Consider the following 134,581-nt stretch of genomic DNA (forward strand, 5'->3'; position numbering starts at 1 on the left):
AATAGCATGGATTTCTCTCTCTCTTTTTTTTCATTTTAGAAAGCTCTATATAACGTGGTATATCCAGGGAAAATGGAGAAAAGGCACTTGAAAAATGAAGACTTGTCTGTCTGAAAACTCACCACTGGATAACGGGGAAGTTTTCCATTTAAAAATTGTTAGTCTGTGGAGAAGGGTCGCGGCCAAGAAGAGCTGGGACCCCTTCCTGGGCTTATCGGCAGTGTTTGCCAACCCGATCCAATTTTTCTCTTGTTGAAACGGTTTCATTCATTTAATGTGCAAGAAATAAATATTTGATGTGCAATTAGTTGGAGAGTATCATGACCAGAGTGGAGGCTTTCCAAATAAACAGCTGCTCCGGCGGTCCCCACGCAGGGAAAGCAAGGCACAGGATGGAAAAATGAAGGACGCGGCCACTCGAGTGAGGACACGTTACAACACCCCATTAGTGGTGGGCACTGGAAACGGTGCTGCTAGAACGGAGGGAACGTCGGTTCTCCTGAGTTGGTGTTGCAGGATTCTGACGGTATGATCCCAGCAGTGGGATCGCTGGGACAAAATGCAGTTCAGTGAATGAGTGGATCAAACAACTGGTACCTGTACACAATGGAATACTACGCAGCAGAAAGAAAGAAGGAGCTCCTACCCTTTGCGACAGCATGGATGGAACTGGAAAGCATTATGCTGAGTGAAATAAGCCAGGCGTTGAAGGACAAATACCATATGATCTCACCTTTAACAGGAAGCTAAACAACAAAACAAACAAGCGGGCAAAATAGAACCAGAGACACTGAAATAAGGAACAAACTGACAGGGACCAGAGGGGAGTGGGGAGGGAGATAATGGGAGAATGAAGAGGAAGGTACGAGCCAAAGAACGTGTAGGAGTGCCCCATGACATGGACTGCAGGGTGGGCATTGACTGTTGGAGCAAGGGGTGGGCTGGGTGGAGGAGGGCAAAGCGGAAGAAATTGGGACAACTCTGATAGAACAACGATAAAATGTTTAAAAAATAAAAACAGTATTCCCTGAGTGAGTGAGGCGGCTGGTCAGTTAGACATCTGCTGCTGGTTTGTCACAGCACCACAGGACAAGAGTCACCACGCTTGTAGCCAAACATCCCCTGACCAGAGGGACATGTCCCTCTGAAGGTGGCCCCAGAGGAAACTGTGATGGACACAGATACTGACCGATTCCACCAGCTCTGTTCCCATGTGTGGAGTGGACGTCCACCTGTTCAACTGTGATGATCGAATATGAGCATTTATAGGCATGCGGTCTGTGTCCACTATGAGCTGTAATGATTCCATGTCAAGAGGGGGTGGCGTCTGTCTGTCTGGCTGCTGTAATTCAGAAAAAAACTTTGAGGTTTCATGGATTCAGCTCCAACCCTGTGAAGAAACTCAGGGGGCCTTCAAAAGGACCTCGGGGTGAACTCAGTCCTTCACCCCTGTGAGTTTTACCAAAGGGCCCCTTCCTTTGGAGACAGACCGTGAGATCTGCAGTTCACGTCTCTTCCCCACTGCAGAGTGAGCACCTGAGGGCAGAGGCTGCGGCCCGGGTCTCGGGTTCTCCAGACGCTGAAATAGTTGCTGACTCCCAAAAGCGCCCTGTGTGCACTGGAAGCATGCCTGTGGCTACTCGGGCACACCGAAGGAGACAAACATCCCAGGGTCAGCACCCGGGAGTCAGCAACTCGAGAGACCTATGACTTTAGCAATTAATCACTTCCCCCCTCCCTCCTGCCCTCTTTTCCTTTCACAAAATTATTTCAGCATTCCCTGAGTCCTTCTGATGTTTAAAAGACTGCTCTAGAATCTAGGCATACTCTGTGAGTTGCATTTTTTTTTTCCAGAGAGAAACACAGAATTATCCAGCAAAAATGCATTTCACCAGATCATTGCCCGAATGGGATTAAATGCTATAAAGAAAAGAAACAGTTGCATATCACAAGTCGGAAGGGGTAAGGAAGACGGCGGGAAATTCCACATAAACTGGTTGGAGACGCAAACCCAAAATAGCGCTCTTTATGGCTAGAAAAAGAAATCAAAGAGAAGTATTGGTCTGGGCTAGATGACAGGCGTCTGTGTAATGTATGCCTCTAAATTTGTATTCCATAATAAATGCTTCTAAACATATAAGAACAGATCATTTGCCCAGAACCAATAGTTAGCTCTTATTTTAGCAAAGAGTTTGTTTACCAGCGAGAGGGCACAAGTTGAAGCCCAGGACTGGCAGACACCAGTAATGAATGGGTTGGGGGCAGTTTGGGGTTAGTGGGTGCTCAGCCTCGCCCACCACCTGACTGTCGTCTTCAAAATGGTGGCATCAGAATTGTAACGGGGGTGCATCCCAGGGAGGGCCCAAATAAGGATTTTTAATAGGGTCCAGAGCTCAGTGTCCAGGAAATATTAGAACAAAAAATATATATGTATATATAGGATGTCCTCACCCCCACAAGTCTGAGCTGGGGGATGGGACGCACGGAGCAGGGCCATGGAGAGTTGTTTTGCTTAGCAACAGTTTAGCCGATAACCTCTAGGAAGGTAGTTGTTCAGCATTTATCTATAATCTTTAACTGGTTTCGTGGATATGTTAAACAGCTGTGGCCATGCTTTGAGCCAGGGGGATGGGAGTGACTTCCACCCATGACGTAACTGGGAGGCAGTTCCCTGCTGGTTACAGTGCCTGCGTAAGAGCGTGGAGATGATTGTCTCCACACCACAGGCCACACCTGCCCGGACTTACTAAGGCAGCCCAGGAAAGCTGGAAGAAGAGGGGAATCCCGGCAGCCGTGGCCAATGGTGGGAGGAGTCGGAAAAGGGGCCACAGAGGAAGATGGGTGCCGGGATTTAAGCCCAGGCGTGCAGCCATGCAGGGTCTTTTGGGGACACGTGGCTTGGGCAGAGAAGAACCATGGGCTTCTATTTCTTTTTCTGAGATACGGTACTCTGGACTGGGCAGAGGAGGAAGGAAGGACTGCGGGTCTGTGGGTCTTCTAAAGGACTTTGAGTTTTCAAGGAAGACATTACTCTGAAGTGTGAGTAACTCTTTAAATAAATCATCCGTTTCCTTTGCACCAATCTGTGGCATCGAGAGACGCCTTTCCCTGGCTGTGGGCAAGGCGAACTCGGTACAGGGTGGGGAACCCCCAGAGCACAAGGGTGGGCCCATTCAGTAATAGTACATCATTGCCCCCCCTGACCCCCTGGGTGTGTGCTATAACAGAATCACCTGAGGAGTCACTGGGGACCTTATTTTAAGGGCAGGCTCCTGAGCCTCATTTCCTGGACATCTTACGCGTAACAAGCACTCAGGTGGGTCATCTGGCACCTTAGAGTTTGAGCATGACTGACAGGATGCCGATTCTGAATTCTGGTCTAAGGTGGAAGGGGAGGGGCTTGCTCCTGAGGACCAGAGGCGTATGCTGTAGAGTTCCCGGCCCCCCAAGTTCTTGTCTTTCGGAACTCCAGGTACGAAGGTGAGACTGTGGGCCGCAAGTTCTCGCCAAGTTTAAGCTCTGCCGACGCACGAAAGCTTTCTTAACGTCCCCAAGTCTCAGTCTGCCCACCAGAGGAGCGGATCAAAGGGACCGCGAATGCAAAACCTCATTGCGTCTTCCTATCCCACTGATGTCAGAGAAGGAGACTCTTCCTACTATGTGCCGGACCTCTTAAAATATCATCTCGATTAAAACAAATGAAATCCACCCCATAACCGTTTCGGGATAGCATTGCGTTCCACATTCTGCCGGGGAAAATCACTTGCCGAGCCGGAGAACAGAAGCACAAATCGCATATCTTGCTTTTGTCTTGATTATTGATTAATTCTGAAGGCATTATTGGATTATGTTAGTCCACACCCGTTTTTGAAAAAAATGAAGAACACTCCACGTTCTCCGCATCGGTGCCAGCCAAGCACATCGATGTTCACCTGGCTTCCCTTAAACGGCCCGCCCCCTCGTGTGTCCCGGTCAGTAACATGGTGTGATGTTTTGGTGTGGCCAGGCTCCACAATGCGCTTCAGAACTTACACGGCGGCTCGTCAGTGCCAGCAGGCTTAAAGCAGACAAGAGTTAGAGACAGTCATCTGAAAGTCCGTACGTGCTGTATTATTGATGACTAAAACGGGTAGACAAGTTCTTCCCTAAGCCCATTTCAGACGGGAAATTGCTTTGGATTGGGGCAATCTGGGGAAGAGGGCGTCGCCTACTCTTTCCTAGGTGGTTTTGCTCCTCCTGATTCAGGCCAAAGACCCCAAGCCAACCCCGAATGGGGGGTGGGGGGGCTCCGTGGGTTGGGTGTCATCCTGCAAACTGAAAGTTCACTTGTTGGATTCGAGTCAGGGCACGTGCCTGGGTAAAGGGCTGGGTCCCTGGTTGGGGGCGTGTGAGAGGCAACTGATGGATGTTTCTCTCCCTCTCTTTCTCCCTCCCTTCCCTCTCTCTAAAAATAAATAAATAAAAAATTTCGAAAATCCACAGCCAAAGGTAATGCGCGCTACTTAATCCTGACCATACAATCTCCACCAGCCTTCAGCCTGGTACTTTTGGCCCAGAGTCCGGGGCGGTGGTGAGAAACCCACGTCGCCTGCTAAACTCAGGCTTGTACCACGGACCGGCGGCATCTTCACCGATCTCTAGCCCCTGCAGGCCCCCCACCTACGGGCATGGTAGCCCAGACCCCTGTAGGTCAAAGCACGTCCCAATTCCCGCCATTGACCGACGTCTTGTGGGCTCTCATGGAAACATTTGTGCCCTACAGGGAGGAATCTGGCCATGTTTTTATTAATCCATTTTAATGCATAGTTGGTGACTGAACACAGTTGATGTGCCCGTATTGAAGATGTATTGATTTCTAATTAAACTGTCCTTGAATATATGAAACATAGCCGTCTGCCTACAGGATATGATTTAATGATTCAAACCCCTCTACGTGTAGGTGGGTATGCAACTATGTATACATACATGCACACGCATACCTCTGTATACAGGCCTCATCGGTGCATAAACACACCTGTATGCATATGTAGCTATGTAACCCCTTTAAAAATCCCGTATCCCTGGCAAAGTGTCAGCTTTGCCCATGCAGGAAATCATATGTGCATGTGATTTTGCAAAAGCTATGCTTCACCAGGGGGGCTGTAACCAGCATTGGTACGGAAGCTAAAGGATTAAATTCACTTACACCATATATATGATAATTCAGTTGCACCCCCGCCACTCAAATCAACAAACAGTAGGCACACGGCAGCCACACGATGTGAAAGTTTTCCATAATTGCAAACTTGAATCCGCCCCCCACCCACCTACACACACACACACTGCAAGCTTCCATGGGAAACAGCCTCACGCTCCTGTGGCTGACTGTACCATTTTTTAGATCCAATAAAACATCATAGAATCTTCTCTTACAAACAAGAGAATTAATTTCTCTTAACTGTTTGTCTATTTGTATAGGGCGCGGGGTACCGTCAATGAAATTAGAGGGTGCTACCCCGGAGCAGGGAGGGACTCACAACGCAGCCGTCCTAACAGGATTTGCATTCCCTGCCTCTCCCTCCGAGGGAAACCGCAGACGAGTTAATGAAATCGGCTTTTACTGCCGGCTTGCCGCATTTACAGCGCAGAGGTGCCTCTGGGTGCACAGGAGTGTAAATTGAAAGCAGACTAGGAATTTCACAATCTGCTGTGGGAGAGGGGGCAGGGAAAGGCAAAGTGGACAGTGGCTCCTGATGGTGGGGGAAGGGGCGAGGGGGTGGGTCCCTGGGCAAGGGTGCCAGAGCTGGTTGGTCACTACAGCAGAAGGGGCTTCCGCCTGGTATTGTTGGCCCGGAGTCCGGGATGGCGGTGGGAAACCCCACTCGACGGCTAAATACAGCCCTGAACAATGCCAGCAGCTGCAGGCTCACTGGCGCCCACGTACGGGATGGCGGTCTGAACGCCTGCGGAATCAGGGCAGCAAGGGCAGGACTGCAGAGTGTCTGTCCACTGGCCTTCTGGGAAGGTGGGATCCATGGCAGTCCCTTCAACAGGGGGCGTCTGCGGTCTCCCAGGCAAGGCCGCTGCTTTGCGGCGGATAATGGGTGGGTTGCTTTTGTTTTCTTCCCTTGCTTTTTTTTTCTGGGACATTTCTGAGGGACCGAGAGCAATAGTGGACAAAAGGCTCTGTGTGCAGAGGAGAGGCAAGCAGCAGGCTGCCAGTCGTAAAGGATCGGTCGGGATCTGCGCGCGTCCTCCGGGTTTGCTGTACCTTTGGAATGTAACGTCTTTCCCGAACACCAGTCAGCGCAGGGAGGGCAAAGAATGAGTCTGCGTCTGAAACCCAGCACAGACTCTGGCGTAAAAGGCACTAGACTTACATTTGTGGGATAAACGGGTCGGAGTGAGTGAATAAAGGGGTGGATGGGTGGGTGGGCAGAAAGGCCCATGGGTGGGTAGATGGATAGGTAGGTAGAGAGATGATGGATAGATAGATAGATAGATAGATAGACAGACGGATGGGTGGATGGATGGGTAGATAGATGGGTGGCTGAGTGGATAAGTGTATGCTTCAGGGTGGGTAAGCAAAGGAGAACAGAAGAAAAAGGTTGCTGTGAAGTTGTTCCTTGGACGTTATTTAAAACATGTGTCGATAAGACAGGGTAGTCCCTTTCAAGAAACACCACACTGGGTGAGAGTTGTGGTACGAGGTCTCGTGCTGATGATTCCTCGAAGACAGCGCTGGGCAGGAGGTGTCTGCCCTGTCCACGGAACGTCAAGACAAGCTCTGCCTGGCTCAGCACCTACCACTGACTGGGGTGTGCCTTGTGCCCCAACAGAGCTCCCCACTCCACAACCACTCCCTCGATTTCTCATTCTGTGCTTGTTGGACGTTGTTCCTCTTCCATAAATTTAGGTGAGACGGGCTTGATGGAAATGCAAGGGGCATAAATCCTCCTTTTAAGTTAAGTTTCCCTTTGTTTTAGTGGCTGATCTAGCAAAACACTGCATTCGACCAAAACTCACCGGGAAGTTCTAGGCGTGTAGAGGAGGAAACCTGTGAGTACGTGGGAGAGACCGGCGATCGGGCAACGCCGAGAGGTGAGACAGCTGATGAGGACGCTGTCAAGGCTCACCTGCACCACCCCGACAATGGTAAACACCCTAACCTTAATCCGATCTTCAGACAGAGGCCGTACGCACTGCTGGGTCCATGAGCTCTGCAGGTGACATCTCCAGGGAGGCCCCAGGTACTGAGGGGAGGGAGAGGACAGGAGAGCCACCACGGGAAGCCCGAGGCATGTTGAAGATGAAAGAGGATTCTGTGAAGGATGGGTCTCGTCGTCGGAAAGGAAAAATGCCAAGAAGGTGCAGCGGGGGGTCAGATCAATGGACAAAGGAAGCCAAGGAGTGGAGGGTGCTGCGCCTGGAGGGAGACCCTGGAAATGACTCTCAGAGGACTTTGGCCCCCGCGACTAAGGTGGGTGTCTTCCGAGCGTTAGATACCGCAGGCAGGGCAAGTTCAGAGCACGCAGTATCACGCTCTAAAGAGACTGCAGTGGAAATCAAGATCCCGTTGCGGGTGGTGGCATGAATGGACCTGGAAAGGTGAGGGCCGGGGAATTCCGGAACAGCGTGTCTTAAAATGCAGAGTCGTTTGCATCATCTAACAACTACACATGCGGGGGCGGGGGTCTTCTCCAGGAAACTCGCTGTAATCACCTTCAACGTCTGAGACACCCTTCAACAGTCACGTCCAGCCGTAGACTTGGACCAGAGAACTGTACACAGTCCCTTCCGGGGCCCAGACCATTGTCGAGTGATGGAGGACTCTGCTGTGTACCTCGTGTTAATGTAGTGCTTATGGTCTAAAACGTCCTCACCTACGCTTACTCATTCAGGTCCCCCAAATCTGACTCCCTCCCACTTTGTTTGGATGTATCATCCCACGAGGGCAGGGAGGAACGGCTGGGCTGCTGATGGAACGAGACCCCTTCTTGTTCAGACAGCAATGTGCAAACGGGAACTTGTGTTGTGCATTCAGAGAGAAGGGAAGGTTTGGGGCAGATTCTCAGTAATTTTCCAGCAGGGACGGAGAAGGCCAAGTTGAGTAGGAAGGGCAGGCTCGGGGAGGCGAGAACACCCTCCTGCAATCACAGACACTTGTCAGCTCCGAGTCACCCCCTGACGCTTCTGCGGAGCCCACAGCAGGGGACAGAACGTCACAAAGGGACCCTCTAAAGCGGCTCTGACATACTCCCCGGCTCCCCGGCACACCGCCTCCCCAAACACCAGACAGAGAAGGCTCTGCAAGATCAGGATGTGCTGTTGGCAAAGGAAACAGAGTTCCTGATTGGACAGAAAGGTCTGGAGATCCCCAAAAAAGAAAAGAAAAGGGGGGGGGGACAAATAAAGCAAAGTGCTTCCGTGGAGAGAAACCTTGGTGAACTCTTTCCACAGGCAACAGAGTTGGATGGAGAATTAGAGGTAAGCACTTCCTGGACTTCCTCGTTCACGATTGGATACCATGGCCCCATCTTTTCCGGAAAGTACGTCACCTGCCTATTGGAGTTTCAGTTCTGCAATTTGGCAAGCGAACCACGGTTCTTGTGATCTGCTGTCGCTCATGAGGGCCCACACACTCCTTGCATTGCAGTGTGGGGGTGGGGTGACAGCGGGTGGGACAGATTGGCCCCTACAAATAAACGCGTCTCCTCTCACTTATCCAGGGAGGAAAACATTAGGACCACGAACGTCTCTTTGGCCTTTCTCTCAACCCCAGTCAACCTGAATTCCAAACTTCATGTGACTGTCTAACCGAGATGCTGCCCACCTGAAACGGATACAAAACGACCTGGTGTGTCACCTGCAACCGGAAAAGCAATCACATGGTAGAAAGCCTACAGCCACGCTGGGTCTGTGCAGGCTGTGAGAAGCACGCCTCCCACGCGTGAAGACATGCTGGGGAGAGGCAGGCGCTAAGGGGGGCGGGCAGAAGGCAGTGTGTTCCGCCAATGCAACACGGGAGATGGGATCGGAAGAGGGGTGCTGCCTGTGCTTTTGGGATCAGAGGGCAGGGGGCTGTGTGCATCGAAGAATCGAGAGTGGAAAGTCAGAGACTTCTTTCCCATGAGTCTGTGGGCCCAGCCTCCTGGAAAGGTCCCGTTAGGAAGTGTTGAGGCAAGAAGCTTTTGCTCACCACATCAGTGGTCCCCGGGGCTAACGCCGGCCTGCCCCAGAGCCACCCAGGTGCTTTGCTGACTTCAGAAGCCTTGGAACACAACTCCCAAGGGGATTATCCAGCAGCCAGGTGACCGGGGGACCTGCTAGGTCCTCCCCAGAGATTCCTCTTGGCCCCCCAGGTCAGGATAAGAGCAGCACACACGCTAGCCATGGGCAGGGAAAATAGAGACCGTCAAACCTGCGCTTTGAATGTGCACCCAAACACCTCTGCATCGGCACAGCTAACGGCAATACATACACGACTTCTGGAAACAGAGTTGCCTTCAGCAAAGGCGGCCTCTGCTCTGGCCTCTGATGTGTGACAGCCGGCGGGGTTGCCACTGGGCATCTGTTCGTGCTGCTCTCCTGGGAAGCTGGCGTGAACAAAACGGCAGTGAGCCAGGGGATCGGCCCCCGTCTTTCATCGGGTGGCCGCTTGGGGTTTGCACCAAAGAGAGGTGAACTTGAAAGGGGTCGAGATGGCGGGAGGGGCATTTGAACCAGGCCTTGCCCTTGATCTAGCTCTGTCGGCTCAAGAACGGGCAGACCCACATTTCTGAACTCAGATCGCTCTTTGGACCATCAGGAAAATGAGATTCCGCCGGCTGCGTGGTGAGGATTTTCCGCACAAGTTTTTCAAAGAGCGGAAGTTCCTTTCTCTGACACACACACAAAAGACTACAAACTAGAGACATGCCCCCGACGTTACTGTTATCATCTTGATTGCTGTTCAGTCACAGCTGAGGGACTTTTTAATAAGCACTTTAATATCTTTTCCTATTATGCTTCATTTTTAATGCTCCTTTCCATTAAGTGACATCTGCCACAGACACGTTCTCTTGTCTGCGATGGTGCACACACGATTTTTCCTGCCTTCTTTGCCATGTCCTCGTCCGCCAACTTCTACACGGTGGGCTCCCCCGGGACCCCTCCCCAGTCTACGGTTCCTGTGTTTCCATGGCAACATTATCTACCCCCAAGGTCGGACGCAGCCTCTCTCTCACAATGGCTCTGACATTGTTCTCTCCGCTTCGGACCTCTCTCCTAACACCCGAAATCCCACTACCTAACAGACGCCCACACTTGGATACCTACAGGCAGCTCTGAGCTGGCTCTGCAGAATAAGGCCGCTGATTGTGTAACCCACCACACACGCTCACTCTCTCTCTTCCCTAGTGCCCCCCTCTCGGTCACCAGCATGTGAACCTTGGACCTTGCATTGCTCTCTTCCCACATCCCCCAGTACTCTGTGTGAACAAGCCTGTCACACGTACATGGAAGGACTATCTCAACTCTGTCCACTCTCCTTCACTCCTACCCCTGATGCCTCACTGCAGGTGCCTCCCTCTTTGCTGGGGTGGTCCCCTGCCCCCAACGCTCCCCGGTGCACATGCCCCACCTGCACTCGGCTCTCTGAGCTCACCCCACTCACCCATCCCTCAACCTCGATGGGTCAGGCAAGCGGAGGCTTGTCCCTTCAATGCACAAAGCCCACGCCTGCCAACAGCCCCCTCCCCCACTGCTTCTTCTGCCGTGAATAATCCTTTCTGGTGCGTTCTCGTGTCCGAGTTCAAAACTTAGGTTTCAGTTGAAATACCCACTCTCCAAAAGGCAGCCCTGACCCTAAGCAACTCGGCCACCTCCAGTCAGTCTGCACAACATCCCCCTGACTTTTTCTTCCCGGCACTCATCCCTTACTATTTATTTGACTTTGACCAAGTGATCTCTGGACACCTCATTCCCTTGGTCTTTCCACAGGACGCAGTAATATTTCATAAAGTTACTTTCAAGTGTGTGTCAAGTACTTAGAGCCATGTTCACTCAGGCGATCGATACATTTATTTCTGCACAGGGCATTCAATAAATATGAGCCATCGATAGTATCCAGGAGATGGAATAACTTATTGTAAATCACACATGATAATCAGGCAACGATTCTATCAGGCGGCGCCCAGGAACAATGTCCGCATCACCGTCACGGCCTCCAAACTCCGGCCAGTCAGCTGGCCCAGGCCGTTTCTCCTCAGAAGGCTGCCACTTACGAATATTATAGAGTGGCTCAGTCATCAGCCTGGCTGGCACCTGTCTGTCCGTGTGCACCCAGAAATGAACAGGCTGGGAAATTCCCACTTTTCCAAAGTTCTCTCTCCACGCTCCACCCTCCCACTGTCTTTTAGATGGAGTAAGGGGTTTTCAAGTTAGCTGTGTTGAAAACGCACTCTTCCAGAATATGATCCATATGAAAAAATGGATTCCTCTTAGCTCTCGAGATTATGGTAATTAGGAAGAAATGGATCTGCATGAAAATGAGATGGCCATTACAAATTACCTCGCACTCTGCCTTTGTGCTGCACGGATCATGACTTGGAATACCTCGTTATTTTAATGGCAACCAGTTAGTCCAGGTGGCAGGGTCTCGGCAAGCAGCGTTACATATGCGAGGAATAAATTAAACGCATCGTGCATAGCTCACCCTCCCATGCGGCCATGGCATTCGGTGAAGGACCGACATTCCCATTCATGCCCGTTGGAGTTCTGAATCCACCTAAATATATGATTAAGAGGAAGGTGAAGCTCTCGAAGTCCAATGTAGCAGCAGGTTGGAATGTTGAAATGAGAGCTAATTCACAGTCCCCCATTTAATTCATCACAGGCAGTCACGGTGTTGTTACCACGTGCCTACAGATTGTACCACCTGTGAGGCTGAACGACAACTACCCTGGGAGATGACCCCCTGTCACAGTTGTACCGGGGGTTTATTGTATCGGGCCCCACATCACCCTCCTTTGGCTTCGTGACGGATTCTGCAAGCGACTGCACAACTTTCCAACCTCTTAAAGCAGACACACACCTCTATTCAGTAAGAGAAATGCGTATTTTGAAAACAGTTTTGAATACCCACACCCTGTGTCGGAGACAGAGATGCGCAGGGTGCTGTACGAAAACGGAACCTAATAATGTCTGTTTCTGCTTGACTCTGCTCAGAGTCGAGCTTCTGTGGTTTGGAGCTGGTGTTGTCATGCAGGGTAGGACTCATTTTTACGTCTGACACTTCTTCTCAATCTGCCAGCACAATGCGTCCCATCAGAGTCGAATGGGGGATGTGGTGTGGTGAACTCGTTGCCACAGTGAACGTGCAGGTTTACTCTCTCAACCACCAAAACTTGCCAGCTTTTAGCTCGATTCACTCCCTTCTTGTGTCTTCCAACGGCGTTTTCGCCACCTTCCTTTTTTGTTGGTACCATCTCGTGTACCCTTTATTGGGGCTTTTTAAACTTTACACAGGTCCACAAATACACCCTGAAAGAATAAAAGTGCATTTTGTACAGGCATGACTTGGGTAACATGGAAGGAGCTAACCAATCAGCTTCATTTGCTGGAATCTGGGCCTTTCTTTTCCAATGTGGGCTTGGATGTCGATAGATAATAAATCCATTTGGAGCTGGTCCGAAGCCCACTGTCCGTCGAGACTTCTTCATGGGTGGTTTGTGTCCTAAGCCACCAAAAACCCATGATCGTAGTCCATTCTGGCTGCCAAGACAGAATACGATGACTGGGTGTCTTCGGAACCACGGACATTTATTTCTCCCAGGTCTGGAGGCTCGAAGTCAAGATCCTGATGTCAGCAGATGCAACACCTGGTGACTCCCGGCTTCCTGGTCCATTGTGTTCTCACCGTACCTTCTCTGCGTCTCCACATGGGGCACCGATCCCTTTCACAGGGGGCCTCATCCCCTGGACCTCATCACCTCCCAAAGTCATCACCTCCTGGTATCATCACAAGCAGGAATAAGACATTGACCTGTGGATTTTATGGGACACAAAATAGGTATTTTGATAACGTGAAGGATTATTATCAAGAAATAAGAATGCCCTGTCATTAATTCATTTCCCTGAATACTCTACTCTCCTTTCATAGAGGAATACACACCACGATATTTGATAAAATTTGACATAAGGTCGTTATTTCCCATAAAATTGCTGAGGGTTCTGCTGTCCAGACCTTGTGTTATAAAAAGGTCCATTTGCGTGAGCCATGCTTAAGCACCGTGACTCCAAGCGGATCTGTTGACCCCTCTAAGCTACCCCTCCATTCACTGTAGAACAGGATAGTAACACCTCCACACCAAATTTTGTAAAGCCCTCAGCAGAGTGCAAGGCGAATTACCATCCCAATGGACGACATGAGAACCGCCCTGCCTTCAGCCCATCCCGGCTCACGACCAGCCAGCGCTGAGCTCCTCCTGTGGGGAGAAAATGGCCGCTTGTGGGAGGGTGAGTAGGCAATGAGAGGCCCTGTGGAGAGCCCCGGGGTTGTATTCTGTGCACGGCAGTCTTTATCCTAAAGGGCAAGACGTGTGTCCAGATGTCGGCAGTCTGCCCCTCCCATACTCCTCCCCGTTCTCCCTGCACTGCCACAGATCGAATCCCAGTCCCTACTTCAAATCTCAATTGAACAGCATCTTCCCCAAGGGGCGACCTCTTTGTATTTCCTCCGGCATCCTTCCCCAGATGTGCCCTTTCCCCAGAAAGCTTGGCTCGTACTTCTAATGGCCTTCAGAGCGAACTTACCTATAGGACACGCAGATGGTCGTCAGACGACACTGTGAGAGCTTCTTAAACATGTGCCTGTTTGTCCCATAAGCTTGGTGACTCAAAGGAAACTGGAAAGGCCAAGCCCCCTGCTCACCAGCCTTTTCTCGGGATGGCGCCACTGTCCCTGGTCAGTCTGCGTACTCCTTCTTCCAAGCCTTGAACGTCCCCTGGATGAACTCACTCCCTATTGGAGGACTCGGGTGTCACGCATGACAGCAACAGCCCCAGCAAATACTGATTAAATGGCACGAGAACCTGAGGAATATCAGGGTCTCAGGGCTGCCCCTGCCCCGCCTCCTCCCAGCTGTGCTCGCAACTCGGCTTATTGTGGTTTCTGCCACTACGGCTTCGAACTCATTTCCTTCTTATTTCGTTTCCTTTTTACTGAGTTTTCTAGCTTTCCCTCAAGACTTGTGCAGTCATAGATAGGGTGGCACTTCATTCATTTCTATTGAATGTGGTCTCGGAATATCTGCCACTGAAGTGCAGGGTCTGCTCTTTTCCCTCAGTGACTTCCTTGGCAACTATGGAGTTATTTCCTGCAGAGTGAGCAATATACAGTCCCATTAATCTCTACTCTGCCCGCCGGCCCCTCCTNTCCTCCGGCATCCTTCCCCAGATGTGCTTTTCCCCAGAAAGCTTGGCCCGTACTTCTAATGGCCTTCGGAGCGAACTTACCTATAGGACACGCAGATGGTCGTCAGACGACACTGTGAGAGCTTCTTAAACATGTGCCTGTTTGTCCCATAAGCTTGGTGACTCAAAGGAGACTGGAAAGACCAAGCCCCCTGCTCACCAGCCTTTTCTCGGGATGGCGCCACTGTCCCTGGTCAGTCTGCGTACTCCTTCTTCCAAGCCTTGAACGTCCCCTGGATGAACTCACTCCCTGTTGGAGGACTCGGGTGTCACGCATGACAGCAACAGCCCCAGCAAATACTGATTAAAAGGCACGAGAACCTGAGGAATATCAGGGACTCAGGGCTGCCCCTACCCTGCCTCCTCCCAGCTGTGCTCGCAACTCGGCTTATTGTGGTTTCTGCCACTACGGCTTCGAACTCATTTCCTTCTTATTTCGTTTCCTTTTTACTGAGTTTTCTAGCTTTCCCTCAAGACTTGTGCAGTCATAGATAGGGTGGCACTTCATTCATTTCTATTGAATGTGGTCTCGGAATATCTGCCACTGAAGTGCAGGGTCTGCTCTTTTCCCTCAGTGACTTCCTTGGCAACTATGGAGTTATTTCCTGCAGAGTGAGCAATATACAGTCCCATTAATCTCTACTCTGCCCGCCGGCCCCTCCTCCCAGGCCTCGGTGGGACACTCGGAGTAGCCAGCTCCATGTATTATTTAGCGCGTACCGTTGATTCAGAGCAGTCTTCCAGATCAGAAGTTGGGCGATTCGCGGGTGCCGTATTCAGTTTGACGGCAGGAAGACCCACCATTGATCAGAACACTCCTTCCCAAAGCATGAACGTGTTGTAGCGGGCTTCCTCTTGCTCAGCCAAACAAGAACCCTCTGTGTGGGTATAACAATCGGAAGCATAAGTAGATGGAAAAATGAATTCTCTAAGGAGAGGGCGACCGCTGAGAGGAGCCTGCTCCGACCAGCCAAGGGAATGGGCTGAGCCTGAGTCAGAAGCGATCCCGTCACCGATGCCCGCATGAAATTTGAAGGCAACAGGAATCACGTTTCCAAACATTTCACCATGGTGAAGAAAGAAGTCAGATGTGCCCAGACATCCCTCCCGGGTGTTAAGATCATTCCTGGGCGAGTCAAGGGCTTATCCCAGGCTAAGAAGTCCACAGAAACATCACAGGCGGCTTTCTGGGGCCGGTCTTAAACTACAGACGTTAACTCATCTAACTTCCTGATGTTCTCCGAAGCCTTGAATCGCAGCCCATTCACTCAATGTTTTGATATTTAAACATTTTTAAAGTAAATCATATGAAAATAGTTTAGGAAAAAATATGAACGCCCAACTTGTAAAACCCACGGACAAGGAAGGGTTGGCCGCGGTCTGAGTACCCCTTCTGGCCCTTTACCAGGGATGCCCAGAAAGAGAAAGAATGGCACCAGGCGATTGTGACTGTCAGCCTGTCCACACCAGCTCTTCACAAACGCTGTGATGCTGCTGCCTAGTTGCAGAGTTACCCTATCAGTCCCTGCACTCAACCCCCCACCCCCACCCACAGCTGCCCAGGTTATGAAATGACCACAGTCAGGGTAATCACTTGGGGCACCACGTGATGTTTTTGCTCTGACTCTCTCTGCCACATTGGTGCCCAGCTCGAGGCTTTGTCTGCCTTGCCCAAGGAACACATGCATTGTCCTGGGCAAGTGCCAGAGTTTCCCTTGCATTGTCTTCTCCGTTTGTGCCTTCTCATGTTGGTGCCATTGGGCAAGCCTGTGTCCCTTCTGGGTCCTTTCGTGCTCTCTAGGGTTCTGCTCTGGGGGACAGAGCCTGTGGAAATCTGGCCTCGCCCCTCCTCAGGTGTCATCTGCTCCACCCTCTCTCCGCCTTGGGCGTCCGGAGACCATCACCAAGCTTCTTCCCACTCGGCGCCTTCTCACGTTAAACGCCTTCACTGTTCCAAGGGCGTGAAACACTGAGAATGCACTCTTTTTTTCTTGAAGTCATTGGGATGACATTGGTTAAATCATCTGTACACTGTATTGTGCTCACTGCCCCAAGGCTAGTCCCCTTCCATCCCCGTGTATCCCTCTTCTAACTTTCCGGAAAACAGGCTACCTTGCTACCCTCACCACCTTGCCCTCTGGTCACCACCATATTATTGTCTGTGTCTACAGGGCATTTTTTTTTAATTTTATTTTATTTTATTTTTTTGCTTAATCCCTTTACGTTTCTCACCCAGCCCTCTAATCTCTTCCCTCTGACAGCTGTCAGTCTGTTCTCTGTGTCTATGAGTCTGTTTCTATTTTCTTTGCTAGTTTATTTTCTTCATAAGACTTCACATATGAGTGACATTATATGGCACTTGTCTTGCTCTGATGGGCTTATTTCCCTGGGCAGGATGCTCTCCCGGCCCATCTACGATGTCGCAAATGGTAAGATTTCCTTCTTTTTTACAGCTCAGAAGTATTCTATTTCGTGGATGGACCATCGCTTTCTTACACACTCACCTCCTGAGGGGCGCTGAGGCTGCTTCCAAATCTTGGCTATTGTACGTAACACGGCGATGCCCCCAGGGGTGCACATAGTCCTTCCAATCAGTGTTTTGGGTTTCTTCTCCTTATCACCCACTGATTGCACTTCTGGGAATTTATTAGAATATATGCTTTGCGTTTTTCATTCTTTGCGACCTGTCATCCACAATCAAGACCCGTTGCGCATGAGGTCAATCCATACTCTGTCCTCTGCCCACAATACTCTATTTCCAGTCTCTGTTCCTTCCCCTGAGGAATCCATACTTATCTACCTCACCGTTTTCTTTCCACGCCGAGCCCCTCAGTGGTAGAGACTGTGCCTACTCATCCTCACATTCCCATGGTCTCCTGTGCACAGTCTCAGACACTTCTCAGAAGTGCCCTCAGTGACTGCTGAGCGGCACGTTGATCAGCCTACACGGAGCGTCCAGAGAGAAGGGCCGTATCTCCTCTTTGCACAGGACATCTGCCTATGCACTGCTGTCTGCCATGTCCCAACACAAAACATGGGAAACAGACCTTCAGTGGCACAAACGAACCATGGTTCAAAGACGCTTCCTCTAAATGCACAGGTGAATTTCCTCTGTATCAGTTCTCCAAACATCTGACTTTATGCCAAAACATGTGAGGGCGACTTTCCTCCCAAGGCCCCCTGACCGCCACGGATGAGAGGAAATATGACTGAGACATGATGTGATCTGTTTGGCGAGGAGAAGCGGCCATTTTCCCAGAGGAAAAAGGCCGTGAACAGTGGCCGGTTTCTCAGGGAAAAAGGCCAGCAGCGGCCAGTTTCTCCAAGGAGAAAAAGGCCTCGAGCCCCCTCCTCCAGGGCCTTTTATTTGGTTCTAATACACAGGAATACAGGGCAGCAAGGATCAAACAGTAGATAATATTTCAAAGAAATCTGAGGGCTTAGTCTGAGTCAGAGTCTGTCAGGCAGAGAGTTTTGGAGTTTCCTGCTTGAACCCTTAACATATGAATGAAAGCACTCTTAGCAGACTTCCCAGGTTTATCAGGAAGTCTTTGTGATGCCAGATTCTTCCCCAGGACACGCTCTAGCAAGGCAAGGAGCTGCACCCCTCCCCATCGGGTATTCAGGCTTAAGGGGATTAGAGCCAGGAAGAGCTTCTCCCAGAGAACATGGGGACTCGGGCTTTGTCAAAGCGGGGGGGGGGGGCAGCGAGAGTCCATTGCTCTTTGTTGCAGCCCCCTGAGTCCTTCCATGAAGGCCTCCCATGGGATCGAGTCTGGCTTAGGTTACCCCCCACTGTGAGGGGTCTTAGCCGTCATTGACTTCCCACCAAGCTTTGGGAGCAGGGAGAGGAAACTAAGGCAGCGTCTGCTACCAGAGACTCACTTTATCTCCTGGGGCTCACATTCCAGAGGTCATCCCTCGCCCTTAGCCACAAGGGGTCCAGATACAATTCCTAGAACCAGGCAGAGCGGTCTGCAACCCAAACATGATGCCATTTTAATGAGATGGCTGTTGTCGGTGAAGCGACTTGGTCTACAAGCAGAATAAAATGATGTTTATGGTGGAAACCAACCTGAAGGCCACAAGTGTGCCCAGGTTCACTCAGACCAAACTTGCCGAAATCCCTCTTGCTGAGGTACCACTTCGGTTTGAGCCTTTGTGGGGGGTTTTCAGGTATTTGCACACTGTGCAGATGCAATGTCCCTGGTGGAACTCAGTTCTGAGCCTCCCAGAGAAATGGTGCGCCTGCCAGGTTCTTTGAGTCTAGAGTGAACTGCCATTACCAACTCTCCTAACAGTGTGTGTGTGTGTGTGTGTGTGTGTGTGTGCGTGCACGGGGGGTGTCAGGTATTTAATATTTGCTCCACAAAGTCGACACGTTCCCATGGACTGTCACGCTTGTCCGATCTCAGCAGTCCAAAACTGAACGGCGACCTTGGGTCTGCCTGTCATTCACATGCACGAAACCCCCCTGATCACAGGGGGCTGAGTCTCCACTTGCTTTTACATGCTTAGCATCCAATCCACTGCTGGTAGGCTGCCCGGCGTACACTTACTAACTCTCAAAATGAATCCATGTACGGAAGAGAAAGGCAATCTGCACAAAGGAAGAAAACACCAATAGACCCACACGTTACTTGCAATACCTTAGCATCAGGGGGAACAGAAGACGATTTATCTTACTTCTTTTTGTATTTCGGTGTTTGTGTCCGTTTCTAGAAGCTCAACAATCCTCTGAGGACCCTGTATTCAAATTGTGGCCCACAGACCAGCTGTATCCCGGAGAGGTCACCTGGGAGCCCCTTAGAAATGCAAATCCTCCGTCTGCTCTCCAGAGCTGCTGAACTTGAATTTGCATTTTCACAAATCCCCAGCTGTTGCATATGCAGGGTTCCGTTTCAGAGGCACTGTTCCAAGAGATTTTGTCTTAATAGCAAAACTTAGGTCTCCCCATTTACATACTTCCGTGTGGCCCGTGACACCTTCAGTTTTCTTCTACTAGGAGTTAATCACACTGAGGGTCGCTGGGGAAAGGCATCCCTGCCTACGTTACTGGGCTTGGCGAAGGCTGTCCTTCAGACACCCTTGGGGGGTGACGAGGAAGTGAGCCATGTGGCGTTCTGAGGAGGAGCACTCTGAGAAAAGGGGGACCTTGTCCAGGCCTTAGAAGGTGATCAGAGTGTTCAAGGGTCATCGAGGGGGCTCTTTGCCTGGGAGGCTCGTTGGAATAAGAGGGAAAGTAATGAGAAGTCATGGAAGGGTCATGAAGGGCCTTGAGAAACTTTGTCAGGACACTGATGTGGAGGACATCAGGTGGCAGGGAAGCGTGGACCATTTCAGAAGGAGGGGGGGACAGAGGCTGGCGTCACAGCTGCCGTGTGTCTCCGTGCCTACTGCGGTCGCAGTAGCCCACCGCAGGGACAGCTGGGATCAAGGGTCCAGTTGGAGGGTGAGCACTGAAGCACAGGGCAGCAACCCTGGCGGACTGGAAGGAGGGTTGCATTCCACTGGCCCTTGGAGGAAGGACACTATGGAATTTCGTGAAGCGAAGGATGGACAGCTAGGAAGGAAGGACAATTCCTCACACTAGGCCCTGCGCAGAGTTGACATTCAGTTGGAAATGACCACCAGGGAAGAAGGGGTCCTTTTCTTCTTTTCTTTTTTCCTTTCTTATCTTTTCCTTTTCTTCCTTTCTTTTTTTCCTCTTTGCCTCCCTCCTCTCTCTCTCTCTCTCTCTCTCTCTCTCTCTCTCTCTCCCCCTTACCTCCTCTTTTCCTTCCTTCTTTTCTTCTCTTTCTCTCTCTTTTCTTTTTTTCAGCATGGCATCGGAAGAGGCATAATGAGGACTTCGGATTTTGACATGCTAAGAGGCTTAAAATGAGCCAGTGCCCCCCAGAGAGATATGTAGAAAGCCTCGTTTGAAAGATAAAACGGTCAACAGCAAGTGGAAGATATGAAAACATAACCGTATTTGTCCAAGGTGTTTCGATGTTGGGGGAGAGTTTGGGGCAGTTCTGGAAAGGGACAATGAGGAGAAGAAGGGACTTATTTTATCTTTGGCTGGGATGGGGCACCATGGCCGGCTGCTGCCTGGAGCAATCCGGTTGAGGGTGGCCATGTGACAGTGACACGGAGAGAAAGAATGCAAAGTCCACCCTGACATTCACTGGCCTGGATGGGCTGTGGTCACAGGGGAAGGGTGGCATTTACGCTCCAAGGTGGTGTAACAGGGCCCACATGGGGGTTCGTAATGGGGTCCAGAACTCAAGGTGTCCAGGAAATATTAGAAATATATATATATATAGGATGTCCTCAGCCCCCACAAGTCTGAGCTGGGGGATGGGACGCATGGAGCAGGGCCATGGAGACTTGTTTCGCTTAGCAACAGTTCTGCAGATAACCTCTAGAGAAGTCATTTAACATATCTATAATTTTTAACTGGTTTCATAGATATGTTAAACAGCTGTGACCCTGCTTTGAGCCAGGGGGATGGGAGTAACTTCCACCCAGGATGTAACTGGAAGGCAATTCCCCTGCCACACCTGCCCGGACTTACTATGGCAGCCCGGGAAAGCTGGAAGAATACGGGAATGCTGGGAGCTGTGGCCAATTGTGGGAGGAGTCAGAAATGCTGAGGCAGAGAAAGATGGGTGCCGGGATTTAAACCCTTTAAACCCAGGCATGGCAGCCATGCGGCATCTTTTGGGGACCACGGGGCTTGGGCAGGAAAGAACCATGGACTTTGATTTCTTTTTCTGAGATACGGTACTCCAGACTGGGGAGAGGGGGAAGAAAGGACTGTGGGTTTGTGGGGATTCTATAGGACTTTGAGTTTTCAAGGAAGACATTGCTCTTAAGTCTGTATCACTCTTTAAATAAATCACCCGTTTCCTTTTCGCCAGTCTCTGGCATTGAGAGACGTCTTTCCCCGGAGGTGGGCAAGGAGAACCTAGTACGGGGTAGGGGACCCCTGGAACACAAGGGTGGGTCCGTTCAGTAGTAGTATGTCCTTCTCACTGCCCCCCTGGGTCTGTTATTAACAGTGATGGGGCTGCAAGCAGAGCGGATGCCCTCTGTCCATGGATGGCTTGCCTGCTTTGGTGGGACAGGAGGAACGCCGTGAACTGAGGGTGAAGATGGAGACGGGCCATCAGATGACACCAGCCTGCAGGAGGACAGAGGGGTGGGACGTCGATGTCCCTACCCTTGAGAGCGTGCTCGGCCGCCAGGAGCATTGGCATGGCCAGAGTTCCTCACTTCTCACCAACGTCCCTGCACGGAACTCGGCACCGTCTATACTGTACCACAATGTCCAGGTGAGTTCTGGCACAGCTGTGCTCAGACTGACACCCTGTAGTTAACTGAAGGACCCTGGCACCTGTAGTACTGAGAATGGCCCAGATGAAACCCACTGGGAGACCGAGCGTTCTGCGTATGGAGGCGAGCAAATGAACTCGGGAAAGGCCCCTGGGGTTAACGTTAACAACGCTATGTTTACAGAGTTGGTTCTGCAGGGTGTGAGCTCTCCTCGTGCAGGAAACCACTGCCAAGTGCAGCTGTGCCCTAGACAAGGAGGCCGTTTAACGAGGGCTGGGGCTTGCCAAGCCTTGGAGCATGAGGTCCGGGTCCGTGAGAAGCACTGCCGCTTACCCAGCTCCTCTCTCCCTCCTCCGTCTGCCCTTGCCCTTGCCCTTGCCCACCAGGCCAGGTGGATGGGAAGCTGCGCTTCATTTTCGCTTCCTGCAAAAGGCTGGTTTGCAATCACGGGAAGCACTGGTGTGTATTATGCCTTCCCCACCCCCGAACTCATTTCATTAGACTTTCCCCAAGCATCTGGCAATACAGTGGTTCTCCACGGTAAGTGTGTGAGTGTGTGTGCCTGCATGGGATTACCTTGGTTTTACGCATGGAGCCCAAATAATCGCATCAGTGAATCCGAGTGAATGGGACCCGAGAGTTTCCACTATCATTTCCTTTTTTTTTTTTTACTTGCTGTCTGTCCCTCTTTTGCCTTTACTGATTCATACAGATTTCCAACTTCCTCTGCAATTCTTGATTGAATTTTGGCAATTGTTATTTTTCCAGGATATTCTCCATTTCCCTCAGAGCTTCCGCTTCATCTGCAGAGATGCAGGGATCATCGGCACACCGTGCCGCTTATAAATCTCTTATAAATCCCCTCTCTGTCTGCTGGAGTCTGTTCGGCACGCCCAAAGGTGCTGACTCCCTTTTCTCCCCGTTCCCTCTTGACTTTTTATGATACTTTACAGAGTCTCATCTGTTTTATGGATGGATTCAAAGGCTGATTTTCTGGGCTTGGTGAACATCGTCGTTTTTCCCTTTTTTTACAAACTTCAGAAATAGATGTGGGAAACGCAATGGGTTTATAGTAGACACATTAGACAGCACCTGTAGGAAAAGGGAAGGAGACTGAGTCATCCCAGACATGCCAGGCAACATTTGACCGCTCTCTCCGGGACGCTTTCTCTGCATCAGTGGGAGGATGCTGTCTGCCCCCACGTGCTTACCTCGCTCTCCTACATTGTCTTAACCCCCTGCCCTGTGTGCTTCCTCTCGGGCTGATAGGAGAGAAAGTGATGAGGTAGGGGATGGAGTTCCGCAGCCAGGAATTCAGATGCTCAGCCCCGACCCTTGGCCTTGGGAGGAGAAGCACGTGTCTGTCGTGCTCTAAAAGGCTCCACCTGCATGTTTCCTGTGGGGGGGAGCGGGGCGAGTGGGGGGAGCAGCGGGGCACAGGCGGGCACACCAGCCCCACAGGGGGAATGATGAGGCAGCCATGATGAGTGGCACTTTCCACCTCAATAAATACAGTATCAGGGTAATAGTGGTTCCATAAGCATTTGTCATTCATGAATGCGCCTCTGTCTTTACTATTGCAAACAAATTATTCCTAAGTTGCTCACTATGAATTTGGGGTGTTTGTCTGACCCTCTGTGCCTTTTCCGGAAGTCTGATTGGCAGATAAAAGGGTGGGTAAGCTTTTTAAAGACAAAAGTTCTAAAAATTCAAGAGCTGATCTGATAAACTAGACTTGACATCATAGCACTGTATTTTCACCGATGAAAAAGGCTGTTCTTTTAAGGAGCTCAATTAAATATTCTGGGATGAAACACCCACTGTCAGTAACAGTGAAGTAAGTACACCTGTGAAAAGTCCATCCGCACCGCCTGTCTACCCAAACTCTTGGACAAAATTAGGCCCTGCGTTAACGACTTTTCTTCTGAGTATCAACCCTATGGCTCATTCTGACAGAACGAGCACTAGCGTCATGTTTGAGATTCTACGGGTCAGCTAAACAACCCCGGTCAAGAAAGAACAGGAACATCAATTCAGATCCATTTACTCTACTGAAGATAAATGTTCCTTAAAAATGATTTTGGTCAGTTTGGTCAAGTGAGTACATCCAAAAGCACAAACTTCCCTTAGAAAAGGTGGCTTTCGATACTTTGGCACTCGATACATAAAATCGTGATAAAGTTATTTAACAGACCTGGAGCCACACGCTTTCACTTTCCTACCTCCCTCCACCCCTTCCCTCAGCAGTCACCACACCATGGTCCATGTCCATGAGTTTTTTTCTCTTTTGTTTCTTTTTTGCTCTCTCCCTCCACCTCCCCCCGCCCAACATCTACCACCTTCCCCCACAGCCGTCAACCTGCTCTCTGTCCACGAGTCTCTTTTGTTTGTCAGTGTATTTTGTTCATTAGATTCCTCTTAGAGGTGACATCAGATGATGTCTGTCTTTCTCTGACCGGCTTATCTCCTGCAGCATAATTGGGTACAGGTTTTCCCCTGCCGTAGCAAAGGGTAAAATGTCCTTCTTTTTCAGAGCCGAGTAGTATTCCACTGTGGAAATGTACCACCTCTTTTTTAACCACTCATTATTCATCTCCATTCTTCACTTTTGCCTTGGAGCCTATCAAATCTCGGTTGCCTCTTCAACTGCTGTGTTTCTGGAAATTTGCTGATTGTCTCTTAATTCTGAAGGCTCATATTTCCCCTAACTCCTTAGTTCCCACTTTTATGTGTACTTAGTCCGCTATACTTCTTTTCAGTTTTGTTGACTTTTCTTTCTGTTTGCAAAGCTAAGTTGAAAACCATAATGAATAGAGTCTTGGCTTTCTGGTGGTTTATTTAGTGTAGCAAATTTTGATGGATACGAACTTGCCTCTAAATGCACCTCAGACGAAATCCCCTAGGCTCTAATATTTAAATAGCAATGGCCCTGTCCGGCTTGCCACCCTGTGCTGGGAACTCTACGCTTCTAAGTGAGGTGAATAAATGTGACTGATATTTCCTTTTCCATGATGTATGTAAGCACGGAGACAAAAAGTGACTTTGTCATTGAGGCTGGGTGGCATTAGCAAAAGAATAGTCCGAGGAATGAGTGGAGTAGAACTGAAAAACAGACCCACACAAAGAGTCAACTGGCCTTTGACCAAGCAGCAAAGGCCACAAATGGAGGAAAAACAGTCTTTTCAACACATAGAGCTGGAGCCACCAACCGGGTACCCACATGGGAAAAACCAGAATCCAGACATAGACCTCACACCCTTTAAAACATGAACTCAAATGCATCCTGGACCTAAATGTAAGACGCAAAGCTAGGCTTTTTAGATGGTGACACGGGGAAAGTCTGAATGACCTGGCGTTTGGCGATGGCAGTTTGGAGATGACCGCAGTTCATGAAAGAAATCCCTGGCAAGCTGGGCCGCATTAAAATTAAACACATCCACTCTCTGAAAGACACTTTCAAGAGAAGGTAAAAAAGAGACCACAGGCTAGAAGGACTATTTGCCAAAGGTGTGTCTGGTAAAGAACAACTACCCGAGAACACACAAAGCACTCTTCAAACTCAGCAGCAAGGGGACAAACTAATTAAAAACGGGGCAAAACATCTGATCGGACATGTCACCCGGCACGATACACAGATGGCCAGTCAGTGGAAGAAAAGATGCTGCGTGCCCTGTGTCTTCAGAAACCTTCACATTGAAAGGACAGTGAGATGTCAGCACACCGGGGTTCGCAGGGTGAGAAGCCAAAGCAAAGACAACAGCACGTGCAGGTGAGGACTTGGAGCAATGGGGGCGGGGGACAGGGGGGCTCATCCTCTGCTACTGGGAATGCAAGGTGGCGTGGCCGCTTTGGGAGAGGTTTGGCAGCGTCTCAGAACAGTCAACATACTTTTATCACGTGATGCACCACTGGGCTCCCCGGAGTTTGCCCCAAAGAGCTGAAAGCTGGTGTCCACGGAGACACCTGCACAAGGAGAGCTACAGCCGCTTTCTTCATCGTTGCCAGGAGTTGGAAGCCACCAAGATGCCCTTCGGGGGGTGATGGATAAATATGTGGGCTGTGGTCCGTCCAGAGGTTGGAATATTAGTTAGCACTATAAAATGCGCTCTCAGACCCCGAAAACGTGGCTGAACCTGACATGTATACAACAAAGTGAAAGAAGTCCAGCAGAAAGGGCGACCTGCTGTATGATCCCAACCCTAGGATTTTCTGGAAAAGGCAAAACTATGGAGACAGAAAAACGGTCTGTGGTTGCGAGGGCCTGGGGGAGGGGAGGGAGGGATGAACCGGCAGAACACAGAGGACTCTCAGGGCACTGAATCTGCTCTGTGGATACACGACTTTACGCATTTGTCAGAGCCCCCCAGAGTGTACAACGTGAAGAGTGCACCTAACGTAAAGTATGGACTTTAGATGCTGATGACGTGGCAATGCAGGTCTGCAGGGTGTCCCATGTGTGTCCTTGTGACACGACGTGATGGTGGGGTAGGCCATGCCTGTGTGGGGGCCGAGGGTTTCCACTGAACTTCCCTGTCCATCTGAAACTGCTCTCAAACACACAGCACCTTTTTAAAATAAAAGCCATTTCAGGGAAGCGCTTTGTGGGAAATGCCTGAAGGTGATATTGGGGGGCATACGCAGACGTGGCATTTCTTCTCGGCCCTGGGTGACCTCTCAGAGGGTATTTCAGGTCGTCTTTCCAAGGGGCAGGAGGCTACCTAATTTTCCAGGTTTCGCTGCTTTGTGCAGACAGAGTCACTATTACCACAGTGTCAACAATCTGTGTGTGTGTGTGTGTGTGTCTGTGTGTGTGTGTCTGTGTGGGTTTCAGGTCAAAGAGTATTTTCAGAAGGATGTGTTCTTTGCGAATGTAGCATTGTGCTCCTTCTCACCTCACCGAGGACCGGCTTGGTGCATCGATGTGCAGAGGCGTGCAAAATGGCAACAGCGCCTTGTGCTTCCAGGACTCATGGTTTAATTGGCATCTTTGCCCTGCGCAGTGGATCAGGTTGTGCACACTGCCCGCATCTTCGAGTCTTCCTGTTGACTGCTTCTGTCAGAGACGTGGGGAACGCGTGCCAAGGTTTCCACAGTCAGTGCCTCTGCCTTTCAAAATCCATTTCAGAAGTCCATTTCAAATACCTGTGGGTGCTTTGTCATGCCCCTCATAAATATGCATGACTATAATCCAGCCATTGACATTTTATCTTAATTGATGAGTGCTTTCAAATTTTGTCCTTGACATATTTAAGTATCAAATCTCAGAGCAAATCAAACTTTGTTCCGCCAAAAGGATTTATTAAAATTCTTTTTTTTGTGTGCAGAAGAATTAAATAAAGACCAGGAACGTTCATTTTCCTATGGATTTTGAAAAAGATAAAATGAAATAGAATTACTTAAAAGCCAAACAGAATTATTAAAAATGGGGGGGGGAACTTCTCAGTAGCCTTTCCTAGGGCGATTTAAAAGTAAGACATCAACCAAAATACTGAATGCCGTCACACCTCAACTTACACTCATTTTGGAAGGAAGTGTGTTGTGGACCACTCTGCCTGGTTTCGGGAATGGTAACTCTACCCCCTGTGGCTAAAGAGGAGTCAGTGACCTCTGGAATGTGAGCCACAGGAGACAAAACTTGTCGCTGGTAGCAAACGCTGCCTTAGTTTCCTCCCATACACAGCCCCCAAAGCTTGGTCGGAAGTCAATGACGGCTAAGTCCCCTCACAGCAGGGGGCAACCTAAGCCAGACTTGGTCACTTAGGAGGCCATCATGAAAGGACTGGGAGGGGGGCTGCGACAAAGAGGGAGCAATGGACTCTCGCCCCCCCCCGCCCCCCGCTTTGACATAGCCCAAGTCCCCATGTCCTCTGGGAGAAGCACTTCCTGGCAGCCTGAATACCTTATGGGGAGGGGTGCAGCTCCTTGTCTTGCTAGAGCATGTCCTGGGGAAAAATCTGGCATCACAAAGACTTCCTGATAAACCTGAGAAATCTGCTCTGCTAAGAGTGCTTTCATTCATATGTTAAGCATTCAAGCAGGAAACTCTAAAGCTCTCTGCCTGACAGACTCTGACTCAGACTAAGCCCTCAGATTTCTTTGAAATGTTACCTACTGTTTGATCCTTGCCGCCCTGTATTCCTGTGGATTACAACCCAATAAAAGCCCTTGGAGGAAGGGGCTGGAGCCCTTTTTCCCCTGAGAAACTGGCCACTGCTCAAGGCCTTTTTCCTGTGGGAAACTGGCCACCTCTCCTCCCCAGGCAGATCACATCATGTCTCAGTCATGTTTACTCTCATCCGTGGCACACGGGGGCACTTGCGAGGAAAGTCACCCCCACAGAAGTGGATAAGACAGTCCGGCCCAAGTGAGAAATAGAGAGAGAGGGAGGGAGGGAGAGAGGAACTAAGTAGTAGAATACATTGACTACACAGCCCTTAGTTAAGACATTGAGCCTTAATTTTTACTCAAAGTACTTTTAAGCATCGGATCAAACTGCGGTTTCCATTTGATTGTCTGATGTCGTTCAACCTCAGACACCATTGTTCCCCAACATGACATGCGTTGTGTTGCTGTATTTGTCTTGCATGTATTTTACTTGGCCCATTTGTGTTAATATTTCTATTCTTAGACATTTCCAAATAAATGGATGGGATTTCGATGTGTGAGATCTTAGAATGTTTTGCAAAAGGCACACAGAAGGTTCCGGTTAACAACCACTCTTATATTAGAAGCATAGAGCACAATTCTGCACATGGAAGACAAGAGCCTAGTTTGAAAATGGTCCGTATATCATGGTTTCCAGAGGAAATTCTCCATTGCTTGTCTTAAACATCCCTGTGTACTTCAGTTTTAAATTTGGGAAATGAACAGAATAGCGTGATTCCTACTGTAGGCAACAAATGACGTCCATTTCCCCCAAAGACGTCCACACTCTCATTCCTGGGACCTGGGGATCTGCCACCTTGGATGGCAGAGGGAAGCAAAGGCCCAGAGAGAATTCAGGCTACAAATTAGCAGACCTGACACCGGGGGGCGGGGTGGGGGGCAATGCTGAGTTGTCCAAGCGCACGAATGCCGTCGTTGGGAAGGCCCTTCGGTGTGGAAGAGGGGGGCAGAATGAGGGCCCACCGGGAGACACGCTGTCGTTGCTGGTGTGGAAGGGGGAAGAGACACGAGGCAAAGAATGTGGTCATCAACCCCGAGAAGCTGGAAAGGGCAAGAAAACGTGCTCTCCACTCAGCTTTCCCAAAGGCCCGCACCTTTGCTGACGGGGTGATTTTTAGCCCCGGCAAACCCCGTACAGGCTTCTGAACTCCAGACGGTACGATTACCTGTAAACTTACATCGCTTCGATCGCACATCCATTTCTGCTCAGTGGATTCACTCCCTTACCCTCCACACGTTTGCCAAACACCCAAGACTCCCAGGTGGCCAAGAGTGGATCAGCCGAGTGCTGGGTGGCCAGGTTCATTGGAAGGGTCACCGTGTCTACACTGTGGACTTGTGGGAACTTTTTTCCAACTCCCCAGGCTGAGCTCCGATGGCTGGTGTTTTTTTTTTTTTTTTAAGGTTTCGCCTTACTTCCATTTTGCCGGCGCAAGGTCCTAGGGCTTCATTGGAAATGGTTTGCATTCTGCTCATTGTTTATTGTCCTTGCTGGCCCATCTCCATGGCACAGCTGGAGGGAAACTGGGGGGGGGGGGGTGGCGAGAGGGGTTTCGTTATTTTGCTCTTCATTTTATTATTTTCTTTTAGTTAGCAGTCATGAAATGAAGCACACGTCTCAAGTCCGCAGGAAGACTCCTTGATAATGACTTCTTCCTTTAGGCATCACTGAATTTTCTCATTTCATCCATGATTTTATTATTTTCTGTGGGCCTTTGTAAGGCTCCCCTTTCTGTACGTACGTGTGTGTCTGCACCCAGTCTTGGTTTGAAACACGAGTTCCTTCCAAAGCTGTGTATGCAGTTTCAACACGTCGTCAATCTCCACGTTTATTTCCTAGCAGCATGCTGTCCTGAGTACATGATGGAATATCGTTCTTTAGATCCGCAATTTTGACAAGTGACCACAACCAATCTATTGATCCCTCCCATCGCCCCGTAGGAAAGGTCGTTACTGATGGCCACACTGCTACGCTGCGAAAACGCAAGTGCTAGCTTTCTCTCTGCCTCTGTTTTCCTCACGGTGTCGGACAGAACGCATATTGGAACAACTGTGGGGTGGAGAGCAGATACAGCCGGAGGGCAAAACCCGAGACCATCCTGCAGGGACTTTGCCCACAGTGTATCGCAGGTACCCATCGAATTGTAATGAAAAGGAAGTTTCCAGATCATACGGAATCTCCACTTTCAAAATCGAGGGATTTTTAGGGCAGAAAAGTTCCTCTGTCTTTGTAAGGACTTTCGACCTAAGTAGAAATGACTATCACTTTTAAGCCTCTGAAACGTTGCCCATACTCACCCTCAGTGATGTAGGGGCGTCTTCCAAAGCAACATTTGCAGCTAGTTGCTTCTTTTGTAAGCACATACGTGTGCTTTCTCTCTGTGATGCTTCGCATTGACGCACATATCTTTTCCTTTTTTTAAAATCAAATACGGCTTTGGAGTTTTGGAAGCTCACAAAAACCTCTCTCGTTCCAAAGCTACTTAGACCTAGAGGAACTGGAAACCTGTTTTTCCCAGCCTCCTTTTAAAAAAAAAAAAAATATATATATATATATATATATATTATTTATTTATTTTGACAGAGGGGAAAGGAGGGAGAAAGAGAGGGAAACATCCATGCATGGTTGCCTCTCACACGCCCCCTACAGGGCACCTGGCCCGCAACCCAGGCATGTGCCCAGACTGGGAATCGAACTAGTGACCCTTTGGTCTGCAGGCCTGTGCTCAATCCACTGAGCTACACCAGCCAGGGCTCCCAGCCTTCTTCTGTCAAGGGGTCTTCAGGGGTCAAGTCTGTGTAGCTAGTTAATTTCTGCAACAGAGGAAAGCTTGATTGGTACTTGGTTCCCCAAACGGTCAGAGGGCACAGTCCGCAGAAATGTTCACAAGGGCACTGAGGTATGTTTAAGGGCTGGGGGAAGTCGAAGCCAGGCTGGCCTGGTGGGTGAGCCTGCTTTGAAGGCCGGCCTGCCCAGGTTATTTCTACAGAAAAAGCGGCAAGCATGTGTTGATCCCCCATCATCCCCCAGGCCTGTAATCCTCAAACAACTTCAAAGGAAGTCTTCCATTCATTTGACAGGTGTCTACACTTCCGTTCGGGAGATTAAGTGACTTACGGGACGTTGAGAGAGGATTAGAACTGTCTGCAAAGTCCCGGTTTGGGGAACCAACCGCTGTCTCTCTTCTTTTCTGTCAAGGGAGTAGATATGGTTCGTCAGCAGGAACTCGCAGACCAACCAGTGAAACACCTCTCTTCCACCAGGAGCCCTGGAGGACGGAGTTGAACAGGTAAGAATAGCATCGTCATTTCAGAGACCCAGATTTGGAAGAGGAACAGATGCACAAGGCCAGGTGACGTTTGATTATGACACGTCACGGATCCCTGACACGCCTGCACGTAATTGAAGATAGAAACGGGAGGGAGGGAAATGAGAACCTGTTCGGAATACAGAGCACTGTGGTCGGGTCGGTTGCCTTTTTTGAGACCTGGCGTGAGCGGCAGGCACAGGCTTATCCATTAAACGACGAATGGAAAGAAAAGCGAAAGAGAGAAGGCAGCTTGGGGAGACGGAGCTGGTCTGGGCGCAGAGCAGAGCAGGTGTGGAGCAGCGGGGAAAAGAGGAAGGAGAGGATGGGAGCGATGAAGTCACGGCAGCCTTAAAGGTGGTCCCCGAATGATCTCGCCGTGGTGCAGACCACTAGGTGGATTCCACGGGTTCACTGGCAATGCAATGAACTCTCACACAATTCCCTGCAGCCTCTGTCCACGAGATTCCCTGCACTCAGTTCCACTTTGCGGGGAGTTGTGTATCTGGACTTTAAGTTTGGCAGAAGGCTCCAGAAAGTCCCATTTCTCTGGACCCATCCGCTCTGATCGCTTGGTCATCTGGCCACCAAACGAGACTGCAGCAAGACAGGAAACGCCACGTGTGCTGGGCGAGACACCCCAGCCCAGCCCAGAGCTGGGGCCTTCCAAGGCTTCCTCCCGCTCTCCAGAGCCACAAACCCAGAGTCGGAGGAGCGGTGTGAAGGAGGCGGTGGGCGGGCGTGGCTCCGTGTCGGTTCAGTGCAGGTGGTGGTCCAAAGTCTCACCCACCACTCGAGCCGGTGTCTTGTAAAAGGAAAACAGGTGGTTGTATACGGTAAGGAACAAACTTTGCCTTTTCTTGTACTTATACTCGTTTTCCAATGGGCCTGCACCGTTTTGAACTAAAACACCTAATTTGCAAAGTCAGCTTTGTAGTGGGAAGACAGGGGGGCATTGGGTGCCGCCCACTGACAATCTGGGGCTGCTGGTTGGAGGGATTTCCTATATGTTTCATGCATATATTTATATTTGTATCTGTATGTAGATGTAGATTTTTTACTCTTGTGTGGAAGAAGAAAACTCACCTGAAACCAACATGGCCCATTTTGTCAGGCTCAGAAAATTCTCTGTCTTCAAAATCACTGCGAGGGGGAACTACTTCAACCCGAATAATGACAGTTGGGGAAGGCTTTGCATGTAGAAGTCACATGTGGCGGCGGCGGGAGGGGCTGGGAGGGCAGAAAGTGACCCTTCCCTCTACAAAAATTCAGGAACACATTTCTCCGAATCCTGTTGCACAGGCTCTGGTGTCACGAAAGGTGAATGGGTAAGAAAAACTTGCAGAATGTGAGCAGAGCTTTAAATAGGAGTACTCATCCAGGTAACGAGGAAATGTCTTTATATAAATCCTGTTATGCCCTGGCTGGTGTAGTTCAGTGGATTGAGCGCGGGCCTGTGAACCAAAGGATCGCAGTTCGATTCCCAGTCAGGGCACATGCCTGGGTTGCAGGCCAGGTCCCAGCAGGGGACGCACGAGAGGCAGCCATACATTGATATTTCTCTCCCTCTCTCCTTCCCTTCCCCTCTAAAGATAAACAAATAAAAACTTGAAAAAATTAAAAAAGAAACCCTGTTACAATCGAAAAACATGAGCGTGCCCAAAACTGAGGGTGACATAAATGTTCATACCTGTGGATCGTAATTCAGTACTTTCTGTTATTTCCGCTTTTTCCCCCGTGTTTCGGATCTCACCTTTTGTTACATGCCACAAATCCAAGTTTGTTTCCCTTTTTCGTGCCTGTTCTCCCATCAATAACCTTCTATCGGTAGCCACAGATTACGCAGGAAGAACTAGATCATGGGAACGAAAAGTGTAGGTAAGGAGTCTTATTCGTGATTCTGAACACTCCATCTGTCTACGTATATTCACGGTATGTGAACCACCTGCTTTGACTTCCCGGGGGCCAGTCTGGTTCAGAAGTCGCAGCTGGCGGTGGCCGGCGATGGGCTTCCAACTCTCTTTCCCAAGCAAGGCAGGCAGCTGGCACAGGTAATGGCATGGCTCCGATTTTTATAATTGGGTAAAAGGATAGGTCTGTGAAACTGGGTATGACAAAACTATAACATACGCTGTCAATGGTCTAGAAAGTCTTCAGCTGTAACTGTGAAGCAAACTGCTGAAGGGACTCGGCGGTGGAGAGAGAAGGGTCATTGTCACCAGACTATGCGTGACCATCACCTACGGCTGGAGGCTGACTCCAAAGGCTCCTTCCTCCCGTGGGAACAGAATCTGGATGTGCATTTCCTAGGAAAGTCAAAGGCACGCACTGTTCCCTGATGCCTTTAGACCAACGTGCTCACTCACACTGCGGCTCTCCCCACAGACCGGGGGAGCCGCTGGGCATCAGGGAGGAAGTCCCTCGCCCTGGCCGGGTGTCAGCGGTCCCAGATTATCACACATCCCCCTCGCAATGTGGCAACTGTGGTGACCAGAGGCAGGGTGACCCTGACAGCAAAGGGCCACGTGAGCATCCAGGCACCCTCGTGGGTGGTCTTGCAGCCTCCTGTGCGCCAACCTGCCGCTCCGGGTCCTCGGCCTTGGTGTTCAGTGCCCCCCCCCCCGATCTTGAGGTGGAAGGGAGCTACACAGGCAACTGGCTGGTTTGACCCGGATACTCAGTCAGAGCATCCACTCTCAGCCGGCCTGGCAGCCGCCGACGTGTACATAGCTATTCTCAACGGAGGTGACTGGTCCTCCTCCTGGGATGGAAACCAAGCACCGCCCTGTGGTTACAGCTCGTTGTTTTCTCCCTCCAAGGTCTGGCTTCCCTAACAGAGCCCCCTCTCAGCCTGGCCCCACAGGCTCCGGTCGGCAGCGCATGGACTGCAGACTTAATCCCTGCGTATCGTAATACAGGAGCCCACTCAGGAGATGACACCCCTGGAGTTTTCTTCTTCTCTGCACCCACTGCACGTTCCTCGCCTGCTGACGCACATGCCTCACGCTTCTTCCCCCATCCCCCGATGGTCCCCAGCCAAAAATAACACCTCCCCCCACGTCACTGACTTCCACGTCAGTGGTCTCTCCATCCCTTTAACATCCAGTATCTTGGGGGCGGGTGGGGAATTCTCTGTATAGGAATGTGCCAATATTGTCTGTATAATCGGCCACTTAGGTCCCTGCCACAATAACTTCTTATTCCGATCACTACGGAAACCACCATCAAAGCCGCATTTCTCCACACTGAATGGATCCCTGGGGAATGTCGTGCAAACGCAGTATTTAAAAATAGAACGGGACGACATTTTTATTATTTATCTTTTTTAAGATTTTATTTATTTTTAGAGAGAGGGAGAGAGAGACAGAGGGAGAGAAACATCCATGTGTGGTTGCCTCTCACACGCCCCCTACAGGGGACCGGGCCCCCAACGCAAGCATGTGCCCTGACTGGGAATCGAACCGGCGACCCTTGGGTCTGCAGGCCAGCACTCAGTCCACTGAGCCACACCAGCCAGGGCAGAACACCATGTTTAAAAACAACGTGCATTTTGATAGAACGAAACTGAAGAAAGGGTGGGTTCGTTGTAGAAAAGGAGAGATGGGGTCATTGGGCATGCAGACGCCCACCTTTCCGATGAGCCCTCAGAACGTGCAAAACTACCTCCGCAACCACACGTACAGAACTTTTTTTTTTTTTACCATGATTCATGATTGGGCACTATCTGTGAGGGAAGCTTAGGAAGCTACCCTCAGAGGACAATCACGGACCAATCACGGACCAAGGATCCCTTGCCACCGTACCATCTGCCCACAGACCAGCAGAGGCCCCGGGAGGCGCATCTCCAAACAACGTCATCACTATCACTCCCACTGCATGCGGCTGCCCGGGCGTTCCTCACGTCCACGACTTTGAACTCGTCGTCACGGTGCCAAAAATACAATTTCCCGGCCAAGGGCACCATGGCGTGTTATGGCGATGGAGCCACGTTTGACCTGCCTTGGAAGGTGCCCGCCAGGCCGGGGCCATGACTCGGCCGCACGACAGTTCTATCTATTTGCGAAACGTCACCCCAGCGGCATTTGTTACCCTGGTTTGTTTGTTCACTAACGTGTTACTACCACAGACACATTCCCCGAGTCCGGGAACTGCGGATTGTACAGTGGTTGCATCTGAAGCATCTTCACACACTCCCCGTCTCACACTGAACTCTCGGCACACACTGACGGGATCGATTGGAGAGGAATATAGAAAGCATGGACCCAGTCCCCGGAATGCATGGAAACACGCTGCAAATCTCGGGCAGTTTGAAGTGGACAGGAATGCAATCTTCCCGGCAAGCGTCGCCACTTTAATCTACTAAGAAGACCCGCTGTGGCCTCTAAGCCGATATGGTAAATCCAGATGCCACTGGAATTAGCCAAAGACGCACTTTACGGCATTGCCTACATACGGTGCTGCTTCCAACCCAATACACACTCGTTTCTAAGGACACGGTGGTTGTGTGTTTCTGGCCGGGAGAGTGCAGGCCTTGCAAGACAGCAGAGACACACTGTGGTGCGTGTGTGGGCAGGTGTCTCACAGAGCAACCAGGCAATGGCAGGCCGATGGCCAGGGACAGACGGCGCCGTCTCCGTGGTCTCTCCCAGCTTGGGGAGCGGGACAACCAGTGCACTTGCACTTCTTGCCCCTTTCCTGGGGCTCGTGGGCCCGGAGTTGTCTCTCCTCCTTGCTGCTCATGGGAGAAGCAGGGGAACGGGGACCTCCCACTGCATCCCATTGGACGGCTCAAGGGCGTCGTCACAGGGAGGCTGTCTCACGTGGCCGGCACTTCCTGGCACGGCATTGGACACCGTTCGGAACCTGGGAAGCCGCTCAGTGGACAGATCTCAGCCTACCACCCAGGCACCCTCCAAAGGCCCACGTGCTTGCCTGCCTGTAGCCATAACGTGACCCGTCAGGACAGGGCCCATTCATGCCCTGGGCGGGGCGGGCACGGGGCCGTCTTCTAAACTGGGCAGGACACCGATCTGTGCTCTCCTGGGTCTGCCCCCAGAAGTAAGTTAGGATATCTGCCATTTAAGCAGCGTTTTCAGACACAGTGACGCTCCACAGCAGGCCAATGCGTGCTCTCCGCACGGCTACGATGGACACGCTTCCAGCCGTTCTACCTTACAGATGCAGGTGCGTGCCCTCCCATACGTACCCGCCCATACTCGCCGTTTTAAGAGAACCGCCTATTTCGAGATTAAGGCGGACATGCAATCATGACAAATTGTGCAGGGCCGCACAGTCACAGATGCTCTCGGCGGCGCGGAAAGGACTGAGTGACATGTTTGCCTTTCTCGTGTCAGTCAAGAGCGGGGGAAATGACCCTGAGGGGACCTATGAGAGGAATACTTAAGTACGTGTATTAGCAGGGAGCTCTGCGTTCTGTCCCGGAGGCAAAGTGAACAGCGGAGCTCAGCAGTTCCAAGGCGAATGCAGCCAAGTAAACAGCGCTCTGCAGATAGATAATCATATTAATAACGGCTGCTGTTGCCACTATTTTCCCGATCGGCAACTGTTGCTTTTCCTCGGGCCTTGAGCTGTGTGGGTAATGACCTCAACTGTCGGTTTTATTTTGCTACGGTGTAGACACACCTTGGGCGAGAACCACCTCAAAGCCCCAAACTTCCCAAAGGGCTGGTTCCTCAACCGTAAAACTAAGGGATGTGAATCCTCTGTGTGATTAGTATTAACAGGACAGCCATTACATGCATGTGTTAAAGAGCAATTTATTGGGGTGGCTCTGGCTCACAGCACCAGGGAAGGTTCAAGTTCTGTAACATCTCCCGTCTGTATTACATTGTATCCTCTTCCTCCGCCTGCAGTCAGCAAGAGAGTCTGTGCGTCTAGAATCCCCGTGCAAAGCCCAGAGCCGGACAGCTGTGCCTTGGCAAGCTTCTGACACACACTGGCTATATCCAGTGCTGCGAATTTCACATGCAACAGTTTTGGTGTTTGAATACTGTGTGCTGTTTCATGACATAACTTTAAAACCCAATCTATGTTGTCTAACTGTCAAGGGAAGCAGTGGGTGACCATCATTACAAGGTAAAGAGAGGTGTTGGGGGGAAAAAAAAGAGAAACGACGAGTGCAATTTTTAATGATAGATCATTGATGTCAGGAAACGGCTCCAACGGGGCCGTGGGGACTGAGCAAGCTGTGGGCACGGTAAGGACCCTGCCAACCTCCCGGGATCTGGGGGAGCAAGCCTCTTCCACACTTGTACACACCAGTGCCACAGGGCCCCGGAGGGCTGGTCGCTGTGAGCCAGCCCCACCTGCTGGGACTGCCTGCCTGCCCACCATCAGTCCACGAGTGTGGGGACACACCCGCGGTCAGAGCAGCACCGAGCAGTGTGGACTCGCCTCCCGTGAGAACTGGGTACAGCCCCACAGAACGCCGCGTCTGCAGGGGAATGCACAGCAGGACACAGCCCCATTCCCCACCCCCCCCACTCCCATGAGAAGTCTGCTGCCCGGTATACATGCCCGTCCATGGCCGTACAAGGTCCTTCAAGGAAGCCACCAGCCACCAGCCACCAACGTGCTGAAAGGTGCATGCTGTAGGGACCAACTGCTTTTAACAGGCCCGATGCATGAAGATGTGTCTTCGCTCGGGGAGGCGGCCACACAGAATGTATTAAACCATCATACAAGCTGAACATTCACATGCAACGACCAGAGGTGACCTATCGAGGGAGTAAGCAGACTTGACAATGAAGAGAGAAACAGAGAACCCCCCCCCCCAAAGTTCATGGAAAGCAGTGAAACAATACAGGAGGTTGGGTTTGTTTTTTTGAAAAATTAAAAAAAGATTTTACTTATTTATTTTTAGAGAGGGGGGAAGGGAGGGAGAAAGAAAGCTAGAGAAACCTCAGCGTGTGGTTGACTCTCGAGCGCCCCCCACTGGGGACCTGGCCCGCAACACAGGCGTGTGCCCTGACTGGGACTCCAACCCTTTGGTTTACAGTGTAGCACTCAGTCCAGGGAGCCACCCCAGCCAGGGTGCAACACAAGAGGTTTTAACTGCCTTGCCAGAGGGGGAAAAGTTACAAATGCCGAGCAACATCGCTGCTCTGCCGTGAGTCCGTGCATAACTCCTGAGGAAGGAGGTGGGCGTGGCTCCTCATGCTTCCCAGCAGTTTGCCTGGTCACGAGTCGTTGTCATCGTCGCCGTCGCCGGGGCTGCCCCCTAGCGGCAGGGCCCCATTCTCAGGAAACGCCTCTTCCTTCCTGGCACTGAGTGAAAGTGGAAGTATGAAAACTAATGACAAGCATCACAAACAGGAACCGATTGCACAGACGTCTGACTCGGTGAAACTGTTGAGCGGCCAGCCCCACGCACGCCGGCCGGGACGTGCGTTGCAGCGCGGACGTTCAGGCACGGTCTTCGAACCAGCTCTCCCTCCGCAGAAACTGGACGGCATCGGCAAAGCCACGCTGGTGCAGGCCCTGCAGTTTCCCCTTGCTGGGGGGGAACAGGGCTTGCTGCAGCCTCACCAAGTTGGCCACGGACAGCTAGGACAGAAAGACAGGTGGGGCTGTAGGGCACGGCAGGGTCGGTCCATGTACGTGTTTTCTGTGACCTGAGCTCTCCCACCGTAGGGGTGATCAGTGATAAAGCGTCAGGAGGAAAACACTAACCCTGAACCGTGAACGCCCCCCCATAGACTAGCTGATGCCCCCCCATTTCTCGGCCTGGGTACGACCGATGTTCCAGGCCTGATGCCTCTTTCTGCAGGGGTCTCTCCTGGGCACTGCGGGGTGCCGAGTAGCACCCCGGGTCTCCCCTGCCAGGTGCCAGAAGAGATGGCCACACCTGTCTGCAGACTCTAGCAAACACCTCCTGCTTGCAACAGCGCCCCCTGTTGGCAGCTGGATTAAGAGAATGGACCTTTCCACGTACATTACTCAGTGGAGACCCGAAGATTCTCTCCCCCAGGTTTATATACTTTATGGGATGTGTATCCTCTGCGTGATTGTCAAGGAAGATACCATCTAACTTCACGTTTCCCTGACATCCTGCCAAGGGCATGGACGTGGAAAGAAGTGAAGAAGGAGAAACCACTTCCCCAATAGGTGGTTGTTAAACTGTAAAGGAGTTACAGACTCATAGTCTGCAAGCACTGAGGCCTAGGTGCATGAACCACATTGTCAAGTATGGAAAGATACATTCCCGACAAGACGTAACTTGCACAGAAAATTATCCGTGGGCCTGCAAGACCGTGCAGGCGTGGGGAGAAGTTTAGGGACGTAAAACTCTTCCCACATCCTCGAGCGTGAGCACTCACCATGATGTCTTGATTGCTGATGTTAACATAGAGGTCCAGCTGCCCTCTGTCCCGCGGGGAGATGTCCAGCCGCCCGCTGAAGGGCGAGACGGTCACGGTGCGGCCCCCCGGCAGGATGGGGAGGCTGTTGGTGAGGCCGCCGTCCATCCACTTCTGTGGAGGGAAAGAGCCCCGTCAGCACCGGGGAGGGCTCTCTGCTCCTTCTGCGCCCCCTGCCTGGGAGAGGCTCTTAAATCGCCATTTATCGGGACTGATCCAACAGCGGTTCTGTTTTAAAAGCAGAAGGTGCGTGCGTACCCATGCCTCGCACGCACACAGTAAGAAACTTGGCAGAACGGGGGGGGGGGTGGGGAGGGGGGGTGAACCTAACCAATCATTCAGAGACTTTAACTCAACTAGGTCCAATCAGACAGACATCAGTTTTTACTGAGGACGGTGCATGCATCAAAGCTACGTGCCATTCGGTTGGGACGCATTCTTTATTAACCCAAGGGCAGAGTCAAGTTCACGTCTGACACTGAACCGACCACCCACCACCACGGCACAGCTCCTTGCTGCCGTGAGAACTGGACAGCAGCATGTTCTGTAGCGAACCGAAACAGAGCCACCGGAAACCCTGCCGTTTCCAAAGTGAGTCCCGGGGACAGGAGGGTGCAGGCCCAAGATGGGTGGGAAGTGCTCCTTAAGACACAGGTACTGCTCAGAAGACTGTACTTTCAGACGGGGCCCGGAGGGAGACAGGTCGACAGAGCGGGTGAGCGAAGCTTCGGGGGCTTCTGCAGCACTGCGTGCCGAGGAAGGACGGCCAAGGAGGCACCACGTGCCTGACGCGGTGTGTTCAAAGCAACAGACTCCAGGTCCGTCCGTGGGCTGACGTATTAACGCACTGAGCTCCCGCAGTCTGTGAGCACACCCACAGGACTCCGGGTCAAGGTCCTCTAGTCATCGCTCTCATGGGAAAGATCCTTCTGTTGCTATGCCAAACAAACAAACAAACAAACAAAAAACAGCGTCTGGTAATGGTTGAATACCCGTCCCCAAGAAACCTTTGCTGAGCAGACCGTGTGCCGAGTTTCACGTGAACATTGAAAATGTGACGTAGGAGAGGAAAGCCGGGCTACTCAGCCCAAAGGCGCATTGAGGCAGAAACGGGGTAGGAGGCAGCATTCTGAGCTCAAAAGAATTCATGCCCTTTTCATAAGCCCCCCCCCTCATTTAAATGTCTTTCTTACTTGTTTTCATTTCTCAGGCTGGGGACTGAATGACCAGACTACATGGTTCACCATGGCCTTGGCCAGCCACCAACTCTCCACCAGGAAATAAATAGTGACAACGTGTTGAAAAAAGGTTCGGAGGGCACTGCCTTTCGGAGAAAACCTGGGTAGACGAGCTGAAAATGAACCTGACCTGGATCATCTCTCGACCGTCGGTGTTTTTAAAAGAACACAATACCCATTATTATATCGTTATATGTGTTATGCACACACTCCTATCCCTGTGTGTTTGAGTGTATGTAACACACCCGTGTTTGCACGGTTCTGTGGATGAAGTGTGTGTGAACATAGGCTTGTATGGGTGTATATAGTTATAGAACCAGTGTGGGGAGAAGGGGGGTTGCAATAAATAAGGAGAACCCATAGCTTCTTTTCTTTCCTTTTTTCTTTTCCTGTTTTGTTTTGTGATCGTTTTGGGCGTGGATACCGGTTCCCAGAACGAGTTAATACCCGGGGTCGGGGTGCGTGCAGGGAAAGACGCACCTTCCAAATTCCTCTGTCATAGTCTCAACTGAACATCTCCCACCACGGGGTGCGGAGTCTGCGTAGGTCTCAGCGAGGGGAGCTGAGAGCGTGCACCCCGTGTCACGGGACTTCAGTCGGGGCGCACGTGACCTCTCCCACTTCAGGACGAGAGGCAATCGGGCTGCTGAGGTGCAGAGTGTTCCGATGGATGCCCTGCAGGGCTAATGACGGCTCTTGCAGGAAATCATTCTGCCGAATCTCGTGGGCTCTTGTGAGCTTGTTCCGATTGGATTAACGAGGAGGGAAAGACGCAGTGCACAGAGCTGCCGGCAGCTCCGGGTGGTGCGGGTCACCCGGAGCCACAGGAGCTGTGTCACTCCCCCACCCACCGCACATCCCGGCAGAGTCCAGCACAAAGTGCTACAGACAGCAGTCAGGGGGGCCCAGGGTCGTCAACCTCCAAGGTCAAAGGAGAAACAGTCGCCCCGGCCAGGCGCTCCGTGCGTGGGCGTGCCGTCCAGTGCCCCAGACTGTCGTGGCTGCCATCTCCGGCCGGGGCACGCGCCTGGCTGTGCTCTGACCATCCCGGACAGAGCAGTGACCTACTGGTCCCCGCGCCTTGCCCTCCTCAGCAGTCCTTGCACAATTTAAGAACACACATACGCTGTGGATGTAGGAAACAAGTGGAACTGATTCGTGAGCAATGTGTGCCTGACCTTGCATCTGTGTTAATGAGAGACTGTATGTCAAATACAAACATCTGGTATGTGTTCCACGGACAGTGTCTAGTTAGGAATGGATGCCTCTGCGGTGTCAGATACTGACTGTGGTTCTACAGTGCATCCCCCGGCTCCGTGTGTGATACATGAGGACACAAGGCGCCTCTGTGGTGTGTGTCACACACCTCTGGCTCGGGTGTGGCAGACACCGTATTTGACCTCGCAGGGGTGCATGCCGGGAGCAGCGGGCACAGGGCAGTGGGGAGCGCCAAGCACACACAGGGAGCGGGGCGCCCAGGGAGCTGGCCGGGCATCCTCGGGCAGCGCTGACAGCTGCCCCTGGGGGCTGCTGCCCGTGACCCTGCCCGCCGACCTGGGCCTCCCGCCGTAAGTGGCAGCCCTGCGTGAAGAGGGCTCTCTGCACCCGCCCTCCTCGAACCCCACGGGTAAGTGCAGGAAGGAGGAGGGGGCTTGCTGTGCGGCAGGGCCCTGGGGCGGGGGGTTTGTGGGCGGAGGGGTCTGGGGGAGCAGGCGTGCCCGGCCGCTCAGTGTCGCATCGTGCCATTTGCAGAAGGGACGGTGACTAGGACTCTTTCAGGAAGAAAGTCTTTCGCACCATGAAACAAAGGACGGGATTTTGAAAGCCGATGTCAAAAGGGGCAGCCCAGTCAGCCTCAACCGTGAGAGCCTCAGGGTCAGGGGCCACCGCCGCTGTGCTGGGTTTCTGTTTTCTGTGAGCAGAAACCGGACCGTTCACGAGAGAACTCCTCTGCGCTGACCGGCAGCCAGCCGCCAGCACGGAGAGTGACGCAAGTGGACCCTGAAAGGGAACGTGTGCACACGGCGGTCCCCGACAACGCGCCGGGGGTGAGGAGGTTACCTGTCCTTTGTACTGCACCGGCCTGAGCCCCGCGTAGACGGGGATGAAGCTGCTCGCTAGCAGAACCTGCAGGGAGACAGAGACACTCAGCTGGTGAACGGAGGCCCTCCCACCCTGAGGACAGGCCCGGCGTACCGTGCACCGCAAAATTGGACCCTTTGTAAAAAACAAAAGAAAATTGCTATCGCCGTTACATAAGTTCTGTATATTTCAAGTGCGCAATGGGATGCACTGAAATAGACAACAGTGGACACTTGCAAAGACCATGGACCCTTCAGTGTTTTCCATGAGTGCACTGACTTCCCCTGAGTAAAATCGGTATTTTCAGGTCAAGACGAAAAGCCCAGTTAGGTCTAAATTCTTGAGTATGGCCCAGTGAGAAAGAGGTATTCCTGGTGTTCTCTCACAGGCTGTCAAAACGATTTCAGGGTCTCGGTCCTGTTTTCCAAAGGGACGAACCCCTGTGCTTGTCCCAGGAACCCGCGGGTCCGGGGTGGGCTGATTTGTGCCGCCGGGACGCTGCTCAGGGAGCCGCGTGTGATCTGCGGGGACGGGGCCTGGAGACCTGAGGTGTGGGCAGGCGGGGATGAGACTGGCTGAGTCGTATCATGGACACAGATGGCAGAGCCTGCCGTTTCAACAGGGCGGTCTCTTCCTCCAGGGTGTGGGCTCCCAGAGCTTTCCCGACAGGGGACACGCCTTATTTTGCAGTGCAGCTTCTGAGCTGCCGCTGATTTGATTGGGAAAGGGAACATTTAAGCCCCGGTCTTTCAATAGTTAAGCAGAGACTTTGGGGCGGTTTGCTGGCGGAGGTCCTGAGGGCTTTCTTTGGCCCGGCACACTTGCAGACGCATGATGGCCCCCAAACGGATTTGAAAATCCTTGTTCAGAATGACTGGGAACTCGGAGGGTGTTGTGGGCTCTGCTCCCAAAGGCTGTTGACTGCGAGGTGAGGCTAAAGGACAGTCACGCTGGTGAGCCAGTCCCCGGCGGGACGCGATCCCCACAGGAAAGGCCACCCTGACGCAGCGGGAGCCTGCTGCCTTCTGCGTCCCGTGCGGGAACTCAGTGGCCTCGGCTCCACGCCCTGGCTCCTCACTGCCAAAGCCCAGGGAGACATACGCGCGCACAGGCTCACGGGCTCGCTGCTGAATCGTCTACGGGGCCGGGCTCAGCACCAGCCAGGGTCTGCCCTTCTCTGGGGGGCGATGGAGACACCTGGCGCCCCCCACCCCGCCTCCACTGTGGGAGAGGCGACGACGATGCCTCCCCACTGCTGCTGGCCTGTTGGGTGCGAGAAGACAGCGCACACACCGGCAGCGCACACACTGTGAATTCACAGTCCTGAGAGGTCTGCAAAGATCTGATGCTCTATAAATATAATGATGTATTTCTCCACGCTGCACGCAGATAGGTGCCCTACTTAAAAAAAGAAATCCCTCCCCACAGAGCCAGAATTAAGCGGTTCGTGTTCTCCCTGTGTCAAAGTAGAATGCCAGGTTCACAAGCTAATGCTCGGGGCTCTTCTGAAGCATTTGGATGAAGATGCGGCACCGTGACGTTCCCGCGGAAGGTGACGGCAGGAGTCCTCATAAATGGCGGGAGGAATGCAGGGGCCGGGACACACCTGTCGCCTCCGAATCAAGGCACCTGTTCCCTCCCCGCTCCGCCGCCTCTGATAACGGCCTTTGGTCGGCACATCAGAGTAAGTTCGCAGGGGGAATCGGCGTCCCACACTCGGGAATTTCACGGCTTCTCTCATTCCCAGTGTGCTCCCCGCCGTCTTTTCTGTAGAAGGACAGGTGGACTGACCTCCCAGGGCCCCTCAACAAAGCACTGGCCCTGAGCCTGTGCTGTGACCTGTCCCGCCTCCTCGTCTTGCCAGTGGACTTGTCTCCCCGAGAAACCTCGGTACGTCCAGAGCAAGGGTTCTCCGTGGGGGTGACTGAGCCCTTGCTCTCCCCTGGGGACACAGAGCCAGGTCAAGGTGGAGGGCGCCGACGCAGGGAGCAGGCACCTGCCTCGCTGGCCCTCATTCCCTGGCCCAGCACTTGAGGCCTTTCCCAAATGTGAAATCGTGCACGGGGGCTTTGTTTCAGTCTTACTGCACCCACGAGGATAGACGTAAAGGTTAGTGGCGCCCTGGAGCCACTGCGTGAGACACGGCCAAGCGAGTCTGCAACCCACACTCTGGCTGGCTCTCTCCGCGGCACACGCCGTAGAACAGGGGCTGTTCAGAACCGCACGTGGCCTGGCTTCCTCAGAGAAGAACTTGCCAAGCAGTCTCGGCTGTACCTAAAGTTGACTGGGGAGTTTAACGAGGATCTGGCTGCTTCTTCGGGACCTGCTGGCGTGGCTGGAACTCAAAGACAGATTCGCAGTTCTCTTCCCCAGCCTCCCCGAGATAGTGGCCCATCTGGGATTCCGTCCTCACCTCACCTCCCGGCAGCCAGACGTGAGATCTTGCTGCACGCACATCCTACTACGTGCGTGGAAATTGAGGACCTTTAGCGATGGGGACAGCGTTTCTCCGCAAGAGAGATGCTGTTCTTCCTGGCAGGCTGCTGGGTGTATAGGTCCGAGAGGATACATGTCTGTCCAGAGGCAATTCCAGAAAACACACGGCATCCACTTTGAACGTGGACCATCCAGAGATCTGCGCTGGGCAGACACCAGGCGTGCATGGCGCCTTTCAAAGTCATTGTCCTCAGCCATGGAAGCGACGTATGGCTATCTGAAACAAAGATTTTCCTTCCTGATGACGCTGTGTTGAAGACGAATGTTCAAATGTGCGTAGGTTTCCTGATCTCATCTTTGCTTCTGGGGAGGAAAGTACAGACTTTCTGGAGAGGGAAGTAAACCCAAGGCCACTGTGCAGGGCAGGGGTGCAGAGCCCCCCAGAGACTCGAGCTACTCCTCATGAGTTGCTTCCCCTCTGTGGAAACCCAGCCCCCTGACTCCACCCGAGGATGCGAAGGGCTGGCCAGCGGCTTTCTTCTCTCCTCGCCCTGACCTGGATGGTCAGAACCCCAGTCTTCCGGCCGCGCCACTGCCGACAAATGCTCCCACCAGCCGAGCACCTTAGGCAGGGCGTCTGCCTGACAATGTCACTCCTCGCAGGGGGGCCATTTCCTGTCCCCTCCTGCTCCTCTTCTCCCCGCGCCTGGTCTCCACCCAGTGTTGTTCTTCTGAGCCAGATGCCTCAGAGGATTCTAGCAGACACACTCACGTTTGTGTAGCCACCACCTGCCATCAAGGAGCCGTGCACCCTTCCTTCCTTCGGTTCTGAGCAAGGCTAGAGCGCTCTCCGAAACATTTGCAAATGCTGCTTGTATACTGCAGGATAACTGCTAATTATTCAATTATCCCCCTTACAAGGTATTACACATCGGCGTCAACTATTTCTCTTCTGTTCAATGAACTCCAATAATTACACCCATTCTCTGAACAGTCATTACCCAAAACAAAGGGAACCAGAGGAAATCGTGTTTACTTGTTGCGAGAGTGTGCCCATGCTGCCGTAACTGATTACCAGGAACTCGGAGACGTAAACGGCCCCATCCGTGACCCCGACGTCTGCAGGCTGCAGGCTGGCGGGGGTCTCACCCGGGCCTCAGCAGGGCTGCAGGGCTGCGGTCCTTCCTGGGCTCTTCTCACTCACACCCGGCAGTGCCCCTCCCGCAGCTGCGGGACGGAGGCCCCTGTGTCCTGCTGGGGTGCAGGGAGAGTGCCCCGGAGTGCCTAGAGAGGCCTGTGTGCTGTCCTTCCGTGGGCACGGCCACGTCTCAGACCCAGCGAGGGGGCAGGCAATCTGGAAAACGTGTCCGCTGTGGAGGACCTAGCGTGGGTGCACCCAGACTGTCCAGGATCATGTCTTGTCTCAGGACATAACGGCACGGACAAAATCCCACAGGCCAAGTCCAGTGACATAGTCACAGGTGCTGGGGACTGGGCTGGGGACGGCTTTGGGGGCTGTCACTCAGCAAACACGTCCTCGCACACAAGGAGCGGAGAGGAGGGTGTCCTATCCAGCGCACAGTGTGACCACACAGACGGCCAGACCCTTGGAGTGCAGGCCCGGCCGGCCGCTGACCTGCTGGATGACTGTGTGCAGGTCACTGCGCGTGCAGGATCCGGGTTCTGGGCTCTTCTCCTCTGCTTTCAGTTACACTGCAGGAGGGGGGCCCCCTCGGCTGGCGTATTCGTTCGGGCGTGTTCGTTCACCGAATGTGTACGGATGGAGCGGCCGCCGTGCCAGGGGCTGGGACATGGCGGCAGACAGAAGACGGCGACGCTGCCTCTGTGCCTTTGGGGAGCTCCCATTGCTGTGGAGGGAGCCGGACAGGAGAAACCAAACGCACAAAGCCGCAAAGAATGGACTTGGCTGAACAGTGACGAGCCCATGGGGACGGGTTATGGGAACAGCTGTACAGAGGGTGGCTGAGCACAGGCCCAGTGGGGACGGACTCCCCTAGTTTTAGGACCCCGGGGCCCCTGGGCCTGTTGCCACTCACACCGGAAGCAGGGTCCTGACACACGGGAAGCCTCATGTGCCTATATCGGCACTGACTGCCTGGGATCCCTCGGGCACGATGGACCAGGCCCCCTTCACAGCTTGTAAGTCTGCATAAGGGTGTAATGAGGTGACAGAAACACCGTAGCTTCGCCTCCGAACGCACTGGTGAGGGGCTGGCGTCAGCAGGACACGGAGGGCACACATTCTAATCTCTTACAGCACGAGGCAGCTTTCCTCGCCCCTTCGACGTTTCATTAGGTGTTTGAATGAATGACGTGGTTCGAACAGTGAGATCCAAGCAGTGAGATCCAGCCGTGAGCACTGATGCATTCCCCATCCAATCCAGGCGGAGCCCGGACCTCTCGTGGCCCGTGCACACCTCGTCCTGTATCCAAACACGCCTGCTCCGTGTCCCCGGCAGCCTGCTGTGAATCCCCCAGAGGGAAAAAGAAAGGAAAAACCACCCGTCTTTGCTAAGAAAAGCGCCCCCTTCTCGGTGGACAGAAACATCGCCTATTACCTTAGCATGCACACGGTCAGTTGCACATTGGTGGCCTGAGCGTGTTGCAGACATAGCGAATTCTCAACCGACCAACCAACCGTCCAGTGCCTTTGGATAGAAAGGAGGGCCTCACAACCACAGGAAGATGCCACAGGGAACGCAGGATTGAAAAGTTGAGAGCTGGGTTCCACCACCCGTCCCCACTGGCCATGAGGGAGACCTCGGTCCGCCCCGTGAACCCTCTCACTCAGGTCTCCTCCGTTAAAAAGCAACGCAAGGGAAGCCAGTGCACCCGTCGCTCTGACTCACAGAAGGGCCAGCCGAAGAACACAGTCCACGTTCAGAGTCTTACCTAAACCGCCATGACTAGCTACGTTCATGTAAGGAACCGATTTATGGCTACTCGACTGCCCGGGAGGCCCGCCTCCCAGAATAAGCGTGAGGGTGCTGAGCATCGCGAGAGACGCGCAGAACTGGTACAGGGGCCGCGGCAGCTGCGTGTCCGCAGGGGGTGGGTCCACTCACCCCCTGCACCATTCGCCGGGCACGCCCCGTGTCAGGCGCGAAAGAACACGCTGCGTCTACAGAGCGTGGCGGTGCTCGGTGCCCGGGAGAAGGGCTTACGTCGGCACCCGCCCTCGCCCTCGAACAGGAAGTGCGTTACCTGAATGAGGTCCTCCCTGGAGGAGAAACTGGAGACCAAGAGGTTCTTTCGGGTCCTGGTGTTGGTGATGGAGACATGCAGTCGGTGGTGGGCCACCTCATGGGCGTCGGGAGGGAGGATCAAGTCCATTCCGCTTCTGGGGAAGAACGTGGGGCCCACGTCACTCACCGCGGGCCACCCAACGCCCTGTGAATGCAGGCTGGGCCGAGCTTGCCACGGCTTAGGAAGCGTGGGCTCACCTCGGCACCACCTCCATGCGCTCTGCGGGGAACAGGCCGTGGGCGAGACAAGGACACACATACCTCAACCGGGCCATGAAATCGTAGCCAGGGGTCGCTGCCCCGAGAGACTGCCTTCGGGTTTCTTCAGCCAACTGGTAGATAAATTCATTGCATTCCTGAAACATAAAGATCATGGGTGACTCTACGTTTTGATTAAAAAAAAAATCATTCTGATTGCAGAACTCTGTTCCGATCACACACGGCACCTGGAGCCTGTAAACCCCACGCCGGCCTTCGGAGGCCAGACTCCCGCACAGGTGCCCAGATGCCGACGCCTACCTGGCCTGGCCCTCGCTGCTGTTCTTGGTCCCCCAGCAAGCTCTGTGTTGCTTCCAGGGCAACCTTTGCTGCTTTTTTTAAAAATCCTCTCCAAGGGCATGGCCACAGCTGGGGATCTCCTGAAGGCTGGGACTGTGGTTGAGCACATTCTTCCACAGACTTCTCTGACACGATAAATCCCCTCTCCCCCTCCCCACTCCGTGGCTCCGACTGTTCAGGACACCACCAGTATCAGAGGAAGGATTCCCGATGACTGGCGACTGTCCTTCGCAAGCAGTGAATGCGAGCCTTTGGGGACCAGTCTTGGGCACTGGGATTGAGTGGACCTAGCAAGCAGCGCAGACTGGGACCCACGGATTCGGCCTCCGTCAACTCCTCTTCACAAAATCGCCCACCTGACAGGGAAGCAAATAGGCCTGAAGAGAGTAACTATCTTTCCTAATGTCTCATCGGGCTGCGGCCGAAAATAGGAACAGCAGTTGGACAGGAGACGGAGGTGTTCGTAGGAGAGGCAAGGACCAGTGACAATAGAGAGCAAAGACCCCAGAGGCATTGTTGTCATGGAGCGAGGAGGCAGCTAAGTCACAAGGGGCACAGAAAGGTGGGCCCTGTCCTGAATGAGCCAGGAGCCGGGGGGGCGGGGGGGGGGCGGGGGGGGCAGGTAGGACGGGAGATCAGCAGCCCTGAGTGCTACAAGGTGGGTGTGCTGGAGGTGGCCGGACAAGAGGATGTGTGCTCGCCCGTCAGGAAGCTGCTCCGGGCTCCCAGGGGACAAGTGGGGCAGCCCCCCAAATAAAATGCATGCTCCTTCTAGTAAGCTGGGCAGCACTCAGCCGTTGTCTGGTATTAATTTTAGTTACCCACCCCCCCTGCCCAGATGGGAAACTTATGAAGGAACGGAGTCAGTCACCCTTGCGTCTCGCCATGGCTTGCAAATTATGAACAAGCCACGAGGGAGGGCTTGCGCGCTGAGCTCTTTACCTAGCAACGTCTCCATCTGCCTCGTACCCAAAAATACACCAGCGTCAGGTGCCCCTCTGCATTATGCATGCGTGCGCTCAGAACTGGGTTGATTACGCCCCTACTTGTCACAACTCCAACGCCAAGTTGTGCAGGAGCTCACACCATCAGGGAGAACAGAGCTCACGGGGATTGGAGTGGGCAGAAGACAGTGGGCTCGAAAAACCCGAAGCCCTCCTACAAGTGGTGTGTTTCAAATGGTAAAAAAAAAAAAAAAAAAAAATAGCCTTAAGCCAAATAGCTGAACAGTTACTGGGAAGGAGAAACGAGGAAGGCCTGGGTACATGAAGCGGCATTTCCAACCCCCAACGTAAGTGGGGGTAAAGACTCATTCTTCCGTCGTGCTGGCACAAGTCAGCGACGCGAACGGGTCTCCAAGGCACCGTGAAATAAAGCAGCACAGGTCATGTGGTTTGAACATACGGTGAGTCCAGGCTCAAATTCAGGTAAAGCACTGCGTGTGTGACCATCACCCGATTTCAGGCTGTATTTCCACATCGGGTTCATCCTCCACCACACCGAGTACATTTCCAAACCGGCTGACAATGTGCAACAGAGCCCACCCAACTGCAAAGCTCAGGGTTTCCCCCGCCTGTGAAAGACCGCCCCACAGTGGGGGAAACGGCCCCTAGCAGCTTCGGAAGGAAAACACGGCTGGGAAGGGAGTGCCCGCCATAGCTGGCGGCTCCCAGCCCAGGCGTCTATCTGGAAGGCGTTTGTGCCTGACTGACAGTGTCCCCGACGACGCCAGGTTCTCACCCGGCGTGATCCCCGGAGCCCTAACTTCTCCACTTGCCATTGAAGCCATCCTGGAAAGACTTGGTGAAAAGACAGGGGCATTTCTGAATCACTGGCCTCGAATCCAGTGTTCCCTTTTACAAGCAGCTCAGCGTAGATCTGAAAACACGATCTTTAATGGGCAACATGTGCTTGTGGAAATTTAAATGTCCCTTAAATTCATTCTTGGACACAGAAGTGTTCATCGTCTTTGACTGCTGTTCAGAGGCCCCTGGGTACGGAAGGAGTTAACAAATACACGCTCCACCTCTGAAAGAAAGCCGGCTCTCCAAGTCAGCGAATGCATAATCAATGCCTAGAAGCAGAACAGAAATTTTTAAAACACAGATTGCATTCAATGAAATATTTAATGAAGGCTCATTTTTATTACTTCGGGATAAACTGCTTGGAATTCGAGGCTTCTTCGTACTGTGAGAATGAAAAACAAATTAACTTCTAATATCATTCCACTTAATAGAAATTGCAGGCCCCCACTGAATGCCTAATGGGAATCGGGAAGGACCGAGTTAGCCACCCGCCGCCACCTGTTCACCGCCTGGAATAAGGGACCCTGGATCAGAGAAGGGAGAAATGCCTTGTCCTTGAAACAGAGCTTGAATCTTAAGACTACGCAAACGTTCCAGAGTAAAACCGGGCATTACACTTTCTGCCTCACTGTCACCCCCAAATGATCGTCTTTTCCACCGAGGCCCCAGCCCGGGTCCCTAGGGATTACATCGCAAACGTTTTAACCTTTTGTTTCCCAGGCGAAGGCCTATTTCTCTGCAGTTAACTCCGAGTTAACGTCCGCCTTTGCTGTTCAGGCGTGATTTCTGGCGGAGGAACACGGCCTGGTGAATATACTTAGTTACCTCGATTTTTTCTGGGGCTGTCAGCAGGACAGAAGCGGCCAAGGATCCCGCCGAAGCGCCGGCGAAGGCCTTGACGTTCTTCAGCAGTTTTTGTCCGTGTTTGCAAAGGGCCGATGCTGCCCCCAAGTGGTAGATGCCCAGAAACCCACAGGCTGCAAAGGACAAGTTGACGGGCTTCATGCTGGCTCCGAGACTGGCCGCCCAAGAAAGAGAAAAATGCTGTGAGTGGCTACATTCTATGCTAATCATCACCCCAAGCCTCTGTATGAAGAGAGAATTCTTTGACCTAAACACGGCATTTTCAGGCAAAGCCTAAACACCCAAATCTTTCAAGGAAACGTCCCCCCCCCATCTCTCACCTTGACCCAGTGTTGGAAAAAACAAAACCAAACCAAAGTTACAACACCCCATATTCGTTCAGTAGCTTATGCAAGCTACTGAATAAATATAGGATTTATTCATGAGATTATGCAATCAACGACTTAATTACTTGGCAAGACACAGACGGGTAAATTCCGATTGGCAATGCACTTGCCAATTTTTTTTCTTGACCTTCTGAAAACTTTTGGCGGCCGGGCTAAGACGGTGGGAAGGTAAAACCACCAGACTGTAGCAAATCCCCAATGACTCACACATTTGGTTTTTCCAAGTGCATGGGTGCATTTCAAATGCAAGTCCCGGCTCCCCGCCCCTTCCCATTTCCATTTGGAGCACCCACTGTTCCTTAAAAGTAAATAAATAAAGCCCACGATTATTCAATAATGTAATACAGTTCACAGCCAAATTTCCTAGGAAAATCTGAGGTCCTGCCGGGCGAGGGCATTGGAGGCCCAAAGAAGGGTTATTCGCACCACGTGACACCTGTAAACCTAACTGTAAAACTGCTCAAGCCTCAGAGGGCAGGGATTTCCCCCCGCCCCCCCTTGCATGAAACCGTGCCCCCGCAAAGCTGCTCACTAGTCAGCCCTTAGTAGCGCCTCCTCGGGGCACCCCAGGACCCCAGTTCCAGGGTCATCATAATAGGCACCTGGCCCAGGCTTCGAATTCAGGAGACTAAAAACCTTTGCACCCTGTGGGGGCGGAAAGCTCAGCCATTGCAGCCGAGCCCAGGCTTTGATTTAATTACAGCCGATCGAGCGAGTGGGGAAATGGGGGCTTAATCTCCAAGGAAGCCCGCCCAGGCCACGCAGGCCCAGTGTCCACCCGAAGCCTGGAGTGGGGGACAGGACGGAGGTGCCGGCCATTACACGGCCGAGGAGGACGGAACCGACGCTCCAGTCGCCGGAGCAACCTCTAGGGGACCAAGGCCCGCCCCTCGCCCGTCCGTACCAGCGCCCCGCGCAGCCGTACCTTGCACGCTTGAGGCACTTCCGTGTTGAACGCCCCAACACCCCGCCCCCGCCCGCCATCACCGTAACCGGAAGGCGGGGCCGAGCCGTCACTCAACGAGACCCCGCCTATCAGGGCCGGACCTCGTTCCCCGTGCGCCCGTCCACGGGCTTGGGGCCCGCCTACCGCGGGGACTGGAAACGCCGCCGCGCCGACGCGGGCGCCCGCGAGGCCCCGCCCACTCTACTTAAGGGCCTCGAGTCATCATGGCGGCGCGCATTGGGCCCCCGGACCCCGGGGGTTCCCCGGCTGCGGGTAAGCGTGGAAACTCTCGTCTGAAGCTCCGAATTTTCCGGACATCCGGGAATGCACTTTAGTCCCTGTGGCGGTTTAGCGCCACCTGCGGGCCGGCCTTCAGGTGAGAGTCTGCTGACCCTGAACGACCCTCGCTTTCGGCGCACCGGAAGTGCTTGTTTCTCTTCGCGGCTGCTTCCCGGAAGTGGTTCCTCCTTTTCCCCGCCCCCGGGGCGGTCCCGCCGTCTCAGACGGCCGGCTCCAGGGGCTAGGTTGTGGTTTGGGGTGTCCTGCAACTTTTTAGGGCGTGCCCGTGATTTTTGCCTAAGCTTTTCTGGAGAGGCCGGGCTGCGGCTCGCGGTAGCGTTCACGTCCTCAGTGGGCCTTGCGCGGGTGGCACGATCTCTCTGAGCTTCCCTGGTGACTCAGCTGCCGAAAGGGGTGGTAAAATCTGAATTGGTGGTAAAGCTCGTGCAAGTACCGTGCCCCTCCGTACACAGCCCGGTGGCACTGCTGGCTCTGGACAGACTCTAGGTGCAGCTTCAAATGGTGGCCAAGCCGGCTGACGCGCCCACCCCAATTCAATGGGCTCTGACCAATTCCTTGTCTCCTTAAACAATGCCTGTCCTGGGTGATCCTAACAAGCAAGCCCGCGGGAATCTCAGGCTTCGTGATGGAAGGTTCCCCGGGTCCCCTTTATAAAGGACAGACTTAGCACTCCCCGGAGCTACAGAACAGAATCCGGAAAGTGCAAGGCGGGCTGTTGTTTTAAGCACCACAGGAAGGGGGCGCTGCCCAAATAGGCTTCGCCTCGGGCGTGTTCTTTCTCCCCCGTTTGGGGTGCCAGGCTCCTGGCCTCTGGCCTACAGCACTGCCGGGTGGGGTGCTGCGCGAATTCCGGTTTCCGTTCCCATAAAGAGCCTCTGCCATAGCCGATCCCGAAGGCATTACGAGCTCTTTAGTAACACTAGGATCTGGCCGAGGGACGTTGGCGTGCACATCCCGGAAGCCCAGAAGGATAAGCGCTTCATTCCTTCCTTCCCTGCATCCCTGAAGGTGTGGAGCGTGGTCTTCCCACAGAGGAAGCCTATCACGGAGGAAGAATCCCAGGCCTCCCATCAGATCCGAAGCAGAATCGGCATGTTAAGAGCATCTCCAGGGTTTGCGATGCCTCCTGGAGTTTGCACCCTTGGTCTAACTCCCGGCGGGTGTGGTTTAAAAGGATGTGGCATCCGAAGTGTGAGGAGAAGCAAGCCTACAGAGCCAGAACCTGGCGTGGTGCGGGCAGAGGGATTGCGTCCTGCATTCGGGCCCTGAGGGAGGGATGACGGAGAAGACGAGAGCGTGTAACTGGGCAGCCTGGACAAACACCACCGCCACCGAGAGCGTGTAACTGGGCAGCCTGGACAAACACCACCGCCACCGAGAGCGTGTAACTGGGCAGCCTGGACAAACACCACCGCCACCGTAGGCGCCCCCTCTGCGTAGAGGACAGACAAGTTCCCCCTGTTCCCCACCGCACTTGCTGGTGAGTGAGAGCTCCTTGAATTTAAGTCTGGTGGCAAAACTTCAGAGAGTTCCATCGTCTTTTTAAACTCTCCCCTTGTTTCCCTTGCTANTTCATCAACAAATATACATGAACAAATATCAGCATGGTAAATCCAGTGAAGTAATAATAACTGCAACTGCTAACATTCATTAAGCCTTTACCACAAGTTAGTTAGGCATGATATAGTCATCATTTCATTCCTGGACAAACACCACCGCCACCGTAGGCGCCCCCTCTGCGTAGAGGACAGACAAGTTCCCCCTGTTCCCCACCGCACTTGCTGGTGAGTGAGAGCTCCTTGAATTTAAGTCTGGTGGCAAAACTTCAGAGAGTTCCATCGTCTTTTTAAACTCTCCCCTTGTTTCCCTTGCTACTCCGTGTATTTTCATGCCACTGATGAAAAACTTCAGCTCCCTAAGGTAAGGAAGAATATTGAATTCATTCACATCTGTCTTTGGAGTCTCAGCACCCTGAACAACAATGGGAGTATATAGTACATAATCAATAAATATTTATTTTGGATGTTGGATTTGAGTAAATTACCCTTGGAATGCAAGCGTACAAGAATTTAATTGCCCTGTAAGAACAGTTTCGCGTAATTTATTTGCCTGGTTTTGCTCGTTTATTTTCCTCAGTAATTTGGTTTCGGAGTGGTTGGTCTATGTAGCCATTGATCAAACATTTATGCAGTATCCATTGCCTAGCACACACTCTGCTGTTACAGGGCGTACAGAATTGACAAGAATTTAGTTCCTCTTCGCCCGGGATGTAGTCTAGTGGGCAGGCCGATAGCAGATCTAATAACGAGAGAGGCGTGCGCATGTGCAGTTGCAAAGCTGTGCCGTCGCCAAGCCGTGCACGGCCGCTCCGGATGCGCACACCGAGCCAGAGAGCAGGAAGCCCTTAGCTCTGGTCGCAGCTCCGTCAAAAGAGCAGCTGGCATCAAACCAAAGTGCCCACGCCCCTCTGCTCCCTTTCCCGTCCCAGCTTCTTCCCACGAGATTTTTCCGTGTGTCCCATATGGCCACACCTCAGCCCCGAGGACGAGACCTTATTGCGGAATCTCCGAGTGCGGTCCTTCTTCCGGCCTGCTCCCCAGTTGGTGTCATTGTGCTTCCCAACCTCGGCCTCTTACCACGCGTCCATACTGCTGTGGGATGTGAGTCATTGCTGAGGCAACACCCTCCGCCTCTCAGAACCTTGCGTGCTGGTCCCCTGACCTGGAAACACTAGAGGCCTGCAGGTTGATTGCAGGGGAATGTGGCCGGCCCACCTGGGCATGCCCGTGCTGTCTGCACGGGGCATGGAGGTACCAGGGCTTTTGGTGTGCCTCTGGGCCCAGGGGAGCCGCCCCTGGTTGAGGGAGCACCACGGAGGCCACAGGTTCCCCCGGCGGTCCTCTGATGGCACTTGCCGTCTGCACACAGAGAGAAAGAGGCTGCGTCCCTTCCCATCTCAGGGCAAAGTGCAGGCTGTTTTCCACAAAGACCGCCAGGTACAGGGAGCCACGCAGAAAATAAAGGCCCTTAGAGAGAGGGGGGGAAGGATGCAGGTGGGGAGAGATGGGGGGCAGCAAGGAAGGGGTGGCAGGGTACAGGGAAGTTGGGGAGAGTCAGGCCAAGGCCCCCGGTGTGCTGGCATGTCCTGAGCCTGTGGATGAAGCTCAGAGCATCCGGGACTCACTCCCTCACTGCACGCACCCTGTTTTTGTGAGCTCCTCAGAACTGGGGTTTTACATCTTGCAGGCAAAACAGTTGTCACAAGTACCGGTGAGTGCTTTCCCCCTGGCACGTGTTTCTTGTCAGAAACAGGCTAGAAGAACTGACTAACAGCACAGGCGGCAAACACGAGGCCTCCACCGTGTATTATCCGGCCCGGCCCCGTGTTTCTACCCAGCAGCAGCGCCGACCTCCTTGCCCCTAGTTAAGGAGTAGTGACGTGTATGTAGTCCTAACATTATGTCAGCCCTTTGAGGGCAACCGTGAGGCTGATGTGGCCCCCCCCCGGTGAAAATGAGTTTGACACCCCTGTCTTAAAGAAACAGGTGAGTCCTTTCTAAATGGGGGGGGGATATATATATATACATGCACACACATAACAAAACACTTTGGGAATAGACGAAACCAAAACCAAACATCCTTAAGAAGGGTAATTTACGACTGGATACATTGGAGAATATATACTCATCTATGGGTGGGTCTTACTTATGTGGGGTAGAAACTAAATACCCAGTCATCTCTGTTCAAGAGAGACGATTTTAAGATGTCGGACTTATTTATCAGCCTCACTTTAATTCAACGTGGGCAAGGTTCCAGATACACAATATTGTGCAGGGAGCTGAAACAACAGAGGTGGTCACGATCTTCAGTGTTCCTGTTACTGTGTTGGAGTCACTGAATGACCATGCTTGCCTTTCCTATTCCGTACACTGGAAAGCTAGAACGGATAGCCTTCCCAAATTTTCGTACTTCTAAAATACCTTCCATAGAAGGAGGGGTCAGATCTTGGTTGCGGGTGGCGGTGCGAAACGCATTACAGACTCATAATGTATTTTTAAAAGCCCGAAGAAGAAAAGACGGTCTGTGTCCTCCGCCCTGTACACCCTGGTGCGAAACATCTGTGCCCTTGAGCTAGACAGCCCCGGGGGCCTAAGTTGTCCTGGCTGTCCTTGAAATCATTTCAAAGCTCCCCTTTCTGCACTCGCGGGTCACTGCCGCGAGGCCTCCTGGTCGCCGCTGTTCCCGGAAGCCGTCCCAAAGCAGGCTGCCGTCCGATGAGAACGTGGGTTCCCGTTAGGAGCGAAGCTATGCAAGGGCATCGTTTCCCTGACCGAGGTCTTCACTGCCAGTAAACCATATCCCTCATCCTTTGCCCTCTTATTTTCCCCAGCTCTTTATAGGAAGCTTATTTAGTGTTTCGGATGTGGCAAGGACTGGACGAGGCACTCGATGTTTTTTTTTTCTCTTTCGTCTTAAAATGAACTCCATTTTCGATTCCCTCTTTTCTTGCGGGAGGGCCTTCGTGCGGTTTTCTGTTCGTGAAGCCCCACTTACACTTCTCAGGCGTGCCTGTGCCGCCTCGGTGCATCCTTTCGGACCCATGCAGCAGCGCCTTCGGTCAGCACAGGATACACGCTCTTTGTGTCCTGCACGGGGAATCCCGAGAACGTTTCTGACCCGCCGGTTCACCTGTGGCTCCTTTTGGACAGTGTCTGTCTTGTGCTGGTTGGTGCTCGCCAGCAAGAAAAGGTGGTTCCGGCAGGGGACCTGTTTCTCAGAGCTGGGCAGACACCTGTTTGACTCATGGACATCGCTGCAGCCCAGAACAGTGCCCACTTGCAAACAAAGATCCCGTTCAATACTGACCTTTGATTATGTGGTAGGCTCTCTCACCTCCCCAGTGACGTCTTCCCCCCAGTCGTGTGTAACACCCAGGCTGTCAGAAACTGTGTCTGAATAAGTGTACACACCGGGACCTGCCCCGGGCCTCGGGGCCACAAGTGCCAAGGACGTCTGTGGAGGGAGGACAGGCTTTGGGACACCTGTCAGAACGCACGCTTTCAACCTACCGTATTTTGCTGTGTATAATGCCTGCCTTTTTGCCCAGAGTTTTGAGGGGGGAAAATAAGGATGCGTGTTATACACGCACGGGTAATACTAACTCTGTATCTACGTAAATGTCTTTAATTCTTTTATTTATGCTTATGTGTGAAAAGGGTAACTCTAGAAAGCAAGAACGGTATCCTGTGCATATTGAAAAAGAATACCCTGGAATATGATCATCAGTTTGGTTTCTAAAAATAAGTAGATACACACACACATACATAGGTAATGGAATTAAAAACCAAAACCAAAGATTTTTTCCCCCCTGAAAGTTTGGCCCCCCAAATGTAGGTGCGCATTATAGACGGCAAAATACGGCGGCCCTGTTGTGAGCTCCCAGCCTGTCTCCATCACCTGTGGACACATTTCTACGGCTGCACGCATTTAGCTGTCTCCGCTGACAGTGCCCTGCGCACGCAGGCATTCTCCATGGCCCCCGTGCACACGGTGGTGAGCAAGGCAGGTGGGGTACTGCCCACGGAGGGAAGACGGGAGGGGAGGCCCTTGGGGGAAGGTGCACTGGGTGCTGGAGGACCCTCCCCAGCACCGGGGACAAGGGTCAGGTCCCCTGTTTGAGCAGCGTGATACCGCCACTGAGCACCGGTCCGTGGGATTCCGGGCGTGGGGGAGAGTTGGGCTCCCCGTCACAGAGAGAGCAGCCAGCTCACTTGGAGTTGTCCTCAAAGGTCTGCCAAGTTTTATCGAGGAGCCCGTAGAGAGGCAAACGGTACACCTGACGCCCGTGGGTTCCTCTTCCCCAGGCTGCCGTGGGGCCTGGGGGTGCCCGCTAGCTCGGCGGGGTAGGGGAGTCGGACTCCACTTCTGCAAGCCCCGCGGTTTCTCACGGGGGCGCAGCTGGCAGCACGATGATCGCTGCGCCCTGGGCAGTTGTCGTTCCTGTCCAAAATCAGGTACATGGGGGGGCAGGCCCTGCTTTCCGAGTGTGGCTGCTCATCGGTGCTCTCACTTCCAGGAGCTCTTCAGCGGCGGGAGGCTCCTCTGAGCGAGCGAGCGAGTGAGGCCGGGCTGCCAAGCCGTCGAACATGCCTCGGCTATTTGGGGTGAGTACTTTGACGAGGACCATATGTGTTTGGATTTTAAAATTCACACCCGTCCGTCTAAATCAAACCAGTGTGATTGAAAACCCTCCGTTTGCATATGCATCAATGCACTACGTACTAGCACGCATACTTTCACTCACAGACTGGAAGCCTCATGGATGTGACATAACGTAAGTCAGCGCCGGTATTTCTCCGTTCAAATCCAGGCTCTCCCGGTTACAGCTGTGTGACGCTGGGCAGGTCACTTAACCTCTCTGTGTCTCAGCTCCGTAATGTAGACACTGTGGGTAGTAATTCCAAATTAAAGGAGGTGGGTGAGGTCGAATGAGTTAGTGTAAGTCAGGAACGTGGAATGCCGTGTGTCACACACTCGGAACTGGCTAACTATTGCATTGTTATTGCCCTGAACCATAGTCACGTGAAAACCATGTCGTTCTCCAGATCAAAATAATCGTAAAATGCTTGTTTGTTCGTACAAGGGGGTCATGATGATCCTTGAACGAGCCCATGTTTCTGAGGCCAGATGCGTTAACATGCGCAAAGAGCACAGAAGGACATTTGTCCTGGCGTAACTGTTTCTGTCCTTATCCTGAGGCACAAGAATATTAACGTCCAAGACATCCAGGGTACTGGATCAAGGTCACATTTTCAAACAGTTTTAACATGTTTGCATGAAGCTTTTCGTTACCTGCAAGCTTTGAAAGATGTTGAGACACGCGAATGATTCAAACGACCAGGAAATTAGATGGTGAACATGGAAATGCGGTCATTTACGATATCTGTTCCCTCTTTGGATGAGACGTACACCCCCGAGACCTTCCGTTCCTTGGGCGTGAGCACGTTTTAGGATTCTAATTCATTTCCCTCGCCATTTACGGAACCGGCATCGGTAGGATAGTCATGTCTGTAAGCTACTGTGGCGTACATAACACCTTGAACTTGCACAACACAGGTGGCATGGATAGAACGCGATCTACGATCACCTTATTTTCCCCTTAAACCCCACACAGCAGGCGCTCCCTTGGAAAGACAAGCTGGTCAGTCGTAGGCTGCCTCAGAACTTTATAAATAAATAATCGCTTGGAAAAGACATCGTGAAATAATAGAGCTCCAAAGTGAAACGTTTGCTCAGGGTGTCTGTTACGTTGTTTCTCGGTGGAATGCGCATGACACCCCCCCGCCCCCATTGCCCTTGGCAGGGCTGTTTGAAATGAGGGGAGGTGCTCCGGTCTGCTCTTTGACCAGGAAGACCTCACACCTGTGTGCTCTGGTACCTGAGGAAGGTTGGGGGATGGCGGGGGTTGGTGGACAGGAAGAGCCCAGACCCCACGCACCTGGAGAAGGGAGCAGCGGGCCCCTGGGAGCCCCGGGGCAGGCTGGCCTGGACAGTCGGAAGGTGTTGGGTGGAAACAGCAGATTCTGCTTCTGATGACCGCACCATCCTGCTGCCAGCCCACGCAGGTCCTCGAGGCTCAGCAGCTGCCGGTCACCCCGGCTTCTAAACGCCCCCTGGTGTCCACCTAGAGTTCCCCGGCTGGCTGGCGACGCCAAGGATCGGCAGAGTTCACTCTGGGCACAGTTCTGGGGTGTGGGGTGCCGTGTGGCGTCTTACCTGAAGGGTATGCGTGTTTCAGGTCGCTTTGGGGGAGAGGGTGTGGGAAGAAGGGGCCGGGGGGCTCAGAGGGTGCCGTCGCCGTGATTCAGCCTCTCTGGTTGCAGGGCCATTTGCTCTGCCTGCGGAGGATGGGGAGATGGGGATCGCTGTCAGTCGTGGCTGTGGGAACAGTCGTGATTCCGGGAGCGGAAGGAAGGGGAAGAGGGAGCGCCGGGGTACCAAGACTAAGGGTGATGGCTCGGATTTACTGGGCGCAGCGCTGAGGCCTGCGGTGTAAAATCTCACGCAGCCCTTACAAGTGCGCGGTGAGGTGTACGCGTCGTTCCAGTCTCGGAGCTCGTCTGTGAAGACATTAGAAAGCTCGTGCTAGCGTGCCGTGCCAGGAAATGGCGGACGTGGGATTCAGCCCTACGCCGTAGGCATCCCACTCGGAATCCCAGCACGGGCTCACTTGTTTCACATGCTCATGGTGCAGTATTAACTGGAGACGACATGTGCAAGCTTCTCCTCCTCTGTTTCTGCACGTACGGCAAGTTAATGACAATCACAATGAAGACAACCCACCCGGCTTCGTCCTGGAGGTCATGGGAGGTGATGTGGAGGCCGTGTCTTGTGAACTGTCCGCTCTTGGTGAGTACAGGTTGGTTTTCAGCGGTTTGTGTCCCAGGAGTGAGACCACTGGGCAGTGGTGAAGTGTGCGCAGTCGCCAGGGCCGGGCGTCTGTTCCCTGGAGCCATGGCTACAGGGTGGGAGAGGCCGACCAGGCTTGGGGGCTGGCCCACTTCGGTGGTTCTCAGCCCAGCCGCTTACTCGTAGCAGCTGGGGGAGCGTTAAAAATTACCCATGCCCAGGAAGCACGCTGCTTTCAGAAAGCGCATTTAATTGGGCCCTAGCAGGTGTAGCTCAGTGGATTGAGCACGGGCCTGCGAAGGAAAGGGTCACCGGTTCCATTCCCAGTCAGGGCGCATGCCTGGGTTGCAGGCCAGGTCCCCAGTAGGGGGCGCACAAGAGGCAGCCAATGGATCGAGCCCTTGCACGTTGATGTTTCTCTCCCTCTCTTTCTCCTTCCCTTCCCCCTCTGTAAAGTGAAACAGTTTTTTAAAAAAGTGCATTTAACTGGTCTGCAGTAGGGCTTAGGTGCTGAGATATGTGCACATACCCGTGTCCACCTGCATCTGTGTAGGTGAATGTGTGTGTGTACACATGGGTGTGTCTGTATGCTGTGTGTGTGTGCTCTCCCAATGTGTAGTCCTCAGCAAAAATGACCGAGTTGAACCGACCGGTTTCTGGCAGTTGGGTAACCATCTGTTCACCTGGGCTGCTTCCAGCGACGCCTATTGCCCAGCGCCCCATCCGACAAGCACACGCCCGCCCCCGCCCCCTCCGTGCTGGGGTGGGAGGGGTCCGTAGCACAGCCCCGTGCTGGTGATGCTGGCAGGCTTTGGGAGGCTGCGTTTCTCCCCAAAGAAGGGAAAGGCAGCACCTGTGAAGGCTGTCCGGGCTTGCCTTGGGGTCCCGATGAAGCCCCGTGAGCAGGGGGGGCGCTTCTGCAGATGTTTCCACCAAGAGGACGTCCTGCTTGCTTAATGGAAATGAGAACTCTTCAAAAGAAGAGAACTCTGCCACCCCGCTGCGTCCTGCCATGCTGAGGCCCCTCTCCGCGCTCTTCCGCTGAGGTGCAGACCCCGGGGTCACTGTCTGTAATCACGGAGGGCGACCTCTCCTGAGTGTCATCCCTGGTTCCTAGGAAATCAGGTTCAGAAAACGACTCCCCAGCTTGGTCAGCTCTCTCAGCACTGGCGTTCCGATCGTCATGCGTGGCAGCCTGGCCCCTGGTGGGGACAGCGTGCCCGGCGATGACACATCTTACGATGCCTCCGAGCGCCACAGGTGTGACGCTGACAGAGAGCAGACCCACAGGTGCTCCAGAAGTCTCCCTGCAGGGGGCTTTCTCCACCAGGGTCCCATTCAGTTTGGGCCTCAAGGTCGGGGGCCGCAGAGCCTAGTCGCCCTTGAAGGACTAAGATGCTTCTCGGGCAGCAGCCCGGCTTCCACGGGGCGCACACAAGTCTGTGTTTGGTGCGCACACGCCTCCGGGGCTGTGGGTGTTTTCAGATGCCGGCAGTAAGGATTTCTCCTTGTCGCTGGGCGCCTTGTCAGGAGCGTAGGTCAAGTAAAGTGACAGGCGTCCGTGGAAAGGTGCCACAGTGAACCCAAGAAGTTCATACCCCAGCATTCCTGACTTAGCCTGTCCCTGGAAGCTGGCAGTCGCAATAAGGCAGGGCTTGTGTGATACGCCAAAGGGCCGACGCCACAGCCCGTAGGAGGTGGCGGTGTTCGTGGCTCCGTTCCCCGTAGGACGATGGGTGAGAGTCAGAGACCGATTTTCGTGTGCAGGAGATCCCTCCTCTTCTGTGTCTCACCAAGGCCCTTTACGGAACAGACCGACCCGTTTGCTGGTTTCAGGGGTCACGCTGTGGCTGTTGGCGGTGTGCTTGGCCATGCCGTGTGGCTCCTCACCCAACGTGCTCCTGGGATTCCAAACAGAAAGGGTGACTCTTAGAAAATTACATGCACAGTCCAAGACATGTCTACTCCTGTCCTCACCCAATCTAGAAAGGGAAGGTCGACCCATTTCCCCAGACTCTGTCTGAGGCAAGGGGACAATGCCATCCGAAGGGTTTTTCCTGACCCTTCCAGGACCTGCCGGACGTCCCTCCTCTGTGTTCTTGGTGCTCCGTGCACCTCCCTCTGTTGTGACTCATGTGGCCCATCGCGCTGTGTTGGTCTGTTTGCAAGTCCTTCTCTGGTACCAGACTGGAGGGCGGGAAGTACGTCGTACTCGTATTTGCATCCCCGGCACTTAGCCCAGCAGTGAACACGCAGTGGATGTACCAACACCCTTGAGGGAAGCCATCGCGGATCGCACACTGAGGAGGAGCCGGCGTATCGGATCAGGAATGGGCTCCTCGCCGAGGACGCAGTCCGCGAACTCGGACACTCAGGCTGAAAACATCGACCGACCTACGGCCGCCCGACATTTCCCATGGATAAGGTGCTTTGGCTGATCCGGCGTTTGGAGAGAATCAGCTCCTTGCCGCACCTGCTTGGGAGACTGAGGGGGGTTGGGAGAGCCGGTCCAAACCCGGTTTTGCTCCCATCGGTCCCTGTTGTAAGGACTCTCCTCCCCACAGCTGTCTCAGTGGATCTGACCCCGGGCAGAATGTCTTTCAGCCGCCCCCGGCCTGAGCTTGGTGGGTACACTCTCTGGAATAATGTGATACTGTGTCCCACCCAGGGGGCCAAACACCAGCATGTTCTGAAGTCCTAGAAAGTTCTGGCTCGTCCCCTGAGCGAAAATCACAGCAGACACACTGATTTCCCTGCGCGTGTTCGGAGAAGTGCACGCCCCCTGGCTGAGTCCGTGGGCGCCCATTCGGAAAACGCCCGGTGGCCCTCACTTCCAGCCCTGCTCACCAGCCCTAACCCCTGTCATCACTACAGCCACAGGACACACAGATGGGTACAGTAGGCAGCGGTCGCCGGACCAGACACACTTTATAACCGGGCCCACAGCTGCGCCTGGACAACCCATAATGTTTGCAGAATGTTTGCTTCCGGGATTTCTCTGCAAGGATGAACCCACCCCTTTAGCCGTGTTACGGCGTATTCGCCACTGAGATATTTTGCTGTTTGCTTGACGAACGAAATGCGAACCGGCATGTCGTGCCCGAGGCACTCGGCAACCCCAGACACCTGGGAAGCCCATCACACACATGCCCTTGAGTTCCCAAGCCTGCCCAGCCATCAATTTTTTAAAAATTTAGTCCTCACCCAAGGATGTGTTTATTGGTTTTAGAACATGGGAAGAGGAGCATGAGAAAGAGGGGCAGAAACCTCAGTTGGTTGCCTCTCGTAGGCTCCCCAACTGGACCGAAACTGAACCTGCTGCCTGGGTATGTGCCCTGACCAGGAATTGAACCCTCAACCTGTTGGTGTGCAAGGTGACGCTGCAGCCACGTGAGCCACCCAGCCAGGGCTCTCATCGTCCTTTTAAACATGCCCGTTAGCTGTGCCCTGAGCTCCATTCTGAACTGCTGGGTCCAGAACAAATTTATTCTGTCTCCCCACCTCGGTGGTCTGGACAAGCTTCTTAGTACGGAATGCAAATAGTTATAAAACATTCTTCACTGAGCAGGGAGAGCCCACAACGGGGCATACTGATTCATGTTCTTCCCTTTTTAATGTCCGTTTTCTGGCACTGATGAGTCTGTGCGAAATATTCTTCTGTCTGCAGTACAGCCCCTCTGTCTCACCTCCCCTGAGGCACTGAGTTGGTGACGAGGGAGCGCTCTCTTCCGTGGAGCTCCGATTCCGCTCGCTCCGCCCACCGCTGCTCTGTGCTCTGACGAGAACACCGCCCTACTGTGTGCCCCCTGCTCCGGGTGTCCCGCAGGCAGCTTGCCCCTGGGTTTCCTTTCTCTGCGACAGGCGCGCTCTGTGCCTTTGCCAGGGTGTCTCCGTGCCACGCAAAGGGGTGTCGTGCACCGCGCTTCCGGCCCCAGGGAGCACAGTGCTCCGAGGAGCATTCTACACATGCCCCGAATCCCAGGCACGTCCATCCATGTGGGGTCCTGGGGAGTGACCCAGGTCCCCAGGGCCGACTCTGGCGCTGGTTCCCAGTGTTTCTCCCTCCAAAACACAGGCATGCAAGCATCGTCCAGGGTTCTTCTTTTTCTCTTCTTCGGTCAAGTGTCTCTGTCGCGCGTTCGTGTGCCGCTGTGAGGGGCATGTTTCTGCAATACGTGCGTGTTGTCATGCGGGATCTCCGTCAGCGTCTCCCCACACTGGCGGCGGGCGGCGCTGATGAGAACGTGCCCTGCCACGCGTGCCGCCGGTGTGGCCACGTCCGTGTGCTTTCTCCGTCTTGATTCCTGTTGTGGCAGCCAGAGTCCCAGTGACTCCTGTGTAGAACCATGTAACAAAGAGAGTGTCCTTACAGCCAGGTTCTTTTCCCATGGGCAGCTGCATCTTTGCAGTTAGAACACTTGTGAAGGTAACACAGTGGGGATCGGGCTGAGCATCTCTGTAAGACTGCTGTCTCGGGAGTTTCAGTTTTCTCTCTAGAAAGATCATCTCGTGCACCTAACAGGACCTGTGCCCTCCCGAGGCCGTGTCCCACGAGCGCAGGGCTTCCCTGACATTTGTTTGGAAGGTAAACTCGGCCAAGTGTTAAAGATGTCTGTGGCAGGCAGACGTCTTTCATACAACAGAGACAGGCTGAAAGGGGGAACGCCGGAAAGGTTGGCAACTGCCTGTTCTTCCTAGAGTTTACCGGTTCCCGGGTGAGGTTCATTTTCTCTGAGTCCGATCTGCGCGTGCTCCTCTTCCCCTCCTCTGGGGGCGAAGCAGAGACAGTCTGGGCAAATTGTGTGCTTGTCGGCACGGAGATGGGGAATACGTGTAAACACACATGCAAACACACACACACACATACTGAACACACCATTCGGCGGCCGTGCATGCCTGCATATGTGGCCGTGATGCCCGGTTGGGCGGCAACATGAATGCTGGGAAGTAGCACCTGTGCACGGGTGCGGTGGAACGGGAGGGCATGAGGCTACAAGAACCCACCACTGAGGCATCGATCAGTGGAACGATGAGTTGGTGTTTCCTCTCCCTCCCTCCCTCCCTCCTTCTCTCTGTGAAAGCAATACATTTAAAAACAATGTCTTTAAACCCGGTAACGGGTTGTAAGGGCGATGGCGAATGGAACCCCATATAAGATCATTACATCAGACCACTGTGTCTTTAGCATAGGAACGTCCGTGAACCAGACCACGTGGGGTGGTTCATTCAAACAGACGTTTTCTGAGCCTGAAAATTAGAACAGGATATTGACCGTGACCAGATAGTTTGGTCTCTTGTGTTTCCACGCAGGAAATGCTTCATCAGTTAACTTTATAGGACTGTGTGGAGGAGGGTCAGATTTCCAAGTCTGGGCTCTGGGTCCTGGGTGGATCACCTAACTCTCTGTCTTCGGCAAGTTCATTTCCAGGGAAGACCTTCAGCCCAATGCCGTCAAGAGGTGCCGCTGACAGCCAGCCTTGTACTGGGCTGCAGTGCCGAGTGCAGACAGAATGTGGGGTTGGGAGTGTGGTCCGCACGGAGTTCAATGCCCCTGGAGAGACGGCGTGAAAGTAGATAGTCCTGGCTTTAAATAGCAGCGCACAGACACTCTGGTTTTAGATCTTTGTGGGTGAGAGATGAAGCACTCCTCAACTAGTAACTCCGACTCCTGGAGTGGTACTACTGAGTGTCATTTCTTTCCTGTCCTTCTCTGTTGGATTGCAAGACAATCGAGTCTCAGGCTTTCCTCGGTGTAATGAATCGTGGAGGCTAGAACTCTTTCTAAAAATGATCCAGTTTGCCCTTGAATAACAAGACACGGTGGCCCGATTGGTATTCAGCGGGCTGCGTTTCTCCCAGTGTTCTGCGCTGTTTCCCAACGACCCACTGAATATTTACCACCTCTTCTGAAATTCACAGAAGCAGACGTAGGGAGGAATTCCAGGTGAGAGAGAAAGCAGGAGACCTCACCGACCCTGGGTGAGCGAGTGCCCACAGTGTGCAGGGGACCGAGGAGATGGGGTGTAACGGGAGGGCCGATGGGGCTTGGGGGGACGGGCAGTGCGGCTGCGCCCTCCACGTGCACGTGGACTTCACCTGTGGGAGCCGTGGGGGCCTCTGCGCCACCCAGGCAGGCCAGGAAGCCTCAGGCGGCATCAACACTTACAACAGGCAGCTCCGTGCCTGGTGGGCTGTGGGCAAGGGCTGTGGGCAAGGGCTGGGGGCAGAACAGGGTGGGGAGGAAGGACTGAGGTGCATTCAGGGAGGCAGCCTTTGGCAGTGGGTGGGAGTGTTGGAGCGGCACACGGTTCCCGGCTCACCCACCTTTCCGGAGGACACGTTCAGGCTTTGGCAAGAAAAACTTGGAGCCCTGGCTGGTGTAGCTCAGTGGATTGAGCACAGGCCTGGGAAGCAAAGAGTCACCGGTTCGGTTCCCAGTCAGGGCACATGCCTGGGTTGCAGGCCAGGTCCCCAGTTGGGGCACACGAGAGGCACCCACACATGGATGTTTCCCTCCCTCTCTTTGTCCTTCCCTTCCCCTCTCTCTAAAAAATAAAGAGAGAAAATATTTTTTAAAAAAACCCTCAGAGATAAAGCAGCTATTCCCAGGACACAGAGCTTCAAGGGATCACTATCCCTTGTCCCCCAGATGTGAGCCAGTCTGTGCTGGCTCCCAGCAATGCCGTCACTTCTCCTGTGCACTGAAGGACCCGGCCATCTCTGAGGGGTGCGCTTCCGTTTCCTGTTGCCCAAAATGGTACCCTTCCTCACGGTAAGAAACTGCTTGACCCACAGGTGGCATCGTCATCCTGAAAGGTGGATGTCGGTGTTCCTGGGAGTCGGGAAACAACCCAAGGAGAGAGGACAGGGCTGGTTAGACCGTGCACCACGCCTGTCCCCACCGCCACACTGTGGGTTTTATGGGCAATGTGGAGAGAGGCGTCGGGACGTGGCTTCCGCGGGCTCTCGCTCAGCCCGCCCTGCTCCTTCCTTCTCTGTCATGTCCCCATTCAGGAGGGGAGCCTTGTGCCTCGTCGGTGAGAGTTGGTGCTCTCACAAAGCTCCGTCAATCACTAATACGCATACAGACGGGACCTAGGACAAGCCACGGGAAGCTGCGGGTGGCCGGGAACCATGAACCAATGAGTCGCCGTGGTGTCTGCCCTGAAAAGGCTTAGAGGAGAACAAAGTGGACATCGCCGGTGGGTGAGAGTGTTCTTCTCGCACCATCCGACACGCTCACGGGGCCGTCACGGCAGAGTGGGGAAGACAAACGTGTGCCGTCCCTGGGCTGCGCGGGAGCCCCGGCAGGAGAGTGAGAGACCCCGAGGACAGGGTCTCTCCCCGAGAGAGGAGAGGACAGGTTGCGGCAGCATCCCAGCACTTCTGCTGGCCAGGAGTCCGTGCCCTTCCCGCTGGGGAGGGAGGAGGACGTTGCCGCCTCGCACGCGGTGTGCAGTGGCGCTGAGCGTCCCAGGCTGCCTCGGCACCTGCACTCCCCGGGGGGGGGGCTTCTTGGAGCTCCCACCCACAGGGGCTGTCCGCCCCCCTCCAGTTCTGGCAGGCCTTTTACTTAGGCCTCTGGCATCTGGACGAAGCCCAGGGCCGTGCTGTGGCCCCCCCCCCCCCGGGACTCCCTGGTGAAGCCCCGTCTTGGCTCGGCTGACCTCACGCTGGCCCACCAGCCGGAACGCAGGGGTCTCACACATCCCAGCTGCGTCCATTGGAGCTGCCTGTTGCAGGAGGCAGCGTGAGCCCCGCCACAGAATCCCACTGAATACCACAGACGTTATGCTTTATGGTCGGTACCTCCCGAGTGGGGAACCGTGAACGAGGTGTGATGAGAAGGAAGGTATGTGAAATACCTCACGGGCGAGGCGGTCCATAGACACGAAAAGCAAGTTCTTTCCCCTGTCTGTTGTGCGTCTCTCCCTTTACTTGGGAAGTGGACGTGAATGTTTATTAGAGGCGCTGAGTCCACGGAAGCTTCTGGAAAGGCTCTCAATACGAAACAGACCATGTGTGTGTGTGTGTGTGAGTGAAGATAGGGAGGCGAGGTCACAGTGCTCAGGGCACGTTTCCGAGTGGCCGTGGGGAACAGTGACACCACCCTGATCCTCAGAGGTAACAGGTTCTCTTAACGGAAGGGCAGCTCGGGGCTCTCACGGGTGCTGCCTTGGAACGTGGTGATGAACCTCTGTTTCCCATGCAATAAGGTCAGGAACACCTCAGCCACGGCCCGAGTGCACGAAGCACAGGTAGGGACATAAGGACGACGCCGTGGTGATAATTCCAGAACACCACACCACGGAGCAGTCGGTGTCAGGACTCGACTCCAACCGCCCGGCCGGTGCGGGAAGCATCGCCCACTCACGATGTCCCCGCATCTTACTGAGGATGCGGAAACCGCTCCTGTTGTTGGTATTAAGGAGGAAATAGACAAATAACAGTGCAACCTAGAGGCAATACCTGACATAAATGCACAGGGAACAGGATACAAGAGGGATGCATTCGTGTCGTCTCAGCTAGACTTGAGTCTCCCCGAACTGTTCTCTCCGTTGCTCGTTTGTTAGATGAGGCAGTGAGGTCAAGGAGAAGAATACACCGGGATTTTCTCTGTCTCCACTGGACTCTATGGTTCTGCGCCCAAAGTGGTTTGATTTCGCCACGCACAGGAACGTACAACTGTCCTTTGGGTGGTCCCTACCGGCACGTGGAGGCACCATTCAATGGGATGTGGTTAACCTCTCGAAGGGGCTGCAAGTGTAAATCAAGGGACCCCACCATCATGGAACGCGCTGGCTGAAGACCATTCCAAAGTCCCGGGTATTCCATCGAAAGGAAAGCGGGGTATCTGATCAGGAGCGGAACGACTTGGGAGGCTTGCCTAACGACCTGGGATTTTTGACATGTTGCCCGGAGGCCATCAAGCAGGGTGCAAGGCCCAGCCCAAGAAGGCCAGCATTCCTCGGCATGAAGCCACTCTGCCTTCAGGTCAGGAGGACCAAGTAAGGACCGCAGGGTGCAGCCTCACCCGACGTCCACTGTAAAAGCCTTGTGACGCAGCCAAGTGCCGGACGCCTGTGGGAGGCAGGTGGGCCAGGGCTGGACAACGGTTGGCCTGGGGGCTCCTAAGCAGCTACACAAATACCTGGTGGGACAGTTCTACAATGATCTAATACCCCATGCTCCACACATGAATACACGGGTTGGGTGTGCACCTGCCGTTGTGGCCTTTTCCTGTTTGCACAACTTACACTGCACACCTGCAGACATGCAAAGCCCCCGAAAGAACCCATCAAAGCCTGTTCAGTCGAACTTGCTGTGATTTTAGCCCCAAGGGGGCTAAATACGGAGTGGATAGTCTTAGCGTTTTATAACCAAACTAAACGGGGGAACACCCTAACGCCAAAGACTTCAGTCGTTCCGTGACCAAGGTTGTAACTCTTGAGAATTGACCAGCCTGCTCAATAGCCATGGAAGAGATTGGGGAAAGAAAGCCCGCTCTTTGTAGAAAATCGTAGTGATAAGTATAAAGCGAACAACACTCTTATTAATCCAATTATTTTTTAAACGTGAGCTCCCAGCTGTAGGCAGAGGTTTCCTGCTTTCTCTTCTGCTGGGAGGCTGGGACACAACACTGGGGAAGGCACAGTCCCGTATCGTCATGCAGCCGACCGCAGGCCACCGACACCACCCCCCGCCCCGGTGGGAGGTCCTGCCGGTCATAGGTGCCGGGACCACAGTTGGCAGCATCCTCTGCATCCAGTTGTGGTGCGTGCTCTATTCTACCCTGGCTTCCCAAGTCCTCGAATCCATGGAACCTTCCAGAATCCCCCCCTCCCCCACCACGTAATTGCAGTTTGGGGGAAGCCAGCTGCTGCTGTGTCACGGAGGATGTGGGGTGCCTGCAGGCCGTCAGGGAACACACAGCGTGTAGAAACAGAAGCTGCAAAACCTGAACAGAGGCAGCCGGTCATCGCTTCTGTTGGGAAAATGCGCTTAGCACTCATTCCAGAGCAAAGGACCTTCGGAGAGCTCTTCCTCCCATTAAGTGGCCCATAGATTTTTTTATGATGGCTGTGCAGATCATGATAACGAAAGGTCATGGCGTTCGTCTCCTCCTCTCTGCCCGCCAGCCTCCGGTGTCAAAAGGCATCTTGGAGCTGCTATTACGGACTTAGTGGTGCGCTTTTTATTCAATAGTGATGGTGCTGTGTCCTGAACCACACAGGCCAGCCTTTGGGAGGAATCTGTGGTAGCGAGCGCCCCCTGGTGCCGGGTGTGCAGAATGGCACAACCTCCTGGCACAGGGGGAGCTGATTCTTGGAGCAAACACAGAACCTGGGGGCAGGAGAGCAGGAATCTGAGCAGAGCCACGCCCAGGAAGGAGAAGCTGAACACTGGGTGCGGCTCCGATGGACGCTGGACGGTACAGCCGTTGAAGGACGTGATGGGTGGACAAGTCAGGCGGCCGTGTGGGCGGTGGGAAAACGGGATGCCACCCTCAGAGCGTGGGGTATGCATGCAGTCAGAGTGGATACCGTCCGGTCTTCACGGAGAGGACGCCAGGCGTCCTGGGACGGGGGTGGGGGCAGAGCAGGAAGGCCTCCACGCCCCACCACGCCTGCTGTCCCTCGGTGGGACCTCACGCTCCCTGCCGCTGCACCTCGGCTCCTCGGGACTGGAGGTGCGGGTCCCCAGGGGCAGGGCACGGCCTCCGGGGACCCAGAAAGAATCCCTTGCGCTGTAAGCCGTAGCTGCTGCGCGGGCGCTTTGGGGAGTTGTTTCCAGCTGGCAAGAAATGACCCTCGGCAGTGAGGCATGCTGTTGGGCGGGGAGTTGCCTGACACGGGACCACCTGGGCAGGCATTGTTTTCCGGGACCACCGCCTCCTTCTCTTCCCTCCTCTGCACGGCCTGGGTCCGCTGCAAATGCCCTCCCCCGGCATGCGCGCGCCCATCTGCCTGCAGGGAACCTGGCGGGTGGTGAAAATGAGGTCCACGTCGCGTCTGCGGGTGGTTACTTTGTATTATCAGTTCGTCTTCTAATGCCTTCCCTTCCAGAATCTGCATGATATTTACCAAGAATAGGGAGGTTTGCGGAGTCATGTATCCAAAAGAAATAGAACATAAGCGTGATCCATTGATAACGTAACCAAAGCGTTATCATTTAAAAGGAAGAACCGATGGGCACAGGTACGCAGACACATTTTCGTAAGTTCTTTCCCCGGGGTCCCTTGGCAATTGCCCGGAGCAGAGAAGCCGCGTGCCGTGGTGAACCCTCATTTGTGGCTTTCGTCCCTGTACAGGTGAGTTCTGTCCATCTGCTACACACGATTGCTACACAGCTCCTCTGGGTGGAAGTTTCTATCATGGGCTTTAATATTTTCTTCTGAAAAAGAAACTAAAGATTTACTCGGATGCCTTGTGTGCCCTCTGAATTCGTGTTACGCACGATTTCCATGTGAACGCTCCTAACCGACTTCTGTGCACTGCTTTATCAGTAACCAAAGGTAACGCAAGGGAATTAGGTCGCTGGGGGTTTGCTGGGAGGTGAACCAGCTCAGTTGTCCCTGCAGGGGGCACTGTCGTACAACACAAAAGCCCAGTCTGGGCCCTGCCCTCAGGACTTTGCCCTGCGCTCTTCTGGTTTAAGCTTCTTGATTCAATGTTTCAAAAATGTATTTCCCACAGTGTGACGACAAACGGGCTGGTTTATGACAGTATTTATTAGCAACTGATCTTGTTCCTTTATGGTAGAAGAATATGCAGAGTTTGAACTTTTGCTTTCAAGCATTAAATTCTTATTTTTAGCTCACCTCTTTTAAAGGGCACCCAAATAGGAAAATCATGGCTGCTTTTGTGGGAGTTTGTTTTCAATATTGTCATTGTTGTTGTTGTTACAAAAGCCCACGCGCCACAGGTGTGTCGAGCCGTGCTGGGTGTTGCTGAATCGTGCATCTGGAGGGGAAGGTGCGTGAGGGGCACCCTGCTGGGTGGCAACGTCCTCGCTCCTGCCGGGGTCCCCGGAGCCCCAGCCTGGCCTGTTGACAGGCTCGGGTGGAGACTTTCTGGGTGAGTGCCTCCGCCACAGCACCCCAGCGGGATTTCGGACCGTGATCCTCCGCCTGAAGCCTTGGAGCCTGCGCTCTTGGAAAGACCTGGGGTTCGCATCCTGTTGCCAACCTGAGTTTCCACTTGGAGTGAGAAGACAGCTGGCCGCCCTCAGCCTCCTCCACGGGGACGTGAATGCAACTCTGAGTCTGTGCCCCACCGGCCAAAACCAAGGGAGGGAGCGGACGAGCTCCCAGAAGCCTGCGGTCCCCAGACTGGGTGGAGGCCCGCGTGTTGCCCACTCTCGTTCCAGCCCTTCCTGCAATATAATTCTGTCTGTCTGTGCAGGGATGTCTGACGGCCACCCCAGCGAAGCAGTCGGCCAGTCAGGCATCTGGGGACGTTGCGGGGTGGCCCTGTTCCCTTTCACAGAGCAGCCCGAGGCCTCATCCCAGCCCTGCGGTCCACCCTGGGCGCCCATGTCGAAGGCAGGCTTTGCATGTATTTCCCTGGCTCTCCTGTCCCCTTTCTGCAAGTGCAGTGGGTGACGTGTAGAGTTTTGTGTGTCTGAGAGCCACCGCAGCTCGTGAAGGCCACATCCTTCAGGGGTGCTGCCAACTTGGTTGGCTCTTTTCCCCCAGCCTGTCTGAGGTGTAAGGGACCAAGGAAATGGAAGACATTTAAAGGGTGCCGTGTGATGGTTGGATGTACGGACACAACGTGAAAGGGTTCCCCCATCGAGTCAGCTAACACATCCTCACCTCACATAGAAGAGCGCGCGCGCGTGTGTGTGTGTGTGTGTGTGTGTGTACGTGTCAGTTCCACGCCAGCAAATGTATCATACACTATAGTAGTGTCAGCTGTCATCAGCACATCGGACACAAGACCCTCGCACCTTACTCACCTCACCACTGAACGATTGCACCCATTCACCAAAGTGTTCCTCGTTCGCCTCCCCTCACCCCCTGCCAGCAACATGTTCGCCATCTATTATCTTGAGGGCGGCTCTTCTTTCCCCATTTCACACACAAGCAGTGCTGTGTGGCGCTTCACTTTCATCGTCTGAGCTACCGAGCATCGTGCCCTCGCGGTCCATCCATGGTCACAAACGGCAGGACTTCCTTTTTCAGGGCTGAATAATATTTCTGTTCCTACCTGAGTCGGTCTTGGGCGGTTGCCTAGTTCTAGCCGATCACTGACTTTTTCTAGGTTGTCCAGTGTTGCCCAAGAATGGTTCTTGGCTCATTCTTCTGGGTATCGGACTCTTGCTTCCAGCTGCTGGAGAAGTTTGTTTGTTTGTTTGTTTGTTTGTTTTAACTGATTCTCTCTAGAACCACTTAAAGAGGATTTTGTAAGCATCCAGACTGACAAGCGCTGTGGGGAAACGTGTGGAGGACAACAAACCCTGTGTTCTGCGCCAGCAGTCCGTGTCTGCGCGGCGACTGTGGCAACGCACAAGTGCTTTCTGTGTAGGGCTCGGCCTGAGGCCCCAGCTCCACTCACGACAGAGCGAGAGACAACACGTGCTTGGCCAGCCTGCGGGGGGTGGGGGTGGGGGGGAGATGCATTCCTGTGCACCTCCCGCCTGCATCGCATCCCCGCCTGCTTGCTGACTGCCTTCCAGATCTGTCTAGCCACAGCAGCTTTACACTCGTGATTTTTTACTTTTTCAGTGTTCTCGGGACCCACTGGATTATACAGGCACGCCCTCGGCTCCCACAGCTGTCCCCATGCTGAGCACGCAGAGGCCACGCTAAGGCCAGGCTCGCCCTGGTTGGTTCCAAGAGCAATCCGACCTCCCCCCGTCCCCGCCACTTCCTCACGGAGCCACACGGCGGCTTTCCGGCATCCCGAAGTGACGACATTCAAACAGACTCACAGTTTGTTTTAAAGAGAAGAATGAACCCCAGAAACCAAATCCCAAAGGCGCATCCTTCCGGTGTCCACAGCAGGGTCTGCGAGACCTGGGGAAGGGACACAGAGGAGGGGCCAGCGAGAGAGAGGAGGCGCTGGGCGACGCTCTGGGGGAGGATGCCACCGCCTGACACAAGGGAACATTCCCGTGTGTAAGGAGCAAAACCAGAAGCATGCGTGTCCTCAGTAGGTGTCCGCCTACTTCATGCCCGAGGAGCATGTGAACCCGGCGAAGGCACCGTGTCAAAGTACGCACCGTGGCCCTGGCTGGTGCAGCTCAGTAGGCTGAGCGCCGGACTGCAAAGGCAAGGTCGCCGGTTCGATTCCCAGTCAGGGCACGTGCCCGATTAGCAGGCCAGGTCCCCAGTAGGGGGCGCATGAGAGGCAGCAAGTGCACGTGGATGATTCTGTCCCTCTTTCTCCCCGCCTTCCCCTCTCTCTAAAAATAAGTAAATAAAACTTATTTATTTATTTATTTATTTACTTTTAAAAATGGAAGAGCACACTGAGGACCCGAGCAGATGCAGCCGACCTGCCTCGATACAAGAAGATGCACAGGCTGGCAGGGGGGTCCGAGGCGCACCGCCCCCCTGCCCCGTCCTGCCCTGGCCCGGTACGGTATGTGCTAAATCCATGAACAAGTAGATGGAGAGCCTGTGATGTAGTGCACACAGTTGCTAGGAGCGAGGGGGAGGGACTCTCACACCGGACTCATTTTCACACTAGCTTCGCGATCTCTCGCCCGTTACGGGAAACTCACCCCCTGAAAGTCGCAGTTCCGCGGTTCGTCACGCAGGCGCGGGTGTGTGCAATCACGCCCAGAATCCGCTTGAGCGTATTGTTACCCCCTCAAAAAGAAGTCTGGCATCCGTTCCCTCTCTCCCCGAGTGCCCCCAGGCCCCTCTGGGCCGGAGGCAACCCCTCATCTGCCTTCTGTCTGTATTGCGTCCGTGTCGTGGACGTTCTGCATACGTGGGTTCATCCACGGGCACTTTTCGTGTTGAGCGAAGGCGGGCTGTAGCTGGCTTTCAGTGAAGGTCCTGATGTTTCTACTTTTCCCATCCCGTTCGTTGAGCCCCCTGCCGGGAAGACTGATGCGCAAGGCAGGGCACTGCAAAGAATTTGAATCGGGTGCGTGTCCGCTCCCAAAGTCATCTTTGTGGCCGACCGTATTTTTGCTAGACTTACTGTGCGTGGTCAGGGGGAGTTGGGGAACCCATCACGCCACCCCATGTGTCCCCCCCCCCCGGGAAGCACAGGCCGCCACACGGGCCGGAGGAGTCAGGCAAGAGCCCTTCTGCCGGACAGCTTGCTCACAACGCGGGCATTCGCTCTCTCGCCACTCTCGACATACCTTCGCGGGTATTTTCTGGCAAAGCAGGTGTTTGTTTTGGAAATACTTCCCTGGCTTTTGAGACTGCCATTACACACAATGATTTGCCTAATGCAGACAGACAGACAGCAGGAAAGAAATGCGTTTCGCGCTCGCGGTCGCCCGCTGGCTCGCTTCTTCCCTCCGAGGAGACGCACAAGGCTGCCTGGGTGTGCACGTGGTTCAGACGCCAGAGACGTGCCTGTGGAAGTCAGAATACGCCCGTGGACTTTCCCGTGAAGATGGCGGCTCTTAGCAGGGGGGTGAAGGGTTTTCAAAGAGAAAACGGCTTCTGCAACGTTCAAAGGGGCGGCGTCTGTCATCGGGTAGATAAGGATTTCTAATAAAGGTGAAACTCCTGAGGAATTTGCCTTCATCCCAAGCCTGGCGTGAGGACGCATTCTTAGGTTGGCAACGGCTGAGAAGGCTTGTCAACACCATATCGGTGGGGACACAGACGGACTCTTTCCGCCCTGAAATGTTATACCTGGTCGCGGTAATCGTACACGGGGGCCTGGCCGGGCAGCGCTCGAAACCGGGGCTGGGAGGCACCCGATACGGCCCCGATACCCTCAGACATTCCTTGTGGGATTTCCTTCCCGGCCGTACTCTCACCCCAAGCCAGGAATGCGACAACCACCATTTTCTCGCAGGAAGAACACATCCCTCCACACAGGCAGTTACATGCTTTAGGTAACGGGAACATAACGCGTTCATGCTTTAAGTTAAGTTGAATCCTTCTAACACAGTGGTGGAATAGCCTGGAAACTCGGGCACAGAGGCGCATTCAATAATGTATCACGGCACTTAGCACTTTTTACCAACCTGTCGAATACCATTTTGTGTTAAATCGTGAAATGTGCGAGCTTCATGTTTTAGAATTATTCACTTTTCATCCGCTGAATTTCCTTGAGTGCTTTCTACCCAGAGCCTTCCAACTACGGGCTTACGAAGTCGGCTAATAAAAATGTCGCCCACGTTTCTCGCTTAAGGAATGTGGCTCCGTGCGTTCCTAAAAATAAGATTCCTTGGCGAAGGGGAGCCCTTGACAAAGGTAAACACAGGTGTAGGTGAAGGGCTTGGGGGAGAAGGGGGAGGCCGAGAATGCGACCGAGGGGTGTTTCCAAACCGTGCAAGTGAAGGAGAGAGAGAGAGCAGCTCGGGAAGGCGCTGGGGTAGCTCCAGGCTGACGCGGAGGGAGACCGGGGGAGCGTTGAAGGACAGGGTGCTTTCCAGCGGGGGGGGCGGGGGGGTGCCGCTGCTCCTGTGGGCCCTTTCTCAGATCGGAGGGGCACATTTCAGTGGTCCCCCATGCGGGGGGGAGCCCCAAGTGTGGTCCTGCCCGGGATCCGCGTGAGCAATCTCAAAGCTCCCCACGCCACGCACAGCCTGTGAACAGGAGGAGTGGTGTGCAATTGTCCGAAGCTAAAAAGCGACTTCATTATGGTCGTGGTCTAGGATGGCCGGGCTGGGCTTCTCTGCAGCTTACGGCCGCGTGCCCGGCCAGGCCAACGCCGTGAGCCTCCTCAGATTCTGCCAGGCTTCCTTGTGTTCCTGTGGGTGACGGGAGGACGCCCGCACCACCTGGCTTCTCTCAGCCCTTCAGCAACCGCCTCCTGACCTCGTGGTCCCCGAGGTCTGCGGCTTCCGCATCTCAGGGAAGACCCCAGATGAGAACGTGCCTCGTGTCACTGGGCTGCAGTCTACCTTCTCCTGCGTTTCTGTCCTCGGGCCACGCAGGTGACAGGGTGATCCCATCCAAAGGCAAGCCAGCACTGCCTGCAAGCACGGGTTCTGTGCACCGTGGCCTCGACCATGAACTTGGCCCTGGATGCCATTCACATATCATAGCTTTCTGCAGCCCTAGCCAGGTTCGCTGGACATTTTCCTCTTCTGTCCCCTCACTCCTTCAGGACCACGATTCCCACACAGGCTCCTCAGGGTGCCCTTCCTCTCCTCCCCGGTGCCACGGCAGATAGAAGGGTCCCGGGGTGCTGGCCGGTCTGCGGGTTCCGTCATTATTCACGGAAGTGCTGATGCTGACGGTCTCTTCCCTGCCAGTGGACACAGGATGAAAACCAGCACCAAACGCATTGGGAAAGCTCCCTCCTGGTGTGCCATTGACTTGAGAGACGGGGGAAGTGCCCCTGGGATGGGCGAGGGCCAGCGGCCCTAAGCAACGCATTTCCCCCAGCAAGGAGAGTGTGTGTGGTGCGCGGCAGGTGAAGGCCGGGAGCTGCCCTGTCTCTCAGGGCAAACCATGAGCCCAGCCGTGAACCGCGCCGAGTTTCCAAAACCCTTTTCCCTTTCCCGTTACCGCCTTGAGAGGACGTTCCCTCCGCGCCTCCCAAAACACGGCACGTTGTGAAAAGCCGCCTGTCTTCATCACTTGTGACGCTGCCAAGATCTGATTGTCTTAGACGTCCCTCCACCTCATGGGTCTCGGTGTTTGTTTTCTGTTCTCTGGCGGTCCCCGTTTAACCCCAGATCCAGGTTGGGAAGCGGGCGGCGAGCTCCAAACTATTTTGGGTCCCTGGCGGCTCAGGTGGTCATCGCCCGCTGAGATTGTAGAATCCGCTCGGGCCCTCACAACGGGCTGCGTTTCCTTTACGCAGTCCTGTCGGAATGTGTCGATCTGATGTGGTAGATACGCGTCTCAGGACCGTTTCCCGTCACTTCACACATCGTTAGCGTGGACGTTCCCGCTTTCCGTCCTCCTCCCTTGGCGGACGGTGGAACTTGGTAATAAGATATGAAGGTCTGTGCTGGGGGGAGCTCAGCTGCATGGGAGCAAAGTGAGAGAGACCACGGGGGTGATGTTCCCAGGCTGCCCGTGCAGCCGTCTCGGTGAGCTCTGCGTGCCGAGCACCAGCAGCACACCCACACACCAACACACACTATCTCTTCGCTCTTTTCTACTGACTCCGGAAGGCATCGTGTGCTCTGGGGCGGGGCTTTCCCCGCCACGTGGGCTGATTGTGTTCCGAGTACGTGCATAGCTGCCGCTCGTCATCGGAACACGGGAACCTGGACACCCGAGTGGAGGAAGGAAAGGAGCCCTTGCCGGCTAGGTGAGGGGGTTAGAGCATCACCCCCACTGGGCAAGGCTGTGGGTTCGATCCTCTTCTCAAGGCACAGACGAGAGTCCACCAAGGATGCGGAAATACGTGGAACAACACATCGACGTTTCTCTCCCTGTCACCATCGATCAAATAATGAAGGAAGGGAAACCCCAATTTTGAAACAGCCGATTGGGAAGAAGAGCCGCACGCAGGTCTTAGCGTCGTTGCCAACGTGCATGGGCTCGGGCGGTCATTCATAGCACGCCAGCGCAGAATGCCAGCGCCCTGCTTCCGGCTTGTCCCACAGCGTGTCCCTTTGCAGTGTGTGATTGTCCCCAGGCAGCAGAGACCTTTCCCCAAGCCCCTCACCTCAGCAGCGTGGCCCCCCGGCTTGTTTAAGTGCAGAACAAATTGGTGACAGTCACCTTGGTCTACACGTGTAACCAAAGCCACAGCCCTGGGCTTCCGGCAGCAGCGGTGACAAACCCCTGAAAAGCAAAGGGGCTGAGGGGGCACTGGAGCTTTCGGGGGGTCACTTGCACGGGTCACAGGGACAGGGTGGAGGGCAACAGACAGCGACACGAGTGTTTGTAAAAATGGCGGGGGATCTCTCATCCGTGTGAGCTCTGTCACCGTGCAGAAGGTCTGGCCAGAACAGCAGGAACCCTCTCTGTGACGCGGAGCGTGTCCGGTAACTCCGGTGACCATCTTCCCGTCCCTGCGGTCGGCCACGGGTCCGTAATTGACACACACGTGGGTTACACGCTCGCCTCAGAAGGCTTCGTTTGTCCAGTTCACCTTTTAAAGCACGTTTACTCTAGGAGTTAAACACACGAGTCGTGGAGAGACTCCATGTTTGACGTCCTCACTCATCAAGTTCAACGCAAGCTAAACCATGTCTGGGGGTAACGCTCTATTTTCCCGCAAAATTGAGTTTAAAGCCCAACTTGCGGAGAAAATGAAGAATCTTGGCTTTTCCTGCCACCTCCCTACAGCAGAGGAGGAAAATGAAATAAAAAGAGAGGTCCCTGGCCGGGGGCAAAGCTGGAGCAACGGCCACAGGTCCCTGTTGACTGCCAGAGTCAGCCACCCACCGACGCCTCCGCTCTTTCCTTAACTCCTTAGCATCCTCCCTGGGCAGAGCCGCTAGGGATTACTGCGGGGAGCCAGGAGTCGGGCTGTGTCCTCAAAAATACTGCGCTGCCAGAAAAGTCCGTTTAGGTTTTTTCTGAAGGATGGCTCTAACAGTGCTTGGTTGTCTTAAACTTCGTTGGAAACAATGTTGTTGCTTTGTAGGGTGACATCTGTCCTATCAGCGTGCAATGAAAAAAAAAAACAGGTCAGCATGGGTGAATTTTTGTGCAGCCACGTTAATAATGAAGATGAGAGCAAATACGCCACATTTGCAGCCTATTGTGCCTTATTATTTCAAGAAAGGGTAAAAACACAGCTGAAATACAAAGAGATGAATTGTGCCACGTGTGGAGAAGGTGTTGTGACGGATCAAATGTGTCAAAAGTTGTCTGCCAACTTTCTTTGTACTATTTCTTTTTTTTTTAAGATTTTTATTTATTTATCCTTAGAGGGGAAGGGAAGGAGAGAAGGAGAGAAATATCAGTGTATGGTTGCCTCTCATGTGTCCCCTGCTGGGACCTGGCCTGCAACCCAGGCATGTGCCCTGACTGGGAATCGAACCAGGCTCCTTTGGTTTGCAGGCCCACACTCAATCCACGGAGCTACACCAGCCAGGTCCAAACTTTCTTGGTCCTTGTGACATTTTAGCCCAATAATTCTTTGCCGTGGGGCTGTCTTATGCATCGGAAGATGTTTAGCAGCACCGCTGGCCTCTCCCCACTAGAAGCCCATAGCGGGAGACAGCTGACTTGCTCAAAACATCCAGATCAATAATGTTATTGGTGAAAATGGAAAATGTGTCTCTTATATTATGGAAAGAAAGCCAAACAGACTTGTTGGCCAAGCCCATGGAAAGCAGAGTGAGACATAGCGCTTTTAGGTCAGTTGTGGTCCAGGGGGTCCCCGGGAAGTTTGTGCATACAGCTGTGCTCCGTCGGCAGTTTGAGACTGAGTGCGTCAGCCTACGAGGAGACATGTACACAATGTCCGTCGAACGGGAGCCTGGTGAGCGAGCAGGCCCTCGCGTGCTCTCGGGTGGAACTGCCCTTGGGGGCACTGAACAGGCCCAGAGCGAGCCTTTGCAAGTCCGACCGGCCCTGACCACCTTCCTTGCAAGGCGGCGGGCTGGTGCTGGGTGGCCCTAGGGCCCTCCGGCTGGGACAGCTGGTGGCGGCTGAGTGGCTCTCGGAAGGACGTGTCAGCCATCCACAGGGGTCCGGCGGGGGGCCCACGTACTGGCCTGGCTCCAGCGGCCAGCCCCTGGCAGGGAGAAATGCAGTGTTCAGCCTTCGAAGGGGCAGATACCGCCCCTCTCAGGCGGGTGGCGGAGAAGCCCGGGTCTCTGAAACAGAGACGGCGAAGCAGCGGGCGCCCCAGGGACACCCTGCAACTCGGTGCGCCGTGGAAAATGCCGACAGCTGGAGAGAACCCGCACGGAGAGCAAAGCGGATTCAGTCCACGAAGGGAGCCTGCACTCAAGGAAGACGGTTGCTGCAGGGACATGGGGAGTCGTTGACGTCAGCCGATTTCCGTGTTAACCAAACATGACCTTTTAAGGGTGGGACACGGGGGCCTCCGTTTCTGTTCCTCGTAGAGCCTTCGGCAGAGTGACAGGACTCCCTGCACCCCCGAGACCCAGCAGACCACGGGTCCAGGCACGGTGACGGCCCAAGTTAGAACCCAAGTTAGACGACGAGGACGCGTCCGTGGATGGGTGGGCATTTCCTGGTTTGCTGGGTCTGCTCTCGGACTGGCGGTCAGGGAACGGTTGCCCGGTTTTGGAAGGCATTTGCAGGGGGGCCTGGGGGCGAGCCTAGGAACGATTCAAGTGACGATTGTGGAAGCGCTCATGTTATCTCGAGACCACATTTCGTGATTGTTTCTATGGCGGAGGGAACTAATTCACTGCCCCATTCGTCAGCACACCTGCCAGCCTTTCTGGGCCCCCAAATGACCGTCGGTTGCATCCTATAGTCCATTGTAAGAGATGAGCGATGCGTGATGAATAACATTCTAAACAATACCTACTTCAGCTCTAAGGACACCGTGAAGGAGAAGAAAAGTCCAAAGGACCGAGAGAACGGCAGTGTTGTTGAACAAGACTTTGATGTGCTGGCCTGGAGTCGGAGGATGAATTTGGCTTGGAAAGTCACGGCGCGTGCCTGTCACTGTCCTCGTCACTGGTTGGACATGTGCCCTGTCCACGGTGTCACATCTTGGACCGCCACTGTGGAGTCTGGTGGCAGGAAGACCAGCTGTTTCGGGGAGCCACACGGCTGCCCACCTGCCTCCCTTCTTCTTCTTGGGGTGCACCCAGTGTGTGGAATGGCACCCACGTCTTGGGGCCCACCCACTCTCTCAACGGCACCCACTCTGCGCCACGCTGCCCTACACTGTGGGTCAAGGCCTTCGGGTATGCTTAAAGGAAAAACACAATGTGGGTCCGACTGGATAACTGTCCGTTGAAAGGTTGGGAAGTCAGGTCAAGTCTGAAGGGTTCTCGCTGCCGACACCGCCCACCTCCGAGTTAGGAAAAACTAAAACGCCGGCGTGTTCAAGACGGTGCCTTTCTGCCAGGTGTTCAAGATGGCGTCGGGCTCCATGAACCATTTGGAATTTTTATGATTGCCCTCACCGGAGGGGATTTCAAGGGGATCGTTTTATAGTCTATATTTTACTTCTTACTCATAGCTTGGCTTCCAAATCTATAAAGTCCGCTGACGTTTCACTTGGGGAGTTAAGTTCAAACACTTCCAAAGCGTCCTTTTATGTTCTAATTGTTCTTGGCTCCCACAGGTGCCAGCAGAGCCAAGAAGAATAGAAAAGTGAGTCTTAAGGAAAAACCAGAAAATACCGGATTCCGCAAATGCTTTCGCCTGCATTTCACTGGGGAGTACTCTCACATGGTACCGAAATTTGAAACAAAATTGTGTGGCCCTTCCTGTATTTTTCGTCACTCGATCGAGGGTTCGACATGGTTTGTATGCATCCGAAGAGAGGGAGGGGCTCCTGTGGTTACTGTGGAGTGTGTCTCCCAGCGTGTACGCTCTCCAGGAGCACTGGCAACAAGTTACCGAAGTACGGGATTCGCCTGGGCCATAAGCCCTGACTTTCAGCTGGGACAGGGTACAGGCAGAGAACAGCAACCCGGAGATGTAGTTGCTGCATTTCGGGAGTCTGCATCTGCTACGAGTGATCCTGACAGCATGTTACCTGTGGACAGCACCTGTGTGTCCTGTGTTGTTGCGTGAGCAGCCAGGAGGAGCCGGTACACCATGTGCGGTCACGTGCACGCCCAGGAAGTGCCAGCATTATTGCCATTCCCCCTGGGCCGCGTCTCCACAAAGTTGGTCGCACATTGGCTGCCTCTGTTTCCCACTCCCCACCAAAGGCAGTGTGTGGCTGTGCGTAAACACAGTTCCGGGGGTGCAACAGGTGCGTGGGCTTGCGTGAGCACACACCGTACTGGTCACATAGTAAAGTCTGCTCCCCTGTCCCTGCCTCAGCTCCTCTGTCTACCCCCTGGGGTCTTCATTTCGGCATCTCTCCTTCACCACCTACGCTCCGCGGCACGTCCTGGGCTCAGTAGGGACGAGAAGCAGTGAACCGTGAAGGTGGGGTGGGGGTTGAGTCGTCATGAGAGAGCAAGAGGTCAGGGCCGTGAACCAGCAGCCACGTGTGTGGGACAGAACCTTCCCTGAAAGCTGCTCGGGGTCAGCAGGTGCACGGCCCCAGCGGGGGCGGGGGTGCAGAGTCGTGACGGCTGAGTCAGCGGCACTGGTGGGCCCACCCATCCCGCCGCTCAGCTGGCGCCCACAGCCCAGCACCAGCTGCGCCGGGAGGGTGCGCTTCCGTCCCAACCCACCTGCATGGAGCCCTCCCGAATCCGGCCCGCACAGCCCCTCGCCTGCCCCGCTCTGCCCGGACCACTCACGCTTCCTCCGTCCTCAGTGCCCCCGCCTGCAGCAGGGTCGTTTTCCACGCAGTCAGGAAGGGCGCCGAGCCGGGGGCACAAACCACCCCCGTGGAACACACGGTCTGTGCAGAAACAGTGTGCTGTGAAGTCACACCCTCCCACGGCCCCTGAGCACCCGCCTGCCGTGTCTCCCGAGGGGCAGCATCTCCTCCCTGCGCAGCTGAAGGGAAAAGGGAGGTGGGGCCGTGGCGATCGGTGTACCAGACCCACGTGGGGCAGCGACACGTCGCGTAGAAACCGCCCTTCACGCCCAAACCCTCGTTTCCCCAAGGCTGCCCATCCCGCGTGGTGAGCGAGCTGGCTTCAGGAGACTCTCCAGCAAGGGTTGTTTGCAGGACACTTTCAAAGATGTGTATTCTTCTCTTGCATACACACACGCAGTGTGAGCACCTGCAGTGTGAGCACCTGGCCGTGGAGCGGATTCGGGAAGGGGGACGCGTTGCGTCCACCAGCCCTCAGAGGTCAACAGGTGTTTTAGGATGTGACGTGTGGCCACGGTCAGGATCCAGGGCAGGCGTGTGGGCGCAGGCAGTTTGTCACGCTCAGAAGGAAAGATGCCGTGTCCGCTGGTGAAGGACCCCACCTCGTTCCAGGGACCGGCCTGCCACGCACCCCAGAGGGATTCGGGTCAGCAGAGGCGACATCAGCACCACAGACCCAGGCGTCTGTGACAGGTACCAGCCTCGGTCTCACGGGGCAGCCCTGCCCCATTAGAGGCCCTGCAAGGCCCAGGATCGTGGAGCACGTCAGTGTTCCTTCTCGTGAGCATCCCAACCTAGGCCAGGCCGGAATGTGGTTCACGCACATCGAGATTCCCACGCGTGACGGCTGCTGTGTGGGCACACGCTCCCGTCTTTCTCTCGCTCAGTTGTCTATCTCTCTTTGGGTTCTGTTGAGTCACGGCCCCCACGGGCCTCGTTGGTTGCATTTTTGGGCTCATTTTACAGTTTTCCTGCTTCCCCGTGCCTTTTCTTCCAGCCACTGCCGTGTTTTCACTGCAGATGGAAGCTGTGTGCCCATGGGACAGAGCCATGTTGTTTTCAAGGTCTGCCTGGAGGTCACATGTCACGGGGGGGGCCTGGAATTCACCTGGAGGCCTCGGCGCGGCCCGTGTTAGGAAATCCTAAAGCTGGGAGCCCCGCTTCCTCCGTCAGTCTTGAGGGAGACGGCAGACACAGGAGCTTGCAGAATGTCGCAGACAGATGGCTGTGTGCGCCGTGGTGCCCAGGTGTGTGGCAAGCCGTGAGCCGTACGGGAGGGACCCGGCAGCCAGAAGTGGTCACGAGAGCAGGGCTTGGGTTTTCTGAGACACCCCCGGGCAGACCCACGTCGGGTCCCGAGGCTGCTGTGTGCTGCAGCGCCGTGTGACCCTTACACACGGTCCATTCCGGCTTCAGGGACGTCAAGGTTCATCTTCCTTTGCTCACGTGAAGTCTGGAGGGAGCCTGGAGGGGAGAAGGCAGCCTCACAGCGATGTCCGAGGCCGCAGCTGCTTCCCGCTGCCTACTCGACCATCCCTCATGCAGTGAGAGGAGGTGAGACACACGGGTTGCTCAGCCGCCCCCTTCTCCTCTGTTGGCTGCCTGCCTCCCGTCTCCACAGCTGGTGCCCGGGGAAGCCTGGGCTTCCTCGGCCCAAACCCCGCCACCCAGGGACATCCATCTGCAAGGGAGGCCGGGGTGTGCCGTGGCCGCTGCAAAGGTTCGTGGGCACAGAGCGGTTCCATCCCTAAAATCTGGGACAACGTGAAATGCACCTCCGATGAAGCACTACGTCTGCAAACCTGAGGCCCTGAAAACACCGTGACGTAACTGTCTCCGAAGCTTCTGTGTTTCCTGGTGTTTCCCAGATTAAGCGTTGTATAAAACTACACTTCTGAAAGAAGTAATGGCATTTATGATAGGTGGAGGGTGGGGGGGAGAATCAGAGAGAGGTACATAAACGGCCAGTTGTAAAACATGGGAATTTGTGCGTATTGCAAAGTAATAAACTAGGGGAGAGTGAGGCCTCCAAAAGAACTATTTGGAAGATGAAGAGCAAATCTTGAGACTCCCTCAAGATTTCCCGGAGGTCTCGGAGGTGAAGCTGTTGGACTGAGCTGCCTGTGGGAAAGGTGGGCTGGACCAGGGGCCTGCGGTGCCCGAACGTTGTCAATGAAGTTGCTCCAGGTGGCCTGGCCGTCCTGCTCCCCTCCCGGTTCCCGCAGCCTCTTCCTTCCTTCCCCGCGTTGGAGTTCGTCCTCGAGGAGAGGGGCTTCTCCCCTGAAGTCTGGTGACCGCTGTTCCGGGCCTGGGGGTCTCGGCCCATGCTGCTTTCTGCGGAGAACTCGACGACGCCGAGGCTGCCCTGGGTGCCATGTGTCCAACACGCTTCCCTGCGCCGAACTGCGGTGGCCTGCACATGTGCCAGGGGGTGGCCACTCGGCAAGGACGCTGACCGCCGGGGGGACATAGGGGAGAACAGTAGCCTTGTGGGAAACCCAGTTTGGGTTCAATAAGGTGGACTAGTGAAGCTCACGCCGGCGGAGACGGCAGAATCGTTTCATGCCCCACTTAACCATGCACAACGCGCATTTATTTACAGATTTTGTAAACAGACTCGGTTTTGTGAAGGCACCTAGAGGTATGCACCGTGTGGGTGCAGAGGAGGACGACGTTTGTGATTTAGTGTTTGAATGTGTTTCATTCCTGTCATTTTCCTCTTCCTGGGATCAGGACAGAGGCTTTCGGGAGTGAGCCCCTGGGCGTGCTGGGAGTGTGTACCGAAGGCTGCCCGTGTGGGTCTTGACACAGCCCAACACAACCTGAGCACAGCAGGGGCGGCGGAAGGAGGAGAGGACCCGTGTTGCTCCCTCTTCGAGGGCCTTGCGTCTTGTACCCCCATGGCACTTGGCCACGCGAGATACAGGCAGCGTCGCCACTGCTCTTTGCAGTGGGTCTGCCGCTCCGCCGTCCTGGCAGCCAGGTGGGCCAGGGCCCGTGACAGCACCTGGGACCTGCAGGGCCCCCGAGGGATCTGCAAGGATCACAGACTGACAAGTTGCTCCTCTTCTCCTCAGCGGCTTCTCGGATCTCCAGCAGCGGCGGACAGCGGGCCTGTCGGGACACATCGGTCTGGCGGGACCCAGACATTCGACCTGGAAGGACGGCCCCTGCCCCGTGACGACGAACGCGGATTTTTCCGGGAGTGGGAGGGAGACGCTCTCCCAAGGCCGAGGGTGCCTTAGGAGGGCTGCCCTGTGGCCGCACAATCGCATTCACTTGTAGCAGGAACTGACCCGCCACGTAGAGCTGATCGCCAAGGCCCACAGCACACGCGTCCCTCGGCACACGCAGGGCGGGGCGGAAGGACAAACCCGGTGCCTCTGCACGGCAGCTGCAGCTGCCCGATCGGAGCGGGGGACGGACGGGGACCCGGCTGGCTCAGCAGGGCATGCCCAGCGTTGAGGACGCCGGAACTCGGGGGCCCCACGGGCACGGGCGGAAGTCCTGCTAACTCCCCCAGAGGTCTGGGACGGGGCCGAACACACCCTTGTCTAACGCAGAAAGGGGACTGCTTACGGAGATGTCAGGGAAAGCCACCACGTGCTAGACGGTGGCTCTGAGGTGGAAGGGCCGGCTGGAGAGAGGGGCAGGGCCAGGCAGGCGTGGGCGCAGACAGACAGACCTCTGGCAACGCCATGAAAGCCCCCCGGTCTGGGCGGCACCAAACACAAATTCTTGAGGAGTAAAGTGGGCCCGTCCCCAGGGAGACCAGAACACCGGACGGTGCACTGTGCGTTCCCCCTCGGCGTTCACAGGGGGGCGGGGGGAGGTTCTCCGAGCTGCTCCTGAAAGTGTAGACTTGGGGTCGACCGATGTTGACTCTCACCGAGCCTGAGGTGGCCTTCTGCCGCCCAGTGAGCTCGCAGGAGAACCTTCTTCCTCTGCTCATCCACACGGAGGGCTTTTCTGTCCCTGGCTCATCTCGAACTTGACAGCGTCTGACAGCGACTTCGTGTGGAATGAAGGAAGTCTCCTCAACAAAAAAAAAAAGATCCCAAATATGTATATGATCACACACATACATGTGTTTCAGTGGCCAAAATTTCCATACAGAGGAATGCAGCCCTGAGCCGTGTTATCCGCGGCATGTCCCCTCCGGCGGTCTGGCCACCGCGCCCCGCTCCTGTGGACAAGAAAAGAGCACGCACACGCGCGTCGGGCGCGGGCCAGGGTGGGCGACGGGGCACACCAGCTGGGCGGTCCCATCTTCACTTCTGTGAGCGGCAGGTGTGTCGTCTAGAAACCCAGGTCACGTAGCGAGGGAGGTTTGGAGACCTGGCCGTCTTCTCCAAATGCTTGTTTACTTCGTTCACGCCTGTCCTCTGTTTGCTCATGTGTCTGTCATCTCTCTGTCTGCGTACATATGCTTCTGTCTGTCTACAGCATTCCTGACGCCCACCGTGGTCGGCGGTTCAGACACCCTCAGTCACCGAGCCGCAGTGCGATACTGTCAGCCGGACTCTGTGATTCTTTCAGCAGTGTCCCCTTCGAGCGGAGCTCACAGAAGGGATTCCCGAGTAGCGAGTTGTATCAGACTGTTTTTATAGGACTATCCATGTCCTAGGCCCCGTCCGCAACGAGAATGAAATCACCGTGGGTTCAGGAAAACGGTGTCTCGACCACCAGGAGTTCGGGGAGTGTCGCGGGGGTGTCGTGTGTCCCCGTGCTGAGCGGGGGGGCCGTGTGTCTGCCCCCGTGCCACCCCTGCTGTTTGCAAAGCTGTCCTGCGGAGCAGCACCCCCTTACACGGGCCCGCCTCCGGGGGCCGGGGGCCAGGTGTCCGCTACACTAACCTCTGCTTGCATCAGGCTACTGTGGGAGCTCTTTGCATCTCGAGGCCCCGAACTCCGCCCAAGGGCCTGGCAGGCAGCCTCTTTGGGACAGCCACGCGGAGGCCCACCTTGGATCCCGCACTGCAGCGAAGAACAAATGTAGCAAGAGGGGTCAGACATCCGCGGAGGCTGGTTACCGGGCGCGGCAAGGCCGAGGTCTCGGCCTCCACTTAACAAGCTGCAGCCCCGGTGCCGGCAGGGCTCGGCGGTGCCAAAGCCTATGGTCAGAGCTGNGCGCCCGCCTCCGGGGGCGGGGGGCCAGGTGTCTGCTACACTAACCTCTGCTTGCATCAGACTACTGTGGGGGCTCTCTGAATCTCGAGGCCCCGAACTCCGCCTGAGGGCCTGGCAGGCAGCCTCTTTGGGACAGCCACGCGGAGGCCCACCTTGGATCCCGCACTGCAGCGAAGAACAAATGTAGCAAGAGGGGTCAGACATCCGCGGAGGCTGGTTACCGGGCGCGGCAAGGCCGAGGTCTCGGCCTCCACTTAACAAGCTGCAGCCCCGGTGCCGGCAGGGCTCGGCGGTGCCAAAGCCTATGGTCAGAGCTGCTCAGCCCCTCGGGAGGGCAGCTTCAGTTGAAGAACCTCCCGCGTTACAGGGGCCTGGCAGCCCCCAGGTAGCTCCTAATTCAAGGCAGTTAGCTCCGTGAGCTCACTGGGCATTCTTTCATCACGTTGGCGGGGAAGGAGATAATAAAACACAGAGCTGGCCTCTCTCACAGTCAGAGGGCAGGACTGCTTCCCCGCGAGGCAGAGGGAAATAAACGTCAGCCCTGGTCGGCTGTGTGTCTGGGCGAACGGGCTATGTCCCACAACGTACTGCGGGGCATAAAATATTAAGGCCCTGCGATGCCGTATTTCGCTGCTGTTTGCAGACGGGCACCCCAAGGGAATGGGGAGTTGCCATCCTCACTGCATGCCCCCGCTCCTGCGTCTGGGGTTGGCGCACAGCCACCTGTGCCACGGACAGAACGCTGGTGGGAGGCGGCCAGGCAGCACAGACAAGCGTCCACGCCACCATTCATGTCGCAGTGGCACGCCACGGGCCCTGTGCACACACTGCATGGCCCACGAAGCGAAAAGGCTCATGGTCTGCCTCTTCAAGAGAAGTCGGCAGAGCAGTCTGGCTGTCCCTGCTCACACGTGATACAGCCTTTCCAAACTTTTTGTCGTGAAATACTGCACCCACCCGATGTACAGAAATAAAATGACGTGCTTTTCTTTCCTGTGTCTCTGATTTTTCTGGGTACCAATTTCTTTTTCAGTTTCTCGTCATGATTTTTTAGCTTTGATAGGCGGTGTTATTTTTAAAATGTATTTCTTCACTTTCTAGTTGTAGTGGACGTGCCGTATTCTATTAGTTTCAGGGGTGTGTGTGCTGGATAAACCTTTATATACTTTACAAAGTATTTGCCCTGATAGTTCCAGTACCCAGCTTGCACCGTCCATAGTTATTACAGCAGTATTGACTGTATTCTGTGTGCTGGTCTTTGTATCCCCATGACTATTCTGTACTTGCCAGTTGGTACTTCTTAATCCCTTTGTCTCTCCTGGTCAGAAAGTATCCCTCCACATAATATAAAAAAAAAAAATAGTGACACTTATTGAAGACATGAAATATGAGAAACATTGTACACAGGACAATGGCCTCAGTCCCCTTCAAAGGGGGCACCTTGGACCTCACCTACGGTTCTCCAGGTCGCCATCAGCCGCCCCGTCATAGTTTCCTGAACCTCATGGGTGGTCTGAAATCTCTTCCCTTTCAAAGGTGATCTTCACTGTGGGAACAGCCAGAAATCACAGGGCTCCCAATCTGAGCTGTAGGGGGGCTGAGTCACCTGGGTGATTGGATGTTTCAGCCCAGAACTCTGCATGAGACGTGATGCGTAAGCAGGTGTGTTGTCGGGATGGATCTCCCAGTCGCCAGTGTCCCGTGGCTGAGGCCTTCTGAATCGTCTGCCTAGTTTCTGTGGAGGAATGTTCAAGCTGAACACAAAATTGGATGCAGATTTGTTGCTCCACTCGGTCAGTCATTTTGAATGCAACGGCCACACAGTGCACACGCTCACGCCACAGCATCTCCCGCCCCCACGGACTAGTACACTGAGGCCGTCATTGTTCACGCGTGGGCACTCCACACGCCGTACTTTCTTTCCCACTCACCTACCAACAGGCCCTGGTGTCGCTTGCTTGTATCGGCTACTGTGGCTACCACGGCAGAGAGCGTGGGGCTTCCCTTGGCTCTGTCGGGTGTCCCTACGCCGAGGGGGCACGGGCGGGGGGGGGGGACGGGAGGGGCGCTCCTCAGTCTTTGCAGGAAATAGTAAGGCAGGAAGTAGGACCGTGTATCTGATAGTGAAAGACAGCGGGAACTGTACAAATGTCACAGAGGTGGCATGGGTGAGGACTCTTGATCGATTTCCTTCCAAGGAGAGAAAAGTGGGAAAAGACGGATGACCCAGGTTCATCCACCCCCAGTGGTGGAGAAGGCACTGATGAGGAAGCGGGGGAGGGGAGGGTCTTCCTGTGACTCTGTGGGAAGTGCCGAGGGAGGGGTCGAGGGGAGATGGCCTGGAGGGGAGTAGAACAGATGACGCCCCAAAGAAAGAAGACCTGAGGGGTTTCCTCAGAGGCCCCTCCTTTTCTTCCCGGGCCAGCAGGCAAAAGTGTGCGGCACCCTTCCCAGCCCTTTTCCGGCTTTGTTTCCAGCCGCTTGTTAGAGAGTATGATTTTGTGGAGAGACGATTTGATCTAAGCAAGAAAGAACTTTTCCTTTTCTGTCCCTGCATGCACTGCTGCCTTCCTCTAAGGAAAACAGTCCAACAGATATTTCAAGGTGAAAGCCTCGGTCAGCCTCCCCAGGGACTCGGAGCTGACGAGTGTCTTTATTTTGTCCTGACCCCGTCAGGGTCAGGCGAGAGTTTCCCCTCAAAGTGTGATTTGGATCAGTAGGTTGTATATTTATTTATATGTTGAGATCTGTATGGTGTGTGAACATACATATGTATATATACACTCAGCTATGTGAGGTTCATGGATGTATTTCTCGTGTTTATACCTCCCACACATGTCAGATGTCTATACTTTTATTATGTTCAAGACATTTTTCAAACGTCATTGGCTGATTTTAGAGAGAGAGGAAGGGGGAGAGTGAGAGAGGAAGGGGGAGAGTGAGAGAGGGAGGGGGAGAGTGAGAGAGGGAGGGGGAGAATGAAAAAGAAACATCGCTGTGTTGTTCTTTTACTTATGGATGCATCGTTGGTTCATTGTTCTATTTGCCCTGACCGGGGATTGAACCTGCAGCCTTGGTGTGTGGGGTCGGCACTTTAACCAACTGAGCTCCCCAGCCAGGGTGATACACACACACACACACACAATTTTAGATACACATAAAGTAGTCACAGGATCTAGGGACGTGCATTCCGGAAACACCCACAGAAAAGAAAAATACCGCCAGCCCCCGGACTAGCAGGAAGTAAAAGAGGAAAACATATCTTAATATGGAATTTTACTGCGTGCGTTTTTTCAGCCGAGGCCAGATACTTCCTGCCTCTATCCCTGCCCTAACCCTCTTCCCAGTACACTGAGAGTGATTACTGAGGCCAGAGCCCTGCTTGTGTGGAAAGCTCGGTGCAAACCGTCTGTGAGCTGACGGGCTGGACGCTCGGTCCCCTGTGCCGGGCACCTTGTGAGAACGCGCTCCACCTTTGGGGTCCTGTGCCTCTGTGTGCACCTCTGTGGTGATGACTCGTAGGGTGATGCCTCAGAGAATGGGAGCTTTCGGGGGCGGGGGGTTGACTTTTGAATTTCCCCAAAAGGACTGGTAAACTGTGGACAATCGTTCCCATTCACCCCTTCATCAGAGTCACAAAGCAAACCTTCCTGCCGGGTCGGCCTCCATTACGGCGTGGGGTGGATTCAGGCTGCAAGCATTTCAGATTTGAGAACACCGTGGGACCCTGTGACTACTTCATAGTGCCGGGGCGTGCTCTGCGTGTCCCTGCGGAATGTGGTCTGGGTGTTGCTAAGTCTCGGGTCTGTATTCTCAACACAGAAGAACCATGTTTTAGGGAGCACAGGGAGGATGCTTGCCCAAGGTCACGGTGCCCATTAATGAAAGTGCGGGGCTGGAAATCACTGTTGTTGTTTTTTTAGATTCTAGATAATATTCTGCACAGTGCCTCTTCTTCTGTTCCAGAACTTTGTCATTGCTACTTAAAAGAAGAGGTGTCTTTAGTTTGCTGAATTGCCGCCCTGGTGGTAAACAGCCACGTGAGAGCACAGGGTCGTTCCGAACGTCTCCGCCCACACTGTGTGTCTCCACCTTCACTGTGCGTCTCCGCGTCCAGGTGGCCGGGAGAAGCAGCCGTATTCGTGCAGACCGGCAGGGTCCCACAGTGCCCCGACACCTCGGGGCTTGCTCCTCGGGGGTCGGTCACGAGCACACAGCTCGCGTGTTTGCAGTGCCTCTTTTCTGACGACTTTGTGTAGAAATTCGACATGCGCGCATTTGTCTTATCCCTCCTCCCCCGGCCCTTCACCCACTGTGCCCAGCCACCCCTGCCCTTCGGGCCAGAACTTCTCTGCAGAGTCTGGACGTAGAGTCGGCCCCACGCACACCCTGTTCAGGGGGAAACACCGCGTGGGAGTGACTTCATCAAGCGGCAGCCCCTTCCGGTGTGCACGGGTTTTCCGTCTCCCTCTGGTTCGCCCTCTCAGGGGTGACAAGGCGCATCAGCCCTGGCTGGGGTGGCTCAGCGGATGGCGCACTGGCCTGTGAACCAAAGGGTCGCTGGTTCGATTCCCAGTCAGGGCCCATGCCTGGGTTTCAGACCCAGGTCCCCAGTAGGGGGTGCACGACAGGCAACTACGTAACTGATGTTTCTTTCTCTCTCCCTTCCCCTCTCTGTAAAAGTAAATGAAGTCTTTAAGAAAGAAGGAAAGAAAGCGCATCAGCTTGGGCGTTCAGCGGGGTGCCATGCCAGGCGGAATACTGCCACCCCCGCCCATCCCCAGGGTCACCTCCGGGACTCTTTCAGGTCATGCGCGTGGCAAAAGGAATTCTGCAGACCGTGAGGTTCCTCACCCGTTGAGTTTAAGAAAGGGGAGTGTCAGCAAGCAACCCCGAGCCACACGCGGGCTCATTTTTCTCCAGCCGGCAGGAGAAGCAGGACTCAGGTGTATACAGGGACCGGGTGCAAGGGGGTCCTCCAATCCTGAGAGGTGCGGCAGCCCCAAGAGCTGGAGGGGACACCGGCTGGCAGCCGGAAAGAAGGCTGAGGGGCCAGCGCTTCACCCAGCAGCTGCCGAGAGCTGGTCTCCCCCCTCAGATAACAGTCTGAGGCACCAACACGCTCGCTTTGGCCGGGGAGACCCCGAGCAGAGTGGGCACCGTGGATGTGCAAAGTGCTGGGCCGAGAAAGGGCATGAGTAGCCTCCCGTCGTTACTCACAGGGAGGGGGCTGAGAGAGAGAGACCCAGGGTGCCCCAGCAGGCTTGTGCTGTACATACGGAAGGGGTCTCACTGAGCCTGGGGCTCAGGGAGGCGAAGGACAAGGGGTGTGTCAGGACAGAGCGACAGTTTTGTGTCACTGGGAGGGCCCAGAACGGGATTGGGAACGAGGTACCTGGACAACACATCGGGGAGTATGGGTTTCGCTCTGTGCCTGGAGAGAGTGAGGAGGAGCAAAACGCTTGTCCAAGCTCAGCCTGGTCAGGGCTGGCGCCGTCTTTGAACTCACTGCCCCACCCAGGGGAGCCCCTCCCAGACGGGGAAGAGAAAGACAGCGCGGCGGAGGGAGGCAGAACTCAGCTCGCCGCGTGTCTGCCAGTCGCTGTGCTGGGCACGGAGGCGTCATTTCTTTAAGTGTCTTTATTCACAACCAGGCAAATGCAGATACAGAGAAGAGACTCGACAGCCAGTTTCTGGCCATTTGTTTACAGCTGGTGAGACCGCTTGGGCTTTAACAACGAGCCTGCATTTTAGGCCCCGCTAACTCGGAAGAGGCAAGCCTACACTCATATTTTGACAACAGCACTGAAGGCGTGAGCCTCAGTAAATATTACACGTAAAACATTTCAACCAACGGCATCACGCTGGGGGAAAGGTTTATTTGGGATTGCCCAACAAGGAGAAAATGTTGGGTTCAAAGGGAAAAAAAAAAGAGCAATGACTGAATTCCTGTGTCCGTGCAGCTGTGTAGGTGAAGCGGACAAAAATAACTTTGGATGTGATCATCAGAGGGTACAGGGCACGGGGCCAGGCCACACGGCTTCACATGTCGTCACTCGGGCTGACGTGTTTACACTCGCCGGCCGGCTGCGGGGTGATTTATGGGCAGACGTCATACGTACCGTGGCTTGCCAATGTGGGCCTCGGATTCAAGTAGAAATAGTGCCCCACGGCTGCCTGTGGTCTCGAGGTACCCCTCGCTTCGTGCCGGAGCCCACGTGGTCACGGGCAAATGGAACCCGTGGGCGCTGTATTGAAACAAGGTTTCACGGCACATCCCATGCCGTGCGTGTCACTTTGTTTCATTGACAACACGGGACCCGCTGGGCTCCAGCCGCTGGGGCGTGGCCAGGGGGATGCTGTAACCAAGTTGTGTCCGTGGGAAAGGTGCGCCTGTCCCAGGTGGCTTCCTCAGGGCGGCCCGCACCCTGAGCTTGGAGTCTCCCGTGGCTGCCTGGCTGGTCGCTCGCTGCGTGGTGCCCGAGTTCTCCTTTCCAAGTCTGCCCCTTGCTCCTTCTCCAAGGACAGCTGCCTCGGCTCTCCTCTGCCTTATCCCCTCCGCAGCGCAGTGCTGCTAACTTGATCTCCTCCACACTTGCACCGTCTGCTCCCACTTCTGCGTTCCAGCTCTGGTGTCTGTCTGCCGGCAGTCTTCCCCCAGCCGCTCCCTGCTCAACGAAGCCAGAGACCTGGTCAGTGGGTCTACGCCCTTTCGTTGCTCCTCACCGCCCAGAGAGCGATAGTCCAGGGTCCACCTTGACCTGTCTGCCCCCCAGACACACCTCACTCCAGCCTCGTGTCCGTTCCCTGTACACCCCGTCCGCCGGGCTGTGTTGTCACCTGGAGGGCCGACCAGGGCAGCGTGGGCTTCCACAAGCCCTCGGGTTGTTGGCAGGACTCATCCTCCTGGGGCCCTGCCTGGGCACCGGTCCTCAGCGGGAGGCCACCTTCCCAGCCTCGAGGCCGCCCCCAGGTCCCCGACGCACGCCTCTCTCCATCTGCGGTGCGAGCCTTTGCCGTTGCTGCCCGACAGCCAGCGACGGGGCCTTGCGAGGCCCCAGCAGACTCAGCCTGCGCACGTGCAGTCTTGTGCCATGTTATCGGGGGATCACCCGGTCCTTGCTGTTCTTCTGGTTGGAAGCAAGTCCCAGCCTCTGCAGATGCCGCAATGCAGGGGGCCACACAGGCGTTTCACTGCACGGGGCGAGCTTTGCCTTCCGCCTACGAGAACCATGTGCGTAAGGATGCGCTCTCGCTCTGTCTCTCTCTCTGTCTTGGTTCATGTGTGTATAAACTCTCTTAAAATGAGTCTGTATTCGACTAGACTTTGTAGATAGTTTTTCCACGCCTCTGTTGGTGTGCCATTTGTATGGCCCTAAGTGAGGAAGATGGTGAACACAACAGCAGACCAAAAGGCTGACTCTTTGGTCACAGAGTGGTGCCCATGGGGCCCCGGCCTCGTCCGCTCGCACCTCCTTCAGTCCCTGCAGCCTTCACCTTGGCGCTTCACTCGGGAGCCCCGAATCAGGTCTGCCCCCTGCTCTGCGTGTGTGACCACGCTGCCTATTGAAAGAGCAGACGAAGTGACCTGGCTGTTTTGAATGGCTCGCCGAGAGGAAACGACGAGCACACATCCAGAGCCACCACGGACAAGGACCCGCCAGGGGCTGGCGATTCGAACCACAAGCACGCGCGATGAGGGGTCTGTGGGCGCTAGGCTGGCCATTCTTCTGCGCATGGGGACTGCGGCCTGAGCCCACGTGGAAGCACGCAGGCGATGTTTTGTTTCGCGGTCCCTGCACCCAGCCATAACGGGGGAAGCTACCAGTAGTGAACACTCGGCTCCAGCAGACCCTGCGCTGTGGACGGGGGACACGTTTCCTACGGCACCGATGTGAAGAGGTGGGGGCGTGCGACGTATCTTCGCTGTGAGTCAGCAGGTGGGTCTGTCTGCTCCTTCTGGGACTCTCTGTGCTGCCGTGGCTGCTGTGGCTCCTCATCTTCTCCGCCTTCTCCCGGGGGCACTCTCTGTGGAGTCCCCCTTGGGCAGGGGCCCCCAGAACACGCGGCCCTGTGGCAGGGAGCAGGGCTCATGGCCAAAAGGTGAGGACTGCACTGGTCCCGGAACGTGCCGCTTGTGCTTGCCTGCAGTCACCACTGTGTGTGTCCGACTCAGGAGGCAACCGTTCGGGACGCCGCACACAGTATAAATTAGTGTGTTAAAAGCGGCAGGGGGCTGAGCTCAGCTCGGGTCCTGCCAACCTCCAAACCAGCGTGCGGACCACGGTGGCCGTAGCAGTTCTTGACGAGGACACGCGAAGCAGGGCTGTGAGGACTGCGAGACGCAGGCCGTCCCTGGGGCTGCCGGGACCGCCCCCTCGGGCTCACGGCGCCTCTCCTGACCAATTCTTCGTCCTGAGTCCCGTTCCATCGGAACTCCTGGCACGTGTGTGCCTCCGAGTCAGGGGTTATGCGTGGTGGTTATGCGTACCCCCGTGCGGTACGCGGTGTCCGTGTGCCTATGTACATAGAGCTCCGCAAAACCATTGGCCAGAACTGTAAAGGTGGTTGTGGACCAGATTTATAAAGCTGAAGGGGACTAAGTACTCTAAATGGGATAAACACAAGGCCAATGGTGGCCCATTAAAAGAAACACTTTTGAATATCAAATGTCTGTGACTGGGAAGCGTGAGGGGTACGTCATCTGCTGTTGATACAGGGGAGCAGACAGACCCGCACACAGGGTGCGCATAGCCATCACACATAGAGCATTAGCCGACAGACCGTATTTTCAGCGGATTTTTGTAGATGCTACGCGAAGCCTTCCTTTTTGCAGATACAGTCGACTTTGGAGAGCGAGGTGAGGTTCGGGCCAACGCAGCCTCGTTTGCTTTCGTTCTCCACGCGGCCGTGTCCCTGGTGCCTGTTTCACTGCAGACGGTAGAAAGCGTCCCATCTGCCGACCAGTGTTTATTTAACTCTGCCACCTGAATCCTCGTGCAGAGTCAACATCTGTCTCTTAGAAGGGGCTCTGAGCTGTCGAGCTCTGACTGAGCAGGAGCGAATGCAACAGGAAGGAGGAGAGAGCTTCGCAGGGGCGGGTGCACAGGGGCGGTGTTAGGAGAGAGACTGTTACTTCAGAGAGTGTTACTTTGTTTCCAGGAGCAAGTTCTTCCTGCCCCACGGGATTAAAGACATTCCCTGGGCAAAAGCACCCGGCTTGGGCAGTCTGGTCGGCCTCGGAAGCAGTGACACGCCCCTTCGTTCCTCTCTGGGCATTCACCCTTTGTCTGCCGGCCATTTGGTTCTAATTGTTCCCCTGAAAGAGATGCTGCTCCTTGCCACACAAGGTCCCTGGCTGTGTTCAGAGGGCAGGTCACCGCAGGAGTGGCCCCGGACGTGGCCAGGCCTCAGACGCAGAGCGGCTCACCCAGGCGACTTCACTGGGGTGGACTTCCGACGCCCTGGACGAGGAGGGGCCACCTGGGCTGGACGGCGGCTCCGTGCAGAGAGCCGTCCTCGATTCCCGATCTCTCCAGCATGGGCTTCCGTGGGAGCCCCCCTGGTCCCCTCGGTCTACCCACAGGGGAGCAGCGATCGCCGTCACTGCTCCGTGCCCACGGGGGAGAAAGACTGCCTGTGTACGTGGCCCTGTTCTCAGGGGCTGGGCCAGGGTGCCCTGGGTGCGGATTCCTTTTCGGAATCCCCTGCTCTCAGGACAGACGACCCATGTGGCCTCCAGGACAGTGCACTCTGAAAAGCAAAGGTTTTTGCTCGAGTGTCCCGGAAATTAATATCACCTCAGACACTGCTCTGCCCAGGCCGGTTGGAGTCAGGTCTTAGTGTGTCTGAAGACAGATTAGACAGTTATCAAGTCTCGTCGTCTCAGCAAACATTTAAAACTCCGTCCGTGCCCTGTGCTCTTGCTACTCATTGGGAACATTGCCATGGCTCGATTCAAGCATGAGCAACTAGTGAGAGATGGCTCAGCCCTTTTCTCTCCAAACCCCAGAGTATTTGCGATGAGTTCCTTGTCCTCCCGAGGAAACCAAGAGTCTGATGGCGCCCCCGCAGGTAAATTCACTGTGGGGCGGGAGAGAAAAGGTGCGTTGAAATGAAGCACAAAGTAGCAAGCAGCGGGTTCCAGAAACACAAGCCGCAGGTCGGGGTCGGACGGGGCCCCCCCTGCCACCTCCCCGCTTCCCCAGACCAGTGGGAGGGATCGTGTTCATTTATTTCTGGGTCTATTTTGGGGGGCAGCCGCCTGCCGCACTCAGCGTGCCTTCCCACCTGTGAGATATAATTACCCGGACGTGAAGAATGACCAAGTTCACTGAAATGATACAAACGCATCTGTTAGGATAACTCTGGGCCTGGCTCCCAGCTCTGCGTTCCTTAAGAAAAATAATGAGGTGTGAGGGAGCAAGCAAGCAGAGAATGCCAAGAAATGTTAGTAATGACTCCAGCGTTCCCCCGGCCTGCTCGCCCGAGAATGTCCAGTGACGCGGGCTCTTTTGGCCTTGGCAGCAAGGTCTTATTCCTTGGAGGTGAATAAGTGGGGGGGGGGGGGCAGCATTTTCAGTACAAACATCACTGTTTGCCTGTAACTCCTTTTTACGCCTGAGTCCTCATCGTGTGAGGGTATCACTCGGTGATGGGATACATAACGAGGAAACGCTGGCAACGTGGTGCATTTTAAAATAATGGATAGGTGAGGACACAGTGGAATGAGCATTCAGGTCTCAGAACAGGGCGTCAGAGGCCCCGAACGGACAGCTCTGTGGGTGGGACCATCGTCCAGATAGGCCAAGGTGGTGGGTTCAATCCCCGGTCAGGGCGTGTACAAGAAGCAACCCGTGAAAGCATCACTAAGCGGAACCACAAATCCATGGTTTTTGTCCCCTCCTCTTGTCCCTTCCTCTTTTGCTCTGTAAAAATAATATTTAACAAAAACAACAGGGAATTAGAGTTTCTAGAATGGTGGTGTTGAGTGTGGGAGGGTGTGTACACCAGCGTGATATATTTCAGGTTTCACGTTCTCTCCAAAAGCCACGGGCCTCTCACCTTTTTCTCAGGCATTTAGGTTTCCAGGTCAAACGCACACCACCTACTGAAATGGGAATTTCAGATAAATAGCTTTTTGATCGAAGCACTGGATTGGACAGACAGACACTAACTATTGATCTGCTGTCTGTCTGTCTGAATCATACATTTAGTGTGGTATCTTGTAGGCTGATTTGCCAAATCCGACAAGTCCAGAAGCCGTGGCTGGTTTTCCCCCACGCGTGACGTTATTTGGTCCCTAAACATGCAGGGTGTTGATTGGAAAATCACACCACTGCACCCTCTCCACGTGCAGGCCACAGCGCAAAGTGGTGTCACTGGGAAAAGTTATTCGAGTGTGGGGAACAGGGCTCCCTGTCTCTCCCTCATGCTGGGACAGTCCCAATTCCCATCCTGTGTGAAAGTCGGTGCGAATTTCCAAACTGGGGGAACTTGACAAAATTGTCTCTAGCTCGTCACTGCGTCATGTTCGTTCCCCAGAGAACCAGGCTTGCTGCCTCCACTCGGCACAGGCGGCGGGAGGCAATTCTGGGTGTGTGTGTGTGTGTGTGTGTGTGTGTGTGTATGCGCACCCCTGGGCAGCATGAGGAAATTGGAGAGGCACGAATGAAAATTCCGTGATGACCATTTCTGCACTTGATTCCGACCCAGCCCGGGAAAGCCTAGTTGCCTTCCATGTCTAGGTCACCAGCGCCTCCGGACGCGGGGACACCAGGTGCGGGGGCGAGGTGGGGGACTCTCACCTGCATTTGACGTCATTCTCAGGACGCGGATAAGAGGAGAGCGTATCTCCAAACAGCCTCCTGGGAAACGCTGAGCCGCAGGCTATGCCCAGTGTCTCCAGGGGGAGCATGCTCACCGTCACCAGAGTGCATCAACTCCGAGACGCTCTGGGCCCCTGGGAAGGAGGGTGTCGTGCGGGTTTTCTGTCCTCGGAGAACTTTCCGTCGGGCCACAGCGCCCTGCCCGCCACGCAGACCCACCTGCTTGTCCCTGCCCGTCCCCGTTTCCCTCGGCTCTCTGTCGTCACTCCTTTCCAAAGGTAGCCACGCCAGAGAATTCTCCAGAAGCTGTCGACTCTCGGGAACATTCTTAGAGACACGGGGATGGACAGACAATGGGAGGTCACTCCTGTTCTTTTCCAGATGGACGGGTTGCGTTTCTCTTTCCCCTCGTCTAGCACTGTTGCGAGTCTGTCCTTTGGCTCTTGGTGAATTTGGGAGGTGTCCAGTTTCAACTTTTCGTGGCACGCATCATTAGAATTTGGGGTAATTTTGAGATATGACCTCACTCTCTTGTCTCTCCCTGGAAGGAGGGAAGGGATAGCTCCACGACGTGAAGGGTAATTTATGGACTTAATGCCCTTCTGATTAAACTCAGCGTGTCCGGAACTCGGTCCGTTGTTTTCCCCATCCTCCTGATCTCCACTGTGGGGGGAGCCCTTTTCCAGTGACGTAAGAAACCTGAGAATTGTGTGACCTTCCCCAACGTACCGGTGTGTGGCCAGATTCATGCAGACCATGACACATGGAGAAAACGCCTGGTTTGTTCAAAGGTGGCAGGTTTTTTTCCCCTGAATATGCTATTGACAGCCGCACTGTAAAAACCTCATCCCACGGCACCAGTTGGGTGTAGCATTAAACAGCCTGCATGACTATCTATTCATGGGCCAGAAAACGGTAAGCTCATTCTCACAGTCTGATGCCGTTGCGTCGCTACATTCACAGGCGCTTGCTAACGGAAAATTGTACTGAGGCGATGTGTGGACAGTCTCCTCCAGAGAGTAGCAGTTTTAAGTTACTCCTGGGCCTCACACGACCGGCGGAGAGTCAAGTTCACGATGTTGAGGCCTTGCTGGTTGTGAAACCCATCAGAACCCGGCCTCGAGGGCCGCACGGAATCAGGGCCTCAGCCACCGGGATGATTCGGAGAGTGGTGGTCCCTCCCACCAGGCGAAGAAGCCCTTCAGAGCCCAGAGTGCAACGTCACAGGAAAAGGTGTGTTGAACAACCCTCGCAGGGAAGCGACCACAATTCATGATGTGGTCTCTCGTGAGGGTAGGCTCATTGCCTGGGACCCGGGGGAAGGGCTAAATTGAGAGAGCCCAGCAGACTGGGGTCTCCCAAGGCACAGAGGGCTAGAGAGAGTCCCAGAGGGTAAGAGGTCTCGCCTTGACAGCGCCTCGCCCAGAGGGCGCCCCTGCGTCCCTGGGAGGGAAGTAGAGGCCCCGCTGCGAGCAGCGCCCCTGACCTTGCAGATCGAGCCCCAGGTGTGCCGGTGAGTTCCAGGAGCCCGTCCTGCTAACACCCATTTCCTGCTGAGCCAGGGAGCTAGGGAAACCTGGGAGAGAGCGGCACCCAAGTAAGAGCTGAACGTGTTAGCTCTGTCACTTTTCCTAAAACACACAGCCTAGCAATGGATTGAAGGGGCACGGGAGGGAGGATTTTGCCAAGTTCATGAGAAAAATTGGAATGATTGCGGAGCGGTGATTTGATAGATTCATCCGTTTGGTTTACCTGATGTACCCCCAAACTAGTGTCCGAGGCAGTGTTCTGTCGGTCCACCGAAGTCCCGGCACGATGGAGATACTCCTTTTGCAGATGCTGACGGCGCTGCGTTGTGGTGCTCTGGCCGGAGGGAGCGGCCAGACCCCGCCCAGACCCCGAGGCTATCAGAGGTCAGCATCGCGCCTGGCCGGAGCCCGAACGAGGAGGCCCATTCTTGCCAGATGCTTCCCTCCCCGACCCCTGCCCCAGCACGCACCTGTCAGCTGTCCTCCATTGTGTCACGGGGTTTTCTCAGGGTCCCTTCGCCATTCCCAGGGGTCGAGTTACCCCCACCCCAGAAGCCTGCTGGAGCCTCAGGCCCCTGGTCTCCCAGCCTATCGTGTGGAAAAAGAACAATCACTGTTTGTGGGAGGCAGGTGAGCTCGGGCTGTAGGCATTCCAGGGATCCGTGGCTCCCCGTGAGCGTCCGGAAGAAGTCGTATGCCCTGGTGCGACCTGGGGCTTCCCCCGTGGTGACAACACAGGTCTGCACGTTGGAGGGTCTTTCCCCTCCCCGTGAACTGCGCCCGTGCAGGAGAAAAGTCCTCTTCCCTGTGAGTTACGGCGTCTGTACTTCGCCCAGCACCTGGCCCTTGACGTGTGCTGGGTAGAGGTCGCACAGATGCACAGGCCACGGTCCAGCTGGTGGACTTCCAGCGTGGACGCTCCCCTCGCTCGTTTGTAGAGTGCAGTGGCTGTCCACGGGTCCTGTGGCCGTGTCTGCAGACATTGTTCAGACACGTAACTAAACGGGTTGGTGATGAGGACGCCAAGGCAGCGGGGCTCTCAGCCTCTTGCAACGCACAGAGCGGGCCCTCATCGCCTGGCGCAGAATCCCCACGCTGCCGATTCGGACCAGCCCTGAGCTCCCCTAACTAGAGACCAAGGATGGTGTAGCAGTCGGCGGGTTATGTTCGGTCCTGCGTCCCAACGAAGCCATTCCTTTTGTTCCTGCCTCACCGAGCCGCCTCCAGATTTTATTATATGTGAGCGTGTACTATGAGTTGCAATGTTTCCATCCGTTGTTATGCCCAGTGGTGACCAGCAAACTAACGTACGTGTTACATCGATGTCGCAAACAGCTTCCCTTTCCGCAGCCCGCCTGCCTGTGTATTGTGTAGCTGGTCTAGACAAAGCCGATTCACCTCGCTTTTCCTAGGTGAGCCACATTAAAATTAACCTGCGCGGAAAGAGTTAGCACCCCTGGAGGCATGGAAGGACTGTGGCTTGGTTTGCGAACCTCAAGGGTGGGGCTCAACCGTAGGGAATGGCCCCTCCGAGGCCAGGAAGAAACCAGTCGCCGTGCCCTTGAACTTCACACCCTCGTATAGGTCACTAAACCAACATGTCAGTTGGAAATCATTGGTTTGCTCACAGCCATGGGGTTCCACAGCCCTGGCCTGTGTCCCTGTGGGGCGGGGTTGAGGGAAAGCGGGCTCAGACTCCCGCATGCCGGCGGGTGGTAGAGTAAATATCCGCAAGTCTGTGATGTATCACAGCGGGTCCAGGCTGTGTGTCTGAGAGAGCCCGGGACCCGAACGATCAATCCCACAGGCTTGCTCCACACCCAGGGAGTCTTACGAGGGCCCCGCTTTCGAATAAGTGGGCCAGATTGTGGGGGCCACCTTATTGGGGAGGAGAAAAAGGTGGCCACGTAAGGTACTCTCTTTGTGGAAGGGTCGTGAGTGTGTTGTCTCGGGGAAACCCAACCACGCCAGCCTGCCGGAGAAAGAGTACTCACACATAGTATTCTGATCAGTCGCGGGGGATGGGACCACGCTGCCTCCCGTTTCCGGTGACTCGTTTCAGAAGTTGTCGGGGGAATAAGAGCCGTCGCTGCTTGGTGCCGCCGTCTGTCCGCGTCCCCTGGTGTACCTCGGTTGATGCTACTTATTAGCACGGTCCCCTATCAAACGATTCCTTTGGGTGAGTTTTGAGAATGTCACCGCACTCTGATCTCCAAAGCTCTGCAGCTGCCAAGCAGGGCATTTTATTCGATGCGTCGGGTGCGTGCCTCGCCCCTCAGCCCACTTCCCAGAGCGCTGGCTACTTTTGAGAATGTTGGCATTTCACGGCCGGGCGTCACTTCGAGTGTGTCGTCCAGCACGGTCCCACGAGGAGAATGTCCAGACGGTTTCCCTTTCGTTTCGGGTCTTCTCTAGTGCATCCTGCAGTGCCTTGGGCTACGCTTTGGGCACGAAGATCATCTTGCCATTGAGAGCTCCCTGGCCTTTTGTTTCCTAGCACAGGTTTTGTCTGCTGAGTTTGGTGGAGGTTTTTTTTTTTTTCCTCCCTGTAGAAGGAGCTCTCCCTGGGCCCCGTTCCGGCTCGTGATAGCTGCTCAGGGAAGGGACAGGGATGAGTTCAGGAGGAAATAGCCGTCTGCATCTGTGCCTGCCCCGCCTGGAGACGCCAGCCCCCTCTCCTAATAAGAGCGCTTTCTCTCCTTCTCTCAAAGGTGCCCCTCCTGCGTGAAGCCTTCAGGTCGGTAAGACTCACAGCGACACTGGTCTTTCGAGCCTTGAACATCGAGGACCCGCCTGATGTCGTTTTCATCCATGTGTCCAGAGGGCTGGGCACGAGGAGTCTGGTTCCACCTGGCGATTCGTTATTCTCCGCGTTGCCGGCAGCCAGCGCCACTTCACAGTGAGTACTTTCCAGAGAGTTTCACGTTGATGAACTGACTGATCGTGCTTAGAGAGGAGACAAAACGTGGACGGAATGCTCCAGGCTTCCCGTCCTTGTACGGCTGTCTCATAAATGGGAGGAAATCTCAGGAACAGGGTGACTTCAAAAGGAATCTCTGTTTTACCTGGCTGCACAAGCCTCCTCGTCTGAGTGGTGCTTTTTCAAATATATGTTTTTAAATTTATTGCCAGAGACAGGAGAAGGGAGGGAGAAAGAGAGGGAGAGAAACATCCAGGCGTGGTTGCCTCTCGCGCGCCCCCTATCGGGGACTTGGGCCGCAGTCCACACATGTGCCCCGACTGGGAATCGAACCAGCCACCCTTTGGTTCGCCGGACCACGCTCAATCCACTGAGCCACAGCAGCCAGGGCTCACTGGTACTTTTAAAGGAATGGCAAGAAAGGAAGGATGGCGCCGTCCAGGGCTCTTTCCCCCAGGGGAAATGAACACAGATGACAAATTCCAGGCAGAAACGAGCACATCATCTCTGTAAAGACTGCATCCGCCCGTTTCCGGGCCGTTTGCTCTCTTCCCAGTACTTCTGGAACGATGTCACGGAGTTCAGCGTCCTTTCATTATAACGATGGAGAGATGCCCTGGGAACGTCGTTGTCGTCTCTGTCCGTTGACCTACAGAATCTGAGAGTTTCATCATGATGCATCCTTTTGCCGTGGTTCCCAGACCCTATTCAAGTCCGGTGAAGACTTACTGTATGAAGGGGGGCAGAGGTGGAGCTAAGAAGACAGACGTGCGTTTCTCCCCGGCCTGGTCCCGAGTGTAGGCAGATCCGCTGCAAAGCCTCGTGAGGCCTCGGGAGAGAGGGAGATAACTCACCTCCGCGAGTGTCCCAGCCTGCACCCGGCCTAGAGGGACAGGCAGAGTCCAGCTCAGCCGCCCCCAGGGACCCAGGGTGGTGCTGGCATCTCCAGTTGGAGAACTCAGCGCTACTGTATCTAGGAACTAGGCACAGAGAACATCCTGCATTTCAACAGAGGACAAAGAAGAGAATGAAGGAAACACTGTATTTCCATTGAAAGTCTAAATCCCTCAGAAACTCGGTGGTAGCTTCCCGATGTATTTACTGCCCGGAAAGTTCGTGGGCGGGTGGGCCGTCAGTCCACCGGTTCCTTTCCAATGAAGGTCTCAAGGGCGCCTTCCAGGTGGCACTTCCTAGTTCCACCCGAGGCTTTCTGTCTCCGTGCGTTTTTCTGTCGACCCTCCGCCGAAGCAGTCAGGGGCAGCGAGCAGGAGAACGGCAGGCTCTTGCACAAATTACAGAGTGCGAGTCCTGCAAAAATTAGAGTCCAGCTTCTGATTCATCGCACGTCACGCACTTGCCCAGTGCTTCCAAGGCTGGTGTGCAGCCTCGTGAATTCTTCCCCACCATCCCGGTGCTCTCGCTGCCTGCGACCCTGACCGTCAGCCGGTGGCCTTGGTCTGTGGTTGTCATCTGGCACCGTGGGCGAGGACCTAGCTTCCACACGAGGCAGTTTGACTGACTCCTCACGGAGCAGCGACACGAGGGGCACTCCAAACATTTCTACCAAAGTGGCTGTGTTATACAGGATTAGCTGTGGCAAACGGTTGGGGAAATCCTGCTGATCCCATCAAATGGTGTTGACCTTTAGCAAATACCGGGCTCCATTTATATTTGAGTCCTCCTGCCAGGGCAGTGGAGAGTTTGTCCAAAGAAGCCAACTGGTATTGCCAAGCCCCCGAGGCTAAGAGCAGAGCAGAAATGGCACGGAAGGGGTGAGGTTTAGCCAGCAGGGCCCCCTGGGCTATAGACCTGGTAAAGCGGTGGTCACACGGCGGTGGTCTTGCCCCAGGGGATGGAGTAGCGGCCGTGTGAAAGCCCGGGCCCAGCTCCTTCAGAACTCAGGGGGTGTAGGGGGTTTAGCTACGAAACTCCTGTGCAGAAACGCCGTGTCCCCTCCGAACTGTGCTGGGACTCCTGGACGGCTCTGGGGAAAGGACCCAATTCCTCCACAAGCGGGCGTGGGAGGGAGAGCCTGCTCGAGGGTCGGAGGTGCTCAATCTTCCCGAGTGGAGGCGCTGCGGATTCTCTCCTGCAAGCCATGGAAACAGAAAGCCATCACAGACACGGGCTTTCCAGCGTGCGTCTCCAGTGATTTTGGAGGTCGGTCCTCAAAGGAATTCATCATCCTCCCGTTACTGCATTATGCAAAGCAGACCGATCTTTTCTAAATGGAAAAGCACATCTCTTCCATTTTTCCAAAGGGGGCCGCGCTGCACTTGCAAAGTTATTTGCACCCCACGAAAGAACACCACCATGCTCCTTTTTAACTTTGAATACCGGGCTGACGTGTGTCTCTTTTTTCTTCTTACGGTCTGCGCCTCTGAAGAACTGGCCGTAACGCTTCTTTCAGAGGCCGCTGTGGACGCTGTCCAGTCATCTTGGCCCGTCTCCTTCCTTTGAGTCTCCAGTCGACTGTGGGATGTGAATTTACGGCGTGTTTCGTCGGTTTTGGACGCAGTCGTGTAACCACTGGAGCGTAAGCTTGTTTTTCACCGTGCTTTCTGATTTGGGGAATTTTTCATCCTTTCTCCACATTGTGAGACAGATTTTAACAGCTTGCATGTGTCACCACCAGTAGAAGAAAACAGTCGCCCGTGACTGCCTGGCAGGATCTCAGGCTCCCGGGGGGTGTGGCCGGGACAGAGCGGGGTCCCCTCTGCCCTCTGCGCTCCTCCACAAGGAAGGGTGTCTGTCGGCACAAGGCTCCTGGTCTCCGCTCCCCAGTTGCTCTTCCTCGGGGGAGGAGAAGGCATGTACCTGTGGTGGCTGTGGGACAAGGACTTGCGGGTACACAGCCCTTCTTCTTCCTGTGTTCTCTTCCCTTCCGGGAGGCAGCGCACACAGGGACAACATGGGTTGTGGCCTGGCCTCTCTGTGCCAGGTCCCCAAGAGAATCCGCACAGCAGGGAGTGAGCCTTGTCTCAGAAGCTGGTCCCTTCACTGAGACGTCCTCCCTGGCAGGCTGCCTGATGCCCCCAGCGATGTGCCCGGGGGAATGCCCGGAGCCTGTGGGTGTGTCCCCTGGCCTGGCAGAAGGGGCCCCACAGGTGTGACTGTGTGGGAAGGACCCCGAGGTGGGGCGGTGAGCCTGGGTGAGCCGGGTGGGCCCAGGGCCATCCCAGGGTCCTCATCAGAGCAGACAGGAAGTGGGAGTCAGGGCCGGAGGTGTGAGCGCCGAAGCAGAGGTAGCAGTGACGAGGGGCCTGGCGCCCAGGATGGGACGCCTGCAGGCGCGGGACAAGGCCAGGGGCCCCTCCACGGCACGCCTGTCCGGTGATGAACTTGGGTCTTGCCCTTGGTGGTCGTTGCTTCCAGCCGTAGCGGGAAACTAGGACGATGGACCGGCGCTGACCGAGCTAGGTGACAAATGCGGACCTCCTGCAGACCTGCTAGGGAACCGACCCTGAGCGGTGCCCCCAGCTCGCCCACCCTCCACCACGTCCCCAGGTACACTGGGGTGGTCCCACCTGCGCGACGCAGTGGTCACCGATGGCCATAAACGCATGGTACTCGAGCACGTGTCATCATTACATGCACACAAGTGAATTGAGCAGGTTATTGGGACCCAGGGCCAGGATTACGGGCAGTCCCTCAAGCCCAAGGTCGCAGTTGGTATTTTATCATCGTAGATTTGGGGGGCATTGATTTAGATTTTTTGAGATAATGCGTACAACTATTGTGTGTCCTGAACACTTTGGATTCCTTCCGGCCTCCCTTAAATTTCGTGTCTGGCGTGAGTGCGTCACTCCCCCCAACTCCAAAGGCGAGAGGTGTTCACGGTTATGGGCATCCCAGCAAATCAGTCGGGCTCGGCGCCGGGGACGCCCGGGTGCGAACCAAGGCAGTTCCTCCAGAAGGCCGGTTGGTGTTTAGGCCGAAGCACGTCCGAGGCGGTGCCCAGTCACAGCAGCTGCAGGGCAGAAGATCCACTCAGGGCCAGCCCCCCGGAAGCAGCCTGGGGCTCCAGAAACGTGGGGCTCCGAGAAATGGCAGGGGGCGGGGCAGTCCGTCGGCAGGAAAGGGAGTGGCAGGTAGCTGGGGGGACTCTGTTAGTTCTATTTAGGTTTTAAAAGATTTTATTTATTTATCTTTAGAGAGGAAGGGAAGGAGAGAAGGAGAGAAACATCAATGTATGGTTGCCTCTCATGAGTCCCCTGCTGGGAACTGGCCTGCAACCCAGGCATGTGCCCTGACTGGGAATCCAACTGCGATCGTGTGGTTTGCAGGCCCGCGCTCCATCCACTGAGCTGCACCAGCCAGGGCGGCTCCGTTAGTTTCTCAGGGTACCCATCTTGGAAGCTGCTCCCTGGGAGCTAAAGCACAGGGTCACGGTCGTGAGCCTGCGTAAAAGGTTCTCGTATTCCTCAGTCTGCACCTTCACCACCAAGGTGCTCTTGCGTGCGCCTGGGGCTCCCTTGCTCCCGCAGTGCACACAGATGCACACACGTACACCCATCCACATGTACATGTGTCCCACAGGGCCCAGAGGGACACATGTATGTGTCCCTCACCAGCACTGCCCATGGGCCCCGCGCCGCCGTGTGACTGAATCAGGACCGCTGGTCTCCTTCTCCCACCTCCGCCCGCTGCCTTGTTGTCTGCAGCCACACCGAGCCCGAAGGAGCCTGTGGTCTGCGCCACGGCACACCAAGGGGGCGTGCGTGCTCCCTGGAAGGGCCTTAGGGGTGCCTGGGTCGCTTTGGGAGGAGCGGGCACAGCCTTGCTCAGCCTCTTCCTGCTCCAGCGCCTGTCCAGGTTGTGGAGGCGGCCTCCCTGGGACAGCAGGCATTCCGGCCTGCGGTCCGGCGGTGGGTGCGCCAACGGGTTGGGCACCAGACGTGTCAGAAGGCCGGGCTCCTCCCCCACTGCCCGCCCGCCTGGAGCCAGCCGTGTGGGCGTCCAGCCCGGGTCAGCTGATCTCACCCGGCCCCTTGCGGAGACCGCATCTTCTGCCCTGTGGCTCTCACGGACCAGCGTGTGCTTCCTGTCTCAGACAGGCGCCCTCTACCCGCCTGGGCCGGCTCCCGAACTGTGGGTAAGGGTCCAAGCTGCCCTGTGTCTCTGTGGCTTCAGAGCCCCAGGGAAAAGGTCAAGGGCCGTCACCGTACCTGACAGTGGGGTGGAAACATACGGCACCCAGGTACGGAGTGTTCCTATCGGATTTTTACGTGTTGGCTGATCTACAAAGCCACCATGTTTTTAGCCATATTATTAGGGTTTCCGGTAAATGTGTTTTCTTTATTCCCCCTGGACACAGGTTTGCATATTCTGCAGCTTCGGTAGGTGTGGAGGGTGTGTGGACGGTGCCAGGCGGATGGCAGGGCCGACCGGCCCGGGGACTCACTTCCTAAGTTCTGTGTCTAAGGCCTGAGCTGGATGAGTGGGGTGCCACTCTGACGTCAGGGGGGACGCCTCGTTCGGCCCTATGACCCAGGCCAAGAGTGTCACAGGTCCTTGGTCAGGACAGTGCCCCGGTGGCCCACCTGCCACCTCAGGTGTACAGGCAGGCACCCCACTTCTGCCAGTCGGAATGCACCCTGCACCCTCTGCACGCTTCCCGACACCCCATCACCTTCTGGGACGCGGCCACCTCTGGGACCAGACACAGGCTCCCTCCCCAGAAGCGGGGGGTGGGGGCCCTCACAGAGGCCTGGGCGTCACCAGCCCTGGTGATGGTGCCATTGTGTCCAGGACAGGACGCAGCTGCTGACCCGGCCCCTGTCCCCACAGACGGCGCCCCACCGACACTTCCTGGTGCTCTCCCAGCACGTCCCGGGGGCTGTCTCTTCTCTGGGACGAGTGCGTGTGGCCTGGCCCCTTGGTCCTGTACCTCACATCGCAGAGACGGTCGGGACCCCCACGGGACTCAGGCTGCTCCCACTGACACCAGCCTGAGCTGCCCTCTTCCCACCCCGTGCCTGCTGGTCCGTTCCCCAGACCTCCGTCTAATGCCCTTGGAGCGCAGGTAGGGGTGAGAGCTGACCGGGCAGCCTCCGCGTGCAGCCTCCGCGTGCTGGGGCCCTGCACTCTCAGCAGAGGGGGCTGGAACTCGCCGCCGTTACACACCTTGGAGCCCCTTCTTCTTGTTCTTCCGGCGTTTCCTGGGCCTCCTACCCCTTTGCACACAAAGTGTTTTAAGTGGATTCTCTCTTGGAATGCCCGGAGGGCTAACATCATGCCACCGAGCTCTGGCACACCCGCTGTGCAGGATCTGCCCCGGTTCTCCCGAGGCACCTAACCACGTGCCCTCCGCCCCCACCTGCACGTGGAGCCAGGATGAGGAGGAAGGCGTCGCGGGGCCAGGTGACTGAGGGGAGCCTGGGGTCAGTGGATGGTTCTCAGTGCTTTCGCTGCAGCTTCACTGCTTCCTAACATCATGGGCTCACCCTGAAGGGAAGTTTGTCAGCCAGAAACGAACGTGAGCAGGAACTAAATCCACCTCAGCACTGTAGTTTCCCTGCACGGGGGCGTTTGGGGGACTCCAAATGCGAGGGATTCTGCGTAGCTTTATGGACCGGCCCTCCTGACAGCTTCGTGAGTTTTATTGATTCCCGAAGTGGAATGTAAGCCGGGCCCCGGGGTTCTGGAGGGCGCTCTGCCGCGATTTAGAGTGAGCACCGTGTCTAATGGGCCTGACAGGCGTAATTGGTTTGGGAAGCCAGAAGTGAAATTCGACCTTGACTCCAGGAGGGGGAATCTTTGCACAGCGCCCTGGAACCTCCCACTCACGACGGGCACGGAGCTGTGGGTCATTCTTTAAAAACGCTCGGTCGGCTTCGATTTACTCGCTCGGCCTCTGTGTGCGTGTGGATGACAAATACCCTCAACTCCGTGTGTGACGTGTTCCTGCATGTGCCCGACGTTGTCATCGCCTCTTAGGGCCAGCTCGACTGCGATGCCCAGGGAAGGAAATGCAAAGCCTTGCCTGCAGAGGCCACGATAGCGTGACATCCTCACCTCCCCCCTTGAGAGATCCGTCCACGCATGAATCACTTCGGGTGCGTCGCTGCGGGGGCAGGGCACAGTGGCACGCGTGACGGTGTGTGGAGGTGCGTGTACAGTGTTTGCCCTGGAGGGTCTGGACAAACCAGGTGATAGCAAGGACACTGTCTCAGGGATTCCCAGACTGACACGGGGCGTGACGAGTCCGTGTTACGTGTAGCCTTCTGCAACATCAACTCCTGCCTGGCACAGAGCGAGGTGAAAGGTAATTCCTAGCATCGCCACATGTTACAGAGTGACCGTTTTACCTGCCATTTGCTTGGTAACTTTGCAGACATACCTGCTCTCTAGTCAGTGTTTTATCTGGAAGGTGGGGCAGATACTTCTATGCCCAGGTGAGGGAAGGACAGACAGACAGGTGAAGGCGCACACCTGGCCCAGAGCAGGGTGTTGGGGGTGTCGCCGCCGCCCTCTGGGGGGCACTGTGGTCATCACGCGGCTTGCCTCACGCTGAGAACTAACCACACTGCCTTTTTTTCAGGAGCGGCTTCCGTGTTGCCCCTTGCGGGTGTTTTGTGTCATAGGAAGAAGTGAGACCGCCAAGCACCAGAGGCATCACTGGGGACAGAGTCCTAGGTTGCAGGGCACCTGGTTATCGGTTGCCTCCTGGCCAGATGCACTCCAGTCACCTGCGGGTGGGCTCTGGGTGTGAAAAGAATTGCGGAAACTCAGAGAGGTGCAGGCAAAACCCCGACATGCCTCTTCTTACCCCCAAACTGACCGGTGTTCCCCCGGTTAAATACAGAGTTGTGGAGATCAAGGCGACGATGTTAAAACAATAGCCAACAGACAAAAGGCAGGGTTCGGGCTCGGTTCTTTATCGAGTAACACAGGTCAGCGTCCTCTTTGTAGTGAGTCCCTATGCGGACGCTGGCTTTGCCACGCCGCGGCTCCCCGTGACGGGTAGGGAGGGCCAGGTGTCCGGTTGGTTCTCTGGAGTTCAGGAAACCGGTGTCTGCGAATGTGGATAACATCGTGGGTGATACGAATGCTTTCCAGGTATTCAAATCTGGCATGGACTCTCTTCAGTGCTGAATGTCGCAGACACCCCATCTTGTTGTTTTCAGCGAGGAGCCCCCTCGTCCCACCTGCACAGCAGCCGGGCTGTCCCCACCCATCCACACCCAAGGCTTGACCGCCTGCCCTCTGACTGGCTTCTTTGTCACCTTTGTCTCCTCGGGCGCTCCGCTTTTCCAGTCCGCGCTTCCGCCTCTGCAGCCTCCCGGGGCCTCGCCTTCCTGTGACGGCTCACCTCGGGCCCTTTCCGCTCCCGCTGCCTCCTTTCCCTCGTTCCCCAGAAGTCCAGCCTGTCCTTCCCTGAGCTTCACACTGCCTTAGGTGCTGCCCTGCAGGGTCCGCTCTGTCTGCTCGACGGGTCTCTGCCCCGTTCTCTGTGCCCACGGTGTGTTATCAGCCTGGTCCCGCTGCGTCCGCTGCAGCGCCCTCCTGTCCCAAGTCTGCGTGCCCTGTAAACACGTCCCTGTTGGAGTTAGGGCTACATCCCACACCCTTCGTCCCAGCCTTCTCCCAGCAGGGGCAGCTTGAATGCCCCGTGCCTGGTGCCTGGCCTCACCCACCCACGGGGAAGAACGTGGGGTCTCTGACCCACAGTCCTCAAGGGCTCCGAGCAAGCACCGACGCCTTGTCATTCACAAGGTCCTGCTGTCCAGTTGGCGGCTGGCAAAGGCTGCGTGGTGTCCCATGCAGCTTTCTGTGATTAGCTCTTTATTCACGTGATTCAACGGAGACGAACACATCAGCTCTGGTGTCACGGGGAAACACGACCGTCGGGGATAATAATGTTGAAAAGTGAAATTTGCTTTCCATTGAAAAAGACGTACATCCCCTAAGGATGGTTTTTCTGGTTCACTGAAAGTGGCAGAAATGTCTGGATCATAATGGTTTGCCTCCGTTTTTTTTAAATTAGTTTTATTTTTATACACATTGTATTTATTTATTTTTAGAGAGAGGGGATGGGAGGGAGAAAGAGAGGGAGGGAAACATCAACAGGTGGTTGACTCTTGCGCGTCCCCTACTGGGGACCTGGCCTGCCACCCAGGCATGTGCCCTGACTGGGAATCGAACTGGTGACCTTTTGATTTGCAGGCCGGTGCTCAATCCACTGAGCCACACCCACCAGGGCTTTTTAACTTAGTTTTCATACCAGGTAAGAGTGTAGTCAGACAAGATCCAGCTTTCCCCGAGCAGAATGGAACTTTATGCCTCATCCATTTGAGTCCTTTCCAACCAATTACACCTGGCAGACAGGTGAAGCCAGGCCATGAGTGAGCGATGGAACAGGGAGCCCACAGAATGTAAAATTTAACAAGTCCAGCCCCAGGTGCAGGTTACCCAGCGTCAATCCCGTGTTCGTTCACAAACACGGACACCTCGTAGGGAGACTTTGCCGCGCCAGAGTATTTGCCCTTGAAGGTGACTGACAGTTTTAATACTCAGTCAAAATATATTCTCTAAAGCAATATATTGCTTTTAGAGCAGTGAGACTGAATCCCAGAGTCCATTAGATGTCAATAATTGCCTCCAAAAGTACGAAACAATGTCCCCGCCTTTCATCCCAGTTACACGAGGCTGAAACTTTGTGTAATGCCTTTTTGTCCTCTGAGTTTGGGACGACTGTGGCTGGAGTAAGGAAACAATTCGCTTTTTAAATGAAGGAGGGATTCTTAGCCCAAAACGGAGCCAGATATGCTCACAAGGCATTTTTTAGAAGGTCCGCAAGAATTCCGAAGGGCTTCCTCGGGGGGCCTTGTGGCGCAGGCTTCCCTGAGGGGACGGGGTTGAGGAAGGTCCCCGCAAGCTCTGCCGGGTGGGGCGAGTCAGGCCTGTGAGCACAGCCAGGTGACTTCTGACGCAAGCAAGGCGACTTTGAAGTGCCTCTGAAGTCTGAAGTGCTTCACGGATGAGTGCAAAACATCCAACGAAGCCGCCGGGCCAGCAGAGCCCGGGGTGAAACCGAAAGCCTAGAGAGCCCTGGGCGCCGTGAACATCCTTCACTAGTTTGCCACCCAGCGCGGCTCCTGCTGTATCTGCTGTGTGCACGTAGCCGCGGCGGACGCTGCACTTTTCACCGCACACCTGGACGCTTCTCAAGGTGTGTCTTTGTCCCCTCGGAAACCCCAGTTGGAAAAGAGACAGAGACTAGACGTTTTACACAGTATTCCGCTCAACTCTGCAACGTGATGTTCCTCCTGCTTCAGGGGAAACGTGCTTTAGGGGATGTCCCAGATGGGGACATCCAGGGCCTGTGTTCCGAGACTGTGCTGGGTGTCTCTGGGCAACGCTGCCCAGCTCTCAGAGAGTAATGACCACGGCAGCGATGAGGCTCATCGGGCACAGCGGCAGTAGCCACGGCAGCACAAGCTGCCCAGAGAAACCTATTCAGTGGAGGATTCGATGGAGAAGGAAGGACCTTGCAATCACAAAGTGACACAGTCTGGATATGGGCAGTGGCATGCAATTGGCTGTCAAATGAAGGCCAGCCGAGAAGTTCCAAGAAGGCTGCGGTTCTTCACATTTCGAAAGCAACACACGAGGGCATTTTCCCTCATTGAGATTTAAATGGGAAGGTGACACACGTGGACGTGTTGCTTTCACATGTGTCTCTGGAGGAGGCGAAAACCCTAAGAATCGTCACGGAAAAGCATCATCGAGTTCGTGTCGACTGTCTGTGAGTGCTGTTGCTGACCTCGACGTCACCAACATAAGACTCGTGCAGAATGTTGCCGTTGCTTGTGTTCTCATTACGGCCATCCGGGAAGAGAAAGATGTGTTTGTTTTTCCCCCGGGAGAAATTACAGGGAATGCATATACGTGGAATCATAGCAGGAAGCCACGCTTGGGCAGGGATTCATTAAACCCGGCAGGATGTTTCATGTGGAGCAGAGAGCCTTTGTTTTCACATGCGGGAGACCCAGCTGCAGTCACCTGCAGAAAAGGGGACACGTTTCAGATTCCCCCACCATGGGCCGGCACAGGGAGTTGCCGGCCTGCCTGCTGTGGGGTGGGGGACTCCCCCGGTCTGCAAGGCAGCCCTGTTGACTCGAGAGCACGGAGATGTCACGTTGCAGAGTGTGGGGAGGGCTTCCCGCCAGCTGCCCGTCCCGGCATCCATCCCCGGGGCAGCCACAGCCCCTTCCGTGCCAACCACCCCGAGGCCTCGGTCTCTGTCCTCATCCGTTCAGGGCCCCGTTGACCAGAACTACCGAATGCAGCCCATCCACGGGAAGACCCAGATACCCCTTTACCTGCCAGCTCTGCGGTGGGAGCTTCCTCACAGACAGAGAAGGAACTTGAACGGGTGCCACTCGGCAGCGATGAACGCTCACCGCTCCGGGCCGCTGCGGGGGCAGCTCTTGCAAGGGAACCGAGCCTCTTAGCTCTCGGTGACACGCACAGTCTGCATTCAGACCTCGCTCCCGGCCTGCGCCAGGGAGCCTTGCTTTTCACGTGAGTGCCATAAAGCTCAGTGATTCTCTATAACCCAACGGAGTGCTCTCCTGGGTTATAGAGAACAGGATAAATCAGGTGGTGCAACCAGGCTAATAAAAAAATGGGGAGATTTATAAAGATACCTGAAGCACCATTTCCATGAATGCAGGACAGCATTAAGATGTACGTATTCGTTTCCGACTCCTGCCATTTCGGACTCTTCAGATGTGTGCTGAACAGCGTCCTCCAGTTGTGATTTCAGTTTTGGAATGGAGCAACGAGGTCTGCGTGTTGAGACGGTTATCATCAGCCGTCCTCGACAGAGTCCACTGGCTTGGTAACGGTGGCGCTGAAACCCTTTTCCAAGTCCTGGGGTATGATCGCAGAAAGCAGACTCAGCGCTTCACTGCTGGTGGTGTGGTTTATTTTTCAGGCCGTGGAGCTGCGTGGGGTTGTGTTGGCATTCGAAGCCCACGAGGCCGTGGCTTGGAGGAGGGCTCCCACGGTGCAGGTGCCCAGTGTGCCTGGGGAGCCCTCCGTCTGCCTGCCAGGCGCCCGCAGGCTCGGCGCTGACCACTGCCCCTCTGGTTCTGCTCCCTCATGCGATTCTGGAATTCCTGTACACACACCGTGCGACCTGCCGACACGTGGGCTTGCCGCCGTCCGCTCCGGTGGACTCTGGGTCTCTTCCGGGACAAGCCTGTGTGGGGACGGGGGCTCCTCGGGGGTCCGGTGAGGGAGGTGGGTGGCGCCTGCCTGCACTTCAGCGTTTGTCAGAAGGATGACAAGTGACGGGCGATGCTCGGATGTGCTCCCTGCCCTCGTTTACACAGGGAAGGTGGCTGTGGCTCTGGGGAATGATGTCCTGGTCTTGACGGGCGCTGCCCAAGGCGGGGGCCTCGGACCCACAGCATCGGCACGACTTGGGAACTGGTTCCCAAGGCAAGTTTCTGGGCCCTACCGCACACCGGCTCCCTCAGAATCTCCCCAGGTGGGCACAGCGATCTGTGCCTTAACCAACATCAGACGCCCTTCAGCAAGTTCAAGTGGGAGGCCCATGGCTGGGAAGCACTGGTCCCCACGTCCCAGTCCCAGGACAGCTGCGTCTGATGAACCACGATCCAACTTCACCCCAGATTGGGATGAGTGCGTGTATGGCCATGTAACTGCTCTCTGATTTCACAGTGCGCTCGCTGTCTCTCTCTCTCTCTCTCTCTCTCTCTCTCTCTCTCTCTCTCTCTCTCAAAGGACCTGATACTCACATCTCCCAAATGGATATGGAAGGCTCGTGGGACATGAAAAAGCTATTGCTATCTCAGAACTCCAGCGCCCCACCGAGTTCCACGTAACCTTGCCTGAGTGCAGTGCGCACACATTTGAAAGGTGGGTGTCCTTTTCCTTTCTTAGGGAAGAGTTCCTTTCCTAAACTCCGGGTGTGCTCGAGGTCCCAAGCCCCCGTGCCGTGGAGGAGGGGCGGGCAGTGTGGGGTTAGCGATGATTTCATCTTCGCTGTTTCCTTTCTTCTGGGTGGAGCGTGCGTGGACCAGCAGCGGCCATCATATCTGAGGTCCAGGTTGTCCGGTTTCTTTGAGCCTCTTTGAGGGTTGGCCACACTTGCATTGTATTCCGTTCTTTACTGTGTATCCTCACCTGAGGACACATTCATTGGTTTTAGAGAGAGGGGAAGGGAGGGAGAGAAACATCCATATGAGAGGGAAACAGGCATCGGTTGCCTCTTATACGTGCCGTGGCCGGGGACTGAACCCGCAGCCCAGGCGTGTGTCCTGACTGGGAATGAAACCTTCGACCTTTCAGTTTACGGGGACGATGCCCAACCCCCGGAGCCACCCCAGTCAGGGGCTCCCCTTGCTCTTGGTAGGTCTGCTCTGTTTTGTGTGGCCTGCACGGAGAAACTCCCTTGGATCACCCGGAGACCTCCCAGCTTCAGTGCCATGGACCTCTGACCTTGTAGCACAGGGCGGGGAGAGAGCTCAGAGCCGGGGCGGGGGCTGGGGGGCCAGCGGGCTGCCTTCATCCTTCACTTCTCTGAGGAGCAACCAGAGAAGAGAATTAATGGACCTCAAGATAGAAAAACGACTGTAGAAACACAGAATTTCCCCCCTTGAGTACCTTGGCCTGCTGGCCTCGGGCCGTAAAGAGTGCGTGAGAACGGTTCTCAGAGCAAAGCGGACAAGGTCCCGGGTGGCAGGCTTTCACCAGGGAGACCCCCGGACACCTTCCTGGGGGTTGTTCTTCCTCTTTGCTTTTGCGTGCCTGGGCGAGCTACGCAACGGAGTCCGTGAGGGTGTGCGAGCGGCCGCTCGGAGGAAGCGCGTCAGGAGGTCGTCTGGTGTTTCGGCCACGTCTCCTTCAGAGGGTGGCGCTGAGATGGAAAGAGAAGGAACAGAGGGGACCAACGGGAGGGGGATGACTCCTGCAGAGTCGCCCTGAATGCATTCGGGACGCGGGGAGAAATGTGTTGGAACAGCAACGGCAACTCCAAACGTGGGAACAAAGCAGGCCGGAGACCCCTGCTGCCCGAGTATGAAGCTGTGACTCCCTGCGTCCGGTCATCCTTGCAAAGGAGGGAAAAGATAACAGTGATTTTTACCAGATGGCAAGTAAAAATAAGGTGTCACCCGTGTTTCACCTAAAGACCCTGAGGTTTCAGGATCTCAAGGAACTTGCTCAGGGTTCCAAAAGAGTGACATGAAACAGTTGGGCTCTGACTGCAAGGGAGAGGCTGGAAGCTGTCCACTGAGTTCACGGCACAGAGGCTGGGGTACCCCCGAGGAGCCCCTCTGGGCGGGGAGAAGTTGCGGGTGAAGCTGGGGCAGCGTGAGCAGCGTGCTGGGCAGGCAGACGCCGAGAAAGCAAATGGGGAAAACTTAGCCGGGACTCGTAAAGGGGTCGCCGGAAAGGGGCATCAGAATAAAGGGGAATTTTCTTTTCTTTTTTTTTTTGTATTTTCTTCTTTCTCATTTCTTTTGAGTTTCTTCCTCCTTGTTTCATTCTTTGCTACGTGTCTCCTCTCTCCCCCCACTCCTCTCTCCATGTCTCCCTCTCTGTCCCCTCCCCGCTCTCTCCTCTCCCCCCCCCCCCGCCGCGTGTCTCAGTGAGAAGGTTAAAGGCCATTTGAACGTCCTTAGGAAGAGTCTGCTAGGAAAGGGAGACTCTAGATGTGGTGGTGTCGTGAACACGCTGATGTTCTGAGAGGGAGAGAAGTGACCACTGCTCCTGAGAACGGGGGCGGGGCCGGGGGGGCCTCTGCTCTATCTGGTCAGGCGGCAAATGCACCTGCAGGTGGGAGGTGGGGGAGTCCTCCAGGGCCTGGACACAGCAGCGAAGCTCTCAGAGAAGCCCTGTGGGCAGGGCGTCTGGAGTGTGAAAACATGTGTGAGGGTTTTCTGGATGCGTTGAAGTCCCTCACTGATTTGGGCATCCACGGCGCCTCGTGGCCCACCCATCGGCTGGGGGGGGGGGGGGCGTTCCCAGCCCTTCTCCCCTGGCCCAGGGAAAGCTGCCAGAGCGGGGAGACTGGGGTGCGCATGCTGAGGTCATCGATGAGGATAAAACACAGAGCCGGGCGAAAGCAGCTGATTGGTAAGGACGTCTGTAGGAAGGTCGACAGTTGCTGTGCCCTGGGTGGATCCACAGGAGCCAGAAGAGGGGACGAGGGACCAGGGATGACAAGGATGGAGAGGTGCCGGTGGCAGTTGGTGCCGTAGGAGAGGAAGACGGAAATGTGGCTGGCGGGGGAGGCTGCCCGTGTCCGGAGGCGGGGGAGGTGCGGAGGGAAGCAGAGACGTGAAAATGCCCGCACGCTCACTGGACAGCTGTGCCGTGTTGCGACGCCCTGTGTGGGTTGTGCACGCCCCACGCCCACCCCCCACCCGGCCCTCCTGCGCCTCCCGGCTGGGGATGGCCCATCAGCCAAGTGCGAGCAGCCTTCCCCCAGCATGTCTCAGGGTCACATCAGGTGTCCTCGGCGGGGGAGAGACCACCTACCCATTAATGGGGACCTAGGTCAGGAGCACCCAGAAGGAAATGCCATCAGAACGAGCTCCGTGTCCTCGAGCTAATTCCACGTCCGCTCGAGAAGCCGTGGGTGACTTTATTCGCGGGAGATCCTACTTTGAAGGAGGCCGAAATGTCAAACTGCACCCCCCCCCGGGATGGCCACTGAAGATGAGACGCTTGGGTAAATGCAGGCGACAATTTCTCCATAAGCCAGCCTGAGCTGGACCCATTCTCCGTGCCTCTCCATTGAAGAGGCACAGAGAACGGTGGGGAAGGGCGGCCAGGGCTGGGCTCCCACACACCCTGCGAGGGCCTCTGTCTTAGTTGCCATGGCAGCATCGAGGTAGGCACAGGGAAAAGGAAGCTTCCTGGACACCTGGCACCGTGGGCACCCCCAGGATGTAAAAGGTCTCTGCATCACTGAGCTCCGCAAGGGCCTTCTAACGCAGGAAAGCTCTTCAATGTGGCAGGTTCAGGTCTGGACATAGAAGCCGCTCACCTTGGAGATGAGACAGGGATGAGCTCTGTGCGGGCTGCTTGTCCCTGTCTCGCCTGCAGGGGGCGTGCCTGTGTCGAGCGCAAGGCTCACTTAGAAATCGTGATTATCCGTATTTATCAACATGTCTGGCTGTGTCTAACCGACCCCCCAACACAGAGGTGATCTAGCCTTCATCAGCAATTGGTGAGATTAAAATCTGTTTGCAAACTTGGCCATTGGAAAGAAAGACCCTGTGTGAGTGTCCTGAAGGCTATTGTCCCTGCCCAGGGTCTCGGAGGAAAAATATGTCAATTATTTTCTTCTTTGGAACGCCGACCACCCAGGCACAATGGGACCGCCCACCGAGGAGCGAGAGTGTGTCCCTCCACGGGGTCATTATAAACGAGGCGTGCGGGGGGCCTCCAGCTGAGAAATCCCCTCATCAGACGGCTCTGTGGACGGAACTCCCCGTGTTCCACGGGCACAGACGCATCGAAAGGAAAGCTGCCGACCGGACGCTGCTCTCTTTTCTTCAACCCTCACCCCACGGGGCCGGCTGCACGCTGTGCTTGTGTCTGCTCTGCGGCTCGTGTGTGCGGAGGCCCAGGGGCCGCCGGGAATCAATTCTAGTGACAGATTGACCGAAGCCCGGGTTCCTTCCCAAGAGGGCCGCAGTGAATGGGAAGGACACTGCCCGTGTGCGTGGGAAGGGCGCTGGTCACCCGCGGTCATCGCAGAGTAACTTCCTGAGACCGGCCTCCCTACATCATCACACGCAGTATTTTAGGGCCTCATGTGCTGTTTAAGTGCTCGGACCCCAGGCAGCCCAGAAAGCCGGAGCAGGCTCACTGGCAGAGCCCGAGGTTTTCAAGTGTCCCAGAGAAGAACCGTTCTTGTCAGCCTGTGTGCTGGTCCCCAGGGCTTCTCTCGGGCCCTGGTCCCATTTCCCCTGAATTTTACCTGGGAGAGTTTTGTCTGCTCCAGAGGGCACTGCCGGGTGCAGCTGTGGTCTGCCCCCACTGTTGGCTGACTAAAACCTCACCTGGAGCAGAGCCCCCGCTGTAACCTGGGCAGCCGCGGGGCTGCGAGAGGCCACACTGTGTGGCCAGCCACCCGGCGTTCAGGGACGGGCAGAGGAGGGGCCCTGGAGACGTGGGAGGGCGGAAGGAGACCAGGAAGGCACGAGGTCCAATCCCACAGGCTGTGCGAGCCGCAAACGGCGGTGAGAATGAGGGTCTGCAGAGAAGAGTAATGGCGATAAAACCAGGATGATGGTGCAGCCTGAGAGGGAGAGAGGGGGAGAGAGAGATCAGCCCGCGAGAGAAGAGAGACACCCAACAGAGGGACAAGGGTGTGTCCCTGGAGAGGGCCGAAAAGCAGCGGCACGAGACGTGCCGAAGGGCCGCCGTCTGCCTTCCTCCCGAACACGGTGGATTCCAGCCAGCCAGCCTTGGTTGGGAGACAGGACGGCGTGGACCGTCCTACGCGCCCTCATCCCCACCACAGCATGGGATGCTCTCCAGTGGCAGAGTCACCACGGTCGGTCCCAGGCTCGTTCTTCGCCGGCCGTGTCCTCGGGACATTGTAAGCGTTGGCATTTCTGATGGCTAACGTGCGGCCCTGGGTGTTCAGTAGGCATGCGAGCTTCCTGCAGGCCAAAGCGAGTTTGGGGGGAGTGTGATGTTGCCATGGAAGCGGGTTCTGATTCCCACTGCGCAGACTGAGTGCCTAGCCCGTGAGAGAGGCGGACAGATGCTAAGGCGTAAGGCCCCGTGTGTCGCAGGCTTTCTAAGGTCCCTGGCCCCGTGGGGCGTGGCCACTGGGCAGTGGAGGAGAAGGCCGACATTCTGAGTGAAAACCTCGAGTGACTCCAGCGTCCCCATCGGGGGAAGTTTATCGGTTAGGAGGGCGGCCACATGGCCGTCAGTCTGGTGGGGGTGGGGGCTCAGACCTAGGAGGGCAGGGGGCAGGGACGTGTGCCCGGAGCACTGGGCACGTGTTAGGATGAAGGGGAGACCAGCGTTGGGGCGGGGCCGGGTCTCTGCTCAATGGGACTTCCCACGGTAACGCAGAAGGCCCCTACCTGTGCGGGCCACATTGATAACCACACGTGGCTATCGACCACCTGACACCTGGCCGGGGCCCGGCAAGAAGCTTCATTGTTGGTTTTATTTTAACGCATTGAAATGTAAATAGAGTCGCCCTGGGTAGCCAGTGGCTCCTGTCTTAGTCTGGCTACCTAAGTGTATAAAGTAGGGAGAAAACAGAAAACATGATAAATGATATGAGACAGGTTTTGGCTCCTGGAGACCAGGAAGTGTCTCTTCTTGCCGTCTCGGCCTCTCGACAGGCTGAGCATCAGGCTGTCTCTGCCTGAATGTGAAACGTGACCTCTCCAAGGTTGTCCAGGGCACCTCGAGGGCGTGACGGGCCAGGAGGCTGTGGCCGCATCGAATCTGGCAACGGACCGTTTCTGTTTTCCTCTCTGTCACAGTCACTTGGGCCGATTTTAATTGAACGTTTCCATGTGGTGTTTAGCAAGTAGCCTCAGCCTGTTCAAACGCTTGGCCCGGTGGGGCCGCTCCTGTTTGAGAGCGGATTTCTCTTGGGCTGAGAGAAGCACAGCTTTGCAAAGTCATTTCATGCTCGAAGAGGCATCCCGCTGTCCCTGATTGAGGTGTGGGGCCTGGCAGGCAAGGTGAGGGAGCGCCCGGGCAAGGAGGAGGTCACCCCCTTGACAGGGACAGGTTCGTGGCCGTAGCTCAGACAAGAAGAGGCAGACCCGGACAGGGGGCGCTTTACAAATACCCAACCCAGCAAGGCACTGCTCCCTCCAAACAGCAGAGGGGACCTTCCCCAGTGGTGCCCAGGGACCAGGACTCAGGTGTCCTCAGTAACCTTTACCTGGGTCTTCCCCTTCTTTACGTTGGTGGCTGGTGGAGCTGGACACGGGCCTTCTACCCCACCCCACTTTATACTGGCCTGGGGGCGCCAGCCTGGGGCCCCGCGGGCAGGCAGAACGGAGTTGAAAAAGAATCACCGTGTCCAAAGGAGAGAAACGTCCTCCGTGCTAAAGTAGAACTTCCTGTTGTCGCTTAGGTTGCCCAAAGCAGGGACCGAACCAACAAGGGCAGTTCAACAGTGTTGTCACACACACACACACACACCCTCCTTACTCGGTGGATGAAAACCCCAAAGTATCTCATTGCAGTTTCATTGCTCAGCATTGGAGAGAAAAGCCTGGGTTGGGTTTGGTTTCGCTTTGCTTTGTTTTCATGTGGACAAGGCAGAAAATAAAAAAGACCGTACAGATGGAATAGAAGGAGAATGTCTGTTAAAGCTACTCTGGAGTAGCACTGTACATCCTACCATCTCAACAGCAGAGGACACGGCGAGCACGGGAAAGGACGGGCCCCGTGTGCAGCCCCAGAGTCGCCCCGTCCGCATTAGAGGTGGGAGCTGAGGGCCCAGCCTGCAGGGTGATGCCTGGGGGCAGGGATCGGCTGTGGAAGGGGTCCCAGCTGGTTGCATAGCGCCCCCTAGCTGCCTGTGGAGAATCCAGAGAACACTGGTTAGAAAATTTCCCAGTTTCCACTGTTGGTGTGTTGTGCTTCCCAGACAGAGATCATTTTCCTCGGAAAGTATCTCACAGTGCTGTGTCGTTGGCGAGGTTCTGAGAACACGGTCACCCCCGGTACAGACAGGGAGGGGGCGCAGTCAGAAAGGAGAATGGCCGTCTCTTGCCCCCCTCCCCCTCCACTCCCAGCTCCCCCACCCCCACCCCGGGCCGCTGGAAGAGCCGAGCAGCCTTGCTCAGGGCACCTGGGGGACCTCTTACCCCCCGCCCGAGGGACCGTGCATTCATTCCTGAGTGACGCAGACTCCCAGCCCAGAAACACCTTCCCCTGTCCGCCTCAGCCTTTTTGGCACAGGGGGCACATGTACGCAGCGACACCGCGCTGCCCGCTGCAGCCATGCCCGAGACCCTTCCCAACCTTCCCGCCACCCGCCTGGAGGGCCTAGGGACGTGCTGCCCTGTGCCACAGCAGTCCGTGCCCAGCCCCCCCCCCCGCCCCCCTTATTGCCAAGACACTCATGTCTGAGGCTGGAGACGCGTCCCCTTCCGCAGGGCCCGGGCAGAGGGGAGCCAGCGGAGACGGGGTGAGGGCGGGGAAGGGAGGGGGGCGGGAGGCAGAGTATGGAGTGGCTGGCCCCCGCTGGGCTCTCCTTTCTCAGCCTTTGTTCTTTCCTCACTCAGAATAGTATCGTTTCACGCACACCAAATGGAATGGGGGCGAGATCGTTCCTTCTGCAAGGTGCTCGGCTAAACCCGGTACCGGGACGCACGGGTCCAGGAGCAGCAGGGGTTTGCCTGCGCGCGGCCTGGGGACAGCCCGCGACACTNATAAGAAAATACTTTCGAGGCCAATGATCTCGCCCCCCGTATTGCCAAGACACTCATGTCTGAGGCTGGAGACGCGTCCCCTTCCGCAGGGCCCGGGCTGAGGGGAGCCAGCGGAGACGGGGTGAGGGCGGGGAAGGGAGGGGGACGGGAGGCAGAGTATAGAGTGGCTGGCCCCCGCTGGGCTCTCCTTCCTCGGCCCTTGTTCTCTCCTCACTCAGAATAGTATCGTTTCACGCACACCAAATGGAATGGGGGCGAGATCGTTCCTTCTGCAAGGTGCTCGGCTAAACCCGGTACCGGGACGCACGGGTCCAGGAGCAGCAGGGGTTTGCCTGCGCGCGGCCTGGGGACAGCCCGCGACACTGCGAGAGCAGGACAGGAGGGGGCGCTGCTGTGTGGAGAGGCTGCAGGGCCGGGCAGTTCAGCGGGTAAACCTGGACCGGCGCTGTGCGTCACAGGCGGCGCATGCGCTGGAGGGCGTTCTGGGAAGGACGCTGTTTCGTCCCTGAGACTTGCTGTCGGGTGCGAGGGTCTCAGTCACTTGACTCACGGATGACTGAAGCTCCTGTGACCAGTCCCAGTTTGTTCCAACCCATTACTGCCGTGCTGCCAATATGCCTGCCGGCCACCGTAGGTTGGAATTTAAAACGTTCGCTTCTTTTTTAAAAAAGGATCTAGTTATTTATTTTTAGAGAGAAGGGGAGGCAAGGTGAAAGAGAAGGAGAGAAGCATCCATGTGTGGTTGCCTCTCGAGCGCCCCCTACTGGGGGGTCTGACCCACGACCCCTGCCTGTGCCCTGACTGGGAATCGAACCTGCGACCCTTTGGTTGGCAGGCCCGCACCCAGTCCGCTGGGCCACACCAGCTAGAGCTTAGCATGTTCACTTTTTAAGGACTCCGATACGTATCTTTGCCTGAAACCTGAGAGAATTCTTTTTAGCCCACAAGCAAGTAGACTACCTTGAGGATTCTTAACTAATGTGGTGATTCACATGTGTGGGAGAGCAGCCTAACGCCTGCGTAAGCGACTCTGGGTAACAACAGGGTGCTTCTACCGGAACCCAGGCTCCCACAAGCCCAGGAACAGATCCCTCTCCAGACACGCAGAAAGGGCGGGGGCGACCCTCAGCCCTGACTCCCATCACCAGGCACCAACATCGCCGAACCCCGGCTCCTCCCGTCAAGATGCAGTGTCTGCTTGGGTGCTGGCAGACCCGTTTGTCCGAGATTTAATCTTACAGCTACTTAGGGGGGAAAACAGAACTGGAAGGGAAAAATGTCACCCGATACACTTTCGACTCTCTCTCAAAGCCTGAGGGCTCCGTTCCTGTCGCGTTAGCTGGAGGATACAGTTTCGATGCGTACCTCATGTTCCGGAAAGTTCCTTGTATGTTTTTCTGGGAGGAGAGGCAGACCTCTGTCCTCCGGCTCGGAATGGGGACGTAGCTGGAGGGCTAGCTGAGGTGGGGGCTGAGCGTAGCTGCGGCAGCCGCCAGCTTTGGTAGAAGCCACGCAAGGTTAACAGCCAGCCATCAGCCACCGTCACACGTGTGCCGGCGAAGACTGACAACAGCCACGCAGGTTTCCAACGTGGACGTGCAGAGGGAAGGACTGAGGAGAAACATCACCAGTGTCACTCACGGCCGTGGCTGTGGCTGCTAAACAGGGGAGCGAACCAATTCCTGTGAGCTCCCGGCACACAGTCGCGAGGGTCACCCATGCGCCGAGGGGCCGGCAGCCACAGTCTACTCGCCAGCCTCCACTCGGTCCCTCGTCTCTTCCCGGATGCGCCGAGCTGGACGTCTTTCCACGCCCGTGCCTGCAAGAGGCCGACGATCCGCCTTTCGCCGTCCGAAAGAGAGTGCAGGTGGGAACAGAGGCGCACGATGGCCCCGGTGGAAAAGGAGCCGCCGCGTGGGCTGCGTGGAACCCCTGCCCCATCCACGGCGTCCCGAGCACCATGTCATTTGGAGCCAGGACGCCCCACGTGCTGGCGGTGGCCGAGCCTTCCCAGCGGCCAAGGGGAGGTGACTATGGAAAGAGCCGGCCTGGGCAGAGCAATCCCTGGGGTCCGTGCGGGGACGGGGGGGTTGCAGGACACCCTTTTCCGGCTTTGTCGAGGTGTAATCGGCATCTCCCATGGTGTTACTGTAAGGGATACCACCTGCTGAAGCGATGCGCTCGCTTGTGGCAATTGGGTGGCTGTCACAGTGACGTGCAGGCATTGGAGGACATCGTAGTGACCTGTTACAACGGGGTGGCCATCACGGTGACCTGTGGAAGCTGGGTGACCGTTGCTATTTCGATCCCTATTTCGTGGCGAGCACCTCTCGGATCCACCCGCTCAGCCACTTTCAAGAACACGATCCAGATGGACAGAGAGCGCTCCCCCCTCCCGGTGCCGTGCGTGTGCGTCGCAGGAGCTGGAGGGGAGGCCATCGGCGCCGTCTAGTCCTCTCAGAGGTCCCTGTGCTCACTGAACCAGGGTGTCCCCGAGCAGCGTCACCCCCCGCCGCCGGTTCTTCTCGGAGAGGTGACATCTACACACACAGGGGTAAAACACGTGTTGGAACGCTGTTTTTCGTGACATTCTGCCCTCTTGGAATAGGGCTTTTGTACCTACTCATTTGCCTACTAGCTCACCTGTGCACGTCGCTTGTGCCCTGTGACAGTGGGTTTCTGAGTCAGGAGGCCTCTGGGCCTGTGGACCGTGGAGGGGGACCAGGAGGGAGCGCACAAAGCAACAAACTGTAATTCCTTTGACTTGTATCTGGAACAGATTTTCAGATGATGGTGCTGGCTAATCACATGACCAGTAACATAAGACTGTGGGGATTTCAGAAACAGCGGGGCCGGGTGGTTGGCCGTTTGACCCAGCGAGGGGTGGAGGAACTTTGGTCCCGAGAGCGGCGCCCTGCACGGGGCCCCCCGGCTGCCCACCGAAAGGCAGGACCAGGGACTGGGGCCTGTGGCAGGCCCACGGATTCCCGCAGGGAAATACGCCCTTTGTCTTCAGAGCACCGTGAAGGGATGTCGCTGCCACGGTCAGAAGGCACCTCATTGTGCTCGGCCGGCTTTGGTATCTTCAGAATTAATCTTTAACCCGTCTTTTATCGGGTAGTCATCTCTCCTAGCAATTAAGACGCGGAGCCATAGCTGGAGATCAGTCAGTCGAATCGAATGCTCAAGTTCCCTGGGTGACATGGTTCAGTAAGAGCGCCGGTCAGCCCCCCACCCCAGAGCCCCCCATCCACCCAAGGGGGAAAAAATAGTCTCTCACAGCACCGTGTCCGCACAGGTATTTCCAGCGCGTGCACTGAGGGGGACCTTGGTCCTCAGCAGATAATCTGACCTGTTGTGTCGGAGGAAACACACTGTAGAAACACACGGGACCCCTCAGTCCTTGGGCAGAGGCTGGGCATCTCAGGAGAGCAGCGTTTCTCTCCTTGCTCGTGATGTAAATACAGACCAAAGCCAAGGATAACCAGCTTCTTCCAGACACGAATCCAGTGGAACGGGCCTCTCCCCCCACGCGTGAGTCTCACGGCGAGCAGCGAGGTCGGAAGCCACACATCATGAGTCTGGCGGCAGAGGCAGAAAGCGAACGTTTGCGAACGTTTGCCCCTCTGTAAAAATAACCATGATTTTATAAGCTGTCCTGTGTCAGTCTCGGCCCTGCCGTTTCATTTTCCAAGTGCTGACCAAGGTCTTGGACAGGGTCCCAGAGTGTCTGCGGGACGCCGCGGAGACCACCACCATCACCCGCAGAACACCTGGGGTGCTCCTGGCTGGGCCCCACCTCTGCACACGCAGGCAGCCTGGCCGGGGGGACCTGTGCCGGGAATCTTGGGAATGCTTAGGGTTTACGGCCATTGGTCAGGTGGGGCCAGTCACCTGCGCAGTAGGTGGGTGCTCATGTGAGGATGGACACGGAGCCATCCCTCGGCAAAGAAGTCACGTGTATTGTCGCAGCGCAGTGTCAACGTGGACATGCCTAGGAGCGCTAAGTTCCCAGAAAGCGTCGTAGGTTCTAGGTGCCCTCCGTATCAGACGTTCCGTGAGGTACTGCCTATCCGTTCCTCCCGCGTGGTCTTGGGGACCAGCGTGTGTGTTTTCCTTGGACAGCCTCGGTCAGCCCGGGGGTGCCACACTTCAGGGCCCGCGTGGCCACGGTGGTGGCTGCAGTGCCGGGCCACGTGGCTCTGATCCCAGGCCGCGTGGCCGGGCTCTGTGGACAGTCCGGGCTTTTCCTCGGCTTCCATGCCCCCCCCACCGTGGCGTGGAGCCTGTATCAGAGGTGCTCCTGAGGTGCTAGACCACTCGCCTAGTGCCCACCTGGAAACGCAGGTGCTTACCGAGAAGGCTTTGGTGCAGTCTACACCTCCTAGTCTTGTCCTCTCTCCCCTCTGTCATCTGTGTGGCTAATGGAGAAGTGTCAGCCACGGTTGGGCGGGGGGGACCCTTCTCATGGCTCTCCTCTACAGCCACTCCCCCACCCCCTACTCACTCACTTGCCTGTCGTCTTGAACCAACAACGATTCCCTGAACCCAGAGGACGGTCTGGGTACAGGGGGTGTTACAGATGCCAGCAGTGGGCACGGGGGCGTGTCTGCGTCCGGTGGCGTCCTAGTTTCCAACTGAGGGAAGAGGTGGGGTCTTCAGTTGCGCATAGCTCTGGGGGAGCTTCCAGGGTCAGAGGGATGCCAAGAGTCTGAGAGACGAAGACGGGAGGGACAGGGCAGACTGGGGCGACCGGGGAAAGCCCACGGGCTGTCGACCAGAAGTGTCCAGGAGGTGCACCTGCTTGAGGGGCCTGACGGAGACACGCAGGCCACTGTGGGCTTCCCTCGAGGGGGACCAGGAAGCCTGTCTCACAGGCTTTATGAGGCCATGGTGCCCGGGCAACGGCGACCCTTTGTTGGGTTGCGTGGGCGCCCTTGGCCTTGGCTCACACCCTTGTCCCCAGCCCCTGCTCCCGTCCCGAGCCCCCCCACCACCACGCAGCTGCATAGGGCACTGTTTCCGCTCCAGCCCCATTAATCAGCCTTTGGCCAACTTTTCACAGCTTGGGAAGAATTTTTACCCCCAACGTTCACAACCAGCGTTGCACGGAACTCAGCGGTGGTGGTTAACAGCGGGCTGCCTTGTGGGTTCACCTGGTTGGTTAACCACATTCAGAGTTAATGGGCTTGAAGGGGCCTGTCTGAGCCCGTTGCAGTATGTGGAAGCCGGACCCCAGGCCACTCGGTGATCCGCAGCACCGAGGGCGAAATTGGGGTGCCCGAGTCTGGCACCCCGGCCTTACAGACAGCTCACCAGGCCTGCGCCACCCTCAGGCCTGGGACTAGGAGCAACTGTGTCTCCACAGGGACGGTTGTGACCGCTCTGTCAGAGGGATGCAGGGACTCACCGGGACAGTGAAGCAGGGCTTTGTGCGGCCCTCCAACCAAGGTCACAGGGGCCTCATCTCCCCACCCCCAGCCACAGCACAGAGGCCTCTCGTGAATTTATTGCGTCTCCGTTATGTGCAGTTCCTGACCTCCTTGCCCAGCGGGAGCGGTTGGCGAGGACGGGATCACCCTTTCGCCCAGGAGGAAGGCAGCACAGGGAGCCAGCGAGGCGGCCGGAGTGCAGGGAGCTTCGAGATCAGCGGCCGGCACCGTGGGGAGCAGGACCGGACGGACGTCTGCCCGCACAGCGCCTGCCGTGCCCCCCGGGTCGCCCCTCCCTTGGAAAGCTGCGCGTCGTGCAAGTTCCCGATGGTCACCCTCAGCCTCGGATGGGCCACCCTTGCCGCACTGCGTCATCTAAGTTTAGATGACCTCAGCAAGCGGCTGGTTACGACATCCCGTGCGTTTTCTGGTGTCAGGAGCCGACATTTCCTGTTCTCAGTGCTGCGGAAAGAATTTTTAAATCCTTCAGGGACTTTATTTTCTGGAGCAGATTTTTAGGCTCAGGGTAGAATCAAGCAGACGTGCCGAGTGCCGGCATGGTCTCTCTTCTCCCGCCCGCCCGTCAGGATGAATACCTTGCATCCTTACGGTCCGTTGGTGGCAATGGAAGAGCCCTTACGGACACGCCATTGTTAACGAAAGTCCCAGTTTTCTTTACAGCTCCCCGGCTGTGCCGTTCGGTTCTGCAGGTTCCCCACAGAGTGTCCCGTGGTCACCACTGTGTACTGTGCGGAAGGGCTTCCCTGCCCTCCTGGTGCCTCGTGCTTCACCTGGCCGTCCCTCCCCTCCCCTTACCCCTGGACACGCCGATCTTTTTACTGTGCCCCTGTGCCCTTTAGTTTCTGAATCGGCACATTTTCCCATCCCAGTCGCTTCTTTTATCAAAACCGTGTGTATTCCCCTGAAATTGACCGACACCAAGAGACTGCGAGAATCGTCTGAGGTTGCGGTCACATACTTGGCTGTCACACACACCACGTTTCAAAAACAAAAGCCCACGTCCATGAGAAGGTAATGGGCTCGTTTATATCTTTAACAATAACAGAAATCATTTAGTACCCCTAGACAAGAAAAATGGCAAAAAAAATCTACATAAACAGTATGCTAGAAAGAAAGTGCACATTTCTCGGTGATTTCAGTGTAAAGAAAGCCGTTCTGAAGGACGTAGCTGAAATATGTTTTTAAAACTATGCGTATGAACCGTTTTCCCAGTGTCAGCAGGCTCCGCAGAAACACATAATTCTGACTCGTCTGAAAGGAAAAGGTTGCATTCAGGCACTTATAGTGGGGTGACTGGCGACCCTCGACATGAGTGATGACTCACCCAACGGATTTGTCTGCCTCTGCGGAGGCCGTGACTGGGTGGAGGAGAGCTCGGGGGGCGCAGGGCGCTCACCCTGGCACGGAGCTCCCACCGGGAGAACTCGGGGGGCCAGCATAGCTGTGAAGTGCGGGGCGGAAGGGCCAGAGCTTCCCTCTTCTCCTACACATCACTCCTCACTGTCCTCCCCGCCCTGTGTCCAGGGAGGGGACACGTGGGCTGGCGGCTGTGGCTCCTCTGTGTGTGCACCCCAGGACCAGGCCGAGCCCAGGACCCCCACCCCAGGACAGGTGGGCAGTTTGCAGGTGAGGACGAGATATGCATGCGCTGCCTTAGAACCAGCCCCGTGGTCTACAAACAACGTTGATAGTTACTCATGGGGTGTCGCTCCCTAAGGCGTGGGGCACACTGCCCAACCCACAGAGAACATCCCGTGGGCACTAGTCTGAGTGAGGCAAAGAGAGAGGAGAGAATGGGGAGAGGATGCCCAGAGAGACAGCGCAAGGCAGACAGAGGGAGAGGGTGTGGTACAATGGTAATCAGGCATGTAACTCGGTCTTAATACAGGGGAACCCACGGAGGATTTATAACTGGCCAG

The 134,581-nt window shown here is 55.2% G+C and overlaps 1 protein-coding gene and 1 long non-coding RNA gene across 5 annotated transcripts; one reads left to right on the forward strand and one right to left on the reverse strand.

Annotated features, from left to right (window-relative positions):
- Positions 1-38,222: 38,222 nt before the first annotated feature.
- On the reverse strand, positions 38,223-53,189 carry PNPLA4 (patatin like domain 4, phospholipase and triacylglycerol lipase). 4 transcript variants are annotated; one of them, XM_037027704.1, is made up of 7 exons: positions 53,144-53,189; positions 51,815-52,007; positions 48,888-48,982; positions 48,586-48,721; positions 42,904-42,969; positions 39,566-39,718; positions 38,224-38,792 (listed from the first exon to the last, which is right to left on the reverse strand). In XM_037027704.1, the coding sequence occupies exons 2-7, from the start codon at positions 51,992-51,994 to the stop codon at positions 38,652-38,654; spliced, it is 771 nt and encodes a 256-aa protein (XP_036883599.1). In that variant the 5' UTR covers positions 51,995-52,007; positions 53,144-53,189; the 3' UTR covers positions 38,224-38,651. The 4 variants fall into 4 exon arrangements, with proteins under 4 accessions (XP_036883603.1, XP_036883599.1, XP_036883602.1 ...); XM_037027707.1 differs by lacking the exon at positions 53,144-53,189 and adding an exon at positions 52,842-53,072; XM_037027706.1 differs by lacking the exon at positions 53,144-53,189 and adding an exon at positions 52,447-53,072.
- Positions 53,190-53,316: 127 nt separating this feature from the next.
- LOC118974328 (uncharacterized) lies at positions 53,317-119,802 on the forward strand. The gene is made up of 5 exons (XR_005063873.1): positions 53,317-53,561; positions 59,562-59,649; positions 106,587-106,774; positions 109,182-109,331; positions 119,555-119,802. It is a non-coding gene; the product is annotated as an uncharacterized LOC118974328 (long non-coding RNA).
- The last annotated feature ends 14,779 nt before the right edge of the window (positions 119,803-134,581 follow it).

Source organism: Sturnira hondurensis, unplaced genomic scaffold (assembly GCF_014824575.4).
Source record: "Sturnira hondurensis isolate 20B ecotype Veracruz unplaced genomic scaffold, ASM1482457v3 Scaffold0019234, whole genome shotgun sequence".
Taxonomy (NCBI): Eukaryota; Metazoa; Chordata; class Mammalia; order Chiroptera; family Phyllostomidae; genus Sturnira; species Sturnira hondurensis.

Coding starts and splice junctions, on each gene's coding strand:
- PNPLA4 (XM_037027706.1), bottom strand. CDS start 52,469: ATGCACTTGGAAAAACCAAATGT. Junction 39,719..42,903: donor CGGTGCAGTACAAAGGACAG/GTAACCTCCTCA, acceptor TTCCCTCCACAG/AAGTGGATGGACGGCGGCCT. Junction 38,793..39,565: donor TCAGCAATCAAGACATCATG/GTGAGTGCTCAC, acceptor TTTCTGTCCTAG/CTGTCCGTGGCCAACTTGGT.